Genomic DNA, 144,179 nt, shown 5'->3' on the forward strand with positions numbered 1-144,179 from the left:
CTGCCTGAATTTCCTGCTGAAGTTATCAAAATGTTTTCAAGCATCTCATTTCTAAGTACTTCCTCATAATCTTTTGATCTACACCAGAGCCTGACTCACAGTGGTGTTTTGTAGGCTTTACTTAGGTGAGCTGCAGCTTCCCCTTAGGAGAACCACTGTACAAGAGTGGCTCCCTTCTCTCACTTTCACAAGAGGTTACTAGGTGCTGCACTGCTGAGTGACACTTTAGCCTAAAAGAAAACATCTGAATATCTATTTCTAAGAAACACTGCTCACCTGGACTGAAAAAAGACAGCTTTTCCAGGTGGGCCCAGCTGGACATTCAAGAGTTATTAACATGCAAAATTTAAATATTGAAATCCTAGAAAAAACGTTCCTTTTTTTGGTAATAAAATATTTTAATTTGTATAGAGAGAACTTGTCCTTTCAACACTTCCTGTTACAGTTTCATACAAGGAATAACATAAAATACTGTGGTGATAAATGCAGCAAAGACATACCTGGATCTCTCCAAAAAGTGCTGGCTAACAATCTTTGAGCTAAAACAACGGAAAACATTGCATCTCAGAGAAAAAAGAATAAAACCAACAATACATTTCTAATACTTATGTTTATTATGAAAGTGTCTCCAAATTAAAATAGCCCACAATACTGGTTGGTTCCAGAGATTTTACGAGGAATAATTATTCTCCATATTAGAAAAACCCCAAACCCAGTCAAATAAAAGACAAAATAACTCCCGAAGTTCCACACAGTAGCTGTACATGAAAGGACTTCTAGCTAGTGCATCACTGTATCTGGGACAGTGGAGTTCCTACACATCACCACATTTCTGAAAGAGTTGCTCAAGCACAGGACTGTCATGAAAGCACAGGTAAAAATGTGTCATCTGCCTCACCCTGACTTGCAACAGTTAACATGCACAGTATGGTATGAGAGGTTGTATAAAGTTAAACCCCAGAATAGCAAAAAGCTGAAGCTCAACAGAAGCCAGAAAATGTGTTTTGGTGCACATATTTTAAGTCATGTAAGACAATAATTTTTGCCTTTTGTCTGACATGAGTGGTCACTGGTATAATAATTCCATGGTATTTCTTCCAGTTTTTTAATTGAAAACAATTTCAAAGACTGAGAGTTCCGTACAGACACATTCAAACACTGTGTTTTCATTGCAACTTCAATCAGAAATCTTTACCATTTAAAGGCTATACATGTACACCACCTTTCCAAACTTCCACTAGAGCTTTTTAAAAAGAAAAGAGCAAAAATAATAACATTGTCTTACTGAAGTTCCCATTAGGTCACTGTTCCAAATCAAAACCAGTCAAAACAAGAAATACAAACTGGTTTTGCTTCATGGTTTAAAGGCAACTGTAGTTTGCAGAACATTGAAGTTAGGCCTAAGAGGGTCTACATTACAGGAAGGGTAAAAAGTATTCAATACTCCTCTCCCACAAATGTCACAGGAAGTAGACAATAGGAGACATACAAAAATGAGTTGTAGCAAAGAGATTAAAAAAATACCAAAGCATCAACTGTATAAAACCAATGGTAGCCCATATTCCTCTGAAATACAGAAGGCTGTGGTAATGAGAAGATGAATGAAATTGGCATTAAGCTTCCTACTAGAGCACTCTGTGTACAACATGGAGTGTCTCAATCAACCAGCATTGATCATCAGTGACATGTGCTGCAGGGCCACGGCTTTCGCCCTCATGTCCTGTTCAGAATCAGACAGTGATTTTTACCTGAATCAGATGCAGATTTAAGACAAGAATCACTTCACTGTAAGCAAAGCTCTAGTGCATGTACTTGGTTCTCAGAAAAAGCATTGGGCATTGGCAATCACACGGTCACAGAACGGTCACAGAACGGTCACAGGCTGAGGCAGGAGATACAAAGCTGTGACACCTGTACCAATTCTGCTGGAATAATTGAATAAATAACAGATAGAAAAAACTACAAAAGGGCAAGAAGGAAACAGCATGGGACACTTTGGTATTTTAAAACTAGCACTATTTAACACTGCTCGAGACCCAAAAGACTCCAATGTCCACCTTTGTTGTTTGATCAGGTATTTCTACCATTTTCTGCAATGTTGTTCTTTATTAAAAACCAAACAAAAACACTAACCCACCATATATTTTTCTTTTGATACAAAATATGCCAATATGGGAAACAGTAAACAAAGGGTGACCTGAATCTTATTTTGCTATAATCTGGGCTGTCTAGGAGAGAAGACAAATTATTACTATTTACTAATAAACTAATTTCCTCCTTTTTCTACTTCGACATCTCAACCACTGTGTCATGTACTGTACTATAAAAAAGCAGCATAGAACTTGAAGACAGAGAGGTTATAGAGTACAAACTCTCATTTCTAGAATTACTAAATGACAATTCTACAAAAGGTGTGAATATACAGAACCTTTTAAGGTCTCACATTTACCATGAACCATGCGAATAATTTCAGTCAATTTTCTGAAATATGTGCAATTAACCTCTAAATACTTGATGGCCTCCAAATGCATCTTGCAAAGCTCTTCACCAGAAAAGCAAACAAATTCAAAAGAAAAAGGAAACAATTGCATGGCATTTTCTCTGCAGAGTGGAAGCCAAAGTTTTCTCACCCATCAAAGCACACTGCCATGTCTGATCACTAAAACACTTGATCCTTCCCACTAGACACAGAAAACAAAGAGTGAATTTGTAATTTTTATGTTTAACTTCTAGCTTGAAAGATCAGGGATTGTTTAGCAAAGACTGGTGAAGTTCTCAATGCTTCCTTTTACCCTATTTCCCCAAATGAGTTATTTGACTCTCTTACCTCATTTACTCTCCAGACTTATCTGTATGAAGTTTATGCTAGACTGCCAAGAATGGACTCCAAAAAGCCAGGATTAGAGGAGATATGTTTGTGCTGGGGAGTGAGTTGAACCAAGGTAACTGTACATGATTTAGCATATCACAGATGTGACTGAATTTAAACCTCAAAGGAGGAGTTTCAATCCCAGGTGCACTATTTAACAGTGAGGATCGAGGAGCCATGACAGGCTTGAGGGGGGCTGATGGAAACCTCATGAAGCTCAATAAAGCCAAGTGCAAGGTCCTACACCTGGGTCATGGCAATCCCAGGCACTCCTACAGGTTGGGTGGAATAGGGATTGAGAGCAGCCCTGTGGAGAGACTGGGGGGTGATGGCTGATGAAAAACTCAATGTGAGCCATCAGTGTGCACTCACTGCTCAGAAAGCCAAACGTATCCTGGGCTGCATCCAAAGGAGCAGGGGGGCAGCAGGGCAAGGGAGGGAATTCTGCCCCTCTGTTCTTGTCAGACCCTGCCCAGGGTACTGCAGCCAGGTCTGGTGTCCCCAGCATAAGAAGGAAATGGAACTGCTGGAGCAAATCCATGGGCCACAAAGTTGATAAGGGGATTGCAGCACTTTCCCTGTGAAGACAGGCTGGGAAAGTTGAGGCTGTTCATCCTGGAGAAGAGAAGGTTGTGGGGAGACCTCACAGCAACCTTGCAGTATGTGAAGGGGATCTACAGGGAAGCTGGAGAGGGACTCTCTGTCAGGAACTGCAGTGATAGGACAAGGAGTAGTGGGTACAAACTGAAAGAGGGAAAATTTAGGTTAGATATTAGAAAGAAGTTCTTTACTTTGAGGGTGGTGAGACACTGAACAACTTGCCCAGGGAAGCTGTGGATGTCCCAACCTGCCAGTGTTCAAGGCCAGGCTGGATAAGGTCTTGAGCAACATGGTCCAGTGTGAGGTGTCCCTGCTCATGGCAGGAGGATTGGAACCAGATGATCTTTAAGGTCCCTTCCAACCTTTGACATTCTATGATTCTACGATACACTAACAGCATAGGCAGTGGTGGTAAATCATCTCAAGGTTTATAGCTCTGACTCTACATCTGAATCAGCATTACAGAGCATTGCTGAAGAGTGACTAAAGGCCTCTAGCACAGGGATTGTTGTCAGGAACTGCTCTATGCCCTGTGTCACCAACACTGCAGCATGTTGTCTATGCTGTACATGTTGACAATTCAGAGCAACATTCTGTTCTAATGTAAGACAAAATATTTTGCCAGAATACAATTTTTGTAACCATCTTTGCAGAAGGGAAATGGCTCAGTGGAGGTAGTAATCAACACCATGAAAGAGGTGTGTTTAAATTGATATTCTCCATTACCATCTTAGCAGGTCAGATTTCACAAATTATAATCTTTATTTAATATATCCCAGGATGGTTTTAAATTTTTTTCATCATCTTTACAGTAATTACTACACAGCTGCAGCTTCAAACACTATGGATAAGATACTTGCTATTGCAATCAAGTGTATTTTCACAGGTATAACCTGCCCTGCAGGTAACTATATGAAATCAAATGCACAGGAGACAGATGAAAGAAATTAGAGGCAGAGAAACTTTCTGGGAAGAAGGAGATTTAGGTAAGGCTCCCTTGTTCTCTCAGATATACTCATGGACATATAAGCTGTGCAGTTGCTGGATTACAAGGTTATCTGGCTTCTTCAAATGATGCTCTGTGGGTAGTAGAACTGACTGATCTTTTGTGATTTACAATTTTTAAGGTTTCTTACCTTTATTGTTTACTAAGTTGAGGTACTATTTCCATTCATGCCATACCAACCTTGCTTTTAGCACACCTTGTTCCTAACACACAAGAGTTTCTAGGGATAATAAAGGTTTTAGAAGTTTTCAAGAGTGACCAGTAGAATAGGACAAATCTCAGTTTTCAAAAGAAAGAAGTGACAGCACAACTTTCTTCAATGGAGTCTGTATAAAATAGAATCTTTAAACATGTTTTATGGCAGCAGAAACCATCGATATTTTACTATTTGCATAGGTGGAAGGAATCAGAAATTACTTAATGGCTCAGATTTCTAGCTGAACAGAGCACTCCAATCCCTTTGTATACAGAAGACATACTTAAGATTTTTTTCTTGGTTTGTTCCTTCCTTTTTTTTAAAAACTCTTTTTTTAACTATATATATATATATATATATATATACATATATATATATATATATCTGTGTGTGTGTGTATATATATATATAGATATATATAGATATATGTAAGTCTTTGGTCTATAAGCACATTGGTTCTGTGTGCACACACACAATCTTGTTAAACAGTAGGTTGCATAGAGTCTGTTACCCAAGAACCTTGTCTACTTTTGGCACTGCTGTCACAAATCACAGAGTGTCCTGCAAGAGTTGTATGATCCTTAGCATCCTACATCCAACTTTGATCTAGAGACTGGAAGAAATACATATATAATGTTTAAAAATATGTTTACTTTGGGTGTTACTTTGTCTTCTTTGGGATGCTATTTGTAAATCCTGGATGAAAAAGGAATACAAAATAATTTTACAGACACCCTTAATTTTATTTGTAGAGGTGATGAAATTCTGATGAGCATTCAAAGGTTGCTGTGAATTATGCTAAGTGAATTTTGCTCAAGTTCTGACACATTTAAAATAAACTAATTCTAGTGATGTGTGATGTTCTGCCTTCTCTCCCTTCACCCTGCCAAGGAATTTTCAGCAACAATTTTCAGAACAATACCTAGACTGAGCTGTGTCCGAGGAAGCAATGAACTTTTCGTCTGCCGTTTTTTCCATTACACCCCTGCTCTTCAACAGGTGAACGTGCAAGAACAATTTCAGGAGTTGGGTCTGGATCCAGAATGATGCATTTGAAAAAGCACCTTTTTATGTGGAATCTCTGCAAAAAAGCTAAAATCTGTAGAAGTCAAAAATTGAAAGGCCAAAAACAAAAGTAAGAATGAATTTATCCTAAGTGCTGACATCAATGCTTTTGGGTATTTGCACAACAAATCAAGTCTACTTCTAATGCAATTAACCACCAAATGGAATTTTAAATTATCCTAAAATAATATCCCACAATTACCACATTTTTTCCCAAATTATGTTGGAGGAACAGTAACTGTGATTTGATAGGCAATTTCAAAACCAGTACTTTAAAACACAAAGATAGCAAAAATATCTGAAGCAGATCTAAAATCTATAAAGCTATGTTCTATCTTACTGTAAGTAACAAATCAAGCAACTATTACTTATAGCAGATTCAGCAAAAGCAACAGGGATGGACAGACGAGATCTGAGCATGATGCTCTCCATCACCAAGAATCCAAGACATGAAGTTTGAGAATGGATATTCCCTTTTGTCCAGAAGTTCCCAAAAGAATAAAAAATAAATAATATTTCAGACAGTACAAGTGAAAATACTGCTCCCATTGTGTCAGTTACATACACATACAGCATGCCTACGTATACAGAATGGTGTGCTGTCTTCATTCACAAACAGGAAATATGGCAGTGCGCTATCAGAATGCTTTGATACTCCTAATTTTTTCTGATGCTGAAATACATGAATAAACCGCATCCACAACTTGTAATTTACTTCCAGTAGCAAACAGTCCATTCTGTTCGTGTCTCATGGTTGAAGTGAAGGATTAATGCTCCTCTGAGCAAGTGCCACCAGTAAGATACCCATTTGTCCCATTGGCACCACTGGTCCCATTGGTGGCAATAGTGCTGTGCAGGGCCTTTGAGCGAGGTACTGTTTCTTCCTCATCGGAGCTGGACTCAACATCACTTCGGGCATCCTTTGTTACCTGCAGAATGCGGAAAAGTAAGCAGTAGGTGACTGTATGGAAACAACTCAGCTTTTTGGTTCAAGAGAATCACAGAACTCACACATTTTTTCAATTTGAGCTTTGAAGGCAATCTCAGCTCTGGCACACTTCTCTGCGTTTGCATGCCTGGACTCACTTCAAACACGGATGTCTGCACATACATACACCATGTGCAAAGGCAGGGTGAGAACTCAGCACTGGTGCACTGAAAGTAGAATGGCCAAGTGCTCAACGCAAAGGGTTTTGCACAGACTAAAGTAAACAACAATCCAAGCTCCCAAATTCAACCTCAGTCCCTCTGCCCTCCTACTAACTATAACTTTATTTCCTGTCCTTCATTTGGATTGCTGCTCTTCGACCTGGTAATACAAAATGTTCAACACAACTTCCTGCCCCTTGTCTCCCAAATCTCTACAGACCACACAGCTCCAGGGAACAGTGCTACATGCTCACAGGAGGAGACAGAGTACTGCTTGAACATACCACAACAGGTAGCTCCAGTCTGTCACTTCAGACAAGTGGTGAGAATGGCGTCTGCAAAATGTGGACATAGTCCAGTTCAGTCCCTAACATAGAAATCACAGTTCAACTGTGTGCCCCACCGTGTCACTGGAAAGTTGTTTCAGAAATAGATGAGCATTAGTTGCTAGGGATTTCCTGCTCATTTTCAGCTAAGTTCTTTGAAAGATCTTGAAAATCTCCAAAAATGGCAGGGGTCCACCAGAAGAAGTACAAAAAAATGCATAAATAGAAAGAGGTCTGAAGTTTAACCTGCATGCAGCTCTAAGGATGCCATTTTCATGCCTGCTTCTACTCCTGAGCATCCCAGTTTCTTCAAGATCCATCCATGCTATGCTGGCTGCCACAACCGGGCAATTACAACTGACTTTACTACAGAAAATGCACATAAAAGGGGGTAAAATGCTTTGTGAGTCTTTTTTCTGAGGACCTAAAAACACTTACAGAACAGGGCCACTGCGTGCAATTTTTTGCTTACGGTAATCCTCCTCTCCTCTGGAAAATCTTCATGACAATTCCCCTCTAATCTCAGAAATAGCCATTTGCCTTTGGGGCTCCCAGTGTTGCCCCTGCAATATCATAATACCTGAGTGACACTATCCTGCTTGGAACCAGCAAAAGAAGAAAACAGTTCCCATATCACTCCTAACAAGTAAAGTATTTGATGTCAATGTCTAGCAAGCCCACAATTCTGACACCTGTGAAACTGGACTTCAGCTGAAGTCAGAAATTTCCTTCCATACTTACACAGCTTCAATTAACAGGTTACTTCAGTGTCTTTTATATAAAGGGACTTTTATATTACAGCTGGTGGGGGTGCAGAAATACACTTAGAATTGCATTCCTATCAGACAGAAGAGAATGGTCTCAGCACAAGGTACCGAGTACCTGTGATCTGGTAAACCAGATGACTGAAAAATTCTGCATCATCCTAAATTCTCTTAACATATTAGATTCACTGCCAATTCTTTTGTTAGGGTCCTCCTCCAAAGCAAAAAAATCAAAATAAGGTTCTATGCTCTAGCCAGTTCTGTTAAACATGATCTACTCTCTTTATTTTTAAAATGTAGCAACATAGCAGGGTCTTCTCACTTAAAACCTGATATGAATGCAACACATCTTGCAGTACTTAGTTCCTTTGGTTTATCCCCGAAAGAACACACTGGAGTAATTTCTGCAGGAGTCTTGAATATATACATATATAGATTTGGAAAACTCCTAAGCACAGCAGTGACTAAGAAATAGATGACCAGGATTACATTACAAATTTAATTATAACTGATTGCTGTATCAGCTGAGCCCTTCAAAAGGTGGACACTAGTACTGCAAAAATAAAGTAACAATTAAGGATGAAGATCTACTGTAAGATATCTGTAATATGATGTGAAAATAGTTCTTATTTTTACTGCAGAAATAGAGAGAATGGCGCTGCAAGTGAGGAAGTAAGTTAGGATCTGAAGGAAGATGAATCCTCTGTACCTACGTCATACATACCCAGCTCTAACCTGGTCACTGTGTTACTGCAAGTGTCTAACTCTGCTCTTGTACAATCTAGATTTTCTCCTGTGCCGTTGTTATAACTGCAAGGTGAAATAGTTACAGTCTTAAGTGTGTGTCCTGAATGCTGACAGAGCAGCTGCTTATCCTGCTGAGATACATATATGCATGTGCATACACACACATGTATATGTCTGTGTACAAATAGGTTGCAGCGTAATAGCACAGATAGAAGTGTGAATGGTTTTAGGTGATGCATAGCCAAGAAGTAAAAATGGCCTTTAAAGATAGTCTTCACTTAAATATATAAATACAAACAATGGATAAAAATACCAAGCAGAAACTACAAATTCAAAGAACCAAACCAACCCAAACCACAAACAACAGTGCTGTCAGAATAAATCTTTTGCATAGGAAATTAAAGAAACTTACTTGCAAGGGGTTCCACTTCCCAGCCTTCCAGCACAGCACAAGGGAAATGATAAACAAGCAGAGTAAGAGAAAGTAGGAAGCACTCATTGAAGTCACTGATATAATTCAGACAGGACAGCTGAGGCTAGTAATTGCTAAAAGCAGAGGAGACTAAAGTGTGGCTTCCAGGCAAAATGCAGCTCATGAATGCACTGTCTTTCACAGAGTGAGTGGCAGATTTTGGACTCTGCCAGTGCATGGCTGAGCTCTCCAGCACATTCATAGAAAGCAGTTTTCTCGAGAACAACCCCATCCACTTTGGGGTCAGACACATCAACTCATGTGCTCTGCTCTTTAAGGGCAAAGTGCCTTGTACTTTACGTGATCTGTAAGCATGAGTTCTACCACCTACACGTGAGCACTGCATCTGCATGGCAACTGTAACGGGGTGGGCATTTCTGGGAGCGAAATCAGACCTTCCTGACTAATGTACTAGTGGCAGCAAGACACTGAATTTTGGCTCAAACAGTCTTGCTCTGGGAATACTAGAAAGAAAATATATAACTCTTTGCAATACCTCATTAATACCAAAACCCAAAAGAGGCTGTGATCTCTAACTTTGCCAATAGCAAACTCAGCAGAATTTCATTTTGTATTATTATTGCTATCACTTCCGGCTGTGAAATTAACATTTTGCTAACAACTACTATGAAGAAGAAAAATAGAACTGGCAGCCCCAAGAAAGCAGTTTACTTGTTGGGTTTTTTTTAATCTGATTTCCTTAATGTAGTTTTGTTCAGTGTACCAGATTGTAAAAAAGAAGTGTGGAAGCTCATATAAATACAATCACTATAAAGAGTATTATTAACTTATCTAACAATCATTAGGAGTGGGAAGTTTCCAGGAAAGGAGAATTTACCTAAAACAAGACTTATCTTCAGTAGCGTGTTATGGATTAGATAAAAAACAAAATAACCAAAAAGTAACCTCTATTGCTATTGAAAAACTTAAAATCATTAAACAGAACTGTGTTTTCTTACCTTGCCCTTTGAAATAGCTTTGTAGGCTACCTTTATGATTAGGTAAGACCACAAACATTGCAGAATTAGAAGAACGATAAGCAGCACATTGAGGACCCAAAAGGCAGGAAAATTGCCCAGAGCTTCATACAGTTCAAACAACGTTGTGTTTAATATCCTAGAAAAGAAAGGAACAGAAAAATAACACTTTCTTTAAGCCAACAATCGCAAAGAAGTTATTTTTAAATCAAGATGACAAGTACTTGATTAGATGGGATCCACATGGACAGTCAGTTTTCAAAATAATAGTGACTTGGACTGAATCACACAGGTGTCCCCACAGAGAAACAACATCAAAATGTTGCTTTCAATATTTAATTTGATTTGTAAATATTGCATATAGAAAACCAAGATCCTCACTGTGCATTTCTTCTCTTCATCTATACATATAGCAGCTGCTGGTTAACTCAAATAACTCCTTCCTTGATTAATAACAAAAATGATTGTATTTCATATTTTTTAAATGAAGTTATTCTATCTCAGCTGCCTCCAGTAGGGGTTTGGTGCCCCCATATTTTTTGCACAAAATGCAATTTGCATTTGTACAACCAAGAGTGAGGTTATGTACACTTATGTACAACCAGGAGTGAGGCTCAGCAGTTACATACAGGACAGGTGGACGATGGGGCAGTGAGGGAGAGCTTACTGCAGCCTTTTGATACTGAAAGGGGGGTTATGAAAAGATGGGGACAAACTTTTTAGTAGAGCCTGTTGAGATAAAGCAATGGCTAATGGTTTTAAGGTAAAAGAGGGCAGATTTAGACTAGATACAGGGAAGAGGATTTTTGCAATGAGGGTGGTAAAACACTGGAACAGATTGCTCAGAGAGGCTGTAGACTCCCCATGCTCGAAACATTCAAGGTCAGGTTGGAGAGGGCTCTGAGCAACGTGATCTGGATGAAGATGCCCCTGATCATTGCAAGGGAGGAGGGCTAGATGGCATTTAAAGATCCTTTGCAACCCAAATCATTCTATGATTCTAAGATGTTCAGGCAGTTCTAGACATTTGAACCAAATTTTTGAGAATCAGCATTTCAGATACAGTCAGTAAACTGATGTTATAATGATTTCTGAAGCTTTGTGAATACAGCACTAACTTTCTGCCCACTCTGCCAAAGCAGATGATTTAAATCTGGATCTCAGCAAACAGCCTGGGAGCAGAGTGGAGAACACACAACAGAAACAATGGCATTTTTTTAAAACAATGATCTAGGAATGGCTGTTAATTAGGGGGAGAAGAATAAGGCAATATAAGGGTTTGCCAGCCTTCACCCATTTCCCCTGCTGATGCAGAAATTCATTCAAAACTCCATTGGCTTTCTGTTCTTTTCTCCTCGTTTTAAATGAGCCATCCCGCTAGTCACTAGATGGCGCGTTCAGCCCAGCCAGCCCCGCGGCTCCGGGGCTCCGGCACCCCGGGATGGCGATGGCACCGGCATCCTGCACACAGCAGGAGCAGCACACAGCTCAGGGCACGAGTCATGGGTACTGCTCTCAGCTTGTTAATAAGCAATCACATCGCCACAATCCTTTCCAGCAACATAAAACCAGTTCAAGCAGTACTAACACGAAATACGTACAGACAGCAAATCCAAAATATGACATTTAGTGGTAATGACTTATGTGTGTAACACCATTTGTCAAAAATCAACTGGTGATTTCCAATACACTGGCCTAAATACTGTAGGGGTATTTCACAGTACTTCTACCTTTTTATTCTTGCCTTCTTATGCTGAACTGCACATTTGCTTCATAATTTATCGAGAAGTTGATGTTTTATCACCTCCCCATACAGCTGTGTTTTTTCACTGTTGTCTATGGTGTGAACACCAGAAAATGTTTTCCAGTTTGCAAAAACCCCATCATATTATTGCTTCTGTCAGTTAGAACTCTTCATTAGGTCAGCACTTCTCAGATCTTTGCAATTTGATACTAAATGCTAGCTTCTGCTTTTGAAAATTGTTTCTGGACTGTTTTATTTCTCAGCTCATGGAAAATCCTGATAGCTGGAGAGCGGAACACAATGTCATGGAAGGTATTCTTCCCTTATTAAATGCATCTCAAGGAGGGTTGTGCACCTGGCTGTGTGAAACAATCAGTTTAGCATCTTGGATCAGGCAGTATGGCTGATGAAAGCAAATAAAAATAAATTCACCACTTAAGATCCAATCTACTCTTACAGAAACCTGCGGTATTTTTTCAGGAACGCTGCCACAGTATCTGAGCCACTGGCAGAGATAATCCTGTACTTACTGTACTACCACTCTAATTAAACACTCAGAATAAAATTAACAGTTTCAACAACTATTAAATCATCTGCAACATATGAAAAGTAACACAGGTTTTTCCTCTACTAACTCTTTATCTAGCCAGCGAAGCAGTACTTGGGACACCAGAGATAACAGACCCACACTGACTCATTAAGATTACACTCCCTTCCCATAACTTTGTTGGCCCAAGTCCAGGCTCTTGGGTATCAGCTACTAATTCTTGGCAAGTTGATCCCTTTTCTTGCACCAAGAATGAAAGGAAAACCTGCAGAAGAAGGAAGAGGGATAAAGAAAGAGAGGAATGCGTGGAAGAGTAAAATGCTGATTTATATTTGTCTGAGGACTGACAAAGATGTGCTGTGTTTGCTTCTGAAAGGATCCTGAGAGGAATGAAAAGAGGTACCATATAGAAGGAGCAGGTATTCTTCCAGACAAGCAAGATATTAGTGATAAACTCTGCAGGATGATGCATAGCAGGATGATGGGGACTATTATCACATCCAGTGGGAGCAGAAACTGTGCAGCTGAAATCAGTGCTACTGGCACTGCTTCTATAGCACTGTCCAGTGACCAACATACTGTGCGTGCAACGTGCTGAATTAAACTCACTTTTTTAACACAGCACAGTAGACAGAAGTCTCAAAGTATGACCAAGGACAGCACAAAATGATACCAGCTTGTCCAAATAATTCAGAATGAATGTCATTATCTCCTTTTAGTGTATCTAAGACAACACTATTCTATATTGCACCATAACCACCTGTATTTAGACACCTTTCAACATTGCATATATTACAGAGAAAATAGGTAGTTACACTTATGCAATTAGGTAGTTACATTAATTATCCCATTTAGTGCAAGTAACTCAACAATATTCCTACCAGCAATGCTTCCAAGTTTCTGTCTTTTTTGTAACTTTTCCTTTAAAAGAACAAATAATTGCACTTCTGCCCCCAAAACATAGTACTTTATTCTTCATTAGATGTGGTAAAAAGTGACCATGACCAGAGAACAAAGAGTCAGGAGTTCTAATTTGTAGGTTTTGCCATTATACTAGCTTATGTGATCAAAGAAATGTTTAAATTTCTTTACACAGTTCAGTTTTTGTTAAAGACAGTCACAAAGTATTTGCACACCTACTTGACCACATAAAGATGCTGTGAGAATTAGCCTGTTTATAAAACACTGTGGACTATTTCCTTAACAGATGCCATGAAACTGACAGGTAGAAAAAAGTAACACTGAGATTCACAGATGAATGAAGAGCAGTGGAGTGTGTGCACATGTTGATCAGCCACAGGACGATAAATCAAATACATTTCACCAGCATGGGATTTAGACCTTGACTGAAATCTAGTAAGACTTCATATCCCAGGCTGTCCTACTTTTGATGACAGTGATACTCAAACGACCTTACTCATAGATGTTTCTGCATGAGAGACTTCAAATGAGTTAAATAGCTTTTTACCTGAGAAACAGTGTATGGAATGATACACAAAACAGTGATTAAATTGAGGAAATTTTGGTTTATAGCACTCCATGTACTGAAGTCCTCAAGCTGCAGTGCAGCTAAATATTTAAATATAGCAAATCCAGCACATAAAAGGCTATACTGCCAAGTTTTTCATCTGAGTTTCAGCTTGGCCAGCTGCTGTGTCTATATCACTGTTCTGCTTCTTGGTTTTGCTGAGTGGGAGAACAAGCTTGTTTCCCTTTTCAGATCCTGCCGTCTCTTACATTTGCAGCCCTCTGGAGTGTAAGTGCATGGCAAATACAAGAGGAGTAGCAGAGACCCGCTGTGAACAGAGAAGAGTCAGATGGACCAGTCACTCACACTGAAGCAAAGAAACAGGGAAAGAAGGACTGGGAGAGAAAGAGAGATGATCTTTCAACAGCATCTCAGACTGATTCACCAGATTGGCTGGTTGGTGATGTTCATTACCCTCTTCTTTTAGACAGCTGATGAAAGATCTCTGCAAAATGCAGTGACAGAAAGAACCTAAACCATTGAGTCAGTATTCAGAACAACATTAAATCCACACATTTCAATTTTATCAGTGAGCTCACCATCACGTGGCATTCTGCTCACCCACAGTAGCCCTGCACCAGAGGATTTCCTGACATGGTACTAATACACACTCAGCTGCTGGAGAGATGGGTGGCTCTTGTCCTAACACTAATCAGGAACAATACGTCTTTGCAGAAATTACAGCCCTGCCACTGAGACTGTGTTATTTTAAGCCCTGTGCAGATCAATAGGATTTCCAATTACTTAACTAAAATGATGGAGCAGGCAGGAAATTATTCATGTTTGATGTACTGTAGAAGAGACCATTCTGATCAAGCTGTCACTGTCCTGCTTTCAGCTGTGCTTTTCACTCTGTTCCCTCTCATCAGCAGTTACTGCTCATTAGCTGATTTTGCACCCATTGGTATGAATAGTAGCGTTTACACCCTTGTGGACAGAAAAAACAAAGATACAAGGTCACAGACACCTTCACAATCCAAGCTCAAACCTCAGAAGAGTCTTTCAACAGACATCAGGATATGGAGAGAATTCAGATTTCCTAGCGGAATCTAATTATACTCAGCAAAATGTTGTATCAGTAATGTGTCATGGCAAAATGCCTGTGTAAAGGCCCATGATAATAACAATTCACAGGCACCAAGGAACTATGTTATGCTAAGAATGACACTTCCAAATCTGAAAATCTTCAGGCACACATAAAACTTATATATGAGCAACAGAGAACACATATCAAGATCCATTTACCTGGAGTTCATGTTATTCTACAAATGGGAAAAGCATTTGTTTTAAACTATAGTTTCCAATCTTTGCAAAACAGAGTATCAGAGTATTTAAAAAAGCCTTCCTCATGCCTCTTTCTGTTGAGTGAAAGTAAGTGCAGTTGTGTTTAACTATATGCCACATCTATGTCTGTGAAATCAGCTCTAAACAGTTTTCAGTTTGATCCAATTTTCTTAGTAATTATCTATACTTTCATGGATATTATGGGTCAAACTCAAACTCTGCCATTGTGCAACATTGCTGAAACCAATAAAATGTGCTCACGTACATGGGGGCTGAGTTTCTCTCAAGATGTTCAGCCACTATGACCTCCTCCTAGCTGAACACAAACGAGATGCCAGCTCATCATGGCTGTTGATCACGGTGTGCAAAAGTCATTTACTATTTCAAGCTGGTTAAGTCAACTTACTCCCCTGCTTTCGTAGAGCTATGATTTTTACATCCCACATACATCAGAAGCTTGCAGTGAACCAGTAGCATTGTTTTGCGTTTATACTGACCATAGCATCACAAAATATGTGCCAGTAACAGCACCCCGGTGCTAAAGATACCTCTAAGAGAAAAGAGGCTGAGAAGAGGCAGAACGTTTGCACAAGTTTCAACTGCCTACCTGAGCTGATTTAAAAGTGGCTAACATGTCTGGCCACAAAAAAATACCAATGCTGTTTCCCTTCCTGAGAGATTTACACTCAGCAGAGTAATTCTGAGCAAGAGAAGTGCCACTGCACAGGTATCTGTCCTGTTTCCAGTTGGAGCACAGGTTTTAGACAGGACATTTTTCTTAATAAAAGGAGAAGTGAGAACACCAACCAAACAGGCTATCCTTGACAACAGAAAGCATTATTATAGCCACAGAGTACAGTCCGTAGAACCTAAAAATGAGGATAAGAATCAGGTTTAGAAGTCTGAATTTTTTCTTGATGTGAACCCATTAAAATTTTTAAAATGGAAACACTGAACAAATGCCACTTTTTGTTATTTACATTGCAAGGCCACAATGGTGAATGACACCTCTAAACTTTCCATTTCTTATAGCTTCCCTGTATATAGCTGGATCAGTATTAACCTGGTACTCTGAAGATTTCATCTTTGCTTCTTGTAAAATTCCGGAGGCCTGAATTCACAAATGTTGTACACAATTTGAGGAAATAAAATAACCAGGGATTAGAAAGGATAATATCTGATAATGTTTTGTCAGAGCAGATGGGATGACAACATTATATGCTCTGCTAAAGAGCTAAGACAAGAGTTGTGAGTAAATTTATAGACTTAGATAATTAAACCTTCTTTTTAATCCATAAATTGAAGTATTTGAGTTCTTTGAATATAAGATAAATATATAAACATGAGTTCTTTGAATATCCTACTGTTAATTTGTCAAAACCTTGTTATTAAATGCTCTTGATAAACTGATTGATTGTAAGTTGCCTTCTGAAACTACAAACAGACTGAAATGTAAGTACATCAGATAATTTTTGCTAGTTCTACATCATCTACTCGACAGCATGAAGAGCATCGGGAATCAAGTATCAAAAATCGTAATTTATTCCTTCAGTATCTGCTATTTACAAGCAACTTATGATTGTGCTGTGGTTTAAGACAATATTCTGAGAAAAATGACCTTGAGACAGTGTCAGAAGAGATTTGTTATCTTAATAAAAAAGTTATTTTATTATACTAGCCAGGTTAGAAAGATTTGCAATCCAACAAGAGTAACTAAAACCATCACAAAACAATTGTGTTCATTCAGAGTCAGCTGGGATTTATCTGGCTACCTGAATTCTTACTGTGTCAAGTAACTGACCAGGATTCTCGCTTTAACTACTGCCCATTTTTTGCTTTGACATAATAGGATGCCTTGAAGGGTAAGCTGGAGCTTTCTGTTTTACCAGTACGTTCAGAGGAATGAAGCAGGGTGACTCTGCTGGGGTCCACATGCTGTCTTCCCACACAATACACATGCTCCAAGGGCCAGTCTAGGTGAAACGTGCCAGGAAAGAAAACCAGCATGAAAGACTACAATTCCACTTTGTTCCTTGTTAAGAGCTGCACAAACCCAGTCAATATCAGCTAGAGAACAAAGTTAAGAAAAACAGAGGGTCAGCAAATTTTTGTAGCAGCTGCTACTTGTGAGAGCTCTGCACTGCCCTATTTGCTCAGAGAGAAGCTGATTCCGGGATAAAAGAAAGGAAGAGAACAGTGCAAACTGCCAATACTGTATCACTACTTGGAAACACAGCATGTGCCTTAACAACCTGGCTATGTCCCACACTAGTGGTCAACCAGTGATGATACAGGAGGAGCCATTCAGCCAGTCATGCAGAGGTGACAGCAAGTCTGGTAATAAGTAACTAGGGGTCATTACAGCTCACCATGGTGAACAGAGGTTAATTTTAACTCAGGAAGAATGACACCAGGCTTGTCTGGCTCCTGCACATAGTCACTGCCATGTAAAAGGCAATTAGGAATCAGCCATGAGCCAGACTGTGGGTACTCTCATGAACGAGCTTTAAAAATGAAAGAATTGCAAGGAACAAAGTTGCTCTTCTGAGGATTGGCCAACCCATGCTTATATAAGACATGTCGGCACCAAAATCTCATTTAGCAGCCATACTCTGCAGCTGATGAGGAGACATACACCTGAAACAGCTTTGAATTTTAACAGTGAGAATTACTTTTTCCATTTTTTTCCCCTTAGAATATTTTTAAACAGACTCACAAACGGACTATCCAGTTAAAATATCTGGACCTACGGACGTCAAACAAGACTATACCAACTAATCCAAGTAGTTGACTGTTCTCTTCAATGTGACACAACACTCTGGACACTGACAGTGTATGAAGAGATCAACAACAGAAAGACATAATACAGACTACCTGGATTATACCAAATTTGCCTAGATGAGAATTTGGGGGACAGCATATGCAGAACATGACCTCTGCTTCTTATAATCTGCTTAAATCAGGCTTTCATTTAAATCTGCACTGTCAAGGCCCTATTTTAACATTTTTCAGGGCATATATGTAATATGTGCATGCTGAGACCTCACAGATCACACGAATGCCAAGGCTGTTTGCATCCTTCTTTTTGACAGCAGTACTTGTCAGCAACACTTCCCTTAAACAGTTTTTTACCTCCCAGACAAAGTAAATCATTATAAAAGTAATCAAAATAAGCGAAAAACTCAGGAAAACGGCATTCTACTAACTAGTCAGAGCAACTTGAAAGAACCTGAATTTACCCAGCTTGGTGCCTTCACCTGGTAAATGTAAGCCCAGCTTCCCTGAGAGTTTGAGGTAACTGCTTTACCTAGCCTGATTAGACTAGCCAAGGGCTCATATTTTGGTTTGAGATTGCTTTCATTCTCCCTATAATCCTGTATCACCTGAGAAAACATCACGTTCCCCCTGATTCATGGAGAGTTGTGCTCTATGTTGTAATTTGCTCGAACATTGATTATGTGCAAGTGGGAGAATTTCACAAGCAAAATGTCTTGTCAGTGAAAATAGCAGCTTTACTCCTACATTCACTCAGCAGCAGGAGGCAGAAAGTATCCTGGGGTTTTTGAATTATTGCTGAAATGCACTCCAGATGCCTGCAGAAAGACTGCTAAATATATACCTAATTGCCAGTTTCTTTTGTCTTAGCCCTGCTGTTAAACAACCTTCAAACAACAGCATTTGATACACTTTGAATTCTTTATTAGCACCTTTATGCAAAATTAAATGGCACTTGTGCAAAGCAGCAGCACAACAGCATGCCAGTGCTTCGGAAGTGACGTCTCTGGAAGCCTGTCTTGGGCATTCACCTTCCTGTGTGGGGGAAGTTTTCTTATAAATTACAGTCTTCCTTTTACATTACATGCACACTGGTTTTATATCTCTCAGCTTTTATGCTGAGAGATTTGCATATTTATGTAATATTAATCAGGCACCAAATTTTGCTATTTTGAATTTTCAGCAAAGGAGAGCAAAACTATGCTTCCTGGCCTGCTGCCACTCCACTGAGTCATCTTTGCTGACATGCAAACTAATGGGGGTGAAGATTTAGAATTGCTGTTTCACAGAGGAAAAGGATTTGGGAGAGACAAGCTCAAGCATCCCATGCTTCAGCCCTGGTAACTCTAACTCCCATGTGCATTGCCTACAGTACAGCTGAGAACAATGAAACTGCCTCTGGGTGTATCTAAGGCTAACCATTAGGAATGCATACATCAAGGCTTTGGTCTGGAAATAAAATGGGTCTTAAAAAATCAAAGATCATATACACCACACTAAACTACTTGCATATTCAAATAAATAAATGTACTTTTCAATAATTAAGGAATATGGAGGTTTGGGCTGGTATAGACTTAGTTTTCTTCAAGGCAGGTAGTACAGGGCTATATCCTGGATTTGTGCTGGAAACAGTGTTGGTAGTTCCAGGATGTTTTTGCTATTGCTAAGCAGTGTTCACACAGAGTGAAGGCATTTTCTGCTCCTCACATGGCCCCACCAGTGAGGGGAACGGGGGCACATAAGCAGTTGGACAGGGACACAGCCAGGACAGCTGTCCCCAGCTGACCACAGGGATATCCCACACCACATAGTGTCATGCTCAGCATATAAACTTGGAGGAATATGGAGGAAGGAGAGGATGTTTGGAGTGTCAGTGTTTGTATTCCCAGGTCACCATTTCACATAGAGCCCTGCTGTCCTGCAGATGGCTGAACACCTGCCAGCCCACAGGATGTGGATGAAAGCCTTGTTTGGCTTTCTTTGTGTGCACAACTCTTGCCTTATCTATTGAACTATTTTTGCATTCTCTCACTTTTAACCTACTGATTCTTTCCCCCATCTCATTGGTGAAAAGTGAGTGAGCAGCTTCATGGGGCTTTGTTGGCAGCTGGGGTTAAACCATGACAGGGGAGAGAGAGACAGAGGGATCACCAGGGTAACCACTCTGGTTGTGACAGGGAGTACACAGCACACTATTGGCTGCTGCATTCCTGTTGATGGACAATCCCTGGCTCAGTTTTCTTTACACTCTCCCTTCATGTATTTCTATATTGATAATACCTGTTTTGAGCTTTCTCTTTTCTACATTAAAGAGTCCCACCTGTCTCAGCCTTTCCTCATGTGAGAGGTGCTCCAGTCCCCTAATCAATCTTAGTGACTATTTGCTGGATTGTCCCCAGTAGCTCTGTATCTCTCTGATGCTGGGGAGGCCAGAACTGGACACAGTGCTCCACATGGCCTCACGAGGGTAGGTAGAAAGGACAGATCACCTTCCTCAACCTGCTGCCCACACCCCTCCTAATGCAGCCCAGGAAACCACCAGCCTTCCTTACCAGCAGGGCACAGTGCTGCTCATGTTCACCTTGGTGTGCACTGGAACCCCCAGTTGCTCTGGTGCAAGGCTGCTTTCCAGATGGTCAGCCTCCAGAAAATACTGGTCTGAGACTTTGCACTGCTTTTGCTGAACCTCTGAGGTTCCTGTTGGCTGTATCTCCAGCCTGTTGAGGTTCAATCCCTTTGGATGGCAGCACAGCCCTGTGGTCTATCAGCCATTCCTCACAGGTAGGAACATGGGCAAAATTCCTGAGGGTGCACTCTGCCTAATAATCCAGTAATTACTGGATTATGTAATTACAAGTCAGCAATTTCATCATAGAAGGTTATCAGGTTGGCCAAGTATGATTTCCCCTTTGCAAATCCATCCAGCCCTCATCTGACTGAGCCTTCCCTGAAGCACAGTCATGTACTGCAGTCTCCAGTGGCAGAACTGCACTGGTGAAATAGGGTCCTCCCTTCATTTCTCAATATAAAATAGAATGCAAGAGAAAGGTGAAAATCCCACAAGCAGGAATGTCGCCATTTTTCCTATCTGAGATCTGAAACCAGAAAAACTAGCTTATCTCATTTACAGAAATTCAGTGAATGGCCCATTTGACTTCAAGGAAGGACTGAGGAAGGGAAGCAAACCTGTTTAAGAAATAATCGCCCCTTGAAGAAAATGAAAAGTGTTTCTAAACATGCAGTTTGTGAGTTTATCCATTGTCATGTTTTGTCATGGTTGCTCACCGGCTCAGCACAGTAGGGAGGAGGCATTATGACATGATCTTTGGAGTCATCAAATGCTAAATCAGACTTCTATATTGTAGAGTTAAGCAGAACTGGTGACGGTGACACAGCTCCCGAAGGGCACCTTGGTCCTACCCTGCCTGCATCAACAAAACCTCGAAGAGATATCCTTATAGAGGCTTTGAAAGGAAACTGTGGCAGAGAGGTTGACACTGGCATCTGCAAATCCTCTGCATATCCGAATAAGGAGCCCAGTGGTAATCTCTCTAAATAAACTCTTCAAAGGATACAATTTCTTGCTTCCCAAGAATAAAACTGTCACTGTTATCTACTAATGCAATGAGAGACCTCTCTTACTTTCCTAGAAACACAGATATCTGTGCTAATTCTGTTTATAAAAAAGAAAGGATTGAGAACAGAAAAGAGCCAAGGTAAACACCTTCTCTCAGCCCTCCTCATACAGAGTGCACAGGTTGCAGAAAAACTTCAATGCATTTTTACATGGAAGTACACCCATGTGTTTCCTAATAGCCATCTGCCCTCTGGATGCAGAAGATTATAGCCAAAAACTCAAATGTCTATGTTCAGTTTGTGTGCATGCATGTCTGTGCACCTAGCAGAGAGTATGTACAAATAAAAGCAGCTGAGTGGGAAGATGTGAGACTACAGTGAGACGTGTGTAACTATCTTATAGACATATGTGTTACACAGCTACCCCAAGAACCCCAACTCAAAGGAGAGGTGCAAAAGGAGTAGCCTGCAGTATTGCAATCTGTGTGGCAATAACATCCTTATACCAATTTCAGCAGGTCAGACTTTATTTGTTCCACTTTTTCTTTAAGCTGAAAATGTTCACAAAGTGTGCATTGAAAGCCATTGAGAATATCCTAACTTCAAGCTTAGCTTCTGTTCAGTTTTTTTTTTTGTGACTAATATTTTCATTTTTCTCTCGCTTCTTGCCAACACAGCCAGCCACCTGGTAGCCTGAAGTTATGCTGTCTCCAACCAACTTCTACCTTAAAACCAGCAGAAGCCCCAGATGCTTCTCATCTAGCACGCATTAAACACAATGGAACTCTAGCAAATAGGCTATTTCAGCACCTGGTTATGCCTGAAACTCTCCCTAGTGCTTTGGGAAACAGAGTAATGGCAATGAATCCTGTTCAATTACAACACAGTTATTTCCAAGCTTGTTTGGTGCTTAGCATTTGAGGAAAACGATGTCCTTACTCACCATAAGGGATATATGCCAAGCCTACTGACAATGAAGACAATGGCAAATGTAAGGAACAGAAGGTCACTCAGTTTTTGACACTTGCAGTAGTTTGCCATTTTGGCAGCCTGCAAAAGAAAAAGATACCTTTTTACTTCCAGGACAACTGAGTTCTCTTGTACTCTGTATAAGCTGTAAGAAGAAAAAGAAATCAAATTTTTATGAAATCACTAACATTTTCACTGGGCCACCTCACAGTGATCTTGGAACCCCACCAAGCAGCTGGAAAATGTCTTCTTTGAAGAAAAACCAACCCAGACTGCATACATATTTAATTTCTTTATTCCCCACTCAATTCCATTTTTGAGATTCTACAATTTCAGATGCACAAAAATCTTCTAAACCTTTCATTGAACTTCAGTGTGTTTATAGTGTCCTTGTCCCCAGCCTTCTTACCTGCCTGTCTCTCACCTTGCCAGTATGCTCCACTGGCATTTTCAGCAGTCACCCCTTCCATATGCCCCATGCTCTCTGACTTTCTAGTGCCTGCTATATAGAAACTTGGTCTCAATTCTTCCACTACACCCAATATCCTAAATTCTGCTGAAGCATCTCTTCTTAATTTTCTGCCTATACAGAATAGTTTCCACCTCAAAGATTATATCCCTCCCCCTCAAGTCTTTTTCCAAGGCTCTCTTTTCAACTTCTTCATTCTAACTTGTTGCCTTATGCTTATTTTTACATGCTTCTCTCATATGTCTTCATGCAGTCTTCTGACTCTTTCCCCATGAAGGACTCATCGATTCATTGCTCTTCTCTGAAACTCCTCATTAAAACATTCATCTTCCCTGAAGCTTCTTTATAATTTTCTCCCTGAAGAAAATAGTATACAGGGAAGGAAGCTTGTTTTAAGATATCTGTGATGCTTCCATAGTGGTAACGTGTGTAGTTATTTTTAAATAAAAACTTTAATATTTAATAACACTTTAATATGGGGACAGTATTCCTTCACGCTTTCTGTCAATGTTTCCAGAGTCCACTTAAGTCACTGGGAACCCTTTCAAAGCTCCTCTCCAAGGGCACCTGCATCCAGCTCCCATATAGAGAAGATACTTGTGCAGATTTTTCAGAGTGCGAAGAGAGAGCAAAATTACCCCAACTATGCACACAGAATACTATTCTCAATGCAGAATTCAAACCAGAGAAACAGATAATCTAGATGCCAAAACCAAACCTGCACTTTTGGATGATACCCAATTTTTGCAATGCTCCTACTGAAAACCTGAACATGAAGAATATTCCTCACTAAAGAAACCAAGTTAGGAAGCTCACAGAATATGAGGAAAACCACCAGTGCTGCAAAGAAAACATAACCCTTCTGAATCAGCTCCATTTTCTGGGGGACACAAGTGACTTTCCTAGCAGTTTGTACTCACAGCCTAGTTTGAAGGGAAAGAGAATCCTTCGGTGACAACATGCAAAGCCGAAGCATTACTAACTTCTTTGATTTTCAGATGATGGAAAATTCAGTCCAGGAATTCTGGATGTATTTCCATGGTGGCAGTCTAAAAAACTGATTTCATAGTGTATGAAGCTGATACTACTATAGCAACTTGTAGTAGTATCATGTAATTTCTCAAAAACAGTACAGCTATCGGGACATCAATTCTCAAATAACAAATTATAATAATTTTACAAATTATAGTGATAAAGCAAGACGACAAAAAAAGCAAAAGAATATGTTGCTGTTGGTTAGAATTTGGCCACCTAAGACAATACAACACAATTTTCTGTGTTTAAAAACCATGACCACAACTGAGTAACACAGCTCTATGTATTCCTGAAAATCCTACTACGGTTCTTCTATACTTCCAGATCCTGAAGATCTGTGGACAAAAATCTCACCTCCAGCATTTCCACCAATGCACAATACTTTTTGCAATGAGAACAGCAAAAAATGGTACATTCCAGCTTTCCACTGCGCATGCTTCATTAGGAAATGGTAGATGGAAAGAATCTAGTGGCCACCAGAAATAGCTTTTCATTTTTACCAATATGTAATAGGTAACACAGGTCAGGTGTTACACAACCAACCCATCGTGGCAAGATACTTAAGTTCTTTTGCAGTTTGCTAGTACTTATCCTCTGCACTGACTTTCCCCTCAGTAATGTCAGCAGTGTGCAAGAGCCCATCTCCTCTCATATAGCACCAGGGCTGTGATCCACTGCACTTGCAGAATTTCCAGTCAAAACAGACTGAAAGAATTGACTAGAAAGACCACTTCAATTATGCGCCTTATGAGGAAGCATATTTGCTGAATGTTTGCAACTCAGGCGAGAATACCAGCAATTCCTCTTTGTCTTAGTGAATAAACAGAGGGTAAGGTGTTAGCTAGCCTATTACAGTGTTTTTATAGTTCCACAGACACTGGTCTCATCGAGAATAAACATCTTTAAGTACTTCTTTCTGGTGGTGAGAAAAGAGGAATGAATAAAGTTTAGGTGAAATCACAGCTAGCTAAACACATTCCAAAATCAGAAAAATACACTTGCTGATATGTAATTATTTCTATCAGGAGAAATCCACATTCACTTTTGATTTCTATCTCAGGCAGTCATGTGCCTTCTAGATTAAAAAAAAAAATTAAAAATAAAACTGTATTTACAGCACTACTGAATCAGAATGCCAGGATCTTGATTTTGCAATAGGTGACTCACACAGTGAGTCTATATTCTGGCATAACAGGATCCTTGCAGGTACTTGAATAAAAAATAATTTCAGACAAAATAGTTATTAACTTTGGAGGAGAGTTCACAGAGAGCCAAATACCAGCATGACCCAGAGCTGTCTAGTAACTGAGGCAGATAAAGGATGAAATCTCTAAATTGCCACTATGAAAGTTGCAGACCATCTTGACTCTAAAGAATTTCAATCATCCCTTCTTCTCCAAATCCAACTGCTTAATGCTGGTACTAGGATCCAGAGGCATGGGAACCTGGAAAATCAGAGGTCAGCTCACTGGCCAAGCCCAAATAGCCACTAAATTGTCCAACAACCTCTGCTCAGCAAAGTGGAGCAGAACCACACTGTGACACCTTGATTCTTTTGGAGACAGGGTTATTACTCCACACACCATGTCAGAGGGGTTAAGAAGCAGGTGGCCCACTGTCAACCACTTCCCAGATTCTGCAACTTTAGCTTTTGATTTTACCATGTTGTATTTAAAATCTGCATGCAGCCCTCCCTGGCATGCAATGCATTACCAGTCTCTGCTCTGTACAACCAACTTATCAAGTGATAAACCAATTGGAAATCAGAAACATGCACTGCTACTAGCACAATATATTTAAGCAAGGAAATACACTCTATTAATCATCATTACCATCCTGAACTGGCTTAGGAAATACTTTTTCTGCATAGCAAAAAGATTTTACCTACTGACAGGATGACATACGAATTATCTCACCTCTAGGAAAATATCAGATGCATCATGGAGACATAAGATCAAGGTTCCCACTCGTGTCAAATTGGTTATATATGAGAAGGTAATCAGGGTGATTGCTACAATGTGATGTGTAAACATGATTCCAAAGTCCTAGAGCAGCAGAAGCAAGGAAAAGAAAACAAAAACCAAAAAACAATGAAGCAAACACTGATATTCAGTACTCATATACAAAAATGGATGTTTCTTAAATCCAGCATTATGTTTAAGTTAGAAAAAGATATACTACTAAAAAAGATATATCTACTATATAAGTGCATTATATACCCTGCTCTATATTTCATTTAGACTGAATAAAATAATCATTGTATGTTAACAAAATGCAAAAATATTATTGAAAGCTAGGCAATGACTACACTTCTTAGTTCACAGTAATTTAACTTAATAAAGTAAACATTTGCAATTGAAGTTACTCTGGAAAGGCATATGTACATACAAATCAATCCACCATACTTTTTATGCACTGAGTCACATACAAATATAATGATATGCACAATAAATTGCCAAATAATGCACCATTCAGAAGAGTGAAAATAGCAACAAGGGAACACTAAACACATTTCCAGTGCACTAGGACAACAGACACCTGCCAAGGACAACTGAGAGAATTCCAGATCCAGGCTTTTATTTGTTTGTTTTTAATCAAGGTGCTTTGTCTTCACACTGTAAAGGGTCAGAAAAGTCTTCAAATGAGCTGGTACACCTCCTCCTAATTGGTTCCAATCCGCTGCCTTCCAAATGATGCAGGCTAGCTGGTCTCCAGATCAGTAACTTGCGGTTATTTGGCAGAAAGTAACTGTTACTATTGAAAAATCTGGAGCAGTGAACCTCCCAGAAATAACATCACACTCCCAGATACTTGCCAAGCAGCAGATATAGCAGAAGGAATGACCTGCCTGCCTGGACTAGGCTCCCAGACTGATTAATGAGAGAAAAGGACCTGCAGAAATGAGGCTCTTCTCAGCAAGTGACTGACACTGAGTCAGTCAAAAAGAAGTCTTCTTGGCATTTGCTGAACTACCTGCACTGCTTTGAGAAAGTGACCTTAAGAAAAGATCACAGGCAACGTTTAACTGGGAAGTTTCTCTATGGACCAGATGCAAAGTTTGTTCCACAGCTCCCAGCAGACCTAGTGGCTCTCATGGAGAACTGTCTGAAGGGAGAGAGATCCAGGCAGACGAAAGGAGCAACTCCTTCAGGCAGCCTGCTCACCAAGTATATTGGGAGGTGGAATTTGGCTTTCTGATAGCATTTGTGGGCCAGTCCTGCTGAGCTGTGGTAGTCTTCAGCCAAGCAGCCCACAGCACAGAAACCAAATCTGAGACCCTTTAGAGAGGCAGCACCTGATTGACAAAGGAACTGCAGGTCCACACGTTGGGCCCCATGGAAAGTGCCATGAGCTCCAACTAACACAGTGCCAACTCTGGAAGAGCAGCAGCTACAGCTCCTGACGGCACTTGTCTCTTCAGCACTGAGAGAAGTAACTGAACAATGTTCCCACACTCCTCTATGGGAATGTAGCAGGCACCACTGCTTTTAAGGACATGCACTACTGCCTCTCAGTACCAGCACTTGCTTTCACTGCAGTGTACACCTGGAGCTCATGGAAAACCTGCAGCATGAGCAGTCTCACTAACTGAAGAGGGACAGGACCTGCTCCCAGCCTATCACTTTATATTTAATGCTATCAGGTGCTACAAGATCGTATTTCCTACTACTCAGTAGGCACTGGCAGTATCTCCAACACAGAATTGAGGAAGGGTAGGAGGGTAGGGAAGGGGAGAATTGAGATAAAAAGACTAAAACCAGAGACTTGTATGCCAGTTTAGTAAACACCCAACATTTCTCAGCTAGGTTATCTGGCCCCCAGCAGCATGGAACACAATAAAACACATTCAGCAGTCATATCAAGCCATTATTTTAAATCCATTTTTTTCAAGCAGACAGAAGAAAAAGATGAAGGATCTTTCCCTTTCTGAGTGTCCTAAGGGAAAAAAAGAGTATGGCATCCTAGTAATTTCAGGAACTACAAACCCACACATGGAGACCATTTTAGCATGTCACAGTAATAAAAACAGCAAAGCACCTACCTTATTCCCTGGGATTAGAAGCTACTAGCTACTAGCAGTCCTCTATGGCCATAGTGCAGCCTAGCTCTTTACCTCCTTCAGCTGCAAATACTATGGCACTGTTCTGAATTTTCCTTCCAAATGCAATTATGTTAGTGCATTGGCAGTCCAAATGGGGCAAAATGTCAAGTAGAAAATCTCCTCTGTTTTCACAGCTGACACATTTATGTTCTACAAATATAAGATTTCCAGTCCCTCTTGGATATTCTTCAAGGCATTCCTGACAATATGGATTATTCCTAAGCAATCCTAATGCTCCTGGGCAGCAGTCTTCTGCATTTTTGCATGAGTCTTCTTAAAGAAATGCTGTTCAGGGAACTCCTTCTGTAGTGATGTTTCTTAAAAGAGATAATTACTTGAATCTGCCATCTCTGAAACTGAGATGCAGGAAACTGACCTACAGAAAACTGTTAGAAAACTGTTAGAAAAAGGTAGCAATGATATAAATAAGACTGCTTTGTTATTGGGGTTCTTTCTTTCCAGTTTGTGACATTTCTTTAAATCATTAATTAATACTATGCCCTGAAGATGCTACCTGTTAAGATTTTAGTTATACCCAAGGGTAATTGTGGCTAGCACAGGTCTTTCTCGTGAGAACATTCTGCTGTGTTTCATAAACAAAGATAAAGTCTGGATGTTTTTCAAACAGTGTCTCGAGATTTGGACAGTTCAGGCCTGGCCAATCAGGCCTAGGGGGAGGTTTCTGGCTGACCAATCTGGGCGACCTCTGAAAAGTCTATATATATTGAAATCAAAATAATAAACAGTCTCTTTCTTGCTACACTGAGAACTCAGGTCTTTTCTGTGCTAGCAGCTCAACAGCGACAGGTAATGAGCACACAGATACTAATGGGACAAATCCCCATAATGCCAAGTGGTACTTGTGTTCCCAGCTTACTGCAGCACTTTCAACCATATATAGCAGACAAGCAGCTGTACAGGAATGGGCTTTTTAATTTTTTTTAATTGATGTATTTCAAATCATATGTATGTTTGTGAAAGATGTATTTATTTACGGAAGATTTGCAACCTCCAGTTGTAACTGCTGGACGACGTCATGTGGCTATGTGATGAAAATCTGTGGCTAAGAATAGGAGAAAGAACCTATTCCAGTCAATATCAGTGGGAAGAACACAGGGCAGAGAGCAGAGAAACCCCATGGGTCTCAACTTGTAGACAAGCCCTCTGTAATTAAGGCTTCTGCCACCCACATTTGTTCAACATGCCACACTCACTGACTGAACTGCCAAGTGGCTATGGAGCATTAGTGCCACTGAAGGGCAAAACATCATCTTCATGGCTTGTATCATAGATCAATAAGGGAAGGAAAGGTCTGCAAAACATATGCAATCGAAATTGCTTCCACTGAAACAAAAGAAATCAATTCTGGGTCTCTTTTTTACCAAGAAAAGTCTCTTTGAAGAAAGAGATCTAGTGTCCAAATTCAGCAAAATATAGTGTAATTTTCTAGAATCAAAATTCAGTATTCAAGAAAATTAGCAGCTACAGATAGTTTTATGATTGGAATGAGTGAACAGTCACACAAAAAAACCAAAACAGAAGCTCTAGGAACTGCCAAATGCTTGGAACTAAAAGGCATGAATACACAGAAAGGTCTCCTACATCTTCTACAAACCTGTGAAAACACTGAGAAGAGATTTTATACATTCCTTTAAATGTACCTGTCAAAATTTTTTCTGTGAAACAATACCTTAGTTACCCAGGAAATATGTAAATAAGCCTCACTGCTTTTAAGGTTCATCAGGTGCTTATGAAACTAACAGACTTCTCTCTTTTTTTTTTTTTGGTGTTTAACAAAACAGGAGTATGGGAAGCTGGACAAAGATGACAAAACATCAATTCATATTAGGTTGCAGTCTTTGAAGATGAACACCCTTAAGAGTAGAATGTCATTACAGCAACACAGTAGATATTTATGAAACTAACATGCCAGTATAAAACTGTAGAAGTTAATACACACAGTTCACTGACTTAATGCCAATAGTAGGTATGTGCAACAGCCTAGTTTGCTCACACCTCCAGTCGGGCAAAGACAATCTGGTGGAATTTATAGCACCTAAATAAAGACTAACAAGTATTTGAAAGTCATAAAAAACCCTGGAAATAATTTTTGATGTAATCCATTTGCTATCGGAGAAGAATCAAATGGAGATGGAAAACAGCAAGTACATTTCTCTTGAGCTACAGCAAGTAAAAGACCAGTGCTGGAGTTGGGCCAGTGCCGAGTGCTGCTGCTTTCAGCAAGGACACACTGCACCTCTCCTTCAGAAAAACCCAACTACATGAAAAAAAGCATCTGGCTGAATTCCTGCAGTGCACAAGACTGCCTGGGCACTTCTGACCATCCCAGAATGTAACGCAGCCACTGCTGCTGAATTTAAAGTATCTAAAACAATAACCAAGACTTAGATAAAAGTATTCCTTTCACCGTAACATGAAAACATCAACAGTTTACTTGGGTTGAGAACTGTTAATCTGCTCCATACAAGCCAATTGTGAAATATTACAATAGCATATGATATTAGCAAATTTTCTGCTTCTTCCTGTTAAACAGATCCCTGTTTCATATGGGCACCATTCCACACATTGCATATTGGGTGCATTACAAGGTTTCCACATTTTTTTTAAACTAAACCTTCTTTTAAAAGAGTACTATGGTGTTGCAAGAGCTGGTGTCTCTGTCAAGCTTGTACTCCTTTTTGTCAACTACTGTCTTTAGTACTAACATTTTTCAACTCAGTGGATTTCCTTGGCAGCTTGCACTCACAGACAGTTTTACTGTGTGACACCAGGGCACAGCTGCATTTCTCTAGTCTGATGTTCCTCATTATCAATTTCGCTTACACTACAAAAGGACTGTCTCCACAGTCCAAACTGAGTGATCTAATAGGTTATAAATATGGCATCTCCACTGTTTCCTCTAGAGTGCTGATAATGAAAGGCTTTTGACTTGCTGTAACTGCACTGCAGATGTTGTGCTCCTGCTCTCTGCTGGACACTGCATGTTTTGAGACACAGCAGCTGCATGGGACACTGCTAGGATCTGGTACTCTGGGTTCAAGCATTGCACATCTGTGGCCAGGATATTACTTGGCTGTTAGCGATCCACTTTCCCACCTCCACGTCCTATGCTATTTCCACAGCAGGTTGCTCTGAAGTTTTTCTGATAACAAGTAAAAGTCATTTATGTATAACTAAGAAACAGACTTGGCACCTGCAGCTTACTATATCAGTCAATATTACTTTTGATTTAAATTCATCTCCACTATCATACAGCTCCCTTGAGCACTCTTTCTCTTTATCTCTGGTTTTTGAAATAGTGAAGTTATACTCATTTCAAGCTCATGATTAACAGAATGTTTAGCATCTACAGACAATGCAAGCAAGGGATTTACAAGTATTCCTCATAAATTGGTTGTTTTATTCACAATTTACCCTCCAATATGGATTTAAATTTTGTGGACACTTTCTTGAGATTTCTACTTCTGAAATAATCTGGAAATCCAAATAGAGGAGTGTGTTTGTATATAGGTAGCTCTAGCATAGAACTCCTAGGAATACACTGTAGTTTCAAATGGAAGATAAGTTTATTCAGATCACACTGCATCCTTAATTTATTCTTTTCAGAGTTATGCTCCTGCTAAAATTCTAATAAACAGGGGTTTTTCCATTAGCATAGCCTACAATCATTTATTTAAATGACAGCTGAAGGAGGCACATAAATATACTAAAAAATAATTTCAAATGTATAAAAAAATTAATTTTGACACATTAAAGCCCCTGCAAGAGTAGCTCAAAGAACTGTTATTCTAGAATAACTGTTGTACTGCTTGTTCTGCTATGGACTAGGATTCTCTTTGGAGGAGAGAACTCGAAATATGGAACAGGTTGCTACTGATTCTGGGAGAAGATTTCTATTTGGACAGAGTTTTTTTTTTTCATTAACAGCCCTCTAATAGCAATGCTCAGCTACTTGAAATTTCATAACTGTAAGGGTAAAATTAAATATAACATCACTTTTTAATATTAAATGTATCCCTGTTTTCACTATCCTTTTGTAGAAAAAATGGAAAGCCCTCACAGATCTTCTCTCACAAAGTGATACTGTGAATTTATGAGGCAATCTTGCTCTTTTTAATTGGAATTTCATAATTTAAATCTTAGAATAAACAGTACATCTACAAGATACTACCTGTTCAATTCCATTCAACTCACTGTATGAAAGCAGAAGTTTTTTTTGGCTTCTGCTATTTGCCCTTCAATATTTGATTGCTCCAGGTTCTTCTTCCCATGTGCAGAAAAAACCCACATTATAGTAAAAAGGAACAGAGTAAGACAATCTCAGTCTCTCAGTGATTACTATCTGCAAGAGTTGAACCCTAGAAATTACTGTATTTCCAGTTCACTGCATATGTAATACAGGTATTCCTCAAGTCAAGAATGATTACGTTAAAGCTTAAAGCTTTTATTGGTTTTAGTCTCATTGTTCTTACCTTTCTTCTGACGTCAATGAATTGAGAAAACATTAAGGACCAGTAGAATGACAATTCAACCATGTAGTAATAATGAAGGTCAGGCATCAGTGGCTGAAAGATGGAGATGAGAAAAGGTTAATAGAGTCTAACTCACATTACAGGCAGCTGAAGTCTATAGGAGACATGTTTTATCACAGGGCACTATTGAATTATACACAAGCATCCTATGTAAAAAAAACCCCAATGATGGCTCTGGAGCAGACTAAATTCTGAGTACTCCTAAGTCTGTTTTGAAAGTTTACTTGAAACATCTTGCTGTGTATCAGTAATGTGAGTTTAAAGCATAGCAAAAAAAACCAATGCTAGAGTAGACTAGAAAAGAAGTAATGTTAGTGTATATCTCATCTGCTTACGATGAAAAATGCAGGCTTTGAGCAGAGCTCTTTCTAATATAAATGCCTATTTTTGAAGAATTTAACCATTTTATGGGGACATATTAATATTTGGAAAGAAGAAAATAAAATAAATTTATCCAAGCATCTTGTCTGATATACGACATGGTTACAGAGATGTTTCAAAGTAAAAGAAATAAAAATAATAATGCAAAACCAAAACCAACCTGGGGTAACTTCAAAGAAGGTAACTGGTGGCACACATAAGCTGTTTGGCCCCCAGCCTAAGAGACCCAGTCCTAGGAGCTACTCTAATTTGTGCTAATGTGCCTCCATGACAGTCACATCTTCCATGGCAGTGATAGAGAGGGACACTGGCAAAGGAGAAGCTCCTGAGGGCAACTCCCAATTAGATAAACCATCTCTAGAGCTGCCTGCACTGGCACAACTATGCACCCAAGCAGGGTATGAGCTGTTTCCATTGGCAAGAGGGATTTCAGTTGCACCTTTTATTCCTATTGCCTTTTGCAGACAAGTTTTTTGCAGCTGAAAACCAGTCCTTGGATTCCCAGAAAATGCTCTGTGGGTGTTATTTTAATGTAGACATATGCTTATGCTTTATGAAAAATGTGTACACTCAAAGTCAATCCTTTAAAGTGAATTCTTGGGTCAATATAATCCTTTTCTGATTCAGAGAGACTGCCAATAAACTTTTAATTAGGTGTAATTAAAAAAAGGAAAGAAAATAAGAGCTTGCAATGAACTGTAACTATTACACTCATTATTGCAAGGGAATTCACTGGGGAAAATTTCTAGTAAAAAATTAAGACTGTCAGCTGCTCTCTTAACAATAGCATTCATATTTCTAAACTCATACACAGTGATAGCATAGGGCAATTCTGAAGATGTCATGGATTCCCTCTTGGATCTATAATGTGTTTAACCTAGTTCAAATGTTAGGTTTCAGTTCTCCATAGACTTAACATCAATAGAAGTGTCCTGTGCTTATGGCTGTGTTGCCACCAAAATGATCCATTTTACTGTATCTACAGTAAAGTCCAGCTGGATTTCTGCTTTGCATTGTTGAGTAATTTACAAAGGAGTTGGAGCAGACAAAAGATTAGAAATTTTATCTAGTTATGGAAAAAAACAAACCAAACAAACAAAACAAAACAAAAGCAAAAACAAATTGAAAGCCCAGTACTTAGTCCCGATTAGCACCCAGTAGACATTTTTATCTTCCAGACAGTGATTTTCATAATGAATTTAATTTGAAAATTTGCTTTATGTTGGACCTTCACCACTACTAGAATGATATTAGACATAGAAATTTTAGCTCCCACACTCTAAAAGCTGTAACCAACTTTCTAAATGACCTTCTTCTTCTGGTAAGTCTGGTAAACATACGTTCTTCAATCAGTAAGATTCATGGTCTTTTGTTTTAAGTCAACGTCTTATTGCATGTAGTAATACAAAAATAGTAGAAAACGGGGCTGAGAGGCACCAGTGACTGTAGCCATATCAATCTAAGAAATACTTGCACGTAAAATTTCTGAGGGATTAAGTTTCAACACTTCCCCCATTCAATTTCTGCTGCTGCTTCCCTAATGTTGTTCGGTTCACCCTCAAGTCTCAGGGTCGAATTTAAGTCATTATTTCTTCTGAGGCTCCATGACCAAATTCCTTCAGCCTTTCTCAGATCAAGATTTCTGCTGCACTGTCTCCACTGAACTACTTCAAACAGATACACAACCTTCAAGAACAGTAGCATCTAAACACAGTTCTCTTGTTCAGCCTGTTAAGGGCTGTTCACTGTCACAGGCATTCATGTTTCGGACAATCCTCTTCTTCATACTTTTCAGTCTGGCAATTACTTTCTTTCCCCCTTCCCTGCTCTTTAGGGGAAAAAAAAAAAATAAATATATATATATATATGCCCTAGACAGGTTAAACTCCTTAAATTGCAAACTTTTATCTGGAGCTTTTGGAATTCAGTGTGTGAAATTCAGGTGTGACAGCTATGTTCATCTTTCCCATCTTGAACTCAAGTAAGATGAGAACTATCTAGCAATGCTCTGAAATGCTGAGTAGCCCGTTCATACAAACATATTGGCACAAAGCCCCACCACAATAAAAACAGAGCTCTGCAGTAGTGCCAAGCTTGTTTTCAGACAGCACTGTAACTTTTACCTGATATGGATACCCGCTCCAGCACTGCCTGGTATTCCAAAGCCAGGGTGTCTGAAAGAAAGAAAAAACAAAACAAAGGTCTGTACACACTACTTTGTGCAATGTTAAGTGTATATGTTTAATACCAATGAAGAACAAAAATATAAGAATAGCTTAAAATTTGCATTTTTTTATAGAAGCTATGAAAACTGAATAGAACAAGGAGACTTCTCAGAGTCTCACAGCATGAATTAGAGCAACTTGCCATTTTTCTTTGGTACCCCATGACCTCACTTTCACAGGAGTGCAGACTGAATGTAACTGGCTCATGCTTGGATGGTCAGAATTCACACTACCTTCTCAAAAGCACAGGAAATTTAGCCCTCAGGCTGCTCAAATATTTTGAAGAAGGTTCCTTGCATGTGCCATTATATATAAGCCCTCTTCCATATAGGATCCATCCTTCATCCCTGCCACGTTAGCTTAAAACAGCAAATAGTACCTTTTGCTTTCCTGGCTGAAGACATGACCATCCAGAGATGATAGATTTTGCTATCACATGGAAAATACTCTCATATATTATGGCAACATGGAAAATGCCAGAGACAAATTTATTGCAGCATGCATCCACAGACTCTTGCATTGCAAAAAGGTGGGCAAACTAAAAGGCTTGGGAAGATTAAGCTCTCTTATGCTTCCTGTTTCTTTGCTGCTTTCATGACATTTATATGATTATTTCTCTTTCAATGCTGCAGGAGAGCCTTTCAAATCTCTTACTGTAAGCATGTTGTTTCTTCCAGACTTCTTTAGTTTTTATCACCTTTTCTGAGCAACTAAGTGGATTTGAGATAGAAAATACCATATGGGTAAGGTCTTCTACACAACATACTCAACCATTTGAAGTATTTCCACTTTGGGTAGTAAGAACATGACCAAATGAACAACGGGCAAGTGACCAAATGAACAAAGGGCAAGTAGTACCAATTCCCTTTCTGTGAATGAGCAGGAGCAATGCCTTTCAGAGATGCATGTCTTGCAAATCACAGCTGCATCTCAGGTTCTGGCAGCATCTGGACCTTCAGAAGCACTTGCCTACACTACAAGTAACCACCCTAGGGCACCTAACTAGAAACATGAAAGAAAACTGTGGACTTAAGAACTTTGTGCAACTCATTTACATAACCTTATCTCCTCTAAATTAGAGTATAAAGGGGACAGAACATTATTAGTAAGTTTCCTGGGTGAAGGCAGCACTTACAGCATACATTTACTGCACTGAAGGCTTCCCCGAGATCACAGTTTTTCAAATAAATCCTCACTGTACAAGAGAAGGCATATTCTTGTTTTCACCATGAGGTGGAGCAGCTCAGCTCAGGCAAACCATAACAAACTCAATGAAAATACAATGGGTGAGCATCAAAGCAAGAAAATGGACACTAGGCAGAATGATTCTACCAGGTTGAGAATCAGGCTAGCTAAGAAGGATAGGTACATTAATAAAAGAAAGGACAAATCCTAGTCTGAATTACAGTCCAATTCCCAATTGATACTCAACTTCTGATAGTGATTTGTGTTACAGAAGACCCTTACAGCCTTTGCTGGTCAACAGTGATGAAATACGATTATTAAAGGCTCTTCCTGTATTTTTGAATCTGCCTATTAATGAATAAGAAGATAAAATAAAATTTGTACACCCATATCCCCAAAGCTCCTGAAATGGCAAAGAATAATTCTTACAGTAACCTGAGAGGCATACCAACATTCAAAGTAACAGACCTAGAGTTTTTGATATGCCTCTCACAAGGATGCTGTAAAAATTATAAAAGTCCATCCAAACTTTTCCTTCCCTCTATCAGAAATAATTTCTTCATGGAAGCAATTAATTGGTTCAAACGTCTCCACAGTATTTACTGTGCTATACAAGTTCCCCTCATTTCATGAAAAAAAAAAAGTCTTTGGAAACAGCCAAGGAAACCCCTCTGCAAGACAATATACAGAATCTAAACTATTTCTGTCTGACAGCCTCCTAAATTAGACCCATAGAAATATTCTAGGATAATTCATAGTTTTAGACAGGTCTGAAAAGCTGTAACTGTCTTTCATATCCTATTCAACGAGAGATAAGAGATGCTTCCTACCCAATTATTTTGCAGCCTAAAATACAGGTCCTAACAAAAAAAGCATATTTTTTCTCTTTCAAATATTATGACATCTTAAGGCCTCTTCATAGAGATGCCTGCTGCAGGAGCTACAGATACACAGGTTTATGTGCAATTAAAATGTTGATTGCTAAATAAAATAGGCCTCACTGGAGGAACCTACAACCACAAAGCCCTAAAGGGTATCACAAACTGACAAATAATGTAATGTGTGCATTAAGCCTCAGAGACAAATAACACATTGCAGACCACATGCCCCTTCTGAGCCACGTAAGGCTCAGAAAGCCATGCTGCCATCTCAGACAAAATGCTTGTGAGTAGCTGTTTGGAAACCTAGCGGATCCTATGTAGGCAACAGGGATTAGAACAGCAGGGCTCCTACACCACCTTCTTACCCTTCTTTCCTCCCCAGTCTCCCCTCCTCTTGACTTGCCTTGGCATCTCTGAGTTGGATCTTAACAGCTTTAGCAGCAGGGCACTTGGGTTATGCTTGGGCTGGAGGGTTTTAGGGAAGAGGTAGAGGAAGAGCTTAAGTCCAGCCTTCCTCTCTGACCTCCACAATGAGCCCTAGACTGCACCCAACACCTACATGTAAACCATGGTTATAGCTGGACCAAGAAGGATCTTATTTAATCCTCTGTGAACCTCACAGCTGTGGAATACTCTGCAGAGGCTTCAGCTCACACAGTCTGCAGTATGAGACCTAGACACATAAGTGAAAGCTGGATTAATCGTAAAGTACCCAAGACTGATATTCCAGGACACAAGCGAGTCCTGTGTGTGCTATTAGGACATGTCTGCAAACTTCCTCACAACAGGCAAGTTCACCATGAAGCAAAAGACAGCTCTTCCTGAAAAGTCCCATGATGGGTAAGAAGAAAAGGTCAGGGACTTGGCTCCACAACAGACCCTTTTCTGATGACCATAAAAGCAAGTTTCTGTTTTTACTTCCTGTTGAATACCCAATTTTTCATTTTACTTCTTATTCTTGGTATATAATCTCTGAAAAAGGCCCCTCTTAAGCTAGAAACAATACTAAATTATGCCAGGCACAAAGCACCAGTCCTATAATGCTGACACCCTGCAGTACAGAACATAAAGGAGTTCAGATGGAAACTGAAGTTTTACCACATTTTGATGCAGTGCAAAATAAATGCAGTATCAATGACAGAGGAGGTAAACAGCTGTTCAGTCTGTTGAGATTTACAGCATTAAGGAACAAATCACGTTAATTCCATTACACGAATATCTGCTAAAAACTCCAGCAAACCTCTCTCCAACTCTGTGATTAAAGAGAGTAGTTTTAAAGAATTCCTTCGGAAATAAAACTTCTCTTGAGACAAGGGAATTACTGAGGATTTTGGAAAAAAAAGCCCAAAAATCCCTCCCAAATTATCTGTGATGTTTGCCTACTAGGCCAGAAGCCTTCAGCTGTTTCGTATCCATTGCTTCATTCACTTAACTCTAGAGAAAGCATCTAATTGGCCCCTGGCTTTCAGAAAGCACTAAGAAGTGAAAATCACCAGGTCTTGCTCAAAATGCTGCTAGTATCTAGTATGTGAAAGGTCAGTTTTGATAGTAAATGGAGGGGGGAAAAAAAGCAGTACAATAAAAGCCTTTCTATTTGTGAGTATCACAAAGAGCTTCTATGTACCTGATTTACTCCTGACCATGAGGGCATGTTGTAACTCCTAAAAGGGTTCCTCCTAAATTCTCAGGTAAGTACGGAAAATCTTCTGAATTTTCCATCAAATAAAGAAATATAATCTGCCTGCAGTTTTTTCAGAATCCAGCATGTAAAATTCCAGGAACATGATGACAGAATCCCCACATTTCACTAGAGCCAATTTATGTTCAAAACACATTTCAAATCAAAATAAGACATCCTTAGTAAAAAAAAAAAAAAAAATTATGTTGCTTTTGAAATTAGAGAGTTTTTGAACCTGTACAACAAAACCAGCACAATACAGAGCATTCACTGTGTACATGTTCAGTTCTCTGCAAATTCAAAAGGCCAAGATTTCTATCTGGCTCAGTTAAATGTGTTTGAATACAATTTTATATCATTTGTCTCTGACAGTTACAAGCAATATTAAGTAGAACGGAAATTAGCACCATTAATTATAGTCACAATAATATATACTTATAGCAAAGCTCTATTGATCTTATCTTTTTGGGGCTGATCCAGGCAAAGAAGTCAAAGATGCCTCATGGCATTCATATCTACATTCATCATGTTAGAGCTGGTTCTTGCTCCTCACAGAAACGAGTGGTACCAAGTAAGGCCAGAAGATTTCCTCTTCATTAGCAGTGACTTAGCCCCAGAAATGCTGTATGCAATTTGCTCTTACCCCCGGAGCAAACATTCACTGTCTGATACATGTACAATGCATGACACAGCCATACTCTTTTGCTCAACAACAGCTGCCTTCTCCCAGCGCAGGCAGAACAGTGGCTCCTGCTCACATGGGCAGACAGACACCTCACGGTATCCTGAGCTTTACACCTCATCTACCCAAAACTGCAACTGCAGAGGAGGAGACTATGAGCTTTCTGTTCACTGCAAAATACAGTAACATTTAACACTTTTGACACATTTTTTATTATCCAGGAAATGAAAATGACAGGTTTTTTAGTCAGCAGCACCTTTTGTAACATTAGCAGGACGACAATTGTTCATAATTAACAGTTGCTTTGGGGTGTTGCATTGTAGTTTTTTTGGTTAGGTTTTTTTTTTCTTCATTGGTTGGTTGGTTTTTGTTTTTGCGCATTTCTACTTGCTTAAATCAAATAATATCTCAATGCTTGTTTTCCCCCAGTTATAACTAGAGATTATAGCATTTTTTTTTCTTTTTCAGTGTATTAATAAAGATTCCTCTCGCACATCACTTGGTTGAACAAGCACTTGCTTAGAGGTGAATAAAATTCCTTGATTTCCTTTTTTTTCTGCAACACCTGTATCCTCTTGGCATGGCATACTGAATGGCTGCTGACATTAGAAAGTAAGTTAGATTACCTTGCAGCACAAAAAGCATCCTTCCTTAGCTTCCCCTGCCAGGGGCTCTATGTTCAGCTGTTACAATCACTACACCCATGTATGGAAAACCCAAAAGATTTTTCAATAAGTTAATCTCTTAGATACAAATTCCACAATGGTCCTGGGCTTCCTTCCCCATCTTCTTACTTGGCTCAATGAGGATCAGCATAACTGTAGACTACTGCAGCCTTTCACTCTTAAGGAGCATGTACATATCCATGAAAATATCCGCTTCTGCATATATTCTCTTTCTCTTACCTACAGAAAAACTCCTTGGTATTAACTGTCGTAAAACAAACTACTGTTTTACAAGTTACAGCAAATGACCTTTTTTTTTTCCCACAAGTATCAATATTTTGCAGCTGACTTCTCTCCAGCAGAAAGAAAATGAAACTCTTTTTTATTTTTCTTGATTTTCAGAAGATTCATAAAGGAACAACCAGAACTTTCTGAGTCAGCTTTTAGAAGTTTCTATCATCCTCCACTAAGTCTGCCTGGCCTCCAAGGACTTCAGACTTAGGATGTCTCGGAAATTCTCTGATTTCCTAAAGACGTATGCTTTTTCTTACTATCCTCTGAACATTTGCCCTGGGTATAGCATCTTCCTTTGCTACTGTTGTATTTGCTTTGCTACTACTTAAGAATTTCTCATACTAAAGTTCCACTGATTTAAAAAATACACCAGGAAGTTTCCAGTCTCTACTGGCCAAGCATACTAGGCTCTGAAGGCACAACCTTAGCAGCCAATGATGTCAAGAGCACAGGCTGAGCTGTGGAATGACACTCTGCAGGCACTACTGCGAGTCACCTACACATCTAAATTATGTATGCTTCCCTCCATCCACAAAATCACTGAGTTCTGACAAAACACCATGCTGGGAACAAAGAGAACTTGGCAAAACAACAAAATCCATGGCTACTATTTTGCATCAATTTGTGTGTGTTCTTCCTTCAAGTGACTGTTAATTTGGACGCAGTTGCTTCTCACACCAGGGATAGCATTTTCATAGATCTTTCACAGATCCAAGCAGTCATTGGTATTTCCTGGCACAGCTAACTACGGAAGAGAAGACAATATGACACATTGTCGATGAACCTCCCGAGGTTCTCTTTTCACATATTGTGACTAAGCAAGCTGTTCTAAGTTTCTGCTTTTTTTTTTTGTCCTCCAGAGTATAGTGCTTTGTGTCTGTAGAAAAAAGGTTTGGGGGAGAAAATGCTTCTGCAACGAACAGTGCTCAGTCTTTCCTCTCAGCAATCTGCACTGCTGATTTCCAAACATAATTAAAAATTATACTTCTACTAATGGGAAACTATAAAATATGGAAGAACTTATAAAGGCCAAGATTAATAACAATAACTGGAAGATGCACTTGGCATTCAAATGCAAGTATATGTGTGCCCAAAAAAAAAGCTTTTAGAAAAAATATGAATTCAAGTTTTGATGTACTTACATAAAATGGTATCTGAAAAGGCAGAATGAGTTCCACACATGCATTCACTTTTCCCTTTAAAAATATCATCTACAGAGATTTGGTGCTTATGTCTTGTATTGATAAAAGTTGAATTTCAACCTACAGCTCATGTGAAAAAGGAAGCTGGTAAAAAGAATTAGAATCTGGAAGGGTCCTGATATTGATTAAGAAAATGCCCTGGGCAGAAAAGCAGAACATTCCAGCCAGAGAAATTGGTGACTGTAGCCTCTCCGCCCCTTACTCTACCAGAGAGCCACCAGTCCCCTTACCAAGCCAAGCCATTAAAATATTTTCTTTCTTTTGTGTACCTTCTTCCCCTAACACTTCCTCTGCTAGTTGCTTCATAGTAAACAAAACTTCTAAGAACTTTTGCCTTCATGTGTAATGCCAACATTTGCAAAGACTATTTGGCCACAGCTAGTTTAGTGGCTAGTGGTGCTATGACATTTTAGAGCAGCTGAAGGTCTGTATAAATATTACAGGAGCTAGGCTAAAGTTCCCAGCAACACTAATCCATGTGTTTTGTAGTTCCAAAATCTGCACTGTAAGAAGAGCACACAAAAAGTAGTGGACACATTCACTCGAGCTCTCCAGATGCCTGATAACCCTTTGATGAAGCAAAGCAGCTGTAGACCCGGTAGCTTTACAGCTGTCTTCTATTTTTGATCACAATGCCAGATCACATCAATTACCCTAGCACTTGCATCTAAGAGGATATTTATGGATTTACTTTATTTAAAAAGACAACACATAACTGCATGCCTGGAATTAGTTTGTTAAGAGAGAGTACTGAGGTTTACACTTGGAAAACCATACCTTGGTAGGAGGGAGACCTGCATAAAGTTAAACTTTTAAGAGATCAGGAACAATTCCAAGAGCAAATCATTAAAAAAATAAAATAAAATAAAATAAAATAGGGCACTTCAACCCTTACTGATCATTGCAGTGTTGCATGATTTCAGACTGCTCCTAATTTTTCTACAGGCTGGAGCTTCAACAAAGCTCCAGGTTTCCCAGAGCTCTGCGCTCTGATACTATGGTTACTCAATGGCATACAGGAAAGTGGTTAATAATTAAACTCATCATGTAATTACAGTTCCTATCTGTGGCTGCTCTGCCAGCAGAGTATATGTGTCTGATTTTGCCCAGCCACTGACTTCCATCCCACGTGCTGATGGGAAGTGTTATTAGATTCCTCATTGTACTCCTGAGGCTGAGTTTTGGAAATTCTGAGGCAGCTACTTTCCTTAGTAGGATTCACTGTGGTCTGCTTCACTGACATATAACATGTTTCACCACTGCAGTCCACAAAGGGAGACAGAGCCATTTTTTAGTAGAAAGAGCAACTCCATTCCAAGGTAAGCACCAAGGTAAAATTTCATGCCTAAACCCAGATGTTTAAGATTGTGGTATTTATGAATCTACACTGCCTACTGGAAAAACATTACAGAGACAAAAGCCAAACAAAAGCCCCAGCTGGTGTGTTTCACTGTACTTTAACATGGGCACATTGTAGCAAGATCTCAAAATGATCCCTGATAGTCTGAAAATTATAAAGTTACTGCAACTGCAGAATTTTTCATAGGAAATACAGGTTTTCTCTAGTTCACGGGGACAATATCTATGCCCAAAGAGGCAAGAATTTGTTTGAATCACATAATGCTATTATGGCCAGGTGGTGAAGAAGACCCTTCATTAGTGAACTCCCCACTCTCAAGTACTGCCACTAAAACCCAAGTGGAAGGAGCTGACTGCTTCTCAACACAGAGATACATGCAAGTCCCACCAGATGACTGAGACGGCAGAACTCCTTCAGACAGGTTGCTGGAACAGGCAGGCCAAAAGCCACACCAGTGTGATGGTCACTAGAGAGGAACCCATTTCTAAGCACTTCAGTCACTGAGCACAGCTAAAACGAGGCATAACCCTAAGCAACAATGAGTAAGGGCAGACTGAAGTAGCTTATTCCCCTTCCACTCCTGCAACTACTGCATTTTTTTGAGGTGCATATATACTGTATCAGGGCAATTCACCTTTGGGGCTGCAGGTCTCTTTACAACTGAAATACTAAGAATCACAGAATGTGCTGAGTTGGAAGGAATCCATCAGGATCATCAAGTCCAACTCCTGGCCCTGCTGAGGACATCCCAAGAATCACATTTCTTGGTGTATTTAATAATGTCACAAGTACTAAGCACTGAATGAAAAAATCTGAGTGACAGAATCTCTCTCATATTGCATTTTCCTCTGACAGAAAGACCGAAGGGGGAAATGTCAATTAATTTTTATATAAAACCACAGTTTGCAATAATTTTTTCCTGCTCAGTTCTGACTCAAGTGACCATGATAACATGTACTTCTCTAAAGCAAACTAAGACAGCCAAAATAATTTCCCAAAATGTCTAAACCTACACAAAATGTTACATCCATTTTCCCTTTGTTTTTCACCTTCCCCTCCCGCCGAGGAAGTGCAAAGACAAAAGCGTTTTGTTGTTTCCATTTGTCATCTGCTGGTGGATCTATTCAGACATGACTTGCAGTTTTTTGCAACTGATCTATTAAAACAACTAGCAATAAGACTGGCTGGTAGGGATGAAAACACTATCATGGATTGCATATGATTTTGTTTCATAAATTACAAATTTGTATTACGTTTTAGTATAAAACCATAAACAGTAAATTTGTGCCACAGCAAAAAACCTAAAGTAACTGGGCAAGAGGAAAGAGTTTTCTCTCCCTCGTCTACTTGAGCCTACAAATCCTGGGAACAGGACAAAAATCCATGGTCAAACTCCCTGAATCACCTCTGAGATAATAACAGGTAAAAAATAGAAGCAAAACTCTGAATTATGTTCAAATTTACAGCAGTAAGTACTTCCCCATGCTAACCTGACATTGTTCAATAGCCAATAGCCAAGACCATCAGTAAGCAGAAAAAATGAGAAAGCTCTGAGGTGTGACAGGATAACATTGGAAGGGAATATAATCAGAAAAAACCCAAAAGATGACTGATAATATATTTGTTTATTGTCAAGATTTTTTCCCTACTACTTTAAAGATAAAATGAAGCAGCTTAATGATTTGAAGCACATATAGTACAAAAATACATATTGTTCTACAGATTTTACTAGTTTAATTGAGACTACAGCAAGCCTGCTCTGTCATTCCCTCAGTAGTGAGTACAACTCATTAATGGCAACTCAAAACACCAGTTACATTATTAATAACCTATTCTTATATCCAAACCTTTAGCCTTTGCTCAGGTTTAATTAGGTGTGAAAAATACAACTGGTTCATTAATTTCAATAGCAAAACATGAAAAGCTCATGGCAATAGAGTGCTCAGCTAATACTTTGCTACCGGTATGAATGAACCACCATAGTTTATAGATTAATTAAATCTTTTTTTATAATAAAATTGCCCAAATATAACACTTTGGGAAGTATTTCCTCTAGATCTGTCATTTTTATGATAGGACACTGAAAAATTTAAATCTTTCAGAAAGCTGGGCTGTCAAGAAAATGAATACTGTGCTGAAGTCAAAATTAGTAACCAGTCCACAGAGGGACATGAGGTCTGGCAGCCCCTCTTTGACTGCCCTGAACCATGGTGTAATGCACAAGCAGTAGAGATGCCGTATATGGCTCAGTATCAGCTTAACTTGCCAAATTGATGATTACACAGCATTTACTTACTACTCTGATGTTATTAAATACTCCCAGCTGGATTCAAAACAGATAAAGTGAAATTCAATTCTAGATTAGATGTGTTTTTTAAATTAGTGTGTTGCTTTTCCGTCCCATGATTATGTAAAATTTGTCCTATTGTCTACATTTGAAAGTCCTGCTGCTATCAGTGTCCTATTACTGAATTAGGTTATCATTGATATTCTCCTTTTGCTTTTTCTTTCAAAATTCTTCAGTTTCCTTTCAGGCACAAATAAATTCTGCCAGCTTGCTTAGCTTTGTCCTCATTTGCCTGATCCAGTTATCTTAACTTTCAACAGTTTACACAGCAAATTATTTCCTATGCTCACTTGCCTTCTCTTACAAAGCCTCGTTGTCCAAAATGCATACATTTTCCTTGTTTAAGTACACTGAGGTGCTACAGTCATTTCAAACTAAGTTTCTCCACTAACTTTGATCCTACTCACAGCATGAGTCATGATTTATATCTCAGGCATCCAAAACACTATTAATCTCTCCTAAATGGTCTCAACAATTTTTATGCCCTTCTGAAGAGATACCTGAAACAAATTCCTTTTCCATGAGATGGGATCTAACTATGGTCTTCCTGGAAACCTGTTCCACTCATGGCTTATTTGAAAATGTAATATGGCATTTCCCCTTTCTCACAATAGCATTCTTCAAAAGACTCTGGAGCACGGGTATTCCTTCCTGCTCACTCAGTGAATTAGAATGTTTTATTAATCACCTAATGCTCAGCCCCGCTTTCACAGACAGGACTAAGATTATAATTCGATTTTAACATTAAAAATTATTGTAGCTTAAAAATTTTCATCACTTGCAGGAACTCAGCAATTGGTTTTATGAGTTAAAAAAGAAAAAAAAAAAAGAAAATAAGAAAAAAAAAAGCTAATAAAATCCCCCAGAGAATCCAAATCAATTTTAAAGCATCCAAAGGCAGGCTTCATTTCCACCCGGAGTGGCACACATATCACATTATCCCTCTGTTAATAGCACAGTAAAATATCAAATATCAGCATTGTGTTAAAAGGGCTTCACAGTGGCCTCTGACATTCTACATTTAAATGAGAATATTTATCCAGCATCAGGCAAATAAGCTCACTAAAGAAAAGGAATTACAAGGCTTCAGTCATAGATAATATAACGACCTTTTGGGTGGAACATGGGAAGGAAACATCACAAGAGATGCAGACTAGAGCAGAAAAAGTGCCCAACAGAACGCCTGATTCAATTGATTCAAGAATGAAGGAGCTATCAAGGGCCCTGGAGGTAAACTCCCTGCTGCCCAGCTCTTGCCATGGTATTGCTTTCTAGAGTCAGTTCTGATTTAAATCAAGGTGGCAGATTATTTCCCAAACTCATGCTTTAGTATCTCAGCGTTAAAACCAGAAAAAAATTAGCCTGCTTTAAGGAATCTTATTCTATGAATCAGATGATAAGACATATTCCAAGCAGCAGCATGAATTTTTCCAAGATGCTGCATTTCTTGTATTGTTATGTTCTGCAAAATATCCAGCAGCATTAGTTTCATGAAAAAGTAAATGCAGCAGGTGTGGCAAGAGAAGATGGGAACAATAAATTAAATACTGACCATTCTGATGCAGGTAATTTTTTTCTGATCCAAGTAATTTTTTTCTGATCGAAACGACGTAACATGCAATGCATTCTGCAAATAGCTTTCCAATAACTGAGGAACTTTTATGACAAAATCAAGCCTATCCTACTGCTACCAAGACTGAAAACGATCTAGAGCACTGGACATTTTGAATACAGCAATTTACTTTTCAGTTTGACAGTTGCTGGTTTTTTGCAGTACATTTTTTTCAGTTCAGTTTAGAATCAACTAATGTTGATTCCCACCCATGATGAATCTTTCTAGCATTAAACCAGAAAGCTTTGAAAGTCACAACTATCAATTGCTGCCTTGGGGAACTCAGGTATTACAGATTATGGCTTTCAGTGGGAAGAGTTGTTGTCAATATTGTAAGCATGAATGATGTCCTCTTGATTCCCATACAATATTGAGAAAAAATAAATTTATTCCATATTTCTCATGAGAGTAGTGTCTGAGAGTCCCCATGAAGGATGTTCTCAATGCACTGTAGAGAAATTGTATGAAGAATTTGAAACTATTAATTTCTGCATTCAAACCATTCTGTTATTTTTTCCCAGAACAGTATCATTAATATGCTAACTAAAACCCCACTTAAACTGTTAGTATGACCTTAGGTTTGAAAACTGTCCCACTCTTATTTCCCACATGATACAAACTTACAATCTTCATCACAGAAATGCTTGTTTCCACAAATACAACAGTTTCATGAAGTGGTTGTGCATATCAATTTATTTACTTCATCTAAGGTTAACAACCTCAATAATATGTGAACCGTAATACAGAAACAATGTCAATAACCATCCACCAATTTACTGACATGCTCTCTTTTTTGTATTTCAAATGAAGGTGGTCTGACTTTAGGCTCTAAAATTCTGGAGTACAAGCATTCCAAAATGGCATTTACAAATTCTACACTACTCTCTCTGGGCTGTAACATGTGCATATATTGCTGCTGCTATTTTATTCCAAAAAGAATCAAAGAATAAGCCAACTCAGCCAAGCAGCAGAATGCAACACTCTCGCAAAAAAGCACAAAGCCAGTTTCTCTCCACATGCACACAGAAATTGTGGGCCACTAACAGAGCATCTTCTGCTGTCACACAGAAACTCACTGGCTCAGTGGCTAGCGCACATATGAGGATAAGCACTGCATTTTCGTCATTTGAAATATCCTGTAGTTTCAAGAAAGAGGAACAGCAGAAGTGGAGCTCTACCTGACAGGCTTTCTATTCATTCATACAACATTGCTATTTTCTATTTGCCTTCCATACATTTATGTAACTTGAGCAGGTTTTTGGAGTCAAATTTATACTTCAACATGGCTTTCCCTGCTCTTCTGCAAGCTACATGTACCACTAGAAATTATAACTTCCCACCAGACAGCTCTCAGTTCTTCAGTATGGGATGACTCATGAGGAAGGACACTCAATCAGCTGCATACATACAGAAGCTTATTGCACCCAGCATTTTTTATATATAGCCACATCATACTCGTATCATCTGCCTTACTTCAACACTAAATTTGAAAAATAGCAAGATTTGTTTATCCAGGCAAATGATCCTTTTCCCGGCAGAATACCTACATGAAACTTCACGTTTCCAAATCTCAATATAGACTTCAGAAGACTTGGAGAAAATTAATCCTCTTTTGTAAGTTTGCAATTCTCGTGGACAATTAAAGGAAGGAAATTAAAAGTGAAAAGTCTATGTACGTCACCTGGAGGCTTTGCATCCATCTTTGTAAAGATTTTCCATTTTACAGCATTATACAGGCATTGCTTAGCATCAAGGATGAGCAAGCAAGAAACAAGCCAATCCTGATCTCTTTGCTCTGCTTCTTTATCACCAAAGATAATGATATTTTTTCCATTTAATTGGAGCACAATCAGACCATTAACTCTTAATGAGCAAAGCCACCATTTATTTAACTACAAAAACTACCAAAGACAACAAAAACATTATCTCATTCCTATGTTAAGGATAAGTAAAGCAATCAATTTAATGCCACCAGAACTTAACGTCTTGTTGGCGTCACTACTGGTGTGGTGCTCTGCAAGGAAGTGTTTTGTAGACATGCAAATGAAACAAATGGTAGTGCTGAAAATCTCAGTTTCATTCAGAAAGGGAAGAATTTGCATATACATGATCAGAGTGGAAATATAATCAATTACTTATATTTTGCGCTTCAAATCTTATTGATTTATAAAGATACAAAGAATGCTGTAGTGAATGCTGGCTTCAGACCTTCAGTGTCAAAACATTCAGAAGTCTGAAAACTAAGAGGGGATGGTCACATCTAGCATTTGCCATTTCACCAAGAATGGGCGCAATGAGGTTTAGATGGAAAGGTGAATGCTTCACATCAAATGATTTTGTGGGCCATCCACTCTTTAGTCACAAATAATTTAAATCTTCTCCAGAAAACAGTGAAGACTGGAGCTGGCAGCTAATAACAAAGAAAGCTTCATCTTCTCTTTCAGAGTTGGTACCTTGGTCCATTTTCCTCATACAGAAGAATACTCATTACCAAATCTGCTCTTGAATATAAGATTTGAGGTAGAATGTGGACTACTTAAACTCTTAACCTACATTTACATTGATTCCCTCTTCTCATAAAGTATCAAAAATAACAGAGGTGACTTCAAATCCTAATTATGATGACCTATTTCATCCCCTAAGTGCATCAGCCATCACACTGCAGGGCATGTTCTGAAACACACAGTGCTATGGGATCAAGTGACAAACCCATCTATCTCCCAGCATCTACTTTATGTCCTGCAGACACTAATAATAAAAAACTTATTTAAAACATGTAGGTTGATAGGTTCTGTTGCAACAGAGCAAACTTCAGTGACAAAGCTTTGTATCAGACATTTTTTCCCTGTGTATTGAGTTTTTTTGAGATTTCAATGAAAGTAATATTTATTATTTGATTAATAACCTAAAAGCATATACTTGTCACTGGAAAAAGAGAAAACCCAAAAGAAGAATTCAATAAAGAGACATAGCTTTCAGTGAGAAAAAATTTTTATATCTCCAGCAATGTACTCAGAAAATACAGCATGTCAAAGTTATTGATGTATCATGTGCAGCTGTAACAAAAAAAAAATTTACAGGTTGCTTTATTTGGTGCAGAAATTTCTTCCATCTATATCAGCCATTAACTGCTGTCATGGACAATAACAAAGACAAGCTTGCCATGTCATTTCACAGAGTGTTACAACTGCTCTGAAGAACAGCTCTATTAGCTCTCGCATGCTTCTGTAGGAAGCAAAAACCAAAGCTGAAAGCCTAGGCCTCTTCTTCCTTGCCAGATGCTCTACCCAAGCAAACCTAAAACTTGAATGTAGTCAGTCAACACCATTCTAAAAATAAATTAACATTGGCATGTATGTAACACTGATAGTATCATACTTCCAGAACTAAACCAGAGTTGATTAAGTCTCCTAAGTAACTATTGCTTCTTAAGCTTGGACACATCTTCCCCAAATGCCAGATAAGCTCCACAAAATCACCCAAGTTACAATGACCCTCTGCAAGAATGGTGGTTTGCCACAATATCCTGTTTAGACCTTCCTTGGGTGGTCTGGTGGGCACAAGGAAACACTGACATCCACCCTTCTGCTGATACTGCACTGATGCAGTATTATTTCTTTATGCAGCAAATAGGGAAGCTGACAGTAGAGACAAGGCAGCAATGATTCATGTGCTGTGGGCATTATGAGAAAGGTGTTTTCAGAAAGAATCCAAAAGGTGGAATTCACTTCTAGGCAAAGAGCCAGCACAAAACAAAGGACATCAAAATCAGCTCAAAATGGTGTTTAAGTAATTGACGGGCCCCATGCCAGTCTTGTAGGTGAATTTCACTCTCAGACTAAGGAAAGAAAATATAAGAGAATCAAATGTGAACAAGAAGTCATCAACACATACAGCAAAGCAAAGGAGTGGCAGGTTGTAATGAGGCTAGATCAAGTTGGAAGGGAAGGACAGTAATATAGAAAACAGCATATTTTGTTTTCTGGCAATTCAAGAACTAACAAAGAAATTACAAAAGAGGTGATGCATTGGGCATAGTGTTTTGGGGAGTGTCTTTTGTCCAGCTGAGTTGGTCCACTTTTATAAAGGAAGTACCTGTAAGAGTTACGGTCATACTGACCAATTTATAAGAAGCACTTCCCATTCAAGATGGCAAAACCAGTTTTCTCAAATCAAGGATCTTAACGATCCAGAAATGGACAAACCAACCAACCTGGAATGATTCTGTTATTTTGAAAAACACCAAAATGTACCTTCCCTTTAAAAAATATGTTCTTATTACATTTGGATGTTTGAAAGACATACTGTATCAAAATGTCTAATCTAACAATCCAAGGTTATGTATTAATTAAACATTAGCTTAGGTTTTAAAAGTCAAAGTGAGTATCTCGAATTTGGTGCTATGTGGTGGCATATTCCATTCTTCAAAACAAGAATATTTGTGGTGTTCACCCTTTCATGCCCTCTCTCAGTAAGGCAGCACAAGTTGCTGGGATGGAACTGCACCTGTAGGCACTGCCATTGTGCCTAGGTTTATCAGTCTTCTGGACTAGGTACCTAAGGGATGGTCTTAGGCAGGCCTTGTTATTGGAAAGGATTCAGACCTCTGCTGTAGTTCAGCACAGTAAGAAGCTGCTGACTATGATATGAACTTTCTTTCTCCAGGCAAAACAGCTTTTTGAAGGAAAGATCTTTCTACCAAATTTGTCAGAGTATTTATTATGCTTAACTTCTTTCACTAGCTTCTTAAGGAAGCAATTAAATGTTCTTTGCAATTATTCCATTTAGAAAACCAAGACAGATTAAAAAGAACTAACCACTTGGGTACCATAACAAAGCTCTGAAAGAAGGGTTTCCCTTCCGATTTTCAGGTCTGGATTTTATTCCTTGCAAACCCAGATCTTGCACTTCAGTAGATTCAGCAAAATCTTGGCTGTTTGATGAACAGCAAAAGGCCTGTACTGCCTTTTGTTACACAATGTTACTAGGGAGATAATGCAAATATGAAGACAATCACAATCATTAATTTTGTTAATTTACATGTATTTCCATGTGAAAAACCTGGGGTATACAAGGCAGAACACTGGAATAATGACAATAACATAAAATGTTACAAGACTCATTTATAACACTGTGTATAAATGAGTAATTATAAATACATACACAATTATATAATGAACAATTTCTCTTCATAAAAATGAAATATTTTGAAAGTTAAAATTACAGCAGAAGTACACAACAGATCCTTGTTCAGCAAGCATCTGTATATCTTACTATGTCAGCCAGCCCTTCTCAAACTGCAGTGATATGCTAAACTGGAAGACATCCTGCACTTTGCACGTCAACTCAGCCTTTAGAAAGAGCTCACAATGGCTTGGAATGAAGCACACATTTACTGTACCCTTCTTAGTCTATAGAAATGCTGGCATTCCGATTTTTTCCTAGAAAGGACACTTTATTTGTGCTAACAGAGATTTGCTTTCTTAATCATAGGAATGTTTTCTGATAGTGATTTTGTGATACTTGCTAATGGTGATTTTTGTAGCATTTGCTGTAATGTAGAAAAATTCAGATGACAAAACCACTGTGTATTGGAGAATCCTATGAACCCAAAGTCACGATCTCCACACGCCCACAGGCCAGGTAACCTTTTGGGCTGTGATAATTGTCCATTAAAACTGTTCTCATATTTCATACCACAGACATTTATGAAATCATGAAAACAAAATACCAGATAATGACCATACAGCATGGGAATGGATGAAGTACACAAAAAACATAAGTGTTCAAGGAGGCAGGGAGAGAATGCAATTGCAGGCTGCTCTGGCCCACAACTTCCTCTGGGGCTGACTACTGCTAAATTGCTGAGAACAGCTCTCATGTGCCTGCATGCTGAGGGGGGTAACTCCTGCTTACACCAATCTGCCTTGCACCTGGGACATCCTCAAGAACTACAGACATAAAAGAGACTAATAGAACTTCTTTTACTTACAAAGCACCAGAAACATCCAGGATATGTTTTCTTGTGTCAAATTTTTGACCAAAACAAAGATTACATGAACACACTGAGTGCACACCTCTCCCCAATTTCACCTCCCAGAATTGCACAAATATGGCCTGACTTGCACAAAAGCTCTGAGAACTAGTCACACTGTAAAAACAATTTGCACCACAAATCCATTTTACTCTCTATGGCAGGGTTAACAGACCTATGTCAGAGCATTTAGAAGCTATCGATACCCTTCTCTTTTTAAACTACCTGAAACACAGCATTGATGGAAACTCTGCAGAAATTTCCTTCCACACTACATTAGACAAAAGAATAGGCAAAAAAATTTTTTTTTCTAAAACACTAATGCATTTTGTTTGTCAGTAAAAAGTAACCTCTGTCAGAGGCATTTAAACAAGGATGATGGAGGAATTGAGACTAATACTTTGGTAATCCTTACTGACAGTTTAATGCCTATGAAAATGGAAAGAAATGAAGTGAACTAGGTTGCTATGCCTATTTTTCTTTTAAAACTCCATTAAATATTGATAAGAACTTATATTCCTTACCACTGTTAGTAGCAAAGCATTTTATGAATGCAAATTAAATTGTAATTTTTACTCCTTGTGAACATAGTCTTTATGCCTGTGCTTCATATTATACCTGCTCAAGACTTCAAGTCTGTGATGTGTTATGAAAGCATAATAATATAAGTGCCTACCTTTTTCAGGAACCGTACTCCATAGGTAAATATATAAAGGTAAAATGTAAATCTCCACCTGCAAAAGGTACAAGAGATTAACTCTAGGATACCAGACTTACACATTTTACAGTTCAACCCACGATTTCTTATAGCACTGCCAAACCACCACACTCTAGTCACATTAACAGAAGCTGAACCAAAATTTTGGTCTGGTTTTCTACAACTTTCGTTATCAAACATTGTACTCATTTCCCCACTTTTTTTGACTTCTCATTAGCTCTCTGAAAATACTGGCTCATTGCATCTAAACAGGGGAAAAAACCCTCACACATTTTCAAGGATAATTAAGTTTTTAAAAGTTTTGTGAAACCAGCAGGACAGTGGAAGAGAGAGGACAATTTGCCCATCTGTTGCAGGAAAGTTCACCTGCTATTAGATAACAGGAAAAAGATAGTAAGAAATTTTATTAAGACTTCAACAGTTGACTTGGGAGTACTGCAAATCAAATAGACTCTTTAGTAACGAGAAGCATCATTCACAATGAGCTGGAAATTCACTTGGCAGATTCCAGCACTTCACACTTGTTTTCAGGGAGTGCATTTGCGTCAGATAGATATGCTGCATACAGATATATATATACAATTTACATCCACTTCCCATACATCCCCTGAAAAAAATTATCTACATTTTCCCAAATGCACATGGAGTAACTGCTGGGCTTCTGGTTTTTCTTTTCAGATAGATGCAAACTAGAAGAAAAGAACTGGATGCCAGGAAAAATAAGAGAAATCACCAGGAGATTTAATACAACATCATCCTCTCCTCTGTGTCTTTCTCCTGTCTTCAAGAAAAGAATACAGACAGAATAACTTCCTATAATTTGGACCCATCACTCACTTAGGAAAGAGCTATTGGAAGTCTAAGGAAATGAAATCATAACCTTGCAGTATAAATTACTAAAGGAATTCTTGCTGGTTTTTTTTTTCCCCAAGGGTTGGACTGACTACACATGCATGCTTAATATAAACACCAGAGAAGTAATATTCGTAACATTTATAGGAGGATGAGATTCAGCTTCCTTAGTGTGAAGCAATTCTACAAAGTGAATCATCTTCAATGACATATTTTACAGCACTTACAACTTTCTCTCCACAGGCAAAACTATTAGCTTCCAGTTAATTTGCACTGGAGTGCTTTCAAATATTACTGGAATGATTGCAAAACTGAGAATGTTCCCATGTAAAACAAGGTTAATCCAAATCTTTCTCTTCAAAGCTACTTTTACGAGTATTTAGCAAGACAATTGTGTCATACATAAATAACCCTCTGCCAGTTTGAGGAGAGTGTAAGAACATCAACGAGATTTAAAAAGTGATACTTCAGTTGAACAGAAACTCTCTTTTACATTCTATTCTCCATAGCACTGCAGAAATTGATTTATTAAACTGATATGACAGAAATAACAAACCCTACAAGGGTTTGGTCACTGTAGTAACATGGCTCACTATTTTCATGCTGGCAGTTTCAAGATACTGTGAAAATAGACTACTTGGAGGCAAAATCTTAGTTGTGCTGGTAGAAACCTTCATATCATGCAGATGAAAGGAACAGCAAGGGTAGTATTATGAAGGAAGGATTTATTTGTGTGGCAAGTTCTCGTTAGGCCAGTCCTGCAGCTAGTAAACTTGCCATTTAATTTCAAGGTTACATATATCATCTAGAGAAAGTTTGAAGGCTGTCACTGAAAAGAAAAATATTAGGTGGAAAAACCTGTCTAACCTATTCACTGATGAGCACTTTCAGTGCCCTCCTTTCACACTTGAGTGTGAGCAGCTATGATAAATTCATTGCAAAGAGTTTTATCACCTTTATTTCACATTTCTCCAAGGAAAATTCATAACATGCTTAAGGGCTTTTCTAGCTTGCTTGTTGGGAGATGCAATATTCCACAGAGGAGTTCAAAGGTAGTCTGATATATCTGAAATATGTTAATAATTGAGTTTTAGCTGGTGGGAGTCAGGGATTTTTCAGTCTGCATGGACATTTGGAAGACTCTGATTTCAGCATTTCCTGCAGCTATCACCCTCCAAAAAATAAAAAGACCCTTTCCCAAAACAAACAAATTAAGAAACACCAATATTCCCATCTAACTTTCCACCCACCTTCCAAAGCACTGACACTGCTATAGATTTGTGCTGAAGCCATTGATTGCCTTGGAGGAAAGTTCCTGGAGCTTCAGAAAACCTTCAGAGCCAAGAGCCACTGGGTATTATTTGGGTCTGCCAAAACCAGTCAACTTGCTACAACTGTTCAACTGCTACAAAGGTGATAGACGCACACAAGGATATGATAATGTATGTTCTCTTTCCCTAACTTGCCAAACAAGTGAACTTGGGTTGACCACCAGAAGATGAAGCCAGGCTAAGAACTAAGTGATAGACCAAGTCAAAGTGCTAACTTCTTAAAGAAAAAAAAAAAATTATAGAAAAAAGCTCATTCCTGTTGAACAACAAGCACAAAAGCTATCCTACAAACTTCTGGCTTGGTCAAACTCCAATAAACAAAAATTCTAAACAAAGCAAAGTCAGAATTGGCCCCGGGCATGTTTATCCCCGTTAACCAGCTACTTCTGGTGGCAACAAAGCAACAAAAGGCTTTCCATTCCCCTGTAGCTAGCAGCTAGCTGCTTTTTCTGCAGACTTTAAAGGGCAATTCTCCCAGCTCAATACCCCAACTGGAATCTTATTCTCATACAAGGAAGTCCAAGGAGTTTCCTGCACTTTTTTACCACTACTTTAGATGGTTTCTTGCTGCACAAGTGCTCTAATGTGAATGATGGATTTCAATCTACAGTATGTACTTCTTTACCCCTCTGTTTGGGTCCCACAGCAGCCCACTGATGAGGAAAATCAAATAAAGGAAAGCAGTTACCAGCAGTAATCACACCCATTCACAGTATAGTCCAGCGTCCAAACCACCTCTGCATTTTCGGAACTTGGGCAAAATGTTCCTTCTGTCTGCACAGGACATCACAGAAGAGAAGGATATCTTTCTTAAGTGTGAGGTTATCAAGTCTAATTCCAGCTGAAGTCACAAAGTGGTAGTTGACGAAGTGATGTCTTGAATTTGTCCTAGATAACAGTCCCAAATCTTATGTTGGAAAATGCCCTTAGCCTGAGCACAGTCTGAGTAGTTGCAGACCCCACGGAAGGGCAGATGCCTGGCCAGTGGTATTAACCCTTTCTAGTACCCTTTCTAATATCCTGCTTAAGGTCCTCAAGCATCAGCTGCTCATGCTGAGTGTCCACATGTCACTGGATACTGCTCTTGTTTGGTTCACAGCTGGTTGCAACAGGGAAAACAACTTCTTCTAAAGCAACAGTAGCAGAGCCCAAGAGACTAGGAAAAGCAAGACAAGATCTGTACTAAGATGTCTCTTGCTCGCCTTTCCCCCCAGCAATATTCTCTGCCCTATTAAAGCCATGCAAAGGAGGCCACAAGGTGAAGCACTCCATCGTGGGCAACTGCCACAGCAATTCACACTTAACTGACAGATGACAACTGAAGCTTCTCTGTTTTGTGAGAATTTACTCTGTCCTTCACACTTCCAACATTCCTTTGGTCAGCTGTATGGAGACACAAAACTTGAACTACCCACACACACACAAAGTGTGCTGCTTGAAAGACTTTTAAGTTAGTTTAAATCCAGCAAACCTGCATGAAAGCACACAAGGCACAAATGTTCTGGAAGACCTGATCTGTCTGCTCTCAATAAGGTTTATGAGGTTCACTTTAGTCCTCCAAACTGAACCAGGATTGCATCTGGTCTGCTCAAAGTCAGAATAAGATGAAATGGTTTATATATGGACGAACCTTCTGGCAAATTCTGCAGGTTGAGCTGCTGCTTACCAGGCCAATGTTTCAAATGTGAATGTGACTCACTGCAGCAAAAAGTCAAACTAAAAAGTGAATCTTGAATAACAGAAAGATAAATTCCATTCTAATGTAGTCTTAAATGCTGCAGAGTCCCTCAAAGGTGCAGCAGCAGATCTGACTGCTCTTGTTCTGTGTTTGAATGCATTCCCAATCCAGAGCACAGTCAGTTTCTTAACCTCTCAACCCTTTTAACTTTGAGCTACTGATGAAATTTTAAAGATGCTTCAGCAGGATACAGAACATCATCTAAAAAGATGGAAAAGTTGGAGAGCCTCCACCAGCTAACCTGCCATACCCCATGGTAGGCTCAATTCAGCAAAAACTATTTACGTGCCCACTTGAGCAAGCACTTCACTGATTTAATGCATATGTCTAGTCAGGTTCTCTTCATCACACTGATGGAATTTTGTCCCTCAAATATTTTTCTGAATTTTTGCTCTGAAATGTGATATTAAACTTCAGCTAATAAAAATTGTTCAAGCAGTGCTCAAGTAAAGCATGCCCCTATTCCGTACTTTTTGCAGAGCTCACCACATGGGGCTCATGCTCTCTGTCAGGATGATGCCATCCTCCCCACAGACCTGCTGTCCAGCTCAGTGAGCTCAGCATGGCTGCTCTCCTAGAAAAAATGGACATTTCTTCCTAGGGTAAGGGTGAAGAGGCACAAGGCCTTTCTGCTCCTGCAGTTTTCCCTTTCTTCCATTTCTTTTGCAGGAAGACTGAGTGACCAGGCTGTGAACATTGGCAGTCCTGCAGAACTTTACAGCACCCACTTGGCAGTGCACAGTGCTTATGGACTTGATGCCAAACCAGTGTCTGCTGCTCAGCAATGGTGTACAAGGATCCAAAGCTATCCAACTTTTGACAACCAAACATGAGACAGCAAATGCACAATGCTAAAAACACAAAATCCATTTTGCTTCCAAAACTGTAGCTGTTATTTACAGAGATGCCTTTGCATTGGTTTGCTACAGTCAGGGCCACAAACAGCAACGTAAGAATGCCACACTTCAAAACACTTAACATTAAAAAAAAAAAATCATCTTATTTAGCAGCTAGGCATAGGCTCACCACATTGCCTACAGTAGAAGAAACTGGCTCTCTGGCTCTGAAAACTATTTTCAGAGAAACTGCAGATGCCTGAAGTTTTTCCATGGAAATATACTTCAGTAAAATGTCAGATTTGCTGTTCTCCATTACCCACTGCTCAGCTGCTGGCAGTGACTGACAGACCTCTGGGCTCAGGCTTTGGGCTGAAAATCGAACTGAGCCTAATGCAAACTCCACAGCTGCAGGTCTTGGTTCTGGAGATGAGAAGGCTTGAACTGCCATTACATAGCCTGTTCTCCATTTTAATCCCCACTATCTGAATGGACTGGACAAACATGTGGCTGGGCTACAGAATCATTAGCTGGGACTGAAAATTACTTTTTGTTGCAATGGTTTCTTTTGGCTGTGAAGAGTATATTCACAGTGAAAGTGCTCAAAGAAGCATTTCTAAGGCTAATTTTAAACAATATTGAATGTCTATTTCTTTTAAATGGGAAGCATCGCTAAGTTCCACACATGCTCACTATGACTTAAAGCAGTTTATGTTTTTTCCTCAAATTGCATATTTCTGCTCCCCCAAATACAGTACAACAGTCTTCAATTTTCTGATTCACTCAAGAGACTTAATCCAATTAATGTTGCTTCTGACATAGCCAGAGGTATGCATTCCTTCTAGATGACTACATCCAAAGACAATTATTTACAGGATGATCCCAAAAAACTCTGAACGTCTGGATCAACTTCTTAATATTTGTAACATTGTCTATGAACCTATTATACTCCAACTTTAGGTTAAAACCAAAACCAAACACAACAAAAAGCAACCCTTCACCCCTAAACCAACAAATAATTCCCCCAAAGACACTATTTTTTAGGCAATGAATCATGTAGAAATACAAGACACAGCACTGAAAAAAAATACATAATCCATCCAATAAATAGGAGCTCAAACAGTACGCTCCACTCTTTACTCATCTTCCATCCTGGTACCTAGTCTCATACAAAGCTACAAGTATAACTGTATGGTTAATGGAAGTAGCTCCACTATTCCAATTTGCTGCCTCCCCAGATTTCTGTAGTGATAATTTGCCGCATTTCCACAAAGCCTAGCAGATGCAAGTAGATATAAAAAAATGTTAATTAAAAAAAGAATACATAGGTAACTAAACAAATTAATAAAATCTTCTTGCCTCTTTTGGCATGGTATTGCTGTTGAATTAGTCTGGATCATGCAATGGAAAACAGTTTCTGCACTATGGTTAAGCAGATGCTATGTGAGGAAGAAGACAGTTATGCACAATTCACTAAGATGTGCAAACCAGGAGGTACGATAAATTGAGAAAACTGTATTGCTTTCCTCTTCAATCTTCTGGATTAAGATTTGACTGTCATCTGATTTTCCTCTTGGCTGCAGTTTGAATCAGTTATTTAATATTTAGTATTACAGTGCCACTTGAGACCAGTCCTGTCCTAAATCTGTATGCTGAAAATGCACCTCTGAAAGTCTTAAGAGCAAAATTCAGTAGTGCAGAAAGGAGGAAAGGAAATACAGTACTAAATTCTGAAGTGATGCAGTTTTATAAATAATAAAGCATGTTTATATAATTAGGCCAGAAAATATGCATAATACAAAAGGTGTTTTGGTAACTCATTCTAGGTTACATAGTTTCTGTTTAATGGTTATGCAATTTTCCTCTTCTGAGTACTTTGATGGCTACATAAAATAAAGGACTGATAAGACCTCAGAGTTCTATCAGCATTGCCAAATCCTGCCCTGCAAAGAGATACTATCTGGGAAGCTCATGGGAAGCACACACAGAAAAACCAGATGTCACTGCCATGCACAGTCCCTTGTGGTCTGATCAGCAGACCTCTTTTCCCATCAGTGATGTTCAATGCACACAGCAGATGAGTCTTGGAGAGAAAAACCAACTCAAAAGACTTTCTAATAGGGACCTCTACTTTCCATTCTCACTAGTGATCTCACAAGTCACCTGTTTCTAAACACAACAGCTGCCCACTGTCCATCTCTTTTACAGTTCTAGAGGAATGAAAACTTGAATCTTCCAGACTGTGTTTGCTTTTCACCTAGCAACGCTGTCCTAGCCATTATGGCCAACATATTTGTATGCATAAGGCACCTTTTATGACAGCTAACCATCTTCTTAGACCAACTTGTATTAGCTGTTTTCTTTTGTTCTCATGTTGAATGTTACTTTCCTGCAACATATGTGTGCCCCAGACAGGTTTTTAGCCTGCTAAAGCAGATGCTGAACTTTGAAGTAGTGATCTTTGCAGAGGTAGGCTAGGTGTCAGTGTTGTTTCTCCATTGCCCAGCTTCCATCCATGCAGCACATACCAAGTTTGTGCACAGCAACCACACACCCTCTTATTACACGGCTAGAGATCAGCGTTCCGGGGAAGGTCTGCAGTGTCTTCACATTCTGTACTTCCATTGCAGAAGATAAACCTCCCCAACTGCTAAGCAGGAGTTGCAATGCTATCATAGCTAAGACTGGAGGATAAAGCAACGTTTTTAGCAGTATATTCAAACCTCATCTTGTCAATTTTGTTTTTGCTTTTACATCCCAAAGAAGTACATTTACTTTGTCATTCACATTCTTTCCCTTTCCATGCCTCCGATTCATCGTTTGTTGGATCACTGAAAACTTTGGAAAAACCTCTACAAGATGCTCATTACAGTGAAGGCTTTTTTTGGTAAAATGTAATGAGTTCATGGATGTACATAAAACACAAAACGGTAGCAAAGAGATGAAGTTACCAGAAAGGTCCCCATTGCAGCCTGGGCTCTGTGTGCTGTCACAGCAGGTCTGTTTATGCCCCTCCTGGTGAGACACCGAAGTAGAAGACAGAAGCTGTATCAAAGACAAGGCTACCATGTGCCTGTAGCTGCATTATTTACCACAGCATCATCCCAAAAAGCTTTAGAGGAACCAGCAAGTTTCTCACCTCCATCAGCATCGTGTCCTTGCAAACACATAGTGCCCACTAGCACTACATTCATTCAGCTACAAGCCACTGCGCACCACTTTCCACTGGCAGACAACTTATGAACAGGGAAAACAGTGTGGTTACATGCCTACTTACATGTAAGTGAAAAATACTAGACAATACAAGCTAATTCTCCTATTAATTCTGTGTCTTTGTGAACACAGACACAGTCCACATATCTATAAAATGAAAGCCAATCAAACATAAAACTAAACTGTGTAACAACATAAATACAAGGGAGAAGAGAGAAGTAAGGGTTTGTATGCCAATGCATTTACTGCTGTGTACAAAATAAAATCTTACTGCCACTTTACTCTTCAGTGACCAAGGTATTTTCATAGAGCCTGACTGTGACTAGCCTGTGGAGCACAAGTCATACTCAAGTTTCTTTCTTTTGGTACAGACTCGAAATAGGAAAAAATACTAGATAGTTCTGGACTACTCAGTCTGTGCAGTTTCCAGTCTCCTGTGGAAGAGAACAAACTACTGCAAAAGGCACCCCTGTTGAACCAAATCTGTATGGATTCAGTGTGAATTTGGCAGACACCATTTTCTATTTCTACACATAGAGAACAACTGTGAAGTCATCAGAAATGGGATTAAGAATGTTATCCATCTGAAGTAGCATTTTGTTCATTGTTATTTTTCTTTTTTAAATGAAAATAAGAGTAGAACTTGGTTGAAATCTGCACTTACAGAAGACTCAAAAATTCATCCACATGAATGAAGAATTTATTCTGAATTTGAATGTAGCATTTCATTAAATAAATAAATAAAATAAGTTTTAAAAGTATAATGCGTTTCATAAAGTTACTACAGCCTAAGCGTACCTTGCTCATGTTCCCTTCATACTAAAAATACCTAACAAGTCAAACAAAAGTTTAGTTAGGATTAGCAACAAAATTAACATCTGAGAAACAGAAAAAGACAAAACAGTAAGGAGGTAAAAAGTTCAAGGTAAAAATTGCACAAGTAACCACTAAAGCATATACAGGGAGCCAACACCAAACATACAGGATAAAAGCAATGAAATGAGCAGAACATGTTGTGAAAGTGAGGAAGAAACTTTTTGGCTGTCTTACCCCTCTTCTGCTCAGCTTTTAAATCCAACACCATAGATGAACTAAAGAACTGGCAAACACTATTACAGATCTGAGAAATAAACCTGACCTTAATTTTTAACAGATAATAACTATTTTACATTATTTGCTATTCTATTGGGCAAGAATGATTTTATTACTGGAAAGTTTCATTAGACAGAAATTAATTAAGCCCTTAAATTTTGGCAGCAATGAAGTATTTTTAAACAAGAGAACAAGAGATCAGTACCTGAAATGCCCAAAGAAATGATGAAAACACAGTCCAATCCCTCAGTGAGAACAAGAATGATAAAGTGGAAGAAATTCCAGCGGTGCATTCACAGAATATCCTCCCCAAAACATCAAGAGTCAGTTTTTAACCCCAGTGAATGCCATCTAGTAAGCTTAAAAAGTAGTCTTCAGGTTTGTTCCATTTCCAGAGGAAATGGCCTCAAGCTGCGCCAGGAGAGGTTCAGATTGTCCATCAGGAAGAATTTCTTCATGGAAAGGGTTGGAAAGCATTGGAATAGACTACCCAGGGAAATGGTGGAATCAGCATCCCTGGAAGTGTTCAAGAAACAACTGGACCTGGCACTTAGTGCCATGATCTAGTTGTCAAGGTGATAACTGGTCAAACATAGGACTCAATGGTCTTGGAGGTCTTTTCCAACCTAAACTATTCTGATCCCAGACCAAACCCTTGCTTGCTTGGCCATCCATCTCCTGCGGCTCTTCTGAAAAACCACAGTTCTGTCTCCATGTCCCTTCCCTTTCAAGACACTTGTCTCCAGTGTTTGCCAACTTCATTTAAGGCTGAGGCTGACTGAAAGCGGCAGCTCATCTCTTCCATAATCAAGAACACCTTCAGTTTTAAGGTGCATTGAACACAAGAAAGCAGCAGCTACTGCAGTCTTCGTAGTTTTTCTTTAGTTGTCTTAAATTATTATATTGTTACTGTAATTTTGGATTTGTGTTCACATTAACTAGAATTTAGGGAGGAATTATTTAATTTCCATAATATAAAACAATGGTGAGCACATACAACCCACAAGAGAATGGAAACCCAGTTAATTTATTACAACCTTGCTTAATGTACATGATAATGTTAAGTGATGGTGTCTTTGCAGGATGAGCACATGAGTTAATTTAAATGTATTAATTGTGTTAAAAACTGTGTCACAGAAGGCAGTAAGGCCAGGGGATTCAGAGTTTTAAGTAATCCAATTTGAGGGAAGAGGGGAATTTCATAAGATGCAAAATGATAAGTGCTTAAAGCACAGTCTAAAAATATGGTAAGCATATAATGAGGATATGGCATGGACATCTTTGCCTGTCTGCTCCAGCAGAACAGCATGGAAAGAGGGCTGGCAACTCCTGACACTTAACTGATTTTATAATTTCCCCCTAATACTATGTCTGGGCAGTGAGAAGTCTTAATGCCCAGCTTAAAAACAGAAAACAGTGATCACAGACCAGATTCATATGTAGCTATGGCAGATACAGTAGCAAAGGAATCACGAGGGAACTGCCAACCTTGCCTAATGCTGGCGTCTGTTTCATATCAGCCCTGAGCTAACTTGAGCAGCATACCATGGAGTTGCAAGAAGTCTACTACCATCTTCCCCTTCTCCAGATGATTCAGCTTTTTTAAAGCAGCAGGACAGCAGGGCAAAAGGGGAAGATCCAGCGTCAATATTTTACTATTCAATATTAAAAAATTATAGGAAGAATGAGATAAAGGGTACAAACAGAGCCACAGGTGCAGCTGTTCAGTAGAAAAGCACTCATTCACTCAGCCTGTGGTAATCTAATCTTGTCCTAGAGCTGGCAGAAGGAAGAGATGAACTCAGGGGACCACAAAGCACACCATGCTCTGCTCCACCACACCATGTACCCCCACTTCGTCACATCAGAAGGGGCCACATGGCTGGAGCTATTTCCCCGCTTCTCTCCTACATCACATCAAAACCTGAGCTTTCACACTGGATACAAGGACTGCCCGTGCTTCCCTGGTTTCCCTTTTGTTTCTGGACTGCATTCACACTCTCCACAACCACAATAAAAAGAACTCCAGCAAACCTAAGACCCACAACAGGAAAATTTGACTGATGAGCACACTATGTTTGTACACAGGGTAACCTTTAACCACAGAGACTATAGTGGGTCACCCTACAGAACAGCTGTACAGCTAGCTGTCTGGGAAGGCATATCAGAGGGCAAGGATGCAGAGCTCAGGGAGGTGGCCTTCACTTCTTATTAGATGTACAATGGTAGCCTGTGCTGCTGAACTACAGCTGCAGCCAGCCTGTGCAAGTATGCCTAACACAGATGTTCCAAGAGGCAAAGCTGAAGGCATAAACCCAGAGCAAACCATGCTGTAGCAGCTGGGTGTGATTGCCCAGATTCTGCCTTTGGAAATGTGAGTGCTGGGCAAGCTGTATGTTGGAGAGGAGGTACATGCAAGATGTCTACCATTGATTTATCATAGAGATGTGTTTATCATAGAGATTTATCGTAGAGAACAAGTGTTAAAATTGCTGTCAGTGGTTGCACTATGTTCTCACAACTTTAAAATTAGGGTAAGTTGCCAGCCATTGATGCATTTGTGTGTCCAGGGACACAAGTTAAGAATTACTATGTCTTATGTAACTCAAGGCAACCAGTATTGTCTTACCCTCTTTCTCTTGGAGCAGAGAAGCCATCAGTGAACCAGCACTGAATGACATCATACAAAAACATGTATTTACACAAAATAAAAAGCTTAATCAATACTTTTATGCACTGACTTCATATATGGCTTAGAGAGTAGGAGAAAGAATCAGTTACATACAGAGCTATTGAGTGCTGCTCTCATGGAGTAACATTTTACCCAGATATAAAACAGACCAGGATTTCTGTCTTGGGTTTTTTACATACTCAAACATGCCTCCAGGCCTTTTTGCATAGCTCTAGTTTCCCTGACATGAGTCTCAGTATAAATGCCTCATTCACTTCTACCTTCTATGGTGGCCTTGCATTCAAGTATATCTCTCTTCCTTTGCAGTGACGTTACTAGACATAATTCTTTTAAGAGAATAATAGGTCCTTGAATGTATCAATCCCAGAGTCTAGATGTAACTCTTACAGTACTATGGTAAAACTGCAGTATTTTACATGGTTACTATAGATAACAATTGCCAGACCATCTTTATTACTCTGAAGTTTAATTACCACTTGGATAGCAATTAGAGTAATCTTTCTCAACTTCCCTACCACCTGAAGCTATAATAAACACTTCTTGCACTCAGCAAAGTCACATCTTCCCTGTTCTGGAAAACTTCCACAGACTCCAATTCCCTTTCACTGAAGACTTATGTCCTCCCTCCACAAGCTACCTCACAAATCTGATCCTGCCAGCACCTGAGCCCCTACTCCCTACTTGCCCTTCATGCCACAAACGCTATTCGTCACAAGGCTCTTCTCTTCTTTACCTCTGTGCTCCAGTTTCAGTATGTGATACTTCAAAGACTTTACACTAGTCTTCACAACAATCTTCTAAGCAAACTGTGGACACAATCCACTTATTAACACAATACCAAACACCTGATTGCCCAAGTAAATGAAACAATCTCTTTAATTACAAATTACTGTTGACATATTGCCTCAGGATAGCAATTAATTCCATGAAAGAAACATGAAATCCTGTTTAATTACTCTGAGCGTGAAAAACTGTTTTCATTATGTTGCGGTTTTGGAGGATGTTACAGCAGACTTTACCCTAGAGCTTCTCTACTCAGCCCGGTTCAGCGCCTCAGTGCTCCAAACCCTCTGTCCCAGGGCTGGACACTGCGCTCTCACCGGCCAGGGAGCCATAAGGCTAGCTCTGGTTCGTCTGCTTCCACAACCGGCGGTGATAAAGGAGGCGAGGAGGGTCTATGCGTTGTGTCCATGGAAGATGTTTATTCGCATGGTGCAGCAGAGGCCAACGACCTCCCCGAGGCAGAGATGCCTCGAGGGCGAAGGCCTCACATGCACAGCCACATGTGGAGCATAAACACACGTGGAGCATAGACAGCAAGATGGCGGAGGGTAAGGGGTTTTATAGGGAAACAGAGGGGCAGGGACAGCACACAGGCCCAGTGACCTCTGGGTACAGGGGAGGTACAGGGGCGGAGTTAGGAGTACAGGAACCAACAGGGGAAACCCGAGGGAGTGGCCAGGGCCACGTGGGGTTAGGGTACAGGAACCAATAGGGAAAACTGGGGGCGTGGCTAGGACTGTGTGGAGTAGGGAAGGCAGGACAATAGGTGACAAGTACAGTCGTTAAGAAAGGGGTGTGGGGAACTTGCAGCTATTACCACAATATCATTACTCAGTTTTGAATATGCTCCTTTTCTCTTTTTAATTTAAAACTCCTGGTGTTGTGCAACCAAATAGGCACTTGCTGTTCTCCATTTTTCTTTATCCAATCTATCATTTCCATATGCTTTTATGTACTGAGGTGACCCTCTCTTTTCTTCCCTAGTCTTTCTGATCTCCTGCACAACCCTTGTAGCATCTACAGTCACCATGCTGCCATTTGCATCTGCAAAGTACCAAAGCTTCAATTACATTTAATAATTATTTTAATTTAAAATGGCAATGGAACAGTCTGTCCTGCTCATACCAGTCTAGCAGCAAAAAGAAAAATAGTGTCAGCCAACCCAGCTTTATAGGGTTCACCAAATAAGAGCCCTACTCCCTCCAAAGACACTGTTCCCTGAGTAGCGTAAGACCCAGCTTGTTTTGTTCCCCTTGTCTTACACTAATGTCATCATTAAATCTGTAACACCTGATATATGAATCCTTACCCAGACATCTCATCGAGGTCAAGGTGGCAAAAACTCAACTAGTTTGGATAGGCTTGTATCCAGTCTTCAGGGCTGGAATAGTGGATACCATATGCCCAGGGTCTACTTTACATTCATACAAAATACAGCTCTGAAACATCATGAGAATTCATGGGCTTGCAGTTTTTTGTTTTCATTGCATCCACTGCATGGTTCTCAATTATATCACAAAATACAGTGTCCTTCAGACACCATTAACAGAAATATGAATTAACTGCTGCAGTATTGTAAAAGTTTCTCTGAAGTGCCAATGAGTATTTCATTCAAGGTCACAGAAAGCTAACTGAAATACTGAAAATAGTAAAGAAGTTAAGGATCAGCAAAAAAAAAAAAAAAGCAAATTACTCAGGTTTTTCACCTGTGTAAAAGTGTTTCAGTCCTATTAACTGTTTCTGTACTAAGTGTGTCAGAAGAAAGAAACCAGTAATTACACAGAGGCTTTTAATACTATGCCTCATTTCCGAGTTTGCTACTATTTCACAGTCACTTCCTAAAATTTTTGATTTTCCTTGATGCTTGCTCTTTCAGGTGAGACAATTGTCCTGTGATCATTTGTCAACAGAAGCACTTGCCCCAGACATAGCACCCAGCCCACAGCAGAACATAGCCCAGGGCAGCTGGTTACAATGAGAGGAAGCGGGAGAACTAAGTGTCTGCCCAGTTAAAAAAAAAAAGAAAAAAAAAGAATTCAGAATTACAATAGCAAGGAGGACGTCTGTTTATCAGCGCATTAGTCAGGTGTGCGGTTTCCCTTTTACCAAGCATCTGATTGAGTTACCAGTGCTTTAGATCAGAACAGACCACATAAGCAAGGAACAGATTATGCCTCACACCTTTTAGAGAGAGGGGAGGAACAGCCATTCCTGTTCCACGGAAAACAGCAGAGGAAAACAGGGGAAATAGTGCAATTCTGTGGCCATTGAAGAGTAACTACCACACCTGCCCCAAAGAATCTAGCATGACTTCACAGACCCATCCCCTTGTTTGCTCTTCTGGTCATGAAACACTGGTTAGTACTTCATTCCATGTAGCACTGAAGCAGCTGACAAATCAGAATTTAACAGATCCAAACCACCATCTACCACATATTTCTGCTGAGATCAGAAGTGTTTTAGAAGCTGATTTAGGCGAGCCTGATGCTATTAAAAATTCAGAGCTAAAAGCCTATTTATTTTCTAGTGCTTTACTGCTCAACACAAAGCACAGACTGATGAATTCTTTCATGCATTTTAAGATTTGTATCAGCACAGTTCAGAATTTCAACAACCAAACAGCTGTCTTAATTTCTTTCGCTTGCATAGGGTTTTTTCCAGTACAATTTTGTAGGAGAGAATTACTCTGTACTTGAGAAAAGCACTGTGCGCCAAGAAGTTGCAAACAGCCCATAAAATTTTCACACAAATGTGCATAATAAGGAAAAATACCCAACCTGTATTTTTCTATACCTATACACATACATGTGCACACATACACACATATATACAGTCATAGATAGATAAAGTCTTCCTCCAAAGCAACATGCATAAACAAAACTTCAATTCCTTAGCAAAAAGAATGTCTAGCTAGGATATGAGACAGAGGCTCTTCTCTTCCCTATATCAGAACTAAAAGACACCCTACTTACAGACATTTTAGTATCCAAGCTTCTTCTAGAGAATAACGAGGTGGGGAAAAAATAGATCTTTGGCTCTTCAGTCGGCACATTTCCATATTTTCACATGCAGAATGTTGCATAAACTCAAAACACCTCTCTTGGCCATATGTTTCTTCCAGCCACTCCTTAGAAACCATGTAAATGTCTCTAATAAACAGCTTGCTTAAATGTACATAGCTGTTGGACAGACAAGTTATCAGCCTGACAAAATCCCAGGCTAATAACTTATGGCTTGTATGCAGCAAGCCATAAACATAGGTTCTTTTCCTTTGCTCCAGACAACAAGGGGGAAGGATGGAATGCTGTCTCTTTCTATACTAAGTCTTTTAGAAAACCAGACATGCCTACACACTGCTAGTGTGAACAGAAGCACAACATACTGAAACTGGGAAGAAACTGGAAGTGGTTTGGGAATCACTACTGCATTGGCTTCCTGACACATCAAACATGAACAAAGACATTCTTGGATCCTGTATTCTGTCTCGCAATCAGTAAAGTAATTTTCTTGATGTTAGGCTGTGCCATAGGGACAGAGAGAAAAGAACAATAAAAACCCAACAGAAATACATGGAAGTAGAAAAGTCCACTTTGCACACTCAGTTGACCACTTTTTTCATCCTTTATGCATCTTGGATATTTCAAGATGAGGAAAGGAGCAAAAATGTTATCGATTCACACAACAGAAAAAGAAAAGCTATGGACAGACTACCCCCTGCAGCTAATATAGCAGCCTAAGTGCCTGAGCTTTGTAATCTGAGGTTACACAAAGTAAATACCTTTCCTAGTGACTACAAACTGTGACTTAAACTCCAAGTTTCAAGCCAGAATCACCAAATCCTTGGGATAGAAGGATTGGCTTGCTAGTAAAATAATACTCAGTGCTGCACTTATCACTGTCTCTCTAAAAGGATCATTAATCACCACCTGGTGATTATGTACATTAATCATCACCTAGTGAAATTATCTTCTGCATATTTCATGCAAGTACTTATCACCAGAACATCTAAAAGCTTAAGCAGGTGCATAATACCACTGAAGTCTCACCATTAGGTTCTCTGTGGCTCCAATAATCAAATCACACCTTCTCTTTCAGACACACAAAACTCTACGGCATGAATACTGGTTAAGGTTCCTGAAAAAGTAATTTATTTTCACTACAATGCTGTGACACAAATAGTACCTATGGACAAGAGATTTTATTACCGATTTTTTCTTCATAACACCACCATCTGCCCATGGCCAGACTACCTGACAAAGACTGGCAGAAAAGGCATTATTCCCTTTGGAAAAAACAAAACATAACAAACAAACAAAACAAAAATCAAATGAGACAAAACACCCCACAAAAGCAAACAAAAACTAACAAATCAACAAGAACCACCCCCAAACAAACCAGGAAAAAATCCCAAAAGAAAACCAAAATCAAACAACCCAAACACCCCCTACCCTTCCAAAAAAGCAGTGTAGGTTTTGGAGTTTCTCTGCACTCTGTTCATGACCCGAATTTTAACTGCTTGAAAAGGAAAAGAAGGGAAGGGGTAGACAAAGTGAGAAATCCGGGACTATAAGAATCTAGTAATGAAATTACTGGCATGGTGTGTTTGGGGCTGGATCTTGGCTGTCATTCATCTTAGGCAAGAGTTGTTTATCATCAAATTTCACTCCCAGTCTTTGTCCTGTTGAAGCTACTCTACCTTAGATAGTGCCCACGCTATTCATTTGCAAGAAAGATAAGACAGTCAAAACCGGCCTACAGCCCTTCTGGCAGAGCTCCTTTTCCCTTTCATCATGGAAAAGCCACTCTGGGACCAAGGAACACTTTGTCTAGCAGTATATTGAATCGTCTCCACATAAAAAGAGTTAGAGCTCTTTTTAAGCAGATCCACATTTGCTGTGGGTTCTGTCACTTTTCTTCCTAAGCCACAGTCAATCAGTGCTGTTGCCAGCAAAACTGAAGCTTTCTCTGGAGGGACAGCAGCAGCTCAGCAGTATGAAGGTGTAGGCAGAGATCACTGTCATTTTGCTTGCTCTGCACTTGCTTATTATGTAAGGGTGTATTTCATTCTCTGTCAAAACTCTCCAGCGGCTCCCGAATTAGTGAAGGCTTGAGTGATCCCCTTCACATGACTGTTGTGGGAACATGAACTTCAGGTAGCTCATAGCTTCAAAGCACCTGCCACACACAGAAACTACATCTAAAAAGCCACCCCATTAACTCAATAGATATGAAAAGGCAACAGACCTTACACCAAAGGATTTATTCAGTCAAAACTTTCTGAAGTACCTCACTTAGCGCCCTGATGGACAGATTTAATTTAACAACACTTTAACACCCATATTGAAGGGATGAAAGGGTAACCCTGGGTTCTCAGTGGCAGTCTGACTATGTGCCAAAAACATTGTCCAAGATGTATCAGATCAGCTGGTGCTACACACTCCATCACTGGAAATGCTCCTAGGACAAGGCACACACAATTAGTTGGATAACACCACATTCCCACAGCATTATTTACATGTAGAAATAGAGAGGCAGCTCCCACTGCACCTCTTGCAAACCATTACAAGATAGAACCTGAAGTATCCACCTATTATTTATGCCACCTTGCTTCTTTTTGGACAAATTTTATCATTACTATTAAGTACACATATTGCAGAAATGCCCAATGGCTCCCTCTATACACAGCTGGCACCAAATTCTGTCAACACTTCACAACACCTTGAACTTGCCTTCCAGTCTGCATTCACAGCTGACATTTGCATGCTTTTTTGATAATGTATGCCACACAGGAGCAAATTCAGCACCCATTACTATCCTATCTGTGACAGTATTTTGTGGTAGGCTTAAATTTTTCTACTGCTAGGCCCACCCAAATGCACTGGCACCAGTGCAAGACAGTGAAGTCTTTGTGCTGAGTTACAGAGGCACCAAAATGTACCACACAAATATACCTGCTCTAAGGCTAGTACACCTGTAATTTTTCCCAAGATTCCACAGCCTTTCCTACAAGTTTGGAAGACAAGTTAACAGCTACAATCCTTGCAGAAAAATGGGTGGCTCTTCACTGATCTCAAAAATTAGTAACTCTAAGGCCACCAGCTGCTGGCAGCAGGATAACTGGGTCTATCCATAATCTCATCCTGCCTTGCTTTATTAAACATTAAGTAAGGAGGATTTTAGCTGGAAATACCAAAGAAAGGACTTAAGCATTCTGACACTTAAGTTTTTCTGTTTATTAAAGAGCAATCATCTTTAGACAATTTATCTTTTGTCTTCTTTTTATTTAACAACCCAACTACCTTTCATCAATCGTCTATCTCATCTCCCCACCAGGTTGTATGGCTAAAGGTAGTGCTGTAAGGACAGTACACTAACACCAGGTGACTTGTGGTAAAGGATCAGGCTGGTGCGCTCAAAGTATAGAATCACAACTACATGATTTCTGAAAGCTTTTGACCACTGAAAGTACACGAAAAATATAGTCTGACTCCTTCAGGAGAATGAAGATTGTTTTCTCATTAAAGTTATATTCTACCATTTTTTATAACTTTCTACCTCTCTACAAAAATACCTGTGAAAAGCAAAGGGGAAAACTGATGAGAAACAGGCTCAACAAGACTCAAGAAGAGAACACGCATCCTTACATGCTCTCACAGAACTTCCTAAGGGTGCTGGGCTTTTCCTGGTTGCGTCTTTGTCGAAACCAACGTTGAATGCTGCGTACATCCCAGTCCAGCTGCTTGGAGAGGCCTTCCAGCCTCTTCTCATCTGGATGCTACAAAACAGAGAAGCACAAAAATTATTTTCTTGTCCAACTGCATTAACACTTTAAATTCAGAATCACTGAATTGATTCTGAGTAATTGACTCTTGCCTTCTTATCTAGGCTGCCTGTCTAACATATGGATACACAGAAATACATTCAACGAAATCTCTACTGGCAGATGCATGTCAGAATAAATTTATAATTACAATTATTAATCTAGAAGGACAGATGCTGTTACATGACATGTGGGTCCACTACTAATAAGAAACTTAAAAGGGACAACGGATTGAAACTTGCTTGAAACTTGGAAGTGAAGTTTAGTAGGCATAAAATGCCATGCATTCCTGGAGCAGTGGCGCTCACAAACACCCCACTGCCTGCCACATGCTCTACCTGCTCAACCCTCCTACGTCAGGATCTTTGTCCTATCAACTATTGCACAAGGGAAGATGGTTTGACTGACACAGAAAGAAGACAAATCCCACGTTTGTGCATGACAATGTTAGAAAATGAGGTCATTAAACAAAGTGACAATTTCAAAAGGAAAATCACCTTGACAACAGTGAGAGAATTATTTTCTCTTTTGTAAAACTAAATACACACAAATATTCTCCAAAGCATAAAATGTGGAAATCTCATACCATTAGCATGGCTTCAAACCAGTGCAGAGGTAAGGCAAAAGAAAATGAGTCTGTCCTGAATTTGAAGAGTAGTACAGGACAAATCTCCAGTCATACAGCAATTCTACATGCACAGTAAAGCACATGTACTACTTATAGATTTCTCCTGATCACATCCTTTTTTAAAGAAACAGAAAGAGCTTTGGACAATCTGTTTTCTGGAACTTTAGCCTTATTTCTGCAAGCCAGATACATACAGTGAGTGAGATACAAGAGCTCTTGCAACAAAGAGCTTTAAATTTTTAAATATTGCAAGATATAAACCAGCAAAACTTTTGTTAGGCTGAAGTTCTGTCTATCAGCCTCCACGAAAACACAGGAAAGCACAGGAAAGACAGGGAAAGGAAAGGATGAGACAAGAGAAGGGTGAAGTATTTGCCACCCATCTCAATGAAGTTTTTTTTCTCAATGAAGCCAAGGTAACCACTAGCTTTTCAATGGAAGGTTAAGAAAAGCAGTTTCTGTAGCCTTAGAAAAATGAAATGTTTGGTGCAGCTCCTGGGAGTTTGACTAGAGAGAAACGCTGTACAGGATTCAAAAAAGGCTGTTAGCTAAATTGGACAGTTTCTCTGAGAGCAACTACCAGATTCTTGCAGGAAAGTAAATGCTTTCCTTTGGAGCTCTTCACACTCACAGGTATTTCAGGCCCTGTGTCAGACTACCAGATTCTACCAGGAAATATAAAAAAAAAATAAATCACAAATAACCCCACAACAAACAGCACCTAATCATTCTCCCTTCAGCTGAGTTTGCGAGAGTATATCCTGCAGCATTCAGGAACAAGGCATATACAATTCCCTCCCTGAAAACAGGACAAAAGTCACACCAAGTGCCATGGTGATCTCAGGATGGTGTAGGACACACAAGCAAGACAGGTCCACAGCGTATTTCACTGTCTGTGACACTGAACCAAATTTTGCCCTTCATGACTTTAATACTCTCTGAATTCTACACTGGTGCCCGGCTGCAGCCTGAAACAAAGGTGGGATTGGAAAGCATCTGCAGAAAAATTTGGGATGCTTCAAAAGCATGGACAGAATGACATACAGGTTTACTTAAGATGTCATATGGTGAGAGATGTAGAGACAGAGATACAAGTTGTGGGAGAAAAACTTGTAAAAAAAGAGATGCAAGCTGTAAATAAAACATTATTTAATCCATTTCTCCCACTTCTCTATCTTGTTCTCCTGTAGCTGGGACATCAGCAAGACAGCTTTGAAGTTTCATGGAAAACATCAATCTTACTGATTCACAATGAGCTCTTTTTTAATTTAAAAAACCCAACTATTTTGCAAAAATTTCTAACAGATAAGAAGAAAAAAATAGTAGGTGGCTATGCGGCATCTACAAAGTGTTTCTGTGACAATTTTTTTTTTGATTGAAAGCCTACAGGAGGCATCACAAAGAGATACACAACTGCTCAAATTGACATACTAATGACATCCCCAGTATTTGCATTTCTGATTTTAGGTGTAAAAATGCATTTATTTGTTAGCTTTGCTTTGCTCAGACAAAGTTAGTTTACAGAGCCACATCCCACTTCATAAGGTAAATATTTTAGTAAGACACTCTACCTTTGTAATAGCTGTGAAAACCTTTTCCAGGATAGCATTAGGTTGAGCTTTCTGTGGTCCGTTGGCTTGGACTTTAAGGCCTAAGGCACATGGTTTAGCAATGAACCTGTGAAAAACATGAAAATGAGAGAAGAAAACAGGTGAAATCCTTCAGTTATTTACTTCATTACTGTTATCAATCAATGACATGGTAAACGGGCAAACATTATAACCCTGCCAACAAAAACAATACTTAGTTTTACAGCTCAAAAGCAAGCTCATATGGGCAATTACATCACAAAATAAGTAACATCACTTTGAAGGATGAAAGGAGCTCCGTGGAACACATGAAACAGAGGATTTTCTTTCATGTTGTGAAAAAAGGGATTAGAACAAAAGCATGACAGGAATGCATCCTAGAGAAGTACCAACTAATGAAAAGAACAGGGTAGCTTGTAGAGATGAGGAGCATATAATATCATCCTCCAAACAGAGCCTTTTTTGTAAATCAGTTTCCAAAGTAGCTACTGCCTCAGGAGTCCTTTGGCACAATGGAATTTCAGAATCCTGAAGGGTGGCAAGCACTTAAACTGCCCAGTCAATACAATTTTCTAAAAGCATACAAAATTTACATGGTACAGATACAAGCAGGGCTCTGCCCTCCGAACTCTTCTACTAAAATATGAGGCTGTCTCACCCAAATCCTAACACCAACGTTCTCTGATCCATTTTAGAGTTGAACCACGTAGTTTATATTATATATACTCAAAGACCACAACTCTAATCACAAAAAATTAAATTATTTGTAACTGTGAGTCCAACTCTGGAATTCCCATGAAAGCTACAAACTCTGTACAGGAATCACATTCATATATGAACAGAATGAACTTCTGCCATCTTTGAATTGTATAATTCTTGATTGCACTTAAAAGGCTTCTGTTTCCTAAAATTTCATTTGCCAACAAGGTCCAGAACAACCCTTGGTACTTAAATAGTTCCACATTTATCCAGCTGAATGACCCCAAGCTATTAAAAATCATGTATTTCTTACCCACACACAAGCCCCATTTTAAGCACTGTATGAGCTACAACTGCTGTTTCTGCCATGTTTAAGACAGCACAGCTGATTAAAGAGAATTAATTCCTAGGCAATTATAATGGTTACGGCAATAGCATTTGGTAAAGAAAGATGGGTGATGCCAGACCACCTTGTTTTCCTGGAGAAAAGTTCTTGATACATTGACACTATTCCCATATGAAAGGCAATTCTATAGCCTGAAATAATGCTGGTGACTGAGAACAGGAAGGTGAATATCCAAAAACACATGCAATGTTATCAGTGACCTTATCATTTGTTCCTAGCGTGTTACAGAAGAAAAAAAACCCTTATACTTTGTAAAAGATTGGCAATCTAAATTTATTGCAGGTTGCAACCATCGTGCTAGCTCCACAGCATCAACCAACTTGAAGGCATTGCATCAGCTGTAAATCCCCTGCTTTAGGGTTAAAAGATTTGACAAAACTAGTTTCACTGCTGAGTTCAAGCAGGCAGTCCAGTCTTCTGCTCAGGAAAGAAATGCATGTAAGCTCTACACGTTAGATGTCAATGCAGTATAATCTAGCCACACTGCAAACTTGTATATTAGTTAAACTATAAACTGACAAAAGAAGTGAGAATTGTATTCTTTAGTTCAAAACAGACATAACCAAACCAATGCTGGTCATTGCTGTTAGATGATAACCAAAAAGACAGCTGAAGAAGCTAATGGACTTTGATTTCAGACGTTTAATTTACAACTCTAAGGAGTTCTAAAACACTTTGTCATGTAGCAGCAGGGCTCAGAATATTAGCGTCTTTGTTTTGTATCAAAAAGCTGAAAACCATCCAGAAATTCTGGTCTTCATTATTAAAGACAATTTCAAGACAATAAAAACAATTTCGTGAAGAGTAAGCAATAGAGCCAGACAAGAGTCAATCCTAAAAGAGACAATAAAGGCGATGTCAATCAGTGTTAAAGCTAATTTTACAAAGCCATAAAAGGAAAAAAGTAGAGGGGCAGAAGAATTAAAAGTAGGGCACTTAAAAGTAGAGGGGCAGAAGAATGCTGTAGGCAGCATAAAAACAAACAAAATAAATGGAAGACAACAGCAGCAGCAGATTCACACATTCACAGAGAGGAACCCAAGCCCAGCCTCTGCCATCAACAGCCACATCAAGAAACAGTCACAAAATAAACACAAAACCCAAAATAAAAATTGTTTCAGATGGATTTTCTGGCCCCTTGCAAAGTCAGTGTCCTCTGAAGTAAGACATGACTTGGGAGTTTTTTATTTGAAGGGTATAGGGGTTTTTTGGTTGGTTGGGTAAGGGAATTTTGTTTGTATTGGTGGGGGTTTTGTTTGTCTGCTTGGGTTTTTTGCTGTTACTTTGTTTGTTTGTTTGTTGTTCTTTTAATAAAGTAAGTCTTTCAACTTCTGTTTCACTTTCGTCCTTCTCCTGAGAGAAGAAATGTGATCGCTATGATGTAATTCCAATAGAAAGGCAGTTCACTAAACATGCTAATTTAAAAGAAAAAAGCAGATAAAAAGTCTCAGTTAAAAAAAAAAAATTCAACAAGAAGCAATTACAACAAGTTTCATGCTGAGCTGATCTTCATTTAAATCTAAGCATACCAGCTGATCTGCTTGAATGACACTATTAAAATTACAGGTCATGTTAATGAACAGCCTAGATAAATCCAGGACAAAGCACAGCTCCAGTGTTTATTTTTTTTTTAATTGTAATGCTGATGTTATTACCTGAAACAAAACACATTTTCTAAACACAAATGTGAGTTTTTCTGCCTTTCCTGCTAATGTTTTTCATATGTATGGGAGGAATGGGCACGACTCAAAGCAGAGCTCGTCCACAAGGACAGCAAAGCACAGTCAGGACATGTTCAGGGCTCACAGCTGCAAGACACAGGATTATTTTGGCCAGCTATGTCAGTGACAAGGGGACAGGGAAAGCTACAAAAAGCCCACAAAGGTCCTACTAGGAAATCAAGAGAAACAAAGCCATTTTAAACAAAACATTTAATATACCTGCAATACTGAACAGGTTTGACCACTAATTCAAGTATGCATGAGCCAATCCCTGTCCATGTGGTTACTTCTGGTGGAACTTGTAAAATGTGAGGTGTTTTTTATTTTTCATACAAGAACTTAACCAATTCAAGCTATACTTTACAGTATAAAAATTGTTTTTCAAGACTACAATAGAATAAAGTAGAATTCCTTTAATAGGATCCCAAATGTCATACCAGGTATCTCAAAAAACATCATTAACATGATATTTTTCTGCAATAATTTAAATTGATTCATAAGTAAAAAACCGGAATTAATGTTTGATACATGTACAAACTATGAGTGTTTTGCCAAACGCTGCACTTCTTAAAAGCACTATTCATTTTTCTCATTTCTGCTAACACTGTGGTATTCAAATCCCTAAACAGCGTTAGTGAAACCCATGGGACTGTTTATTGCATAAGGTACTGCAATTAAGAGGGAGTAGCTATTGTGAAAGAGCAAGGAGAGCAGAATTGAGTATATTGCCAGCTTTTCTCTTAAAAAAATGGAAATCTGAACAAACACCACGCTAATATCTCTTTTTCAATGGATTTCAGTACAGCTGAATTGAAAGCTGGCATTCAATTACGCAGAAATTAAAGGACAAACACTTCTTGCTGAATGCAGCCCCATCTATTCTGGATCTAGAAATGAAAGACTAACATAAACAAGAGAATTAAAATTAGAATTCAAGAACCTTTTCAAAGGCAGGTTCCCCATTCACAGTAAAAAGCCACATTTAAAAACCAAACCAAACCAAAAATCCCACACTCAGCCAGTTCAGCGACCGGGGGCTACTGCAGAGTAGCAGAGTTCCCGGGAAAGCACTGAGCCCTTGCAGACCCCCTAGAGCACAGCTGTGCCCCAAGGCACCAGTCGAGTGTCCCACAGCCCTCGGGGCAGGCACTGCCCGGCATTTCGGATCCTGTCCTTCTCAATTCACTTCTTTACAACAGCAAGGTCTCACACTCCAGTCAAAACTCAGAATCAGTTTTTCTCTAGAAAGGGGTCAGAAAACCCTTTGCAAAATGATCCCCCACCTCCTCCAGGGTATAAAAAGAAACATGAGTTTCACCACAAATGTGTCAATTTAATCAAATACCATTTTGGTTTCCCCAGGCAGGTGCAGTACTGCATGAGGGAGACAGCAAGCTCACCTGACCACAAATGCTGGGGAAAACAAAACCCCAAACCTGCCAGAATTAATTAGAAATGTTACCCCTCACAATCCTTGGAGGATGACGTTCATTTGCACTTGCAAAGTCTGCATTAAATAAATGGGATTTTTTAAGTATCACATGAAGGATGAGAAGTAAAATTATCTTTTTTTCTCCTTACTACAAATCAAGCAGCCCCACTTGTAACACATAATCTTTGCCCTGAATCTGGCCAGACACAGATATATAACTCTTTAGTCACCTGGGGCACTGTGAATGTGCCTGTAGGGCCCTGTGATAGCATGTGAATGTGGTGTTTTCACACCAGCAGGTCATCTGCCATTTCTGAGCTGACCAGAGTAGATGCCCTTTAGCAAATTCATGTCTGACAGTTTCTCAGCAGTTCTGAAGATATTTAAACCACCACAGTCCACAGCAGGTAAATAGGGATTATAGGTTTGGGTTTTTTAACAGCCTAAAAGGTCTGCAATAACTAACAAGGCTTTCCAAAGAGGGCCAAAAAAACACAAAATGCCAAACAAACAGGAATTAAGCTAACAGAGTTAATGAATATTAGATTCATGTAACTCACACTCTTTTTAATGTATGGGGCTTTTAATGTATGGCTTCTTCTAAATGTCAATTTAAGAAATAATACCAGTCTTAAAATAATTGACACTGTTAGGTGATACATGTCCAACCAAGTTTTCTTACAAAATTGTAAGATAATCCATTCAACAGAACATAAATCAAAACAAGGTTGGTTGATACAGAGGAAAAGGGTGTTTAACACTTCTGCACTTAATACTGGCATGTTTAAAATAAGTCAACATCAGAGGGAAGGATCTGCAAGAGTCTCACCAGATCCCACACTCAGCAATGACTGGCAAGGTAAGTTTAGATTTTTTTTTCTTCATTTAGGTACATATCATCCCACAAATTAGTAAACCCTTTTTTCCTTCCAGTATTTTAAGCACGGAAAGTTTCTTCCCTTCCTTAAGTAACTTTATTTTATGGCCAACTTCAATAGAGAAGCCCACTCAGAAATTTTCATTAGTGCAAGTGAGAAAAGCTAAGCCAATGAATATTTCACACTTTCCTAAAAAATCTTGGTTAATCATAGCTTAAATCAGTCCCTTTTGTCATTCATTTTTATCAAAAGTAGGTCACATTATGGACCAACAGATATGACTAATGGCCTGTTATTACATACCATCCATAACCTAAATAACAATCTATTTTCTGAGAAGATACCTCAGCATGGCACAAAGAATCTGAACAAAATCACCCTGGAGACTGCTCCTGCATGACCTCTGCTAACAGATAAATATCACGAAGCAAACAGGCAGGACCTTGGCTATGATGTCCCCATATACACTGAGACTATGCAGTTTTGCTTTAGCCTTTCACGTCCACAGAAACATTTGAGTTAGTTGCTTGTCAATGCATGATGAGAGCTTGAGTCTCCTCTTCCTGTGCTGAGGACACAGCTTTGTGGAGTAATTTGAGAAAACTGTGGTGAATGTTGAAGTGCACAGCGCATCTCTGAGTCATCCCAAGTATAACCAGATGATCTCCAGAGGTCTCTTCCAACCCCAACCATTCCGTGATAACAAACTTTAGTTAAGTGGTAGGCTCTGATTAAATACATACAGTATCTCTGTGAAACTGGGGAAAACTCTCACTCAGACACTGGCATAGTTCAAGTGGTGCTTACATAAAAGGCTGCTCATGTTGCTAACACCAACCATGAGCTCAAAAAAACCCAAACAAAACCAACAAGCAAACTATTCCTTGACAATCTAGTATGTCCATAAAATCTCGTTGTTTCCTATCAGTATACTTACAAATACCATGGAAGGCACTTAAACCAGCAAAAATTCCTCCCTTTGCTAAAGATGTACACAAATCTGTTTTGAAGAGTCTGGCTTCTTTTTTGAAAGAGTGATGCAGAGCAAATTTACCCAGCTCATTTACTTTATGCTCACTAAACACAGATTATTCCAGGGATTTATGATTACAATTGTCTAACTTGTTGGACACTGCTTGCTGGTTTTAAACAGAAACAATTTAAATTTGCTCTAAGGATGAGTAAAAGCAGGAAGGGCTTGTTTGTGAGCAGATGTTCAACCAATTTACTGCTACAACACTCAAAAACAATTACTGAATTTGTTTTGTTATTTTGGTATAGACGACCTACTTAACTCAGAAGTTACTTGTATTAGCAGTAATTAAAATAAAATTTAAAAACCCACAAACCCTAGAAAAATATTAATAGTCCTAAGACAAATTCAGTTGATAAACAGGATTGTCACTTTAGTATACCTAACACAACACTGGTTTTGGCTTTGTGTTTCCCAACAACTTATGCTACAGAAGACCCAACGGGGTACAATGTCTGAAGCACAGGCAGGGGTCTTAATGCAGGTAATCTCATCCAAAATGTACGTACACAGGAAAGTTAACTTCGCTGAAATTTTTCTGATGTGCTGAGAAATGGGTCCGAACTCCCATAATGAAACCTTTCCAAAGGAAAGAATCTGTCTGCCCAAGCAAAAATCCAAGCACACATGTCTATATGTCAGCAAGAGCCTTCTGCTGCTGAGCATTCCAAGCAGTGGCTCAGAGGGCAGTGGGCAGGAGGGAACAGAGCCAATCCTTCCAGGGGAACCTATTCCCAACCCACCTGAAATGACTTCAGAAAAGCACATGTGTGCACCTGCCTTTCATCTGATATGTTCAATGCTTTTCCTTCCCTTCTCACAGGGATGCATTAGCTGTTATTTCCACACCAGTATCATCATCCCATGCCTCACGTTAAATCACACAAACTAAACACTATATGGTGCAATCCACATGTGTTTCCAAAAAGCAAAAGCTAAGCAGCTTGCAAGAGAATTCAGCTTCCAAAATTACTGAGGTTTTGTCTTTTTTTGGCTCAACTTATTAGACAAAAGTCATACTCACTGGAAAAAAAAAAAAGATAGCAGGCAAATCACTGCTTTGGAGTTTGGCTTTTTTCCCCCAAGGTTTTGAAAGCTTTTTGTTAATGTTTTGACCCAAGAGACCTTTCTAAGAAGCAAACATATCTTTGACCTCAGCACTTCTACAACATATTTTAAGTTTCATTAAACTTAATGTTTTTAAAAAAAAAAAACACAAAAGCAACCAACCAACAAAAAAACCTCAAAAAACCTCCAAAGGAACAAACAAAAAACCCTCCAAAACCAACCAACAAAAAAAAAAACCAAAAAAACCCCCCCAAAAAACACCAACAAAACAAAACAGCAAAATCAACAACGATCACCCAACTTCTGCTACTTCTTAAACACACAGCTGGGAATCTATCTGATATCTTTCCTAACAAAGGACATTGCTCATGCCTCCCAACAAAATTCAAATTACATGTCAAGCTGGCAGTAGAAAACTCATCTATTACAATATTTGGACTTCACAGATCAGGGCTGGCAGATGCTGGCAGTGCCACAGAAGGGCAGTGGAACTAATGGTCTGGAATGAGAAACTGCTCATCTATAAAAAGAAGAGAAATGCAATACTTTACTGAGCGCAGGTGTTCGCTAGGGTCGAGCATGGGCAGGGTCCTAGAAGGCATCACTGCACGTGGGCTCTGTCAGGTTTGCTCCATGCCCAAAATGGACCTGCCAGGTGTACTGCCAGTCCTGCCACAGCCCCTGAAATACAACAGCACCCCTCCCATGCATTTTTCAGCCTTCTAACATAAATTATTCTTTCCTTTGGTAGATCAAAGATGGATATGGAAGGCAGGCTAAAGAATAGCCCTACACCTTTAACACTTGATTCAATAGGAATACTGACATGTACACATATTAGCTCCATAAATCCACTCCATTGCTGCTTGCAAGAGTAATGCTTTACCTTCGAAAAGGTTTTTGTACTTTTGCATCTGGGAAACCGAGTGCCCTATAAATTCAGCACATTGTCTTAGCATCAAGTGTTTTCTTAATGCCATGCAAGTGAAATTTGATTTTACACAGATCAGCTTCAGAGAAGAAAATCTGGCCAAAGTAATCTGCTTCAGGGCAGTAACTCAGAACTTCCATTCAGGAGTATTTTCACATAAGAAGAAGTTTCACTTTACCAAACAGTATGTGAAATGTAGCTGTGTACTTCAGCTTTCAGACTTAGTGGTTAGTCCAGTGCAAACACACATAATTTAAAGTAAATAAAGCAAATTATCACTCAACAGTAGTGTTAGGAAATGCTTTGTCCTAACAGAGTTATTCTTAAGAAACACAACTGGTATGACTGACGCGTACCTTTGAATCACTTCAAAATGGTTCATTTTTGCAGTTAAATTTGTCACATTTATATTGTCCTGCCTTTTTGACTGAACATACGTCTCTGAAAGACATATTTGTTCATGGTACAAAGTTTAAAAAACATTATTAAAATTTTAAAAATTTTCGGGAGATTCTGCTCCAGTAACAAAACCCATGACTAGTAACATGTTTGGCTTGAGTTACCTTTGTATACCTGTTAGCTCCCATCACAAGCTGCAGGCCAGATCCCACTGATCTCGGCCCCAATTTCAAATCCTGTTCACACAGACTCCTAAACCTTTTTCCCTCACTGAGTTGGAAAGTCTATTTAATCCTTTCTCCAGGTTAGTTCATAACAGGACTGACGCGTACAGAGGGTGTTCAGCCACCAATATGAGACCACCCCAGTGCAGTTTCTACCAGTGGTGCTCCAGTTGCTATTCCAGCCAGTATGTTACTACAAAAATAGGACACAAATAAGGCCAGCACCTTACAAACAGTAGTCCTGTTTTCCAAACATGGAAGCCTTTTTAAAAAAATATATGTATGCATAAAGTTATAAGCATTTCAATTTCTCCATAAACTCTAAGATCGAAGTGGGGAGGAACTACATGCTCCAGAATAGCAACAAGCACTGCACAAATGTAGACAAAGGTCACAAATAAATATTTTTGCAGCCAGCTGTCTAATGCTTTCTTTCTTTGTAATCTCTAAAAATAAAGAGTTTAGTCACTCTGTAACTTTCCAAGCACAGATCAGGCAGAGGGAGAAGGAGCGGAAGTGAAGATACACTCCAGTCCCCTCACCTCTCACACTTGGTGCCTTCTCTTAGCTACCCTCTGCCAGCATCACCATACAATTCTGAAGGTATCACTCTCACCCTTTTTGCAATAAAATCAGGACACACGAGTCAGGGTCAATGGCAAAACTCAGTCTCCAAAATTGTAGCCCACTGCTAAAGGTCAATGAAGACAAAAATATTCTCCCAACTTCTAGAAAGTTGTGGCTTAGGGACTTTCTAGACCAAAAAAGGCATCTTTGCACATAGCAGTCCCCAAAGAGCTGACCCTCCCTCCCCAAGCTGCACTAGCAGCTCACAGAGCCTGTAAAAACTTCCCACAGTCTATGGCAGAGCTCCCCAGTGTAAATTCTGACTCTGTGAAGATAATCATTCCACTTCATTTTGAACTCATTGCTGGCCAGTTTCATTTCTGCTTTTTTATTTCTTGCACTGGGTAAAAATGAACAGTCAATCCCAAAGCATTCTTTGTCATTCCTGACACTATAGATTTGTCTCCTACTCCCCTCTGCCACCTTCTAAAATACATTGTTGATATGTCCCTTCATTTCAGCAAGTGTGGGACAACCAAAGCGAAGAGTCAACCATAAAACATCTACATATGAAAAGGCATGTGATCCAAAGGGATTTGATGCTGGACAGAGAAAAGGGCAGGAAGACAGCACAGAAAGAAGTCAAAGACTGACAAAACCTTAATTTTAAAATCACAATAGGTTACCCTAATACAATGACACTGTTCCAATCCTCCAGGCCCTGCAGCATTACTTTATCTTTTGCTTTGGTCACATCTTAAATATGTGAGCAAAAACAAACAAAAAAATTGTGAGCAATACCTGTGTCTACAGTAAAGGCACAGCCAAGGCATGCCATCCTCTGGCCTCTTGACACAAACATACACTTTTAGTGCAATTCTCCTTCACCGACCAAGGCAGATTCCAAGGTGCACAAGAAACTGCAGTTACTGCAACCAGGCCCTGAGTAAGAGCAGGTGCAAGAAAGGTAAAGCCCAAACCTCTGTCTGTCTGCTCCAAGTGTGCACTTGTGTTTGAGCAAATGACCCAGTCTGCCTGCAGGACCTGTAGGCATGCTCTGCTCCTGGACATTGTCATCACACTACCTGGAAGCAGCACAAACTTCGTATCTTGCAAGAAGACCATGCACCACAAAGTATTTAAATATTTGTAAGCTTTCTCTTTGTCCTCTTGTGAATTCAGTTTCTGTACTGCTGGTGGGCTGTCGTGGCATACAACAGAGAGAATTTCAACATCTGCGTCACTCTTACAGGCAAACCACTACCTCTGGTGCAAATTCTATTTCTCCCTGCCTCAGAAGGTAGGACATGTTTCAGGAACTTTCCTGCTCTGAGTAGCGTGCTCACATGCAATCTTTCTTCTGCTCCCTTTGAAGAGGGAATAGGTCATGGATACCTCACTGCAGGACAGTTGTACTTCAAATAGGGATGGTTGGTTTGACTTGGAAGTTAAGCTTTGATTCCAAGAGCTAAGTCAAAAAATCATCCAACCTTTTGCAGGCGCTTCAAGAGGAACCAGTTGTCATTCCAGATGGCAGGTATTAATCACAAAAAAATTATCACAATGGTATTAATTCACTGTTTTTTCTGTATGTGTATGAACATGTATATATGTACACTGAAACAAGCATACATATATAAAGCATATGTAATGGCATATATATTTATATATTTGTGTATGTGTATATTTTATATATGTGTATATACAATCAAACTTCAGCATAGTGTCTGACTACTCAAACACATGAATTAGAACGATATTTCTTTCCAGACACTTTACACAAACTTAGAACAAAACCCAGCTCCTAACTGGTACAAAAATCTAGTTCCTCAGTTTATTTCTAATTAGCTACTGATACAGAAAGATAAGAGAGAGATGTAGATATTCAGGAAATCTATTCCAAAAGAAGTATGCAGCCTAATAACACAATAAATTATTTTCCCTGTTTTATCCTTGAATTTGTATTATTTAAGAAAATAAGGATTGTTCAAAATTCACGGACAGAATGGGGCAGGCTGATCTGAGCCATTCCCACCTGCCCAGGCACAGCACCCTAAGCAAGGGCAGCCACCTGAAGTACTTGGGCTTCCTCACATACACTTGTCCCTCTCTGCCACTTTTACTGCAGCCACAGAAGAAGCAGATTAGGGCTTCAAGAAACTGAAGATTATCACTGCACACCACCCCAGAAAAACATGGAGTTTTCAGCTGGATCAGTCATCTGATTTGATTCTCTCCATCAACACAGCATCACTAAACTGAGACATTAGCAAACCTGAAGGTGAACTCTATAGTTGCTCAAGTCAAGCCATCACAGGACCATATTCAGATTCTACTTTGGATATCTTATTTCATATTTCTTAAAAAATATTCTCTTCTGAGAAAAGGGATTAAAAAAAACTGTATTTGGATACTTATAATTCGAAAGATTTATTATAAATTGTTTTTCCAAAAGAAGTTCTTCAGCAAAAGATTTATTAAAATACCTATACAAATGCTCACACCTGAAACCTCAAAAACCAGCTCAGATGGACCCCTTTTGAGGAGTAGTTTCCACCTGCACTGTATGATCATTAAATAACTTATGGACTGATCAAAACATTCAACTAAGACAAAAAGCAACTAGGTCTCAGTAGCTCCCAAGTCTTCCTGTACATTTTCACCTTTCTATTCTATTGCTGAATTTTCTTAATGCCTTCTTGTTTGATTGCCAGCTCAGCAAGGCACTCTTTCAGAAAGGCAGAGAAGCAATCTGGAAGGCAGCTGCAGCACTGTATGCAGAAGTGCAGAGCACCCAGCCCTCCAAATGAGTTTACTGACCCTCTGACCCTATTCTGGGGAGCCAGGGAAACTAGTGCCCAATAGAGTGCAGGATATACTACATGGCAGCGTTTGAAATGCAGAACTTTATGCGTTCTGCCTTCCACACTAAGGCTGTCCCGAAGCAAAACCTGCCATCACAGGCAAACAAGTCTTGCACACAAAAAGCTCAAAACACAGCTGACAGGCATCTCATTGCACTCCTAATGTGATAAACAATTAGTGATCGGACAAAACAGTGCAAGAACAAATCCTATTAACAAATAATAGCATTTGTTAGCGGATCACCCAAACGACACTTTGGAAACAATTCCCTGGGCTGCTGCAGCCAGAAACCTCAGCCAGGGAAGGGATCCATGCTGCAGGGTGCACTGGTGAGCTGCATGCACAGCTACCAGTCATCCAGAGGAGCTCACTGTGTGACAACAATGCTGGCCCACCGGTTTTGACAGCATTTGAAAATGCTGCAGCATGTGTCAGACGAAAGAAAATAAGTAATCTCATATCATGGGTGTGTCTGAATGATTTACACTTTGGATCCATAAGCAAGTGTATTTTCTACATCAAAGCGAACTGTTGCAATCGTATTTTCTTTTTCCTCATTACAAGATTTTTGTCAGCAACTTGCACACTACAACTTCAAATGAGATCTGACTAAAAAACACCTCATAAAGTACACCTGACTAAATGTGATTCTGTAATAGTATTGCAATATAAATGCCCACCTCTACCAGCAGGAGAAAAATAAAATATTTGGGCAGGTGGGTACTTGAGGGAGCCTGACACTGTAACATTGTCCCCCACTAGTTGCTATTAGATGCCACAAATAATCGATGCTGACACAGTAACACAAAAGGTGTTTTTTTAGTATTAAAGAGTTTGAAAAAAAAGGAGAAGACAAATGCCTTATGCTGAAAACTAGACTGAGCACTTACCTGCCCCGGCAGGTCACAAACTACTTATAAGGTAACAGTTACTTAAAACCTCCAAGTGGCAAGCGTTTGTTACTCTTTGTATTCCTGTTTAGGGTGCCATATGCCTTTTCATCTTTGGATCATTACAATTGTCTTGCTTATTTATTTTTTTAAAACACACCACAGTGCATGCGGCTTGGGATCAAAACCAAAACTTGGAACCCATATGAGTTATATCATTATAGAAGCTTTATACACAATTGTAGATCACCAGTTTAATTTTTTTTAATGGCAAGAAACAGCATTCCTAAGATTAGTCATTGAGTAATTCTTGTTTAAGAGTATAACTAAAAAGTCAAAAAGAAAAAAAAATTGCCTTTAAAACAAGCTGTGACAGCAATGACTGGGTGCAGTTTGAGCAAATCCGCAGTGTACATGCTTCTGAAGACACAGGCTACACTAGCCCAACCACCAAAACCTTCCCAGCAGAACTTGCAACACGAACACACTGCCTTGCTGGGGATCAACTCTTCCACAGATCTTCAGAGCTCTTCCCATTGCTCTGGGTACCGCGGTAAACTGAGCATTCTGGTGCGCATGGACAATTATGAGGCAGCTCGGCCAAAAAAGCACAAAGTCTATCCAGAATGTTATCTGGTTTGTTCATCTGACAACTCAAATGGAAGCGACAGCCAGTCTCTCACCCAGCTGGGTTAGAGATTAGCCATGTGTAATATTGCTGCTCTTGAACTGTGGAGTGCTGTACGCTTGGCAAGAGGACAAAGAAGGGGGGAGATGAAAGAGCGAGGGGAAAAATCTAGGTAGGAATTACTGCAGGACTGATTTTCAAGCCTTGCCCATAGAGTCTATTTTCCCAGGAAAACACAAAAGCTTATAGCTCACCATAAGCACTTGGCCAGTGTGCTGCTAAGGCCCCCACACTTCCCTATTATATACACTCCAAAACAGTGAGCACACACATCATCAGTTCAGTATCTGCACAGGGCTTGAACTGCAGCAAGGCTTTGAAAGCACTGAGCACATGGTCATTACCAACTTCACAGGGAATCATAGATCCAACTCCGCCTTCCCTTGGGAACAAATTAGACATGACGTCTCCATCCAAGATACACGACAAAGTATCTCAGCTCAAGACCACAGCTCACTTAGAGCAGGACTGGGAACGTTAGGCCAGCAGATATGATGCCTCAGAAGGATACTGAGAGCAGCTTCTATGAGCAGGCACCTCCTTTCAGCTCCTGGGCTGACAGTCACTTTCTTGACGTGCAGGTCAGCCATCATCCCCTGCAGAAATGTTACTGACACAGCCTGGCTCCCAAAGAGCATGACTACTAAAGCCAGGCACACAAAGAAAAGCAAACATCTTCAGAATACCCTGGACCATGGCATAATCCTGAATTTTACTTTAGAATAGGAAACAGAGATAAAATTATTCCATTGCAAGATCAGCTTCTACCTAGAGGGATATCTTTCCAGCTTCAGAGAGAAGCACTTGCAAACCAAAGAGGGGTGGAAGAAGGAGGGCTGGTTACACCAAGGTCAGAAGCAGCATGCATCCATTTCCAAGCCTGATGCAGGAATATTGCTGACTGACACATACAGGCTGTCCAAGCAGAGAGAACTTCTTAGGAGCTCCCATGAAGCCTACAGAACCTCCCCAGGTCTGAGCACCAGTCTGCTCTGCCCTTTGCCCATCACTGAGGTCCTGTCCTTACTAGCTGAGAGCTGCAGACTCTTGCCCTTTTCAAGAGCCTCTCCAGCTGGCACGAACCAACACTAGAGCCACAGCCAGTGCCATAAAGGAGCAGAGATCCCATGCAAACAGTGAGAAACTGCAAAGCAGCATAAAGCCATATTCCATGGCCACTGTCTGTAGCACCATAAAAGAGAGCCTCCAGACAGAGAGATAGGAAGCCAGGCTGTAACCAGCAAGGATGGGTTTACGCAATCTCCTGATAGAGTTTCAGCTGCATCTCAGAGAAGCTTCAGGAAGAGAAGTCAGTTTCCTGGTTTTCTGTTGGCTATGGTTTTCTTGTAGCAGACACAAGTGGTTCAAGAACCAAACCAGTTATTAAAAATGCAGAACAGGTAAAAAACCCCTTGTTGGCCCACACCAGAGCCATGTGTTCAGTTAGCAAAGTGCTCTAGAGGGAATCTGTGATCAAAAGGAAGAAAAACATTATACATAAACCTATTCAACAACTGAATATCCCCCTTCAAATGTCTGTTGTAATGTTTATTCAGAGCATCTGGAGGATCAAAGCCTGTCATGAATCCCCATGCTGCTGCAGAATTTAGTACTAATCCCTGGTGCTTCACTGCTAAGTAAGGGAAGACAAATAAACAAACAAGCAAAGCAAGCAAAGGCCAGGGCAAGTGCTATAAATAGATATAAGAAAGCCAAATGATAATTTAAAGATGTTATCAAGAATTTAAAAAAAAAAATCTTTCAGCCTCCTTTAGCTTTGTGTGCAAAGCAGCACTACATAACTCCTACGCAAAGTAAAAAGTGAGTGTATTTCACATGCTTAGTAATACTGCAGGCGGGACAAAAAACCTAGCGTGTAATGTCATGCAGGAGAAGATCGAGCAGCAGGGCACAAAGCAGTAAACACCACAGCAATCCACCAGAAATAGGTGCTTTCCATTGCTTCCTCTCCACACACACATATTTCATGACACTATACGATACTAACAAAATTTTACATTTTAACACACCAAATTTGAACATTTAAAATCAACGCAGCTGTTCACACAGGGAAAAAAAAAACAAACCTCTTCTAAAGCAGCAGATTTATAACTGAGTCTGTCTGCACAGCCATGCAGATTGAAAAAACTAGGTCAAATCTTTTGCTAGTCAACCTCACTGCCATTCCTCCCCAGCCCTCCTCCCCTTTAGATTTCAGTACTTATTGAAGGAATCAATTAACAGACCTGTCATGCAGGTCTCAAATTGCTTCTGCCTGGTACATATCAGGGGTCATCTACACAACTACAGACAGAAGGGGAAAAGTTAAATCACTATAGTCTTTCCAATTCACAAATCCTAATCCTAGAGCACATGTACTCAGTGCTACTATGGTCTATTAGAAACCAAATAAATGACGCATGACAGAAAATAGAAGTACATGGAAAGGGGCGAGAGGCAGACAAATATAGGCTAGAAGGAGGCAAAAAATAGAGGAATTGCTGTGCTTTCACTTTTGCTGTGCTTGCAGCAAAACCATAACAGCATCTGCTGCTTTTAATGACATCTTGCTAGTGCATTTTGTACAGCTTCATGGTGAACAGTTTTAGAAATCTCATAAATACCTCCATTTTGACACTAGATTTCAAAGAGAAACTGTAATACTAGGTTATATATCTACTCATCAACCTCTGCACATTTAAACAATTCTCTTCTGGAAAAAAGGACTCACACTCTGGAATTCCTATATTCACTGTCACAAAGGCATTAAGTGAGTTTTTAAATATTCACAAAATGTAGGGACCAAGTCAGTCCAATTGCAGCTTACTCATTTTTATTCATTTCTCTCCTTCTGTTCCAGAGACAGAAGGCACTCTATTTCATCATCATAAAAAAGAAGAAAAATATATGCCATTTTGTATCAGACAAATACTGAAACAAATCACTCTTAAACCCTATTTCCACCACATGCAATATGCTGCCTGACAAGTTCCTGCAAGAAGGCAAAGAAATCAACTTCCTGACTTACTGCAGTGATGGCCAACCTAACTGGTTTGGCAAGCCACATATCACAACTTTCATACAGTTGAGTGCCACGTTGAGTGCCACGGGATGCTGGCTGACAGCTGAAGGCTGAGGGGGACCAGTCCCAGCTCTTACTGCCAAGCACCTCCTCTAAACCATGTGGTGACAGCAGCCTTGCGTGCTGCTGCTGTTGCTGCCTTCCCTGTGAGGAGGACTGGGACAGCAGCCAAGGGACTCCAGCGGTGGGAAAGCAAGTGCTGGGAGCAGAGAGGAGGTTGCTGCTGTTAGGCAGGAGTGCCTTGCTCATTTGCTTTGACAGAAAATAACGACCACTGTAGAATGTGACACGTACAAAGCCGGCTGGCAAAAGTCACAACCAGTCTTAAGCCACTTTAGTTCAAATTCATGGAAACCATCATAATTTCACTTTCCACGCAGGTGCTATGCTGGCTCTTTATTGCACTGCTAAAACCTTTTCCTCTCACCAGCAAACCCAGGACTATCATAAACCACCCAGAAAAGCCATTTTGAGCACAGTATACAGCTGAGTAGCAGACATCACAGACTGCATCCCAAATTCTAGAATGTGCACAGGGAGCCTTTGATGGCTTTTTTAGTTTTACCCTTCCTGCCTTTGGCTAAATTCCTTTGAAGCTAAGGCTATGCTACACATAACTCATCTAAATCTGCCCCATTTAGCCTTTGTTTCTGAGCAGTATCTTAGCTACAGCAGTTACAGTTGAACTTTCATTACCTTGAATAATTTTTCACCCCTAACTCAGCACATCATAAACAATGATTGCTTTAGTACCTTAGATAAACAACTATTGAAAACCTGAGGAAAATGTTTGGGCTTTCTTTTAGGCTGGTTGGTTCATGTTTGTTTCATTAGGTTTTTTGACAGTGATACATGCAGAGGGGGGAAGCATCTTGCACTCTTACCCACTACATTGTCAGGTAGCAACCACAGCATATTTTGACTTACTCTGTTTTGAAGTCTGTACCTTAATGCTGAGTACCTCTTTCTGAGCTGCACTCATGCACAATTGTCTAAAACAGATCTTTTGCTTCTAGCAAAATGCAAAGCTCATTTTATATTAATCTTCTGAACAGTGGTGAGATAGCATGTCTGTGTTTACCTAAATGATACTTCCTTCATTTATCCTTAAATTTTAAATACTGCCCCAGAATCTGAGATTCAAAAAGGTGGTTTTTCACCATCCTATTCAATAGATAAATTGTACAACAACTTGAGAAACTTCATTTGCAGAAGTATGATTTCTTGTTCCACAGTTCAATCAGAAACTGGTGCTGTTCTTTAACAATGTCTAACAGATCAACACTGTCAACTAGGTTTGTTTCCAATATGAAGCAAAGTTTATTTTACTTCTAAAATACCAGCTGAAATTACAAAAATCCAACTAGAAATTACTTTTTCATTCATTTATTAAAAAAGCTACTCAAACTAATGTTTTATACAATTTAACAATAGCTCTCCAGAAAACTCAAACTGTTTTAAGTGAATTTTTTCAATTGTTCAAATTCCTTCTGTTAGATCATTAATGTATTTTATGACTGATAGTCTAACAACAAACTAAACAGAAAAGATCTCCCTTATGAAATAGGTGTTTCTCAATAGGGAAATAAAATTTGCAGATTTTTTCCTAAGCCTCAGTTATTGGGAAAATATCTACGAGACTTTCAGAGAACAGCTCTTGGCCGTTATTGGGTTCTTGCCATAATGAACATCTGCTCAGTCTATAAATTAATTGCTGAAAACATCTTGTGCTTCTAGATGATCCAGGCAATCATAACTATTCTGGGTTACTAGAGAACATTACCATTTTTCTCACACACACAGGCACACATCCCCCCTTACAGTACAGCATAAAACAAGAACAATTATTTTGCTTTATTCTTAATATCATAAAATAATGTTTTAGTGCTAATCAAGTCATCAGGGTAGCACACTATTAGGCTCCCTAGATGATTTAAGCAGTACTTTTGTACTTTGATATCCTAAGAATATGAAGGATGCCTTGCCTAGCTGATTGGAAATGTTCTTTATCTTAAAATCAAGAATACCTTTATCTGTCCTGGTTTGCTAACAGCACTTTGTCAGGCAGTTGCAGTGGGCAAAGAAAAGTCCACTTTACACAACTCATTGCAAACAAACAGCAATATTTTTCTTTCCCACAAAAGGCTCACCAGACTCAAATTTCACCTACTTGCTCCATGCTCAAGAATTTCCATTTATCCTGGCTATATTGAAGTTTGTCACCTCACCTGTAATTCCTCTGTTCTTGGAACTTTCAGCTCACCAATCAGAAATTGGCTCATTTTAATACTATTTTTAACCTCTACAGATGCAAATCACTTTGCCTAATGGCATTTAACATCAATCTCCCGTATTTCCTTTCAGTTACTTTTCAGACCAGTTCCCGGTCTCACTGATCATCCAGGGTTCTTGTGAAAGATAAGGACCCAATCTATCCCTAAGATCTTCCAGAAGTAAAAATACCTACATTTTCCAACCAAACCTGGAAGGCTATTATTGACTTAATTTGAAAAGAGAAGGAAGGGTGCTGTCCCTCCTAAATAACAGATTTCCAGATGTCATCAGCAGAGGGAAACAGATACCAGTCCATAATCATTTTGCATCACATGAGCCAGCAGGCATCTCTTAGTTGTCACCTGTCTTCAATGAAGATTTAGCAAGAAGATGAGGGTGGTGCCTGGGCATGCTGCACCCTTCCACGTGGGACAGGATTGCAATGATACAAAACACTATGGCTTTCTCACTGAAAAAAAAAGAGAGAAAAGAAAAAAAAGGGGGAAAAAAGCAAAAAAAAAAAGCACATTTTAATTCTTAAGAATTTTCAGGTCTGTTCCATGAACAACTTGAAGAAGACAAGACATACATAGATTAAGCCTTTTCCTTGCCTAGGATATGTGTCCTCATATATCTTTGAATTTAGAAGTGGATCTGAAGGGAATAGTTGCAAAAGCATTGTTTCTGGTGACACAAAACAAACGGGCATGCCTGGTTATACTGCATTCCGCCCAAGGGCACAGACTTACATCATGGTCATGTTTTCCCCACACACACTCTATCTTTAGTCTCACTCCCCTCTCCCACACTCAAGAAGACAGTTGAGTGTCTTCCAGTTCTGCTTCTTTGCCCCATTCCCACCTCTGGTCCTCAGCCTCTCCATTAACGATTTTTACCCAGCAAGCACAGCAAGAATTTGGTGAGTAATTAGTTCTCCAAATTTTAAATTCCAAGTAAGCAAGAGAAGTGTCAAGATATTGAAGAGCAGCAGATTGTCATACCACAAGTCATGTGGTTGCTGCACTGCATCTCCACAAAAATTATCTACATTACTCACACACATGAGGGGGTTGACTTGTCGTGATCTGTCATCCGAGATGCAAATATTTATTGATGGCACAGAAGTATTCCAACTTCTGTTTTTATTACTCATTATTTTAACACTGTTAAGAGGCTTTGGAATGCCAAATTCACTCAGCCTGTTCTGCAGTAGGACCAAAAGAACTTAGAATTTTATTCCTATTTTGTTTATACTGTAAATAATCCAGCTGCAGGACAAAGATTTAACCTAGAGCTGAACTGAACTAGATCTAAACTGAGACCTAAAGCACACTCCACTAGTGTGCTACTGTCATAAATAAAGCCTAAGAGTAAAAATTCCTTCATTAAAATTACAAAAACTACAAGATAATAACTTTGTAACTACTTTTTATTTGGTGTCTTAAATACCATTCAGGTGTTCAAAAGCATTATTAAAACACAGATTTTTTTAATGCAGCATTTTGTTCTGCTGGTTTTTCACCTTTACACAGCCTTATTACACACAGTCAGTGACACAGCCATCATATTATTGCTCAGATCTTTCTCAACTGCTCATATGCATTAAGTTCACTTTATACACCTGCATCTGAATACACCCTCAGAACAGGCAAATAATCACCTCTACTATTATTACTTTCATTGTTACTATCATGCTTTCAATATAGTTTCAGAGGTGAGAAAAACCCCTGACTCTTTTGGGCACACTGTAAATGGATTATAAAGCAAGATGATATCATTAAAATTAAAATAGTCTGACATCTTAGATTTTGCTACGATGAAGAGTTTCTTTTGTTTCTTTTAAGTAATAAGCTAGAAATTTTTCAGGCAAGACAATATTTAAGAACATGTTAAGAAGCAAAAAAGTTAACTTTCCAGTGGCTGCTAGAGCTTAGAGGTACAAGTGCCTTTTTTCAAGATTTGAGTTCTCCAAAACAGATTTCTGATAAGGATTCCCACATGCTCTGAACGTTTTGTACTTAATTTCATCTTCTTCCAGGTCTGTCCTTGTCAAAGCAGGAACTGGACTTATTAATGGTGCTCCTTTAGGAGTGGGTGCTTCATACAGTTGTTGGCCACTGTCAGTCACTGAGACCTTATACATGTAAGTCTTATTTAAGAGATGGAGAGAAAAATACCACATAAAACTCCAGTGTGAAGGTGAAATTTTCCATCTTCTGGCTTCTGCTCTATCCTCACATACCCCAGACACATTCTGAAATTATTCCAGGATGGAAGCAATTGCACCTGTAAGACTGGAGTAAACTGTTCAAGGGGAAGGGAGCTAAGTTCAGCAGAACGACTCACTCTACGTTAAGCTCTGAAAAGTTCTTGCTATTTGTGATAGTTCTCACTAAACAACATGAAAACCTGTTAGAGGCAATAAGCAGTTACCGTAGTTATGTTACAAAAAAAGGATCCCAGGCCCCATAACAGATTATTCAAAATAATCAGCAGAAAACACAAGCACACTAATTTTCAGTCCTCTGCTTGACTGTAATACTCAGACCTCCTGAGGTCAGAAGCCTCAGTCTTTCAATGTCAACAGCAAAACCAGACCAATATACTTCTCATTACTGTCTCATGGACTACAACTGTGGAGGATCAGGAGGATGCAAAGCCCACTCCTGTGATTAAGTCTTCTAGATGATAACTGCTCTTCTGAAGGTAAAGCTGAGAGGGGACATTTGCCAAGGCCTCAGTTGAAGACAGCTCAAGGAAAGGAAGCTGGAAGAAAATAAAGGGTGGATCCAGTGTGCTGTTCATTATGCAACTGTACTCATTCAGAGGCCTCTTTATGTCATTCAATATAAACAAATACCTGCAGCACTACCAGGCAAGGCAAAAAAAGCCTTGTTGTGAAGCAGAGTGGGAGACTTGTTGAGACAGTCTCGGAGGTCATCACTACAACCTATTTTAATATCAACATGTACACACACCCAGTTGTACTCTCTAAATCACAAAATCATCACATGTGGAACAAACACCATCATCATCATCATCATCAAGATCACTTTTTCTGTTTGTTTGTACTCAGAGCTCTTAATAGCTGCTTATATTGTTACTCTGGCAGTGACTACAGTTTACATAGAATGGCTGAGTTCACATTAAGCTACCTGCCACATGGACTGACAGCAATGCAGCTGCAGCACACTGCCTGCTGGGGCAACACCTGAATCCTACTTTCAGGCCACCCTACACGTGTAGACAGGAGCTGCAACCACTGCACAGATGTATCAGACTTTCTCCTTCACCATGAAGTAGCGTTGTCTTCAGAGAGCAGAACTGAGGCACGACACAGGAAAGCTGTCCACAAGCTGCTTACCAGCTGCCTGTCACTGAGCAGAAGGCATCTTTAGCTACTACTAGAGATGTTCTTGTTAAAGGGACTGAGGGAAGGAGTAGCAAGGCTGGCATGTGATCCCTTTCACTGCTTCATCACGCTACACCATGCAGGAGCATGTCTTACTCTGTGAGAAAAGAGCAAGTCATCCCAGTTAACATCAAATTCTAACTAACCGTCTATGTGTGAGATTTTCCGACAAAATTAATGCTTTATGGCTGTGCACATACTTCTAGTCCCGAAAAAATGGAAGAGGGGAGCAAATGTGGCACTTAGTCAATGAAAGAAAAATGCAATGCAAAAAAAAATTCCATATATATATATATATGTATAAAGATAGAATTGCTTCTGCTTCCTAATTACTAAAACAGCAACCTAATTACTAGATTAGATTACTACATTACTAAAACTCCATGGCTACACGTGACTGTAGCATTTCACAACATTATGACATAATGTCACAAAATTTCTGGTCTTTCACCAAAGTTACAGGCTGATAAAATACCAGAACTCAGGAAAAGCTGATTTCTAATTTATACTGGCAGAAGATCAGACTTAGGACGTTTGAGTAAATAAATTTTATTTCAGTGTAATACAGATCCTCAAATCATTTTGTCCACCCTCAAAGAAACTGTAATTTACACCACCAGCAGACCTTACTGTATGCAAATAATCCAATAAGACTGTGTGAGAAAATTCTCTTTATGCATGTAATACAATCTCACAAAATTAATGCCCTTTTTACATTAAAATTCATCTAGGAAAACAAATGCTAATTTGTTGGAAGACCAACAACTAGTCTAATGTATGGACTCCAGGATGTTTCACAAGAAACTCTAAAGTCACTGGGCAGGGAGTGTGAAAACCCCTGATCATTATTTTTTCATGTATCACTTAGCATTTACTAGTCCACGTGCAGGTATGACTTAGGATTTACTAGTCCATGTGCAGCAGGAAGGCCTAAAGCTTTGCAAGAGATTCACAGGAGTCCCAGATGAAGTTAATACAAGTCTGAAAAAGAAGACCAGATGCAAGTGGTAATACCTGGATTCCAAAGACTGGTTTTATATATGAAGATAAACTAATGTACATTTTTACCTGAAATTTCTACCCATGTACAAGAAGAAAAGGTAAGATGTTGGATACTACTGCCTTGGCTCTTCATTCCAACAAGCCTTTCGCAAGACAGAGACTCACCATCATAAACAAAGAAAGAAAGTCAAAATCCTTAACACTTTCCTATTGAGGTCAAGGTCTCCAGTCAGCCACAGGTATTCAAGGGAAACAGAAGTCCTTTGCATATTGTACACAAAACACCGGACATGGAGGACTGAAATCAAAGAATCACTTTATGGACCACATAGCTGGCAACATTCTTGCTTTGAAGGATACCTCCTATGCATAACTTCTCAGTGTGCTGTGCTCTAGTTTGAGAGCTGGAAGAGGATGGCAGATTATTTAGCAGATGTCATCTTCTTAGTCAATGCACTTGGGTTATTTTCAAACGATTTAAAGAAAATATTTCCTGGTATAGATACAGGACTGTACAGGAAAAAATGGGAAAGAAGCTATGGTTTGTTCCTGATAAACACTTGAAGGATTTTGAGATTAAGATGACCTACACATTGTTTTTTCACCAAATTGAGAAAGATTCTTCATGAAATTAGGATCAGCTTGAAACCTTCAAGAACCCTTAAAAATAAACATAAAAGCAGATGCACTTCAAGGTAAAACTGAAGTTTCCTTTTCTTTGAGGCAATTTACTTAGGAATTTGTTACTAGTATTTAAAGCTCTAAACCACTCTGGTGTTACACCTGAATTATTCCCATCAGGAAACAAGGCAAAATAAAAATGTAATACTTATGCAATGGATACTAACTGCTAGCGTCTCTTCAAACCTTGGAGTCAGCTCTTGATGGAAGAGTAAGCAAGATGAAGTAGTGTTCTATTTCTGCTAGTGCACTTTTCATCTTGACAACTGAAGGTAAATGTCAGGCTAGAGATTCAAACTCTTGCCATGACTCCAACAAACCAGCAGCCTGTTTTCAAGAAAATCAACCTGTTAAGAGGTAGTATTTTTCTTCAATAAAACACAAAAAAAACAACTTAAAAACACAATGAAACTTTCTGTGCATCAGGCATACAGACACAAACTGGTTAACTCTGGTGAAGAATGTAAGCTTCTGGAGGCTGGCAATGCTATAGAGATCTCATTTTTATCTCTACATCCTTGTCTTGTAACCAAACCCATTTATCAGTGTTGGCTGAAAGTCAAGACATCTGTTCCTGATGAAATTTTGACATTTCTAACTTTCTATTTCATTTCAAACTGGAAAAAAACCAAGTATTTTTCATGTTTCCTCTAAATGCTCTAGAAAATAACAATTCCAGATTAGCACACATGACAGTACCTCTAGTTAGGATATAGGATGTGTTTCTTGTGTCAAATATCAAACTGTTTCATTGTCATCCCAACAAGTGACTTTTTTGAAATACCTTATTTTCTAGACCATTCAATATTTTACATCCACTCCTTACAACTATTTTTTTAATGTAATAATATTTAAAATGTATAAAAAAGAACATTGCATCAGAATGATATAATGCTGCTGTGGTATATAAATTACTTGGTGTCACACACACATACATATATATTTTTAACTACACATTTTATTACCTATATAAAGAATTAGTGAATGTGAAACTAAAGACTGACTTCTCTCTCTTTTTTCTCTAAATCTGATTTACTCTTGTTATCTTGAACACAAAAGAAATAAATGGTCTTCCAGTAAGGCACATGATTTCTGCTCCCTGCCATCTAAGCACCTCTTTCTGTCAATTTTTTCAAAACCAAAATTATCTTGAAGATATTGCAATGTTGCAAATAAACAACTTAAGGGGAACAAAACTAAAATTATCCTCAAAATGGCCTGTAATAATAAAATTTAATGCTGTAGGAGACTCAAAGCATTGATCCTAGAAGGGAATAGACTGTGTTTACTTCAAAACAACTCAGACTTCATTTTGGGTAGGAATAAGCTAATTCCTGTCTTAGGCTGAGGAGATCCACACCTATTTCTCAATTTACATCCTGTCTGTTCACACACCAGATTACAATAAAATCAGAAGACCCATCCTACAGAAAATGGAAAATGCAGATGTCCATTCACTCAAATGTTAAGTGCTCTGCCCCTAATTTTCTTCTGTAGGCTTACAAGTGAACTTCAACTTAATCCTCTCCTCAGTTTTCCAACAGAGTTTACAAACTTCATAAAGACAGAGCTCTCAGGAGCACCCTGAAGCCCTGCACTGATGCCACTTAGTGAGGTTTATGATTTCACACAATTGCCAAGGTTAGAAGAAACCTCTGGAGTTCACCAAGTCTTCTTGGTGGATGGTCAATTAGTGCAGGACCATGTCCATATTTTTTCAATACAACTGGAGACTCCACTGCCTCTCTGGGCAATCTGTCACAATGTTTCACCATCATCCCAAGAAAAATTTTGTTATGTTTAAACAGAACTTCCTGCATTTCAATTGCTTGTTGCCTCTTGTCCTTTCACTGTACAACTCTAACAAGAATTTTTGTCCACCAGCACTCCCAGGACTCCATCTACAGTTCAATTTGTCATCATCACGTCAATGCAATCACTGTTAATATAGTACAAGTGTTGTAATACTGGGAAATGTTTGGTACTGAACTGTTCATACTTTCAGGCTACTCTCTTATCATATCAGTTCTCACCCTTCTCTCATACTGCTGTGTGGGAAAACATGACAGATAAGAATCAACCGCTCAATTACCACTCCATTATTGCTTCAGTATATACACAACACGTTTCTGCTTGTGGTCTAACCACCTGCTTTTCTTCTTCTCAGCAGCTTCTTTCCAACATGATGCCCATAACAGGAATTAATTATATCTTATTGGACCTGATAGTCTCATCCAGAAGCACGCTTTGGACAACCTCAAGTATTGAAGCAGGAAGTTTGAGAAAAGCTAATGGACAACTGCAGAAAAGCTTGTCAACAAGCACATATTCATGACCCACTGATTTCCTAGAACTTTGTTTTCAATAGAAGCAACTGGTCTTACCAGTTGCAAGGGGGATTTTGGTCTTGACAAAGCAATGGTCTCTTCTGCTATAGCAGAGCTCCAGAGAGCCGCAGCCCTGACAGTCAACTGCTGAGAGGCTGAAGCCTCCAGCTCCCCAGCTGCACAGGTCTCCTGGTTGAAAAGTGCCATCTGAGTTCACCCACCACCCCAAAAATTTCTCAGCTCACTTTCATTTCACGCGGATTTAATTTTGTATGCTTTGTCACACTGTAATGCCCACCGGTTTAGTCTAGCATTCCACACATTTACACTGTCCACTTACAAAGTTTCAGCAGCTGCCATATCAAATCTAATTTCTGTGCATCTTTAAGGATCATACCTTGTTCAAGCAGTCCCCTTAATAAAAGCACACCAAGCAGTCTGTCTCCAACTATGGAGGCAACTGTGTTTGTCTCAGCAATAGATACATCACACAGTCACAACAGACACGAGGAAAAGCAAGCACAAGGGATATTACAACATACCACTCTGAGCTTCTTTCCACATTACTTCTGCGATCAGGAACTGCTTTTGAGTAAAGTATTTTACTTTGAGCTAAAGGGCACAGTCTTATTTCCAAATAAGCAATTCCCTGCCACTGCTTGACAGCATCTCTCATTAGGCTAGGCAGTTTAGCTCGTTTGTACCATTTCAAGGCAGACAGTATTGGTGCAAAAGCAGTTCTCATATTTGAAAGTTCTGCCAAACACCATAGGAAAGTATAAACCGAGAGCACTCTTCACTTCCACTCTCTTCTCAGTGAAAAGATGAGAGTCCCATGGACAAGATCAACAACATTCCCAATGAAAGTTCAGGTATCTATACGTCATATAGAACTGAATTCAGTCAGGACAAAAGGGAGTGAAGAGATCCTAACGTTGAAGTGAGGATATCAGCATCATTTCTATCAAGCCTTTTTCTATTTCTGCTTGTGGAACTAAAAAATACTAAGTTTATCTCAAAGGCTGGCAAATGGGCAGTGAGTAGATGTGACAACACCACACATAATATTATTCCACTACTGACAAAAACAGAGAAACTAGCTTCTGCAAATGATAGGCAAACACTACTGCATGCACAAATACTCAAACAGCTTAAAGAATGTAAGATTTTATGCCAGTGAACATATTCCAAGCTCTAACTTTGTGCACCAGTGTTCGCTATGTCAGCTAGATTTATTTCTTTTAATATAGTACTATAGGTTATTGCCCTCATCCACAAAGGAGAAGCCAATATAGCAAATATATTATTAAAAGGAAACTTCTATTGCACTTGCACTAAGAAAAAATGCAAGTGATTTAGCTATTTTGCTCTAACTATCTTTGCATCCTGTGAGTGCAAAGAAGGCTTTTCATCATTTCAGACCAAACTTTGAAGTGCATCATTTATAATATTAAAATGAATTTTAGGTTAGCGAACCTGAAAGATACTTCATTAATACAAGGTAGTCTGGAGAACCTCAGCATTTTGTTCCTCCCTGGAACAAATGGCCAATATACAAATGTATGTATATCTCACACATTAAAAAATATGTAACATGGTTAACTGGATATTATTGTATTGCTTCACAATTCTTAAACATAATAGTACAATTACCTTGAGAGATAAAACTTGATTGTGCTACATCAGTAATAGTTACATGAGGCTTCACAATTGCTCAGAAATATGAAAGCTTAACAACAGCAAAATTTGCTATTATGAGAGATACAAACTACACAGGAAAAAAAATAAAACTACAGTTTACTCTCTGCTTTTTGTGTGGAAGTCACAGCTTTGTGTTACAGGTTCACCTGAAAACCATCTCTAGGATTACAACTGACTGTGCTAAACACTCCAGCTCTCCCACCTTGTCCACAATTTGACTACTTCAGAACAACCAGAAAGGGATCACCAGAAACTGATGGATGCCGTATGGTGTACAGTTAGTCTTCTACAAGGGCTGTGTGCTAAAAACACTTCTTCACAGACGACAGAAATTCTCAGCCCATCTGATTATCAGGAACTTTGCTCACCTTAAAGCAAGACATCAGTGATTCCTCCTATTACAAATGACCAGACACCCACATCTCCCTTCCATTCCCTTGATGTGGATGGCCCCCAAAATCTCTAAGTGCCCAATGAATAGAGTCACACTTGTGGGAGACACAAAGCAATCAAGGTGTTAGACAAACAACTCCAAGGATGCACATGATATGCCTCTGATTGTCCATAAGGTGTCAACTACAGTCTTAAGCATACTCCTGGATATTATATAAGGTTACATCACTTATGAAAGCAATATACTTTTATGCTATAATTTATACTTCATTCTCAAAATTCCAAGACCACCTTGAGAGAGGCAAATGCCATCTTGAGAAACACCAAATGCTAATAAACTGTCAACCTACTGCAGGCATGGGATATTTAACAACATGAGAATAAAGAACAAACCCCCCTTCTCCCCCCCAGTATGGTCAAATAAACACTGTTCAGCTCAGGCACCAACCCTGTTGACAGAAACAGAGATAGATTTAAGGGAACAGAATATTCCAAATGTTAATTTACTAAATATTTTGTATAGACTAATAAGACACTGGTCTGCAGGTGTGTGGAAAGAAGCAGCACACCAGAAGCTCCTCTCTTTTCCAAGAATAAATCCTTGGCAAATACCTGTTAATCAGTGAAAGAGGCAGAGGTAGGAGCAGCAGAAAGAGACACAGGTAATTTGGATCCAATTGCACAGTTACAAGAATGCAGGCAGGAACTGAATTGGGGTTCCTACCAGTAACTGGAACCCTCACTGAGACAAAACCCCACTAACAGCAGCTCTGCCTCAGTAATAGGCTCCCAGCACCCACTAGTGACCTGCCACTGAAACCTTTCCATAGGCAGAGCTATGGTTTAGCTGTCATATTTCTCCCACATGGATATTTTAGGAGTCAGTTTTCATGGCATGTCTACTGGAGCTCAGCACACACTTCCCATTTAACTCCTAATTTTAAGACTGACACTAATGCACACCTGTAAATGGCCCTATACAAAGGACATTCAAAGAGTGTGCATTTTATCCACTCCACCTTCTTTTAAAGGAACACTCTAAGCTCATGTGTGAGCACACGACTACATTACACCACAGAGATGTGCACCAGCACTGGCAGGATCAGCATGTGTGAGTGTACACTGCACTGGTCTGAGCTGGTAAGGCAGACAGGCCAAGATAGGCAACAGATCTCCAGGTAAAACAAACATTTTGTTGGGAGGCATCTGCATGTGTTAGTGGCTGAAGCTCAACCCTGAAACCCTTGGAAACAAAAGCTGGTTACATAAAGAAAAATATAAATGACAGAAAATTAGCAACTTAAAGAAATACAGCTAAACAGATAGTACAAGCAAGATATAAACGCATTTTAAAGCTATTTACTGCTAGGGTTCTATTGTTACATTTTAAAAATAAATTGGTTTAAAGTTCAAATAAGGGTTTTAGTTATTTTCTTTCCAGTGTCTGTCTTTGCATATGTTAGCAATTTCAATACTCTATTCAATTTCAACAGAATTAAGCATTTAGTAACCAGTAATCAAGCAAAAAGGAAAAGCCCTATAGGTTATCTTATGAAAAAAATTAATTAGTGAAAAAAAAAATAGAGAAAGAACTGAGAAAGCTATTGTCAGCAAACATGTGCATCCACTCACACACAAGTGAATTACACCTGAGTGACCAGATTTTGCCTAGCACACAGGGAAGTAAGCAAAAAATCTATAAACATTACAGCCTACAAAAAGGTTTCAACAGAAATAAGTATCAGTGCCCCACCCGGCCTCCCCAGCTGCAATTCTGGGCTGCTGGAAATGCAGCAAGTTTGTACACTCTCTTCCAAAATTTGTATCCTGACTAGCCTCCTTTTTGCTGTAAAACACCACCAATACTAGATGTCCTAGGGAGTACAAAAACCAAATTTGTATGTATACACTACACACCAGAAACACTTGCAAGACTGTATGTATTGTCATCTGAATGAATTTGTATAGGTAGCAAAAAATATATATACATGCCCATACAGTCATTGTATCATGTCACCCAGATCCACTAGTTCTACTGTGTCATACTAAATGAAAGTCAGCTGAGGTTACCTTTGAGGCTGAATTATCATTATGAAAGCCAAGTTTCATGTATAAGCCCTGAATTTCCATATGCTTACTAACTACAGTATCTTGATCAGAGCAATAGTAAATTATGGGGCTGGCTCAGTTCAACTCAGTGTGGTGCACCCAGGAGGGCTGTTGCTATATATAACCAAGTTATCTCTGACCTTATGAGACATTCCATCAACTGCAGAATAGCAGCATCACCTCTGAGAACTGCTCCCCATCAAGGCCAGATGACAATAAAAGCAGTATAAGCCTAGTTTGCTGATTCATGGAGTGATCTCATTAGATCTGAGCCCAAACTGCTGCTTACAAGATGAGGGAGATAAAATATACTGCAACTGCAGGGCAAAGATGAAATATGAGTAACCAGAATAGATGAGCCAAGTTTAAAGTAAGTAGTAATATCAGACTACTTGACTCAGAAGACTGGTGGACAACATCAGAAATCTGTTTAGTCAGGAACACTTTTGGAGGATTTAGTCAACTTCTCCCTTGAGAGAAGTCTCTAAAACCAAAGTGTTACTCTGTCACTTTGTGTCCAACAGGCACACCAATTGCTGAGTGAATACTGTTTTTGTATAAGCACATACTCCTTACAGAGGACATGCGTAGGAGTTTAAGAAAGGATGCTGCTTCTGAGCAGAGAGGTCTAGTGCAGAGGAAGAAGAGCCATGTTATCCCATAAACAAAAGAAGAAAAATTGTAATTGCCCAGATTAACAAGTGCTTCTTTATCTTTTTTAGGCCAGTCAAAATTACAACACCCTGCTATTAGTAAAACCAGTTTCAATTCAGCTTTAAGCTGTCTTTCCCACATTAGAACTGGAAAGGATCCAGGGAGACAGAGACTTATTACTGAGCACTTATATTAACTGTAGGCATTGTATAGCACAGGGGATATCCTTAACTGCTTACATGCCCTAAAAAAAGTAGTAAAACAAAATGGATACCTACTATGGGGAAAGATGTTCCCACACTTCCACTGCATTGCTAAACTCCTGTCATCTTCCAAATTACTAGGTAACACTACGTTTGTGCTATGTTATTATAGTTTTCTAAAATGTACTTTGTGTTGAAAGAAAGAGATGAATGAGAAAGAAGAAAAAAGAGAAAAGGCTGTTAAGGTATTTTAACACCTCATTCATAACTATAATAACCTTGGCAGATACATCAACTAAATCTCCTGGCTATGAGATTATACCTTAGATCAAAGCTTATTTCAGGAGCACTGATCATCATCAGAGCCACTTGCTGAAGTGACTGAGCATACAATTAGTGTTCTAATCTAACTTTTCCTTTCATTTAAGAAGGCTGGTCAGTGATAGCAGGACAAAGAAATTAATAAAAAGTAGCTCATTTGAAAGCAGAAAAAAAAAATTAAGAAGTGTCTAGATTATTTTTGTGGCTTGGTTAGCTTATTCACCAAGCCAGCAACAAAACAACAACAAAAAAAATCCCCATAGGAATAACTCCGTAAATAATAGGTTTACATGTAAGGAACAAAATTTCCAAGTTCTGTCATTTCAATTCCACCTGTAAATATGTACACACAAACACATATGTATATAGAATATAAACATATATGTCAACTTGTTACCCTTAGCATTTCAAGTTGTATCCCCCAAACATGTGAAGAACTTTGTAAGCAAAGACATGTAAAGTCCAACTCCCGCAAACCATATTTCTTACTACTGTGAGAATTCATAAAGTTGGTGACCCTTCCTATGATGCACAGGAAGTAAACCATACTACTCCAGCAGCCCAGCAATCAGCTGCTATGAAGCAGCCTGAAAATAATGGATATAAAATACGTAATCAAATTCTTAACACCTTGTGTCTGCTTACCTACCAGCAGACAGAATTACAAGAGCACCTGTATTAGAGTTAGGGTGTCTTACCACACAAAATAGAGAATGCACTGATGTTACAAATACTACAGTACAATCATAGATGTAAAATAGACCTGCAAGTTTTTTAAAAATGTATCACAGAATCTATTTTTATTTTTTCTTTAGCTGCTACCATTGCAACTGCTAAACATTCCAGGATGCAGGATGTACATCAGTCATCCACAACTTGAGTTCTGAAAGAACAACTTGTTTTAACACAGAGAAGAATGAAAAAAATACCAATTTTAAAGATATTACTCTCCTCCCTCTTCTAAAGCCTATATAATTGCAGACCTTTAATGGATGATGTGCATGAAGCACTTCTGTAGCTCCCAAGAACCAAAGCACAGAAATCTGAAAAAAAAAATTAACAATAACCAATAATAAAGCTCGATTGTTCCCCCATTCAAAGTCATATACAATCCCCGTGTTTTCATTAATGGAAACAGGTCCAGTTGCTGTTGCTCAGCCTCCTTTAATAAAATGCTCTACATGAAAAAATCACTATTGTACCGTGCTGTGTGGATTAATCCCACACAAAACAGCCTGATTCTACTCTCACAGTGTAGTTTTGAAATTGATTTTAATTTAAAAAGGAAAAAATGCATACCTCAGTAATTGTTAATGAAACATCTTTGGAAGTCTCTCATACAATCAGGCTAGCAGAACATATTTCTAGATCTGTTCAAATTTCAAAAATTTCAAAATCAGTCTAATGAATACAAGAGAATTTAAAAAGAACTGATTTTCTCATCTGTATGCATAACTAACACTTAAAAATATAATGTATTGCAAAATTAAAAATTACTTTAAATGAATAAAGAAAAATAACTAGAGGAAGTGAATACAAACAACTACATAAACAGAGTAACTTCTACCATGGTAAGTACAGCCACATCAGAATTAGCAGAAATGTGAATTTAACTTTAGGCTGAAATTGTCTCTCTGACTAACTGTTCCTCCATCGACACACAGCCCTGCTGTGATGCGTATTGCAGTTCAGATGGCAAAGAGATGCAATATCATGTACCCACTCTCAACACGCAGAAGTACACATCATACAGATTGCAAACAAAAAAAATTAACGGTTTGACATCATCTAAATAATGCTTGTAATTGCATTCATTAATCCAATTGTAATTATATTGCAGTATTTAACTCAATTGCTTCAATTAACTTTTCACAACCTCAGATTTTCAGACAGATGACTGCTTTTGCTGTCTGGTTTCAGTAAATCTGTAAGGCAACGCAAAAGTTAACAACAGCCCGTGATAGCCTATTTTTCAAAACAAATATGGTCCTCTCAACCAAGTTAGAAAAACAGGCAAGTTCTAACCAAAGAGAGGGAATGCTTACAAAATGTGAAACAGTCCCTGGCAGATCAGCTGTTTTATCATTTTTAAAGTATCTTTACAGCCCTTCTCTGGCATGTAGTAACTACAGGTCTTCCTTTATCTTCCTTGACTACCCTAACAGCATACCTAGGAAGACAACACTGCAAACACGTAGGTGTTAGCATGAGGAGTCGTTCTTTTGTTCTCTGTGCCGAGGGAACACCACCTGTGTCAGGCGGCGCAGCAGCGTGCGCAGTGAGCACACATCGGCTCCAGCTGCCTCCCGACAGGCGAGCCCCGCTCGGCACCGCACGACAACGCTCACACAGCAAATACACTCACTGCTGACCGAGCGCTAGGCTGGCTGTCTTGTGTTTAAACATACATACACACGGGGTTTGAGTTCAGCAGCCTCGCAGAACGGTGAGTTTGGTTCAGCGATGAACAGCGTCTGGCGCGTTTCGTCACCGAGCTCCCACACGCTGACAGCCCCGGGAGTGCTCCGATACTGAGCACGGAGCGCTCACCGATACCATTTGCACTGGCCACGCACAGCTCCGCTCAGCCCCGCCGCCCCGGGCTGCTCTCACCCAGAACTGTCCCTTCCTACCTGACGCCCTCGCTGAACAGCCGCCGCCGGCCCTCAGCTCCCCGCCGCCGCTGCTCCGCCGCGAAGGACACGGCGCGGGCTTCGCCCCGGGGAACTCTCCGGAGAGCGGCCCTGCGGCGGGGGCACGGGCGAACTCTCCCGCCGGGACCACTTGCCGCCGCGGCCCGTCGCCACGCGCTTCCTGCGGGGCTTCCCTGAGGGGGGCGGACAGGACCCCTCCGCAGCCCGCGGATGGCGGGCAGGCGCCCCAGTCCACACAGGTGCCGGAGGGCCCTTCTGCCCCCGCCCGCCGCGGCCGGCGCAGGTGGCGGGAGGGCTGCGCCCATTCCCGGGCAGACCTCGCCTCCTAGCGCCCGCGCCGGGCCACGCTGCAGGCAGCGGGAACGGAGCGCCAGCAGCCTCCCGAACCCCTTCACCTTCCTGCATCGGGCCCGCTAGGTGACCGACCGAGGGGCAGGGAGAACGTAAGGGCCCGGTAAGGCTGGCAGAGAAGCAGCGACGGGGAAGATGCCGAGCTGACAAGGCTCCCCGGCTGCCCTTGGGCCCACCCTGCCCAGCCAAGCCACGCCAGGGGCGACGCGGGGAGCTCGGCGTTACCTCTCGAAGAGCAGCCGGATCATGAAGATGCAGAAGGCCAGGGGGAAAGCGAGGTAGAGGTCCTCCGCCTGCGGGAAGACGGCTTCCTCCGTGCTCTGCAGGTCCGCCCAGGTGACGTTGTGCGGCAGCCAGAACCGCTCGTTCCAGAACCAGGCGAGGATCCCTGCCATCTTTGCTTTGTCTGCCGCGGCGCCCCTCGCTCCGCTCCGCCCGCGGCGAGGCGCGTGTGAGCGGCTGCCGGGAGAGAGGAGGATGGAGGCGTGTGTCAGCCCCGCAGCCGCGGATGATGCTGCCAAACGGCGCCGTGCAGGTTCCCCGCCCGGCGGGGGCAGCGGCCGCCCCGCCTGTCACACGGCCGCGCCGGCCCCCATTGGCTCCCGGCCGCGCCCGCCACTGCTCGGGGCCCCGCCGGGCGGGCCGGAGCCGCCTTCCCCCGCCCCTTTCTCCTGCCAAAAGACCGCACCGAAGCCCGAAGCCGAAGTGATGCGGCCCGAGAGAGCGGAGCCCCCATCCCAGGGGCACTCGCCGTGGCCAAGGCTGCCGGTAGCAGTGCTGTACCCACCGGGCACAGCCTCCACCTCAGTGTCGGCCCGGGGCCCCGCCGGCCTGGCGGCTCCGCGCCGTGTCACCCAGCCGCCCCTTCGTCCCCCGGCCGGGCTGCTAGCGAGCCTGGCAAGGCTGTCGCCCGATTGGAATAGGCAGGGGGCAGCAGAGAAAAGCCCCCTGTGAGCTGCCGGGGTTGGCTGCCGTAGCCTGGTCCCCGGGAGTGACCCCTGCCCGGAGCGCTGCTCTCGGCCCTCTGGGCTGAGGTGTAGGACCGAGCGGGACTGGCCCGGGTGGAAGGACTTTCCAACATTCAGTGGCTACTCTGAACGCGGGTACAACAAACAGGCGAAAATGTGACTTGGAAAAGCGTCGGAAAGCACACAACTCATCAGCAACAAAATTGAGGTTAGGTCTGTGGCTTTGCATTCCTAGCTAAAGAAAACCTTTTTGGTTTTATGTAGGTTTTTACTTCTGATTCCTTATCTCACTGCCGTGTCTTGCTAGAGGTAAGATGCCAGAGAAAAACTACATTTGACTCCACTAAACTTTCCAGTAGGCTTTAGTATAGCTATAGCCACAGGACTGTATGCATGGTGGTCCAGGCACACACAAAAGTACTTCAAATAGTAGGTATTCCACTCCTGTAACATCACTGTTTTGTCTGCCTTACCTCAGTTTATTTTAGATGGCTTCTGTTTTCTTCTTTGTATCATCATACTTTCCATCAGGGTACTGAATACTGAGACACAGACTTCTGCACATGCCCTGCTTCAGAGTTTTATCATCCTCCTATTATGTTTTATGCTAACTTGCTCTTTTCACCCCACTGGCTCTATTTGCCCTTCCTGAAGTTAATTGCACAGCTCTATATGTCTGTGCTGACATTTATGTGCTGAATAATATCATAAGTCAAACATAATGCTGTGGAAAACATCACATCAATTTAAAGAAAGCCAACAACTTCTATACATGGTGATAATTTCCATCTAGGACATTTCAGGGAAGTTTCAGGAAATGCTTTGGCAGGATAGCTGAGAAGCCATGCAGGTAAATCTGTCAGGGAATGTTTCTGTTTTATTGCTGAGACAATTTCCTAAGTGTCTGTATTACTATTCCGAATAAGTTCTTGTGGTTGCTTCTTGGGGAAGAGCATGGACACCTAGTCCATCAAATCATCTGGAAAAAAGTGTGAGTTCTAGCACCACTGCCAGATCTGCCTGCACCATCTCTTCCTTCACTGTGTCTCAGAATTCTTCTCAGACATGAGCTGTCAAAATCCAGGGCTTTGCTGTAATCTCACTTCAGAGGGAAAGCAGACCACAAGTTGCACACTCCTAATGTAGCTTTTGTCACGTAAAAATAAGATTTACTGAGCATAAGAAAACTTTTTTTTTCTCAAATCAGCAAGACTACTTTAATCCCGTGCCAAAAAATTGCCTATCCTTCTTCCTTCCAACTTCTCTGCCTTGTTCTGAAAGCCAGATTTCACCATTCTTCCAGCTGACCTAGAACTCCCGTAGAATTTCCCCTGGAAGCTTATCTTTCATCACTGTCTCACAAACACCTGAGCTGGTTCCTGCACAAACACATATACCTCTCAAATCATCCAGATCACTCCATTTTCTGAATGGACTTGCATAAGTGAGTTTTAAATGGAGATATGGCGCCAAAATTACCTCAGAAGCACCATCTTTGAAATCTGATCAAAAGCTCTTTAGATATCATTTTAATATCTGTCAATATACAGATAACCATTTACTTCATTAATAATTGTGTTTAAGGCAAAGTTATTTTTAATCAGAAAACTGGTGTCATTATCTCACAGCTGAAGGTGACCTGTCTTTTTGCAGCCTATTTCAATATTCCAATCAGTTTAGAAGTACATTCAATATTTATGTCTGTTTTCATTCCAATAAAGTAGTTCTTTCCCAGTCGTTACTGAGACTCACGGGTGCTGGTGCTTGGCTTTGCTTGTGTGCAGATAAAGGAAAGGAACAGATCTTTGCAAAATGAATCTAGCAACAGCAATAATGTGATGATGCATGAGAGGTTAATTCCTCCTGAACAATTAGTGTAATTGACTTTTGTGTCAGACTAAAATTATGTCAGGATGATAGATCTCTAGGCATATTTGAAAATGAATGACAGTCCTGAAATGTTTGGAAGGATGACCAATTAAAAGCTTTTAATTGAATTCAAACTGTAGATGTAGCCAAGATATGACTATGGAATGAGGATGCCTGAATATTGTGCTTTGAAAGGAGATACTACTTCAGTGGGGGTTTTTTTCTGCCCCCTAAAGTTGTAATATCACAAAATGGAGCCCAGTAGAACTTTAAAAACTATGGTTTCATACGTAGTCTCATATCTTCAAGGAACTTACTCCAAGATAGCACTAAAATTTGGAGATTCTAAAAGTAGGTAAAGGGCTGAAACTGAGTCTGATTTCTTCAAAACCCAGTCTGGACACTTCATAATTACTAAGAAGAGTTAGTAATAACTAAACAGATTTCCTAAAAGTTACTGAACTTATGTCACTACTCCAAAAAGAAAAAGATAAAACTGACAGGCTACGCATGACTAAGTCAAGACCTTGAGCCATATTGTTGGCCACCTGGAGGAGTTTGTCCACCAAAACAGGAGAAGCTGCAAAACCTCTTGATTTTAAAAGACTGCTGAAGAATTGAAAGAAATCAGCCAATCTTATTTTAATCTCATTTAGTGTGCTGTAATTCTGGAGTAGCCCCAGGTTTGCATTAAAGGGACCAGTCCCTTTAATGAACTGGGTAGTACAGGTGCCAATAACACAATCCATGGAGACTTCTTGTTATCCAAATCTGAACTGCATTGTTCCTAAGCAGAAGAGATGGCTATGGTTGATCGTTAAAAAAGCACTGGTGCCAGTCCCATTTCCATAGCTCAGTATCATTAGACTGCTAATGATGTGCCAAGCAGAAGGGCCAAGAACTGCCTGGGTGTTGTGTGACTGCTCTGTGCCCTCCTGGGGAAGATGAAGGACCATGGGCACAGGGCAAGTGGCAGTGCAAGTCATGGCCATGAGCTGTCATTCTTCCAACCTGTCTTCTACCTGCTGGTCCCAGCAGTTCTTGTGCTCCCTTCTAGCTTCTTATGCTACTATTCTTTCCAGGTTTTCTAATAATTTCACCTAAGAATCACAGTAACAGATCAGCACTCTTCATTACAAAAGCTATGCTGGGCCAGTCACATTAGTCCTGACTCCTGTGTGGGGTTGTATTAGTCTGAAGAGACTAGTCTGGCTTCACCCAGTTACCAAACAACATGCTCCGAATTCAAATCACAAGCAGAGCTCTATGTAATAGCACTTAAAATACATCAATACAGAGGTGTCCCCAAGTTACATCACTTTGCAGCCTTCCAAATGTTTTATCTGGCAGACAAGCAAGTTTGTCACTTGGAAAGACATGCAATGGTAATTAGTTTGTCTGCTGGGGAAGCTACGTGGACAAATAGCGCTAGCTGAAAGAAAGGTTTACAAGCCTTGGCATGGCTTTTGTTTTGTGCTGGGCTCCAATTAAAGTCAAGACCTGAAGCAGAACTGCCCTATGACGACTGTTCAGAAGGAGAGGAGGAAGCAGGGATTGCCTGAGTCACTGTGTGTCTCCATGCGTCATTTGTCTGCATTGTTCACTTTGATTTAGCTTCTTGCTCTAGACTTCTAAAGAAAGTGTGCCAAAATGTATGTCCTAATTATGATACCATCATAGTTCACATGATTACAATGTTGCTTAACTACCTGAATGTATTCTAACCTGAACTAGGCCCACTCAAGCCACAGTAAGAGCAGTCAGTCTGCCTTATCAATTTAAAATAAATTATCCTGAAAAAAACCTTGTAATGAGGTTTGCACAATTCTGAGCAAAGATAGGCAGCTGGGAAAAGTGCCAGTTTTATCTTAACTTAGATACATTGTGTTACACTTCAGCTGGCCCTTCAGAAACATGGTTCAGAACTGCTTCATGCATATCCATGTGGCCAGGTGGGCTATAGAGTCACATTAGAATTTACTTAGCAAAGGGACTTTTCAAATCTGTGTGACATCAAAATTTACTGTATACTGTATGTATCTTGTCTCTCTAGCATCCAGACATGCTCTGGGGGCTGCAGACTTTCAGTAGCCAGGCCTTGTTTCCATGCTCAGTGAGATCTGGGCTCTGACCAGCCACGTTGGTGTGCCTGACTTGCCAATGAACATGCAATCTGGAGTCTCTGCCAGCTTTGTGTCAGCTATGGGGGAGCACACAATACCTGACTCTCCATGCAATAAGAGTGCTAATCTAGCATAAAAAGTCAGCTGCTACAATGCTGACCTGTCATATCATTTACAGGGAATTTGCATTGTCTGTGTGAGCTTCTGAGAGATCAGTACTTCCTATCTCGTGGCTGCAAGCTGGGTTCCAGTCCTGGCAGCCTGGGAGTCATTTGCTGTCTTGTTTAACAACAGTCCTGAAAACTCAAAAAATTCTGTCAGAACTAAATTTTCTTGTTTACAAGTAATTTTCAGACAGTTTCCAAGATAATTACATTCTGCTCAGGAGAGCATTCACCTGGTCATCTCAGTTTATTCTTCAAAGCTCATTTAACATCACTGTCACAATGTCATCTGGTAGTTACCTGGTAACACTTTGTGTTCATATTTGAATGAAGCCAATGCTATTTAGTATTTGGTTTTAAGACCCCATCTATATGTAAATTATTATTTGCCTAGGAGCTAGAGGACAGTTAACTGGCATGCCATAAACTTGTGTTTTCTTAACATAGATTTAAATATCTTCCACATGAATTTCACTATACTTATGTCACAACTGTACGAATTTTATTTTCACCCAAAATATACATTTGGGTTGACTGAAACTATTGCTAAATTCATGTCGAATTTAATATTTTAGCATTTTCATTTCCCTAAATTATCAAACATATATTCTGACATTTTCAAACCAAAGCATCCATATTTTATTTCATAATGACATTGCAAGGATAAGATTACTTCATTTCTTATGTGACTTGGAAGTAAACTATAAATCAAAGGACTGGGTAAAATCAGAGACACCATAATTGTATGATACAAGTTTATCTTTAAAGCTCTAGATAGTAATTAAAGATTTCCTTACCTATACTGACAGTGTCAAGATTGTCAAGATTACAGGTCACATATTATTGCACTTAACTCAGTCAAGTGGAAAAGGTACCAGAAAGCTGAACTGATGGCTCAATGGGCCACACTCCCTGCTGGGGTAACTGCTACTATTTATGCTTTGTAGTGAATGTGACAACTTACTGTGTCCTGTAAATACAGTCATAACTCCACAAATGGAAGCTGACAATCTTATCTCCTCCCTCTGATACAGAGCACAGCTATTATGGGCATTGACACAGTGGATGAGTTAGGTATGGCTTTAAGCATTTTCTGAGTTGGAAATATGTCGCTGTTGAGCTGCTAGCAGAGAAGAAAAACCCGGATTCTCAGCGTAGCATAGAAAAGAGAGATTTATTATTTTGAATCCAACCCATATAGGCTTTTCAGAGGTCACCCAGATTGGTCAGTCAGAAACCTCCCCCTAGGCCTGATTGGCCAGGCCTGAACTGTCCAAATCTCGAGACACTGTTCTAGCAACATCCAAACTTTATCTTTGTTTATAAAACACAGAAGTTCTCATGGGAAAGACCTGTGCTAGCCACAGCAATATAATACTCTATTTCTGTTTTCTCTGGACTTGTGGAGAGGCAAAACCTGAGAACAGCACCTCAGCTTTTCCCAGCTTTGTTTCAACTCCAGCATGTGTTCTCTCTGTTACAAGTTCATTCTGGATAATTAATCAGCAGAAAAATGAAAGTACCTTCAGCCCAGCTATGGAAAAGGGCCTGTTTTTATTCCTCCCATGAAAACAAAGAGCATCAACATACTTTGTCTGTCAGACTGTGTGTATAGGTACTGTATTATTACACAAAACATTATGTACACACCTTGATTTAAATTTTATATTTAGTCTTTGACCAATGTCATCATTTTACATTTTCCGGTGGGTAACGCTCTTCAAATTAGTGGCTGCAGCCCATTTGTATTCTTTGGAGCCTTTGTCTCCTTGATACCCAAAGCTGCCATCCACCCTGCAAGTTGGCTGGCCAACCCAGGCTAATAGGTGCTTTGTGTCCAGGCACAGTAACATGGACACAACAGCAGAATCTGTTCAGGGATTTGTCTCTCCTTCAATTTATTTCCACCCACTTTTTTGGGGATAAATAGTGGTGTAGCTGTTTAGCAACTCTTTCTGATAAAAAGTGTAAAGATTCAAAATGTCAGTTCAAGCATCCAGGAGAGGAGATGAGAGGTTTTGTTCACCCTCACATAGTCTTGCTGTGTACAGAAATAGGAAGCCTGTACAGATAATGTAATATAAATATAAGTAAGAACGAGTATGTTGCTTTGGGCAATAGACCAGTAAGTCTTCTCATCTGGAAGTAAAGATCTAGTGGAATACAAGTGAATTTATCCTGAGATGTGCTAATAAAAGAGGAAATAACCCCAACCATCCCTCCTGTACCCATCAACCATGACACATGTGATTGACAGAGCATCAGAGCTGCCCTTACTGCTTTTTTTATTTGTTGTAAGGGACAGAATTCATACAGAATTTAATGCAAACAGTAAAATTAATGTTGGACATGTCTTAAAAATCCATGCAGTTAGCCTCCAACTAGACCCCGTGCTACTGGTCATTGACCCTCCCTTTGGGACCTGCCATTCAGTCAGTTTTCAATCCACCTCACTGTCTGCTCATCCAGTCCACAATTCCTGAGTTTGCCTATGACGATATTATGAGAGACAGTGTTGAAAGCCTTGCTGAAGACTTTCGACACCATTGCCAAAGGCCTTGCAATCCATTTCTGAAGTCAGTGACAGCTTTGTCTCTGACTTCAAAGGAAAATTATCAGACTGATACAAAATGCAGGGGCTGAGCTTATTATATTCTCTCTGTCATCAGGTTGTTGCTATTTTGCTGTAACATTTGAACTTCATATAAATTGGAAACAAAACAATAGGAGAAGGCTATTTTAACTGATTTGATGTGCCATCTAATGAATTTCTGCAAAACTGACCTGAACAAATCAGGTACACCAATTAATAACTTTCTGGAAATGGAATTTTCATGGAGGGCACCCTTTTGCCACATCCGGCGCAGTTGTACTATTTCATTCATTTCCCAGGTAATGGTAAATATTGTTGAGGCTGGTGGTCTTCATTCCAGACTAAGCGAATTCAGGCATCACACTACATGCTGATTGGCACTGCTGCAAAACACTGCTCGTGCTAGTGCTGCCTCCTTACACTCTGGCTTTTGTTGCAGTGCTGAGGAAGCCTTTCCTTCTGCACAATGAAGGGGGCCAGGCTGTAATATGGGAACTTTGCAAACATAAACTGTACATTGGAAACTACTTTTTGTTAGCTAACCCACTTCATAAGACATCACAATAAATACAGCTGCAAAAGCTCAGGAGTTTGCCTGGTGGACAAGGTCTATATCAAGACAGCTAAATTAAGTAGGAATGTTCTGAACCAAGCAAATGAAGGTAGCTGAATAATATCAATTAACATTGGCAGATTTTCCTTAAATTATTTTTCCCCCAATATTTCAGTCAATACAATTACTTTTTCAAGTAATTGTATTGTAAGGATACTCCATAGGGAAAAAAGTGGTATAACTTAATTTCAATCATGATCTTTTAACTAGCATTCTCATAATTGTCATTATTTGCTATTTTTTATCAATAAAAGAGGCTTTCATTTACTAAAACCCTAAGTAATTAAACCTCAGGAAGAAAACGCTGCTTCTACAAATAAGAACTCGTCACAGAAACAAACGAAATAATGCAAACCACAATGCACTCATTTGTAACTGTGCACTTAGGATATCAGCAGAGGATGAAGATGCAGCTGACTTGACCCCGAAGTGTAGGTGGGGGGAGTAGGAGAGGGAGTTAAAGGGACATAGCTTAAAGCAATGAAAATACTATCCCTCTTTATCCTGTTGCACCTTCCAGTGGGTTTGATCACCAAGTACAACTTACTTTTGTTCTGCCCCTGGGAAGAGAAACACTCTGACATTATTACAGCTGAACCCACATCTCTTCAATGAGGTCAGCATTCCCCAGTCTCGCCACAACCAGTTCAGGTTCCTCAGTCTTCTTTTTTGGAGCTCAATTTGTGCTGCTCTTGATGTGCTCTGGCCCTTACAAATGGGGAACAGAGCTGCTGCCTCAGTTATGGAACAAGATTTCCCTACACCATAACAAACTTTTTCAGGAAATGGTAGAGCAAGGCAGGCAGTGTCCTGTAGCTACATAATTTCAAACACAAAAACTCTTCACATGAGCTGTGGTTAAACAGAGTCAGACACACAGAGCTGCATTGAATTCCAAAATATACCACCCCCCAATTTTCCTGTCTTTAAATAAATGCCGCTTACTTAAAACACATTAATGTTGTGTTATATTTTTCAAGTCCTCTAGAGGACAGCTTGGAGGGCAGGCTGTTGGATGATGAGGACAGGACAGGCACAGTTCTGCCATTTTAATGAAAATATTGTGTAGTTTCTACCTTGATTTTTCACTGAGAAGCAAGATAAAAACTCTCTGGCTTGTTATTTTGGGTCATATGCTATACCTTCCTGCTATGTGAATGTTTACATCCTGTTTGAAATCAGTCAGCAGGCACGGTCACAATATAACCTCTATAATCCTTTGCTTGTTCCAGTAGGTATGCAAGATTTTCCATGTGCCATAACAGCATGTTTGATATATTTATTTCACTACAATAGTATTTCATAAGTCAGTCTGAAAGCAGAGGGTCCAAACAAAATATTGGGATTAAACCCTCAACACGCATCTTGTAAGATTTACACTCTGTAGTGTATTGACTCAGGCTCTGTAGTATTATAAAATGTAGAAGAATCACACTACATAAATACTAGTATTTTGTCAGCATCTATACACTTAAATTTTAATGACTTTTAAAATTAAAGGAAATGTAGTAAAATAGGAAAATAGTTACGGCTTTCCCTTTGGTAAATTTAGTATATTGTGTTGAATTGTGTTTCACCAAACCTATTACATGATACAGAACAAACTGAAGAGGAAATAAGAATCATAGCACCCCACAAAACTAAGTGCAAGCATCTACAAGGATGGGCTGAGCTAATAACGGTGTGGATAGTCACCATGTGAGGGAGCACTTAGCATCAACTTGCCAACTCCTTTTAACCACACTTGGCAGTTTTCTCCTTTTATTATTACTCTACCAATCAGTAACTCTAAAAAGACCAGCAGTCAGTGCTTCGCAGGTGTTCTTTTGTAACAAGATAACATTAATTAGGTATTTAAATCTGTAATTGCTGTTTATTTCCTTGACTTTCTGCATCAACAATTTCTTAATGTTTTCCTTCTGCAGACTTTTTATTACCTTCTAAGCGATTTGTTCTTACTCACTTGCCTGCTTCTCCTCTGTTCTTTCCTGTGCATGTGGTCATTTTCCCACTCACTTATTATTCAAACTCAATGTTTAGTAAATTTAAGCCATGAAAATATGTATCTTTTTACCGCAGTGTTATTTGAGACTGTTACTGTGTTTATTAGTGCACTCACAGAATTATGATGTTCTGCTTGATTTCATGCTGATTTGATTACTAGATCATCCTAGGAACGGAAAGAAACCAGCAAAAAGTGTAGAGGCAGAGGCTGTTTCAAATAGGAATTAAGAGGGTACTAAAATATGCTTTTAAAATCACTGACCCAGAAATATTGAAGATAGTTGTCATATTTACCACAATATTCTCAGCATGTTCAGTCATCCCATAAGCCAGCATGAAGCAAGGCAAATAGGAGCAAGGATACATCCAATACCAACTGGATGTGAAACAGTATTAACAGATTTTCAATTTTAGGATGGAAAAGGGTACCAGCCATTGTATATGGAGTGGCTACTGCCAAGGAGATAAATGATTTGTGTTTTTTTGAACCTCATCTTTCATTCTTTGTCTACCTCAGCATTTGCTATTAATTCTGCAAAAAGCTGAGGTAACAGAGAAAAGGAATGACGGAAAGGTCCATCAGAAAGGCTCCCCCCAGCAGAATTTTGTTGCCACTGACTTCAGAGGAGCAGGAAGCAGCTCTGGCAGAAGCCTGAGCTCTGATGCTAACTCTGATTGACTCAGGGATCAGGTGAAGCAGATATGAAGGGAACTGCACCTGACAATTAATTATTTCAGGATGATAAGGCTGCTACCTGCCTGGCAGGAGTAGAGATCAGTGGCTTGTCCACAGCACAGCACTTACCTTAAGGAACACTTCATATGTTTTTCCCAATCTAGTAGCTAAAAACCATACAAAATTACCTTATCAAGCCATGACTTGTCAATGAGATTTGCTAGTAAAGCAACCACCAAGTGCCCCCTTTTGGGTTGGCCATGTCATAATATTGGGTGACAGCTATGTATGTCTGTGTCACCTGTATAGAAGTACTGTAATTGGAAAGCAGATCCACTTTTGATTAGCAGTTAATTCTTCCTGTCGTTACAGAAATGATAACACATTTCAGGTGAGTACCATGGTATTTTCCAACAATCTGCTAATAGCAAGTTTCTTCTTGTCTCGTCTGCTGCTGTTGACACGTATCAGGATAGATATTGAGGAAAAGATTCTCAACAAGCTTTGCCTTTCCAGGCTAACCATTAAAGGCCTTTAAAAAAAGTATGCATAATTTGAAGGCACTTAGGTAGTTTTACAAATAGGACAAATGCATCTCTGTATGTGGCTCAAACTACATACCTGTGACAATCAAATGGCACTATTCTTCTCCTGGAGCAGTAACTGGCACTGTGCCAAAGACCAACTGCCTAGCAGCTTTGACTTCTGAGTTTACTATTTTTCTAATCTTAGTATTTCAAATCCTTAAATCCTATGACCTTCTACTTTTAATGTTATTCCATATTATACAGATGACTCTACAGCTGCTTGTCAGCACTGATCCTATCAATTTTGCCTATTAAGTCACTAGATGTATTTCCTTCCACAGACCCACTATAGAATTGTGAGATGTGACTAAGGGATCTTTTCATTACCATGACTCTTGGCCACCTTTCCCAACACATTGATTCTATTGATTCTTGTCTTCTCCATCATTTTATTTAGCTGTAGGTTTCTAGTTTTCCTTGATTTCAGAGCTTCTTAAAGGAACATTTTACCAATTTTAAGACCCCTCCTTCTTAAAGAAATGCAGGAATGTGCACAAAGAAGTGTAGCATTTTAAATAACTCAGCTGGTGGGACAAAATTTCTAAACTAAAACACAGCTTAGTCTTCCTGCAATGCTAAGCAGCATAAACATCCTCTTACTTCTGAAATCTCAGTGGAGTCCTGCTATCTCCCTTAATGGTATACAGCACTTTTTGTCTTCAAGTACAGACAAGACAATGCATTCCTCTCTTTTTTTTTTTAGTGGCTAAATTTTAACTAATTTCACAGGGGAAGAAAAGAATACTGTAATGAACTTCTCTGCCAACATGAATTCTGAATTACCTCACAGCATTCACCACAGCTAGTCCCTCAGAGCCTCTATTAGTTACACCTTTTCTTTTGTGATATCCTTGTGTTGCATGTCTGATAGCCACATTAGGATTTAAGCACTTTCAAATATTCTCCTAGTCAGCTAACCACATGCATCTGCAGCTCTCCTCATTTGCGTGGTTCCAGTAACAGCTGTGTAGCTCTGAAATGCAAACCAGAAACAAAGTATGTGTGAGAATGTATGCAATCCACAGCAACTGGAGTCAGAGCAGTAGGATCTTACTTTCACCATGTGCCTCTGGGAACAAGGAGGGCAGCATGGAAGCAATAACTTCTGCTCCCTATTAAAATATTTTGGTCATCCTATCCTGATCCATGCCTCTGTGACTACAGACAAGGTCACGAGTCCTTTATTCTCAGCTTCTGCTTCAAGCAGTAAAGAACATACTCCATAGTCCTACACTGATTCTTGTACTTCTGGGCTAGCAGGGAGCAACGAACAAAATTTAGTATGGAAGGGCTGACACCGAATAAAGAGGAGACATAATGCATATTCAGAAATGTGCAAAGAAGACAAATGCACAAGAAATAGGAGCTGGAGAGCTGGTCCATCACATGCCTTGGCATTTTCTGCATAACTGGAAATTTATTGCACATATCCAGGGTGGTTGTATCCTATTCCCAAGCCCCCAGTTTATCAAGCCTGGTCGGGCAGCCCTTGCAAGTCTGAAGTCAGATCTGAAGGAATCTAGAAAACACATGCCATCTGTCCTAATTGCTTGAACAATAGAGATCCAGGACTGTAGATAAGGGATTATTAAAAAGAGGAAAGGCACTTCACTGGTGAATTTATTTTAATTACAGGCAAAGGAGCTAAGGATACAATTTTCAGGTCATTGCATCTCTGCTATTTCAATGGCTGTAGGGACTTAATCCTCATCTATCTTGACTGCACATTGTGTGGGTTAATTGGCATTTCTGCATAAACTATATTATATGGAGTGTACTAATAAATTTTAAGGGTCCTTAAAAAGTATTAAGAAAATTAGTAATATATTAATAACTTAGTTCTGAAAGTCATACTACATTTAAACATTCTTTTGAAATCACTTCAAATTTCAGCAATAAACACCTACAAATCACCCTTTCCAAGAATCAGCACAAACACAGGCCAGAAGCTAAGGAAGATGAGCAGTTGGAGGAAAAAATAATTGACTTGCCACTCCATTATGCTTCAGGCTCCTGCACTGGGATTTACTCAAAGAAAAATCTGTTTAATGTGCCTTTTAAATTCGTCTTCTGATGCCATAACCTGAGGGAGATCAGGCTGTGTCTAGTCAGGCAGCTGGGAGGGACAGAAATGATGTCTTGATTGACTTCTACCTGTCACTGCCACAAGCGTGCCCAGAGCGCCACCACAGGGGTGGCCCAGGTGGAACACCTGCCTTTGGTGTGGCGTAGCCAACACTGCCCTGTCCTCCCACGTAGCCCTGGGCTCCCACAGGTGCTGCCCTTCTGCCTCCCATGGTAATGGCAGGCGGGCCAGCAGGGCTAGGTGCAGGGGGTCCACTCCGTTTTGCAACTGATAATGAATGAGGAATACACTAATTAAACGTAAACAAGTAGAGTCACACCCTTCCAAAGAAAACTGCAAGCTGCAATGCCACCTGTGTGAGCATGCCAGGAGGGAAACATGCCACGGGGATTAGCAACAGCTGCAGCCCACGTGCTTCCCACATGCCCTGGGTTCTGGAAGGCACAGTGGGACTGTCCCACAGAAATTTACATCGGTGGACTCATCGGTGTTATTACATGTCAAAGTTCTTTTCTGTGACAGATTTCCCCAGGAAAGAAGTTGTTTTACTCCAATTGCTTTGCATACATTCACACAGCAAAGACACAGTTTTCTCCTGGGGCATTCCTCCTGGCTTCACACTAGCAATTTACTAAGGAATGTGCAACATCTTCCATATGTTAAAGTTAACCCGAGGGCTAGATGTCCAGGAGAGCATTACGCAAAATTAAGGCCACAATTGAAACAAAGCTAAACCATCAACCCTAGGGAGTCTGGTGACCATGTTCTGGCAGGAAGGTAGGAAGCTGGTAATGATATTGTGTAACTCCCTGGAAGTCTGAGTGATGTGGCCCCACCTGACAGGCAAACTCTGCTGTTTGGAAATCTGGCCTCCTTGCGCACATGCTGTGTGGAAACCGAGTGTTGCAAATAGTCAGCTTTCTGGCATGCAGGAGTTTCAGGCAGTGGCATTTGCTGGCAGCAAGATCAGATCCATCGTGCCAGGCTGGGAACTGGGAGAAGGGGATACCCCATCTTGAAAAATCTTTCATTTCACTTGGCAGCTGCTATCCTTATGTACCCTGTGGCTATGCTTACTCTACTGACACTCTGCTAGAGAAAGCTTCAATTTAACATACACTGTTTATTAACACCTTTTCAAATCCTAGTGTAAACCAAGCTGTGAAAAGTTTGCAGTCATGAGCTGGTTAAAATTAACCCTAGCATAAGGTCCAGGGTTTAGCTTGAAAAGCTAACAGCAGATAAACCACAGACTGTCATTGCACCAGAACAAAAGCAGTTACTGGTTGATTGCTCACCATATAAATGCTGCACTGGGAATAATAGTATCTGGATGAAGTGTATTCATTTTTCTATTACTGCTTTGTTGTGAAATACTAATATAAGCTGAGCAATTTGTATTCTGATGTGTTTTAATTGGAGACAACTGAAACTAAAATGGCTTCAAACTACTTCCTTCTACCCTCACCTAGCCTGCTCCTCACTAAAGGAGGTCCTCATTTAAAGGAAGACTGTCCCAGCACCCTGCCCTTGTCCCAAATACAAAGTGATCTCCCTGTGGAAAAAGAGTGCAGATGCCTCAAAAATTCAAGCAGCTACAGTCAAGGACACTTCCCCTCGACACAGTGTTACAGAGGCCTCCCCTGTCTGAGGCTTCAAGATACCTACTGCACAAGAAATCCTGCTTTGCTGGGAGATCCTCCTGTAATCCTTTGGGCCACTGTACTATGAGGCCTGCATGAGTACAGAGCAGAGGCTCTGGAGCAGAGCTGAGCGGATAACTGCAGGAGGCTGAAGGAAGACACATTGTGTCAGAGAGAGACAGGTCAAGAGAGTCCAGCCCAGAGGGTTCAGGGCAGATACAGCCTTTGCAGGTGGTCTGGGAGGAGAGATTGCAGCTCTTCTGACACGTACTGCAGGCCATTGCAAACAGACTTAAAGTGCGTTCCAGCCTTCTAAATTAGTGTCTGAAATTCATCATCAGGCACATGCTACTTTAGTATTTTGTATCATGATGATTAATTGTCAGTGCAGTTAAGGCAATTAATATATTTCCAAAAGGTAAGGTCAAAAACTTAATATTTTGATATGTCCCAGAACAAATCAAGAACTTGGCAGCTGAATCAGACTCAGGATTCCTTTTATCTGCCAGCAGTCAGTACAAGGTGTTTCAGAAGAATATATAAGACCTCTGTAGCCAGCACATGAGGAAAACATTGAGGCTTCTATTCTCACCCCGACATGTGCTTTAGATTTCTTTCTGATCTAATGGAGATTTTGTGAATACCAAAAAATACCTTTCAGAGAGCTTTCTCCGTAGTTACAACTCTGGCTATTTGTTATTTAGAGAAACTCTGACTGTCGCTGTTGAGCCGCTAGCAGAGAAAAAGACCCAAGTTCTCAGTGTGACAAGAAAGAAGAATTTATTATTTTGATTTCAATATATATATAGACTTTTCAGAGGTCACCCAGACTGGTCGGTCAGAAACCTCCCCCTAGGCCTGACTGGCCAGGCCTGAACTGTCCAAATCTCGAGGCACTGTTTCAAAAACATCCAAACTTTATTTTTGTTTATAAAACACAGAAGAATGTTCTCACGGGAAAGACCTGTGCTAGCCACATCTGACTATCACTTGTCAGCCTTCATAATCTTCCTCATGCTGGAGGAGTACAAAGATTGTATTAGGTGCTCAGTGTAGAGCCCCATTACTTTCGTATACCCATTCTCTAATTTAATTGCATGTTGCCTTGCTCTTGCCTATAAAAATACGGCAGACAGAAAGCCTCAAGTAAGTTCATAATATTATTGTTATCTACCATGTTCTTATTTATCTCCACATTAAAGCAAACCTATACTGTATTTTTAACTTGTCTCTATGTAAGAGTTTTTTCTATTCTCTTGATTCCATTCCCGTCTTTTTTTTTGATTCACCTTTTTTTCTGAAACCACTCTGATTAGCTCTGGGGTATCCTTTTTGACATGGAGTTACGAAGACTGTGCAGCTGATGCTGCAGTGTCAGTACAAACAATGACAGATTTTTTTCTGTCACAGTGTATCTGCTATTCTTTTCTTCCCCTTTAATGACTTGTTTGCTCTTTTGACCACCAATGCCCATTGAGAAACCTGCAGTGATGCTTCATTTTAAATTTTAAATTAGTTTGGACTCCTATGAAACATATGATTAGTTTAATTTTTCACTTTCAATCTACAGTAGAGTGCATATCTGAGCACTGAAAAATCTATTCTGTCTCATCTGAGAAACTTCAAAGAGACCATTTTTAAATATTGCCCTGTCTTTTCATAAGCTATTCTTTCTGGTACATAATTTCCTAGATGACAGCCTCCTAGATAATTTCAGCTTCTTTTCTGTTGTGGAAGTAAACTGGGGTGATAAAGAGAAAAAATAAGGTTTTTTAACACTTCTTTATTTACCTTTTTGTTACAATTTCACAATGTAAAAAGTGCAAGACAATTATGAGTTTGGGGCAATTGTTGGATAAGTTTTTGAAGATATTTTAATTTTTAATACTGTCCTTTTTGGCAACTATTGAACAAGCCTGTTTGCTGTAAGATTTTTAAAACCTTATTTTAAAAGTTATATAGGAACCCCAGGAAATCAAGTGTATTCAATTAAAGGCACCTTTTTCTTCAACCTTTTGAAAAAATATATGGCAAATAACTTTTTATTAGTTACCTAAATTAAACATAATGATGATGCTTTATTAATATATTAAAGGGAAAATTCTGATAGTTTCAGTAACACCAGATCATAAGTTCTTACCCCTCTTGTTTGATACTTTCTGGTCATATCAGCCATGACAAGCCTTCAATAACACTTGTGTGAACAATCTGAACAAAGATTTCTCTGAAGTTAAGAATTAAGTGCTTTGCTCTACACAAAATGAAGTGTTCAGCAGCACTTCTCATCATGAGTACACTGTGAAATACTTGTGTGAAACCAGTTTAGCAGAGTTGCACAACAACTGGCCACATAAGTACTTGTATCCAAAGACTGAGCTCCTTCTATATCTTCATTTGAGCTTTCAAAAATTGATTTTGGCTTTTATTTCAAGTATCTTCCACTGCTGTCTCAAAACAGAAGATTAACAAGCTACTTAAATGCTTGCAACCATTTATCATTGTGTCACGAGAAAAAAATCTGTGAAAACATAGAAAAATGATCACTTGATTAAGCTATAAGAAAAAGAACAGGAACCAGAACTAGATTGAGAGCCAATGAATATGCATTCATGTTTTTAAGTCTGAAAGGAACATGACATAACCTTAGACAAATCACTTCATATAGTACTTCAAGTAGTTCTGCTTCCTCTCCAACTGTCAAACAGGGATAATTATAGTCTGCAGGACAGAAAAAATGTAATTTCCACGGTAAATACGTAGTGTGGTAGTGTACAGTATTACTGGCAGAGTCCTACAGTCCACTAGGACTCTTGGGAATTAGTCCTGAAATTTGGATCCCTTGTGCATCCAAACCTTTTTGGTCTGTGCAGAGTTCAGGCACCATTTCTAGCTTGATCTCTTGCCTTTTCAGTGGAGGCAGGACCTGGCAGCTCAGCTCTTCTGTGTTCTTAAGCTACCTCTGGGACTTTCCTGTATGGCCCAGTCAGAAGTATTTTGCTGACTAGTAAGCTGCTTGATAGGTTTGACCTCCCTGTAGTACTAACTCCACATAGTAACTTGTTACTGAGTCATACCAGATTCCTTGATCATGGAGAGCTGGGGCCCCCCAGGATACTTGTTAGAAGCACCATAACACCAAGTGAAATCTATTCCATTAAAGCCCCCCTGTGCCTCCAGAAGCATTCACTCTGGTCAGTCTGTGCTTGCCTGCCTTGTGAGCTGATCTCCTGATTGGCTTGGATGAGAAAACTCCCAATACTGCCCTGCAGCGATCAGCCAATGACAGGAAAAGCGTCTCCGAGAATGTGTCCTCATGCAAGTCAATTACCACGTGCTCCACACCAGCTGAAAAGGGCATTTTAGCTTCTGGCAGCCTAATTTAGTGCATATTGGTGCATGTCTAAGTGCTCAGACCAAGGGCGAAACAAAAGCTGCTGTCATTCTGAGTATCTCAGCGAACTTGTGTAGTCATCAGTAGCACTGGGGACCATGAGAGCACTGGGGAATGGAGCTGGGTGTGTCTCGTTTTCCTGTGCTTCTCTTGCACAGTTTTGGGAGAGGAGAGCTCTGCAGAGATCTCTAGAAAGGTAGCATTGATCCTGCTGCCACGGCTGAGCTTTCCTGGTATGTGGCACATTTCTCCCTGCCCTTCATTCTTCTTAGAAGTGACACCAAACAAAGTGAGTTTGAGTCAAAAATAATTCTTTCAGAAGGACCTGTTTTGCATCCTTCCCCATTCTTCCCTTTTTTCGTTCTCACAGTCTTCCTGCAGCAGCTGCAGGTAATGTAGTTGTTAGTGTTGCTGCCAAAAGTCCCTCAGGAGCCTAATCACTGATTTGCAGAACTGTTGCTGTTTGACTGTAAAATGTCAAATACTCATCAACAAGCTGCAGCTTGTCTGCAATGATCAGCACTGTGACTTGGAGCACCATTCATGCTGGCCATGTTAAAATGGTATAATTGAATTAAAAAGCAGGGTAATATGATGGCAATGAAGGACTTACCCTTTATAACTTTGACAACTCATTCCAGGGTTTTGGAATATGGAAAAGCTGCCTACAGTATTGACTTCACTAATAGGAAGACAGTTTCTCCTATGAGGAAGCAATGATTTCTATAGTAATGTGTAAGGGCTGGATGTATGGAATCAGCTGCAAGCTAATTACAGCTTGTTGCAAATAAAGGACTTTAAAATAGGCAGCCTCCCAGAAAAAGCTTCTTTCTGGACACTGTTAAGAGCAGGGAAAACTCTCTTGAACATGCAGGATTTGTCCCTGGAAGTGGGCCTGCCAAAAAATACAACCCACATGTAACTTCCATCTGGTTGATTATACTTATTTTCTTGGGAGCTCTCTTGCTTATCTTATTTATTCTCCTCTATAAAATGCATTAAAACAGAGAAATCTAAAGCCGGCTTTGAATTTCACATGCCACACTGTCTGGGTCCTGCACCAGTGGTATACCACATCCAAATGAAAGAGACTTTAGTGATAATTCTTTATCAGTAATAGGTTGATACCAGATTGATAGCCATATATACAATTTTCTAAGTATCTTAGCAGGATGTAACACAGATTTTTGCATCCTAACATGGGAAAGCAATTATAGTTTTTCTTTCCTTCACATACAACCGAACAAATACACTTCAGGTGACTTATCACCACTTTAACCTCTTGTTTGTTCATGTGGTTTGCTTATTAGCATGAGGAGTGCTTGTTTTTCATGTGTAATAAAACTGACCCAGGTCTGATCATCACAGTGAAAAGACGAGAGCTCCAGAGATACAATACTGGTCCCAGATAAAATTTTTTATTGCCAGTAATTTGAAAGAAAACTGTTACTAAAAATGAGACTTGGGTATAAATTGATGAGATGATATATCAGCCCAGATCCCTGTGTTTCCATGTAATGTGTTATGGCAATGTGGACAGTTCCTCATAGCTACAGTACCAAAGACGTCGGCACTAGTAACTTAGTATTCCATTAGCTTTTTTCACCCGAATATTAACTAGGTCTCATTGTACACCTCAGGATACCTCAGTACAATGAAAACAACTCAAGTGTACTGTAAGAGAAGTTTTAAGGAAGTATCTTCAGCTACTATTGTTTCAATATTTTGTTGCAACCATTACTTAGTATTTCCTCACTGAAGTATTCATGCATTGACATGCATCCCCTTATAACAATGCTTATATCGCAAGGCAAAAATAGGCTCTGAGATGAAAACTGCATTGTTAACCTTGACTACACCTTCCATATTTTATGTGTAGATTTCTCCTGTTTACTGACAGACTCTTACAAATATATTTTACTGACCATGTTAAAATGGATATTCAGGGTTCTTTTAAAATTCCCATTACTGAAAACCTAATTTAGTGTCCCATGTATTTTATTACATATATCTATCTTATTCAAAAACTAGGGAGGATGTCTATGCTCTCATGGCTAAATATAAATGTTCTTTTGGAGATGACCCAGTTTTTTCATTTGTTGGATTGTTCCAGAGGGATCTTGACAGGCTTGAGAGGGGGGCTGATGGAAACCTCATGAAGCTCAATAAAGCCAAGTGCAAGGTCCTACACCTGGGTCATGGCAATCCCAGGCACTCCTACAGGTTGGGTGGAATAGGGATTGAGAGCAGCCCTGTGGAGAGACTGGGGGGTGATGGCTGATGAAAAACTCAATGTGAGCCATCAGTGTGCACTCACTGCTCAGAAAGCCAAACGTATCCTGGGCTGCATCCAAAGGAGTGGGGGGGCAGCAGGGCAAGGGAGGGAATTCTGAGCCTCTGCTCTTGTCAGACCCTGCCCAGGGTACTGCAGCCAGGTCTGGTGTCCCCAGCATAAGAAGGAAATGGAACTGCTGGAGCAAATCCATGGGCCACAAAGTTGATAAGGGGATTGCAGCACTTTCCCTATGAAGACAGGCTGGGAAAGTTGAGGCTGTTCATCCTGCAGAAGAGAAGGTTGTGGGGAGACCTCACAGCAACCTTGCAGTATGTGAAGGGGATCTACAGGGAAGCTGGAGAGGGACTCTCTGTCAGGAGCTGAAGTGGTAAGATAACGAGTAATGGGTACAAGTTGAAAGGGGAAAAGTTTAGCTTAGATACTAGGAAGACATTTTTTACAGTGAGGGTAGTGAGGCACTGGAACAGGTTACCCAGGGAAGCTGTGGATGCCCCAACCTTGACAGGCCAGGTTTAATAAGGTCTTGAGAAACCTGGTCTAGTGTGAGGTGTCCCTGCTCATGTCAGGGGATTTGGGACTAGATTATCTTTAAGGTCCTTTCCAACCCTAATATTCTATGATTCTATGACTGCCATGTTGGGCACAAAGTTTTTGTATAAATATGTATCAAGGACACCTATATTAATTCATGCATGCAGTAAAACCTGTATTTTCCTGATGACAGAAACATCTTTTCATCTTCAGTAGATGCAAGATTGAACCTTATTATCTATGCATTAAAAGCCTAATTTTTTTTCTGGATACGCATCTGAGTAAGAACTTGAGCTTAATGACATTTGGGTCAAATGGAATAAAATCTTCCACTATCTGGATTGTTCAAAGTTATTACATCCTACAATGGCAAACTGCTATTTAAGGAAAACTACTTTTTTCCCCCCCAGTATGAAATAAGTGCATTGATCTCAGTATAGATATATAGCCTGAAAATGTATTTGATTTGAAAATCACTTAACATACAGTTGTGAAATTCCCTGTATTCTCTCTTCTGTGGCACTGCAGTATTTGATCTATATTTAATGTTTAATATTTTTAATTAGGATCTAATTTCACCAGGATAGATCTTAATCCAGATATGAAATGGAGCATACTGCTGGGGAAAACTCATAAAACCACAGAAATATGAGTGGTGCTGCCTCATAGCTGGGTGAGTTCCTCTTGCATCTGTCCTGCTGAATTAGCAGATGTTTAGTCATATTATGGTATATACCAAGACATGTAAAATGTGTGAAAAACACAGGGCAAGTAATCAGCAGATTTTATTTCTCTGGCTTGGAGCTGCGTTTTGAAAACAAGGTGGGAAAGAGATGAGAGGTCAGATGATCATGTTGTGCTACTAAGGAGAACTAGCAACAGAGTTGCTAAATCATCTTTTACATCTCACTGGAAAGTTTCCTGGAGAGCTATACTTCACTAGATTAGTAACAAAAACTACACAACAAGTAAATAATAGTCCTACACCTTACATGCTGCATCAGGTAGACTTTTGTATCACATGGTCTAAAGGAGAAGTTCTTCCAAATAATTCTTTCGAGTAATAATGAAGTGGAATTTGGAAATGCTGCTTACAGCTGAATTTACGCACTGTGAACTCTGTTTTTAGCTAATCTTTGAGCATGAAATGAAGCCTCCAATTCCTTAAAAAATATTTTAAAAATCATCACAAAATCCACAATCAGATATACGCTCCCTTGCATTTTGGTTTTTGCTTGTCCATACAGACCAGGCATTGGTTCAAGCTGTTGTCTTGTACCTGGAGGACAGCATTTTCTGCTGTGTCTTTGTCTCTACATTTTGATTAGCCAACATTTTCCAAATTAGGATGACCTTTTCAATTGATATTGAGCCATATAAGGTGGATAATTGTAGAAGAGGGAGATAGAAAAAATTTTTTTTGTGAGCAAGTCCATTCTTCTTTAAGGAAAGACTACAGTCTCAGTGATGGATGTATCAGATTAAATTGTCATGGCAGTTGTATTTTTCAGGCATCTGCAATTATTTATTTATGTGAGGGGGAGCTTTAAGTGTAGAAAGTGGAGTAACAGATTTCTCAAAAAAAAAGAAATCAGCTCCCTAAAACTGTTTTTTTCTTATGGATGTTTTCATTCTTCCCTGAAACAGTTAAAATCTTTTAATTATTATTGGAACTGCAAGGGTTCAGTTTCTCTGTATAGCCACCACAGTAAGTATTAAGAGCAGGAAGTCAAAACAAGAGGTAGGAATGATAGTTAATCAGGCAGAGACAATTAAAAATCCCGTGGCACCAGTTAATTTTTTTAAACTGATGGATCACTTTTCACTATGAGGAAAGAAAAGAATTTCCATCTTTTAATTTGAATGAGATTTCTAGGAAACAGAAAAGCAAGAGCTTACTAAATCTGTGAATTAATTACCAGAGGCATAAAGATTGATCAAAGCACAGAAAATGAGGACATTTGAAACTCAGTGGAAAAGCTTATAATCTCTCCTTGGCATGTTACCATGGATCAAATAGGACCAAAATGGTTAAAACAATAGGAGTATACAGCCCAAAGCTTGCCCAAGCAATCACATGAGTAATGATGTTAACTGCCAGGAAATAGGGAATTTGCAGTATGTGATAGCAGCATCAGCTGAAGAACTACCTGCTATTATCTAATGGAATAATAATATTCATTGAATTTTTCCTCTGTGATTCCAAAGATCATGCTTGAAAAAAGTCTGTATGTTTTGCACGTAGGAACTGTTGTGATAACATAACTTACCTACTGCACTGTAAGAACTGATATTTTGCCAATGTCCAAATAAGAGGTCTTATTGATTGTAGATTTGTCTCAAACTGTTTTGCACTGCTGTTCCTTTGAGGTCACTATTTTTAATTGCATAGAGTCATCACCTGAACACAGAGCTGAGAATCATTCTTCAGCTCCAGTCTCACAACAGTTCTGTCAATGTTTGCACTTCGTTTTTACTTAAATCCTGAAGAACACACTGAAGAAAACAAGTACTCCGCAAAGTTGTATGACTTTTGAACTGCTGAAATATGGTTAGAAGGAGTGTTAGTGGGTTTTGCAGAAAAGTACCAGGATCAAAGACTAATTTAAAAAAACATAGAGTCAGTAAGGGATTCTGAAATACAATCTGGACGTACTTCCATAGTCAAGAGATTGGATAAATTCTTCTCTTCATTAGGTGCTTGTCAAAATTGCAGTACTTATGAAAAGTACTGTTCTCTGATCCCCAGAGATGTCAGCATCCTTTTTATAATCCAATTTTATGGAAAATGTCAGGAAGACAGGTGAATACCCTATTGCATGCTTCTTTGTGTGCCTTCGGCATGGTGCCTCCCTAAATTCTCTCTGCAATTTTAATATCAAAATGTAAATTTCATATGTAAAATTGCTTTACTGGATCCTTTTACCCAAATATATTTATTCAAAATATAAATGTTACATACGTAGAAATTTAATTTAAAACATCAATTCATACAAACAATTATCACTCCAGTACCACAGGAAAAGGGTCAGGAAAACTGTCAGAGTTCAAGCCTTCCACATCTTGCCCAGACGAGTGGAGAAGGAGGGAGGGAACTACCGGCTTGAGTTCCCAGGAAGTCTCTCTTCATTGCTGTGGAGGTCAGGCAGGTGAAAGCCATCTGACTGCTACCTCCAGCCTGCCTCTAAGGAATTGATTGGTTTGTTCCTAATGGTTTGATTTTCATTGCTGCAGTACAATGAGTATTGATCTCAAAAGTCATCTGGGGGCTTGGATTAGTCTGCAAGAATAATGGCTGGAAAAGACTATTGTAACATGGTAGATTTCAGGTGAGAAGAGCATCTAAAGGCATTTGGGTGCCCTCTGAACTAAATATGACTTGACTGAGGTTTGGAAGCAGTAGAAGGCTTGGGAGATACAAATACCTAAGTGGCAATTGAGGGAAGGAGTGTTTAGAGAGCAGGAATGAGGTCTCTGGATTTTAATGGGAAATTCAACATATGCAATATTGACTGTCACTGTATAAGACATAGTGAGGTTAGAAAAATGCAACTAGAATGATTAACAGAGTTAGAGAGCATTATTCTGTTACCTGGATGTTGAGAAGGTGATGTTGAGAAGGTTACCTGGATGTTACCTGGATGTTGAGAAGGTGAATTATACTATGTCTGAAGAAGGCACATGTGCATCTTTTACAAGCACCTCACTCTAGTAACATGCTTTGATCTGATGTGATATTCTCTGCCTTTTTAAAACACCTGTGTTATGCAGAGTAGTATCCATTCTCTGAGTTACCTTCTGTTTGCCTTCCCAAATGGAGCCAGCGCTGGTCAGGAACAAAAGAATTGCTTTGAAACATGAGCTAGAACCTGGAATTTCCTTTAAAAAAATTCTGGGTCATCCCACCCCAAAAAATTGTAATCCAAAATCAAAATGCAGACAAATGGCAAGAGACAAATGGCAAGAGACAAATGGCAAGAGACAGGTTTTAAATAAACTTGGCCCAAATTACAGTAATATTGATTAAAATAAATACATCTTAGAATCATAATATTGTTAAGGGTGGAAAAGACTTTTAAGATCATTGAGTCCAACCATTAACTACGATTTTAGAAAATGAAGTGATTTCCATTTTCTCTTCTTTCCCTCACTCTCTCCAACACTTGAGTCATAATGATGATGACTGGAACAAAAAGCAAAGTTGTTTTTTTTTTTTTAATTTTATTGCCATAATGACACTGCAGAGAGATTGCCTGGTTGATTCGAAGATTTGTGGCATATGATAACCATGTTGAGGTACTTCTTACAGTAAAAGCCATAAACAGACTCAACTATAGTTACCCAAATGGCCACTGATTTTTTTTGTTTGGTTGCCATTAAGCACCACAACATAACTAGCACAAAATGTTAATCTGCATCAGCTTCTCTTCAACATTACAGCACTTGTGAGGTCCTAAACTTTAGAGCTGTTAGATATGATGTACCCAAGTCAAGGAGCACTGCTTCTTCTTTGACTACAGGTCCCACCAGCAGCCCCTAACCTTTACAAACCTCAACTCCCAGTGGAAAAAAACTGAGTTAGTCAAAGCCATGACTGTCAAGGCCTTGAGTGCCTCACCGGGCAATGTTGCCTTGCAGGGATTGCACTCCTGTGCTCGAGGCCCACTCTGACACAGCATGGCTTGGTGACCTGAGCCAGCCTGCTCTGAAAAGCTGTGAGACCTGCTGTCCTCCCCTGGCTGGGGTCTTGCCAAACTGCCCCCTGTCACTGGCCCTGCTGCCTTGCTGGCACCCAGATCACCCTGTCCTTGCTAGTCCCTGACAGTCACCTTCCAGAAAGCTTCAAGTCTGGAAATATAGCCAATGCTAAAACCAAACAGAAAATATATTCTCCCTTGGATGCACCTAAATGCATGTGTGCTCCCTCCCTGGTCTGTGATGTCCCAGAAATAAGCCCATGGCTAAAAGTAATCAAAGTTTATGGAAGAGTAAAGAATGGTATTTTAAAGCTATGGTGGGACAAATATGAGAGATTATATCTTTTATAGAGCATTGATTAACTGGCAAATCTAGGAACTGACTGTCTGCAAGTGAGATAGGTCTATTTACCTTTGATTACAGAGTGTCCCTGGCCCTGTCACCTGGCTGAGAGAAATCAGTTCTTTCTTTCCTTGCAGTTTGGGGGCACTGCTAAATGATGCTCTGTGGCAGTCTCTGCAGAGACCTTGAAGACTGATGGGGTGGTGAAGTCTGGGACTGTGTTGATTTTGCAACCAGAGGAAGCCTGTCTGCCTGCCTTGCAGTATTACTCTTCCTCCATTAAGTAAGTGGTTCTAGCATTCAGGCTGGCCAGTCTGGCAGCTTTCAGGGGCACAAGGCTAAAATGCTTTAAAACCTGAGAAAACATTTGCTCTTTCTGTTTTGCAACCTCTCATTTGAAAGTAATAGTTCTTTGTGTTTGTCTGACTTGTCTCTACAAGCAATATGAACTTATAATTCATCAAGAGAAAGGAAATGTCACCTGAAACTTGCTGAGGAATATAAGATCAGCACTAATACAAATCAATACAGGTTACTTTCCTGATTCATAATGTGTGTCAGGTTGCAATTCCCGTGGCTGAAGGCAGCCTGCCTAATATATTTATCTGGTACTTGAATCAGCGCCCAGCTCTGCAGAATATAAGATTTTCATTTAAAAGTAATAGTCAGTTTTGAGGCCTGTTGAGAGATCTCATATTGTCATTGTGGTGCACGGGTTCTTAAATGTGTTTGGATGTGTGCCCTAAGAAAACACTGGTGATGGTGAATGAGCAGCACTATTTCCAGCTCAGGGTCATCGCGGTCAGCAGGGACAGTTTCCTGAAGGGTGCCATCATTCATATGCTGGTGCATCACTTGTACTGTGTCCAGTGTGCCTTAGACAATAGGACTGAGTCCTGCACCTCTCATGAGTCACCTTTACATTCCCTGCAAATATACCTGGCCAATGTTTTTTCAAATCTGAAATATTGGTAGGTTTGGGATAAGAAATACTTAAACTGATTTGAGACCTTCCTCCTGATTTTTGACTAGTTCATACATCAATGCTTCACAGAAGTTACATAGTTGGATAAATATTTTGCCAGAATCTCTAGGAAGCTTTGAAAAGGACTAGTACTACCTGCAGAGCAAATGCTAATTCAAGCAAACATAACCAAAATTATTTTATTCATATTGCAGGAAAATCTTGTGTAAGCCTAGAGCAGTAAATTTTTTCTTTACAGCCCAGAATCTAAGGCACTTATTAAAAGTGCAAGTCTTTATTATTTGATTTAAGACATTTGGAGGACAAGATCTGAATCTAAAAAGTAAACACATTTTCTCAATATGCTCTTGTAATAATTGTTCAATACAGCATTTATACTGTAGAATCTGTCAGAGAATATCAATAAATACGCACACAATACTGGTGGAAAGAAAGCTTTTGTGTTGTTTATTTCGTTAAAAATAGTAGCTTTTACTGCAGCAGAACAGATAATGCTTGCAAATGTTATAACTCCTGCATATTTTGAGTTTACATATTGCACTGTTTTGAGCAGCAAAATATATTTGTATATAACTTCAGAACTACATCAAAGAGACAACATAAACTTGTCCCTTTAAGTGGGAGACAACAAAAATCCCTTTTTGTATTGTCAGTTGCTGGGAGACTTGGAAGCATTAACAAAACCAAACTCATATTTTATTCTTTGTTTGACAAGGCAGCAAAGGAAATATTAATTTCTTTTGCCATTATTAAAGGCTACCATATTTCTGCCTAATAGAGAAAAACTATCAGATTTAAAAGCAAATACAAAACCCATTGAGTCTTCCTTAACCATGGTTTTAATACATTCTTGGAATACATTCAGGCATCTGCTTGCTAAAAAGCTTGTGGCAGAGAAAGGAGTTCCTAGCCTTCAGTTGGGGTGGTGTAAATGACCATAGGAAATGACCATAGGTGTAAATGACCATACTTAGCTGTTTTTAATGCTTCAGATTTCTTTCTGGGCAGATTAAAAATATATATTGGACGATTTTTAAAATTTCATGTGATAAGTGTAGTCTACTTAGATGGCTAGCAAGTTTAAAATGACAGTGATTCTAAGCTGAAATACTGCTGCCACCATTGATACAGAAAATTCATTTTTTCTGCTTGTTTTATATCAGGAGATTTGTTGATCTTGCCTCAGTTCTGCAGCAAGCCATTATTCTTACATCTCATTTTGTATGTGTTTAGTTTCACACCTTTCTGGGAGTGGGGTAAGGTGCCATGTGTTCCTTTGGCTGTCTCTGGCTGGAGATGACCTTACCTGTCATCTCTGATACCTGTTCCCATCTCTTCTTCTGCCTCCAGATTCTTCCATTGTAAGTATTCTAGCTGGGAATTTTCTATCAAGAATGTCCACAGGTTACCAACAATGATTCATTGTTAGAACTGTCAAATTATATTTTGCGCTATTAAATAACAGGATATAGCATCAGTGAAACTGAATCTGACACAGTTTCACTACAGTCCTTTTCAATAGGGATGATATTACTTTCAAGGGACTTTCAGCAATCTACTAAATTAAGGGATAAAGACTACCAGCTTTACTGTGAGTTGCTCAAACTTGTGCCACAGAATCTGCAACTTAGAGTATTTATGTAGCTAAAAAAGGCTGACTTTGTCAATCAGCTGCTTAGCTGAGATACTCCTTTAGCATATCTGTTCCAGCAAATTGGGAATATTAAATTGTATATTTTTGCCATCAACAGAAACAGCTCTATGAAAGATTTTACCCATGCCCCTTTTTTTTTTTGGCATCAGGAAGTACCCTTTTGTCTCCACTGAATTGTGTTGTGGCATATCTTGTTTGCTTTCTAAATCCACATAAAGCCCATAATTTTAAATCCATTTTAATCTTAAAGATCAGCACTCTGCTGTCTTAAAAAATAAAACAAAACTAACATATGGGTAAGATCTTGGTCCAGAATTGTTAAGTGGACTTGGGCACGTCCTGTCCCAGCTTGTGCTAATGGCCTTAGCTTTGTGTGCCCTTAAGAGATATGTTTGACAGTCACAGCCCACGTTTTGTTCAAGTCAATTTTCTGGTTTGATTGGTGTTGTTTTTTTTTTTTTTAATTGTTGTTTGTTTGTTTGGTTTTTTGTTGGTTTGGTTTTTTGTTGTGTTTTTGTTTTGCTTTTGTTTTTGTTTTAAATCTAATCATTATCTGACTGCCTTTTACTTTTCTTCAGTCATGAAAGCAAAAGCTTTCAGGGCTTTATGACATTTAGTGCTACCATTTAGAACTACCTGCCAGTCGCCATGGATTTATAGGTCTGCCACCTGATTTAGAGCTCTGCCACCTTTCCTCCCTCAAAACTCTGCTGGATCTCAGTGCCATATTTTCCACCCTCTGCAGATTTCTTCCTAGAGTGGATAACTTTAGTTGTCTCAGCATGTCAGCAGGCTAGTCAAGATTCTGGACTATTGAAAGACTGGGAATGGTGTTTCTGTTCACACTTCCAGCCACAACCCAGTCAACTGTAGGAAACCAGGATATGATCACAAAGGCACACAGCTTAGACAGGTTGCATATTTCCTTACAGTTTCACTTTCCTCCGGTTAAAAGATATTGCACACATACATTTCAAATGTATGTGTAGCACATTAATCAAATCTTTGTCATAAAAAATTGTAGTAAACTTATTCTAAGTAAACAGTGTCTGAGGTGCTTGATGGGTTTGTTAAAGAAGTTTTAGTTACTGTGGGAAATGAGCTGATACCCCAAGAGTTTTTTGGTTTGTTGTGGATTTTTTTTACTGTTGGATCACAGAATCAGAGAATCACAGAATTGTCAGGGTTGGAAGGGACCTCTGAAGATCATTATCTAGATATTCAATTGTATCAGAGCTCCCAGATACCCCATTCTTCCCATCAAATACCATTCTTGCCTTTTGCTTGTTACCCAGCAATATTCTTCCTGGACTTTACACATCCCAGAGTGAGCTGTGCCTGCTGCCCTGGCTTGTAGCATCCTCTTCTCATACAGCTCTCTCTGGTGCCACTCAAAGATCACATCCCAGAACTACACCACTCCAGCTGATGATGCTCTGGCTAAATTGTATGGCCTATATGAGTGAGTACTTTCATACAAGCACTGTGCCATGTGTTGCTGGTGTAATCACTGGCAAAACAGAGCTGTGCCTATGTTAGGACTTGTTTACCAGCAAAGATAATTTGCATTTTAGTGGCACCATTTCCTAGTATATTTTTCTGTATATTGGCAAAATTAGGCTTTTATATCAGTACAATAAGCACCCTTACATTAGCATAACAAACAGAACTAGTCAAAGTGTGGTTTCTGCAGCTATAGCTAATCTTGTAGGTGCAATGGTACTGGCCAGAGTGCCGGGGCAGAGCGCAGACTTTGCTGTATTTGCAGAGGATGCATTACAGGATGTAACAGCAAAACCTGCTCAGACTAGAGTAGTTGATGTTTGTGCCCAGTTGATCCTACTATTGGTAAAGCTGGAAACAAAATTAGGAGTTCTGTCTTGGCATGCTATACCTAGTGTTATATACTAAATGTGGGGCTTGTATGGGTACATCATCAATCACTAATTATGTCTGATGAGCGTGTTTTGTATATTTTAATGATACACCAGTAGAATTTAAAAAAGGTGCCTAAACTGCCTAATTTCTGTTTCTTGTCTATTAAAAACACCATGTTTATTAGTTTCGGTTTCTGTCATTCTTGGATAAATTAGATTTTTAAAGAAATCATAAAAACAATAAGGGATGCATTAGAAAATAATGCTATTTATAATACTACTTTTAAAGCTTCTTTTCCTGAATTACACAAATGGTGCAAGACCCAAAGCAATTGTTAAAGGTCTTTTAAGGAAGACTAACATCTAAATAATTGAGTCAACAAATTTATTTTTAAACACTGTGAACATTTTAGGAGATACAGAGAGGAGAGAAAGGGAGTATTTAGGAATTTTAAAGGACCTCAGTGTTCTGAGAAAGAGATATTTTTCTTTAGTTTGAGTTCTATTTTTAATGCCTTAACTGGTATTTTAATCTTCCTAAGGTAAAGGCTACTCATTTGCTGAATTTACTCCATGTTGCTGGGTTTTTGTTTCAGTCATTATTCCATAACTTGTCTTAATCCAAGAAGCTTTATGAGATTTAGCTGATACACAGGACAGGACATTAACTTCTGTACTTTCGCCTTTGCGTAGTTTCATGCAGTATTTCATCACTTTGTTAGAGTACAGGGAATTAGAGCAATAGGCAACTCTCTGAATTAAAATCTGAAGCTACACTGAGAGTGTAGCTTGATCTGTAACGTGACTCTGGGAATTAATGGTGGGTATGGGAAACACTCCTAATAAGAGAAACACTCCAGACCTCTTGACACTAAGCCCATGTTGCCCATGGGCTCTAAGCACACCAGCTGGATTTGCAACCTCTTCCCCTACACCTAGAGGTTTACTGTCAGTACTCAAGGCCAGCTCAGACACGGTGCTGCTCTGTAACCTTGGATCAAGGTACTGTGAAAACAGCCAAGTTGCAAGACAGAGCTATGAGAAGCGTTGCCTGGGTCCTCTGCTGTGTTCAAGCTCAGACCTTTGCCTGTGGCTCTTGCCTGAGAAATGCTGTGGCTATGCTTGGTCCTTGCCTGAGCTCCTATCCTGCAGTAGTGCCCAGTCTTGCACCCTGATGGTGCTGACCTTGCCTTGCTGACAGAGCTCCCTACCTGCAGCTTGGACCTGCCCGGTCCCCAGACTCACCTGGCAGTCATTGGACTGTTAGCTACCTCTGGCTGCCATCCCTGGGCCTCTCCAGGCTCCTGGCAGGATGTCTCCTGCTTGGTGTGGCCACTGGCCCTGCTGCCTTGCTGATACTTGTGGCTCCTGGCTCACCTGCCCTCCAGGGCAGCCCAGCCCTTGCTGCTCCCTGACATGACTTGCTCAAGCAGAAGCTCTTCATTAAACAGATTTCTTCCTCAAGGATGACCTCAATTGAGGAGCTCTGCCTGTCCTGCAAAAGCTCCAGCAAGCTGCCCTGAGAGACAGGAGCCTGAGCTTTTCATAATGCTCAAGTTGGACTGGGAATCTTGTTGATTTACTTGAGGGGAAATTTAGCCAGCAGCATTGGACAATTTAATTTCTCATTTGTAAATCATAATGTTGGAGAGAAATTATAAAATGTAAGCAAGATTTATTTTGGTTTTAAGTGCCATTTTGATTTCCCAGGAAGCACTGCTCCTCAGACCCCAAATTTTCCTGGAACAAATAAAAAAATTGGAAAATCTAAATACAATCATATGTTTTTGTTTAATGGTTATGTTTCATATACAGGCATACTTATGGCACTTAGATTACAAAATTATTTCCACTTACATCCCCAAAACTAAAAGTAAAACATTTAGAAGTGTTTAAATCCCAAGAGCTCAAGCACTTTATAAACATTGCTGAATTGAAGCTTGTAGCTTTCCAGTAAAGTATGAATTGTTTCTTCCTTGATCCTATAGAAAAGAAAATGAACAAAGACTAGGGTCATTTACTCAAACGATTAATAGCCTTTTATAACTAAGGCATTGTTTTGGTCATTCCGTAACCATCTAACAAAGCTAAAACCATGCTCCTGCTTAAATGGTGGCATATCCTATTCCCCACTATTGGCTGCATTTTTCTGCTGTCTCCCTTGTTTATCCTGTCTATCACTCGTTTGGCTGCCCAGTGACTAGCCAGTGCTTTCAGGTGAACCAAACCAGGAACTAGCTGTCAACCAGGTTAGATCTCTGTCATGAGGCTATTTGAAATCTCATCCTTAGAAAATTCGTATTACACTCCCAGTTTTGCTACAGAGTTCTTTTATAACCTCTAGCAAATCCCTTAAGCTTTTTCTGTTTCCACTTGTGAAATTGAGGTAATTGTATTCCCCAGTCTTTTTGTATGTGAAGATTAATTTATTAATATGCATGAGATGCTCATATCCTACAGTGATGAAAGCTATAGAAGTTCCTAGATCGACTCTTTTATATATTGAGTCTTATTCATTCACAG

At 39.7% G+C, this 144,179-nt stretch overlaps 1 protein-coding gene across 2 annotated transcripts; it reads right to left on the reverse strand.

The window, feature by feature from the left end:
- Positions 1-591: 591 nt before the first annotated feature.
- Positions 592-111,078, reverse strand: CERS6 (ceramide synthase 6). Of its 2 annotated transcripts, XM_085066536.1 has the most exons (11): positions 110,782-111,078; positions 75,574-75,679; positions 73,199-73,329; positions 53,976-54,033; positions 35,258-35,308; positions 32,694-32,786; positions 26,015-26,143; positions 22,569-22,675; positions 10,154-10,310; positions 9,135-9,158; positions 592-6,665 (listed from the first exon to the last, which is right to left on the reverse strand). In XM_085066536.1, exons 1-11 carry the CDS (start codon positions 110,949-110,951, stop codon positions 6,504-6,506), a joined length of 1,188 nt encoding a protein of 395 aa, XP_084922662.1. In that variant the 5' UTR covers positions 110,952-111,078; the 3' UTR covers positions 592-6,503. The 2 variants fall into 2 exon arrangements, with proteins under 2 accessions (XP_084922662.1, XP_084922663.1); XM_085066537.1 differs by lacking the exon at positions 9,135-9,158.
- Between the last annotated feature and the right edge of the window lie 33,101 nt (positions 111,079-144,179).

The sequence above is a fragment of the Lichenostomus cassidix genome, chromosome 7 (assembly GCF_008360975.1).
Source record: "Lichenostomus cassidix isolate B80296 chromosome 7, HeHo_3.0, whole genome shotgun sequence".
NCBI lineage: Eukaryota > Metazoa > Chordata > Aves > Passeriformes > Meliphagidae > Lichenostomus > Lichenostomus cassidix.

Excerpts from the sequence above, each read along its gene's own strand:
- CERS6 (XM_085066536.1), bottom strand. The coding sequence starts at position 110,951 with ATGGCAGGGATCCTCGCCTGGTTCTGGAACGAGCGGTTCTGGCTGCCG. Across the intron at positions 73,330-75,573 it reads TTTTCACAGCTATTACAAAG|CATCCAGATGAGAAGAGGCT; the intron begins GTAGAGTGTCTT and ends TCTGTTTTGTAG. Across the intron at positions 26,144-32,693 it reads TCATTGACGTCAGAAGAAAG|GACTTTGGAATCATGTTTAC; the intron begins GTAAGAACAATG and ends CTGCTGCTCTAG.